Raw genomic sequence first — 144,179 nt, 5'->3', positions numbered from 1 at the left:
GTCCAGGCTGGTCTCAAACTCCTGACCTCAAGTGATCTGCCTGCCTTGGCTTCCCAAGGTGCTGGGATTACAGGCATGAGCCACTGCGCCCAGCTCAGGTCTCTCTTATAAGGCCACTAATCCCATTTATAAAGATAGTGCACTCAGTATCTAATCAAATCTTAAAGCATCACATCTTAATAGCATTGCTTTAGAGGTTAGGTTTAAACAGAAGAATTTTGGAGGGACACAAATATTCAGACCATATCTTATGTTTATTACATTTTTTTCTAAACTTGTTTGCTTAATAAATTAATGCAGATAGTTATGTTACATTTAAGTATATTAAAATTGTCCATTTTGTATATGTGTGTAATCACATGATATAATACTTATATATAACTAATATAATTTATAATATATTACTATTATATGTAAAATAATGTATCATATATGTATATTTTTAAAATTATATACTGTATACACAATTGAGATACACAAATACATATTTGGGGGAATATATACATTTTTTCTTTTGTAATTGACTAAAATTTACAGTATGCCATGAAGATACAAAGTTGAATGTCATTCTTCACATATATGATTCCTTACATTTCAAAAATTTATTAAAAGTAACTCTCATTAAATTTTATGTAAACCTACACAGTTCTTGGTTTCTAATATTATTATACAATAAAGAAACAAGTGCTCCTTGGAGAAAGGACTAATTCTACTGAAACAAGAAATATACATGATGAATCTGGAGCATCTAGTAGTGCAGAAAGTAAGAAGGTGCTGAAAGTAAAAAAATGAATAACCCGTGATGAGCAGGTTATGTCAAACGGACACAGAAGCTTATGTAAAGATTTCTAATAACCATAGCTAAAACACTGAGCAACAGTGTAAATAATTTTGAATTAGATGGCAATGTGTAAAGAAAAAAAACCCATGAATTTACACTGATATAAATATATTATTAAATAAACAAATGGTAAGAATAAATACATATGCAAAATTCCAAGTAATTTACATGGATACTCTGTCTTTAAGGAGGTGAATAATAACTCCTCACTCCAGAAGAGTGGCTGCATATAGTGACTTTCTTCCAAAGCATGGGTAAATGAAGCATGAAAAAGTTGGGGAAGTCACTTTACATTGGAGAAAACTGACAAACACTACCACAGCCACATGATTAAGGTTAACATAAACAAAGATTAGTCATGTTGATATATACACCCCTGATATGATGTGATGGGTATCCCACTCTGTGGTCTTCCTTCCCTAAATCCATAAGCTTCATCTAGTCATGAGAAAAATATCAGACAAATTCCATTTGAGGATTATCCACAAATGCCTGACTGGTAACCCTCAAAACTGTTAGGGTCATCAAAAAGGAAAGACTCTGAGAAACTTTCACAGCTAAGGAGACAGTTTTACTATATGTAATGTGTGTCCTGGATGGGATTCTGGAAGAGAAAAGGATAGGTTAAAAAAAATGAGTAAAGTATGAATGTTAGTAAATAATCACGTATCCATATTGGTTCATTAATTGTATCACACTAATGTGTGATATTAATGACATACTATGCTAATGTATAATAATAAGACATTAGGTGTGGCATATATTAGAAACTTTGCACTACCTTTGCAAACTTTCTGTAAACTTAAAATTATTCTACAATAAAAATTTTATTTAAAGTATTATATAAATTGCTTAAAATCCAAAAGGCATCTAATAATTATTCATTAACCATTATCAGTTTATTTCACTCTTATTAGTGTTCTCTAAATGGGTTAAAATTATGATTATACTGAGGTTCAGGGATATTATGTAAAGGGCAATAAAACCATATGGTTGAGTCAGAATTCAGATCCAAGTTCCTCTGTCATCTTAACCATTAAACCAAACTGTGTCTCCTGCTAGAATTATAAAATACTTGGAGTTTTTCAAAACTGAATATAAAAATGGATGCATGAATATTTTCCTTTAAAAAGCACTACCTTAACTAACAAAACTTCTTAACTAACAAAGCTTCCCATTTTATTTCCCATAGCATGTATAAAGTAGACTACATTTTTTTAAGTTAATTATCAGTAATATGGTTTACTCTATACTATTTTTAATATAAAATTTTAAAATGCAAAGGCAATTGATAAGTCCTATTAGAAAAACAAAAATGACTTAGTTCATCAAGATAAAGTCAATCAACGTTGTGATGTAGAAGAACGGCAGTATTAAATTTCTAAGACCTTAATTTTCAGTAATGTTTTAAAATGGGACACGTGTTTTTGAAAGTTTTTTTAAATACACTATAGATAAGGTTCCACACCTGATTGTGATAAAAAGTTAAAGGAAAATTCTTATGGCTATTTATTAGCTTAAAGAAATTTTTATATTTTATAGAACAAGTAAAAAATAAATCCTAATAAATATTTACTGGAAAAACTCATTATTAAATGCTTAAACTGAGATGTACTCTTCTATCAGACTTCAAGTTTATTGATAAGCACATGTAGCTCAATATACAACGGTCAACCTTATTTCGGTAATTCTTATGCTGTTTTTGATGACTGAAACTTCATTGATGCGTTCCTAACCAATATAATTTTTAACCTTTTTTTGTATTTAAACTCAAGTACTTCCAAAGTAAGAATAGCAGCCACTGACAAAAAATTAAATTATTTCAACATTAGTTAATTATAGATTACATATGCCCCATCACCCACCTCACTTTTCTCCAAAATAATGTGTGAAGAAATGATTTACATTACTACCTCCTAGCTCAGTGGTAACAAAAGTGAATGGTGTCATTGTGAGAATATACTTAAGCAAATTTTCTCTAGAGAAATAACTATGGATCACTATTAAAGCAGAGGGGCACAGACCCTGGGGTTACACTCATGTCTATGAATCCAATCTACCTCTGAGCCATGAGAGTCAATTACACAGATATCCATTGTCACAATTTGACTTGAAAGCCAAAATAAAAATAAAAATAAAAATAAATAAAGAAAAAGAGAGAAAAATTTTCATCCATTTTACTATTTCACTTTATGTTCTGTCTCTTCCTCTCTTTTTAACACTTTCCTTCCCTTTCTTCCCTTCTTCTCCTTTGCTTGTTTTTTTTTTTTTTTTGGAAAAAAAAAATCTATTTTTTTCTTTTTCTTTTTTTTTTTCTTCTCCCTCCTTCATTTATCTTTTTCCTGACATTACTCTTTGGCATATGAGTGACCAAACATTTCCTCTTGCTGTTTTATTTGGTCAGAAATCTGGTTATGAGCTACATTTTTTTTTTTTTTTTTTTTTTGAGATGGACTCTCGCTCTGTTGCCCAGACTGGAGTGCAGTGGCACAATCGCGAGTCTCCTGCGTTAGCCTCCCGAGCAGCTGGGATTACACGCGCCCGCCATCACGCCCGGCTAATTTTTGTATTTTTACTAGGAACAGAGTTCACCATGTTGGCCAGGCTGGTCTCAAACTCCTGACCTCAAGTGGTCCACCGGTTTCTGCCTCCCAAAGTGCTGGGATTACAGGCGTGAGCCACCGCACCCGGCTATGAACTACTTTAACAAGATAATCTACTAGATGCTATAAGGAAAATGAAAAATTAAAAAAATTACATCAAAGCACGCACACACACAGTCTCTGCCTCTAAAATTTCTTTTCTTTTATCATGTGTAGTTCCACACTGCAAAAAGACCAAAATATCAGTGATTTTGGGTCATGAAGTATACCTAGCCTATATTTCTTTCTCTCACCTTCTAGTCTCTAAACTGACTCTTAGAAGACAACATTTTGAAAGCACTCCAAAAAGCACAAAAGATTATGTTGTTGACATTCTAAGCTTGGACACCCAGAGTGCTTATTTTTTATTCATAGGTTACAGATATTAAATATAAATATATATTAAATAAACTATGGCACATTTATTTCAATCAGTCAGTTAATATGGTGATACACATACTTCCTGATAATACTTTATTGTTGTCATATACTAAAAAAACACATTGTGTCTATAATATAGTGCTGTGTTTCTAGCAAGTGTGTTGCGTTTCAGGTAATATACTCTGAAAGAACTATTTTACAAATCTGTTTCTTTGTAAAAGATACCAGTTACAATCCAAGGGGTGTTTTCAGTGAAGAAATGATAAAGCAAGTGTGTTTTTCTACCTGCCTGGGAATAGATTTGTTTCTGTTGTTTGATTTATTTCAATATTGGTCCTTATACTCCTCAAACAAAATTTTAAGAGAGAGAGAGAGAAACAGAGAGAAAGAAGGAATAAGCACAAATATAAATAATTGTTGTGTAAAAACATTGATTTAATTCATCCAGTAGACATTTTTCCAAATAAAAGTGGAAAATCAAATACCTTCTATAGTTCTTTTCAGAAATTTCCTCTACAAGGACATTGAAATAAAAATACTCGCAACGGTGAGATTAAGTTGAAGGTAGACCTTTATAAGAATCAAGAGATGCAATCTATTTTAAGAAGGAAATAGTGTGGTATACCCTATTTAGCACAGTTTTAGAGATAATTGCTTTTCTACCAGTAGACTTCTTTTCTTTTTTAATATTTTGAATATATTTTTATTTTTAATCAATGCAATAATATAAATATTTTCTAGGTAACAAAATATGCTTGGGATATCAAGAATCAGTATTAAAGGAAAGTAGCTTACAGAGTAATTAGATCTTTGTTCTAATTCTGAATGAAGTCTTATTAGTTACTAAAATAATACCAAAGTGTGTTTTTTTTTATTTTTTATTATTGCTATACTATAAGTTTTAGGGTATGTGTGCACAATGTGCAGGTTAGTTACATATGTATACATGTGCCTTGTTGGTGTGTTGCACCCATTAACTCGTCATTTAGCATTAGGTATATCTCCTAATGCTATCCCTCCCCCCACCCCACAACAGGCCCCGTTGTGTGATGTTCCCCTTCCTGTGTCCATGTGTTCTCATTGTTCAATTCCCACCTATGAGTGAGAATATGTGGTGTTTGTTTTTTTGTCCTTGCGATAGTTTCCTAAGAATGATGGTTTCCAGCTTCATCCATGTCCCTAGAATGGACATGAACTCATCATTTTTTATGGCTGCATAGTATTCCATGGTGTATATGTGCCACATTTTCTTAATCCAGTCTATCATTGTTGGACATTTGTGTTGGTTCCAAGTCTTTGCTATTGTGAATAGTGCCACAATAAACATAAGTGTGCATGTGTCTTTATAGCAGCATGATTTATAATCCTTTGGGTATATACCCAGTAATGGGATGGCTGGGTCAAATGGGATTTCTAGTTCTAGATCCCTGAGGAATCGCCATACTGTCTTCCACAATGGTTGAACTAGTTTACAGTCCCACCAACAGTGTCAAAGTGTTCCTATTTCTCCACATCCTCTCCAGCACCTGTTGTTTCCTGACTTTTTAATGATCGCCATTCTAACTGGTGTGAGATGGTATCTCATTGTGGTTTTGATTTGCATTTCTCTGATGGCCAGTGATGGTGAGCATTTTTTCATGTGTTTTTTGGCTGCATAAATGTCTTCTTTTGAGAAGTGTCTGTTCATATCCTTCACCCACTTTTTGATGGGGTTGTTTGTTTTTTCTTGTAAATTTGTTTGAGTTCATTGTAGATTCTGGATATTAGCCCTTTGTCAGATGAGTAGCTTGCAAAAATTTTCTCCTATTCTGTAGGTTGCCTGTTCACTCTGATGGTGGTTTCTTTTGCTGTGCAGAAGCTCTTTAGTTTAATTAGATCCCATTTGTCAATTTTGGCTTTTGTTGCCATTGCTTTTGGTGTTTTAGACATGAAGTCCTTGCCCATGCCTATGTCCTGAATGGTATTGCCTAAGTTTTCTTCTAGGGTTTTTATGGTTTTAGGTCTAACATTTAAGTCTTTAATCAATCTTAAATTAATTTTTGTATAAGGTGTAAGGAAGGGATCCAGTTTCAGCTTTCTACATATGGCTAGCCAGTTTTCCCAGCACCATTTATTAAACAGGGAATCCTTTCCCCATTTCTTGTTTTTGTCAGGTTTGTCAAAGATCAGATAGTTGTGGATATGTGGCATTATTTCTGAAGGCTCTGTTCTGTTCCATTGGTCTATATCTCTGTTTTGGTACCAGTACCATGCTGTTTTGGTTACTGTAGCCTTGTAGTATAGTTTGAAGTCTGGTAGCGTGATGTCTCCAGCTTTGTTCTTTTGGCTTAGGATTGACTTGGCAATGCGGGCTCTTTTTTGGTTCCATATGAACTTTAAAGTAGTTTTTTCCAATTCTGTGAAGAAAGTCATTGGTAGCTTGATGGGAATGGCATTGAATTTATAAATTAGCTTGGGAAGTACGGCCATTTTCACCATATTGATTCTTCCTACCCATGAGCATGGAATGTTCTTCCATTTGTTTTTATCCTCTTTTATTTCATTGAGCAGTGGTTTGTAGTTCTCCTTGAAGAGGTCCTTCACATCCCTTGTAAGTTGGATTCCTAGGTATTTTATTCTCTTTGAAGCAATTGTGAATGGGAGTTCACTCATGCTTTGGCTCTCTGTTTGTCTGTTATTGGTGTGTAAGAATGCTTGTGATTTTTGCACATTGATTTTGTATCCTGAGACTTTGCTGAAGTTGCTTATCAGCTTAAGGAGATTTTGGGCTGAGACACTGGGGTTTTCTAGATATACAATCATGTCATCTGCAAACAGGGACAATTTGACTTCCTCTTTTCCTAATTGAATGCCCTTTATTTCCTTCTCCTGCCTGATTGCCCTGTCCAGAAAAAAGAGCTAAGCACTGTTGCCCCAGAGTTTAGAGTGACTGTGGGAGTATGCAAAGGACTGCTCACTCATGAGCAGAAGCAAAGAGTGAATATTGTGTGTTTGTGGTGGTGGTTAACTTTTATTAATATAATCCAACCAGTCACTGAACAAATAAAAAAGCAAGTAGCAATAAGAAGACCAGGAGGCTGGGAGGAGGGAGAATAGAATTCTCCCTTGCCTCTTCATAGCTTTAAGTGGTTGCTGGAAATCTTCAGCATTTCTTGGTTTGTGGCAGCCTAACTCTAATTTATGCCTTCATTATGACATGCCCACTTACCCTCCATGTGTATTTGTGTCCAAATTTGTCTCTTTTTTTTAAGAGACCAGTCACATTGAATTTAGGACCACCCAAATCCTGTATGACTTCATATTAATTTGATTCTATCTGAAAGGACTCTGTTTCCCAATGAGGGCATATTCACAGATTGCAGGTGGACATGAATTTTTGAAGGACACTATTAAAAACTTTTATAATTAAACATAGGAATAAATTTTCATGGCCTTGGATTGTCAGTGAATTCTTAACTATTGCACCTAAAGAATAAGCAACAAAAGAGAAAATAGATAAATTGAATTTATCAAAATTAAAAACCTTTATGCTTCAAAAAGATACCATCATCAAAGTCAAATAAATAACCACAGGATTGGAGAATATATCTGAAAACTATAGGTCTTAGAAAAGACTTGTATCTGCTAGCCACAATATATAAAGAACCCTTAATCTCAGTAAAGAAAGGCAAACCTATTTTTAAAAATGGGTAGAATTTCTTTTAGAAGTCTGAATAATATTCAATTGTGTATGTATTAGTCAGGGTTCTCCAGAGGGACAGAACTAATAGGATAGATACATAAAGGAGTTTATTAAGTATTAACTTACATGATCACAAGGTGCCACAATAGGCTTTTTGCAAGCTTGAGAAGCAGGAAAGCCAGTTCAAGTCTCAAAACTAAAGAACTTGGAGTCCAACGTTCAAGGGCAGGAAGCATCATGGGAGAAACATGCAGCCTGGGAGGCTAGGCCAGTCCCACCTTTTCAAGTTTTTCTGCCTGCTTTATATTTGCTGGCAGCTGATTATATTGTGTCCACCAGATTAAGGGTGGGTCTGCCTTCCCTAGCCCACTGACTCAAATGTTAATCTCCTTTGGAAACAACCTCACAGACACACCCAGTATCAATACTTGCTTCGTCAGTCCAATCAAGTTGACACTCAGTATTAACCATGGCAGTGTATATGTACCACTTTTTCTTTATTCATTCATCTGTTGATGCACACTTAGGTTGATTTCATAGTTTGACTATTCTAAATAGTGGTGCAATAAACATGGGGATATAGATAACTCTTCAACACACTGCTTTCATTTATTTTGGATTACACCTAGAAGTGAGATTGTTGTATGATGTAGTAGTTCTGTCAAGTTAGTACAATCTCACGGCTGGTTTCTGGTTTTACGTTTGTGTGTGTGTGTTTCTTTTTCTTTTTAGGTGAAATTACAATTGAACTGTCCTCATACAATTTTATCTGTATCTGGGCCAGATTACTTATGTTAAGGTGAGATAAACACCTCATACTTCTATGTAAAATTAAATCACCCAGGCTGCTGCTGACATCAGTAAATGAACTCTTATACACCTGGAAGTAGTAAGCTTGTCCAGAAATAAATTTGAATTTTTTTCAACTTGTCATTCTCCAAACTTCTGAGCATGTTTTGCAGACATGTTTCAGTTTCATAAATGGTGACACAAAAATAATTTTAATAATATTTTGGGGTCATTTTAAATACCTGGTTATATAAACTATTTATTATGTTGAATTGCATACCCAAAATAACAAATATATATCTATGTACAGAGACAACATAATTAAAAGTGTGAAATAGTTGTTTTCTCATTTTATTTTCTATAAATATGTATTTTTAAAAAACTCAGAGAAACAAGTAAACCTAGTAATCTGAACGAAATAGGACAACATTCAAACAACTGCTAAAATTTGGTTTATGTATTAGTTTTTAGGCTATTATTTCAGTTACAAACTTAGCCTCTATTCTTACTTAAAGGACCAGCTTCAGTGCACCCTATCTCCACCTCACTGATACCAGTAGTATCTAGCCTGTTGAGACCAGCAGTCATTGATACCAGTAGCATCCCCCTTATGAGAAATCTGGATCATAGTTAGTTCCATTCAGCTGTTTGTTTAAACTTGTAGGTAGATTCTAGTACTCTAACTTTTACTCTTTGTTCATCCAGGCCTAGAATGGGTAACTGTTTCCTGTAGTTGTTTATTTTTATTTTTATTTTTATTTTTTTATTATACTTTAAGTTTTAGGGTACATGTGCACAACGTGCAGGTTAGTTACATATGTATACATGTGCCTTGTTGGTATGCTGCACTCATTAACTCGTCATTTAACATTAGGTATATCTCCTAATGCTATCCCTCCCCCCTCCTCCCCCCACCCACAACAGGCCCGGGTGTGTGATGTTCCCCTTCCTGTGTCCATGTGTTCTCATTGTTCAATTCCTACCTATGAGTGAGAGCATGCGGTGTTTGGTTTTTTGTCCTTGCGATAGTTTGCTGAGAATGACAGTTTCCAGCTTCATCCATGTCCCTACGAAGGACATGAACTCATCCTTTTTTATGGCTGCATAGTATTCCATGGTGTATATGTGCCACATTTTCTTAATCCAGTCTATCATTGTTGGACATTTGAGTTGGTTCCAAGTCTTTGCTACTGTGAATAGTGCTGCAATAAACATACATGTGCATGTGTCTTTACAGCAGCATGATTTATAATCCTTTGGGTATATACCCAGTAATGGGATGGCTGGGTCAAATGGGATTTCTAGTTCTAGATCCCTGAGGAATCACCACACTGTCTTCCACAATGGTTGAACTAGTTTACAGTCCCACCAACAGTGTAAAAGTGTTCCTGTAGTTGCTATCTTTATGTTACTTCAGGGTCCCCTGTTATTGTTAGTCTCCTCGCACATAAAATTTAAGGAATTTAACCATTCTCTACAATTAAATCCCCTCAGCTAAAATAACTAATATAGTTTCTGTTTTCCTGAGTAATGCTGACTAATATAGTCAATGTGTTTTAAATTCTATTCTGCAATTGTTCATTTGTGTGAGATACTTAGTAATAAATTAACATTTCTAAAATAGTATTCTACATTTTTAACCAAAACATATCAGAGAAAGCATCTGAAGCAGTCATGTCACACAGTAGAGATAATCGTTGATGATGAAATAATCACAGTAGAAGTCATATGTCTTACCATTATTTAAAATTATAGTGGAAGGCTAAGGTGGGTAGATCACTGGAGGTCAGGAGTTTGAGACCAACCTGGCCAACATGGAAAAACCCCATCTCTACTAAAAATACAAAAATTTGCTGGGCATGGTCGTGGGCCCCTGTAATACCAGCTACTTGGGAGGCTGAAGCAGGAGAATCGTTTGAACCCAGGAGGTTACAGTGAGCTGAGATTGCACCACTGCACTCCATATTGGGTGACAAAAGCAAGACTTTGTCTCCAAAAAACAAAAAAAGAATCATAGCGACATATGATTGTTTATCACAATAGACATTAGAATTTTATTATGATTATAGTTTGTGAAGATTTCCATACATATTCCTTTTTCTATTGAAAAAAAGAGAGGTCTTGTAGATTTTGATCATCTCTATATCCTTTAGGACTAAAATATAAGATTAGAGCGGCATATGTGCTGCCGAGTTTTGTTAACTGTGGACTAAATTACATGTCTTTAGTTTGTTTTTCTGAAAGTCATTTGCATTTATAGCAATAAATGGAATCTTCACTATGTCACTTCCTATTACCAAACCTAATTAATAGATATGATTCAAAGGATATTTGATTACATATTTCTAAGAATTAGAGCAGGTACATTCGTGTGCTACAGGTATATTAGTGTGCTAGGACTGCCATAAAAATACCACAGTCTGGGTGGCTTGAAAAACTTATGTATGTGTGTGTATATATATGTATGTGTGTATATATATGTATATGTATATATATGTATATGTGTATATATATGTGTGTGTATATATATATGTGTGTGTATATATATATATTTTTTTTCACAGTTCTGTAAGGCTAGAAGTGCAAGATCAAGGTGTTGGCAAAATTGGATTTTTTCTGAATTCTCTCTCCTTGGCTTTCAGATGGCTACCTTCTTGCCTTGTGTTCACATGATTGTCTCTCTGTACATTCATGTGTCTACTCTCTCTGTCTCTCTCTCTTTCTCTCTCTGTCTCTCTCACACACACACACAGTGCTAAACTCTTCTTCTTATAAATGAGCCAAATCATATCAGAATAAGGCTCACTCTAATTATCCCATTTTAATGTCACTATCTCTTTAAAGACCATATTTCCAAATACAGCCCCATTCTCCTCTCCCTTTCCTCCCCTCCCCTCCCCTCTTCTCCCCCCCTATCTTTCCACCTCCTCTCCCCTCCCATCTTCCCCCTTCCTCTCCCCTCCCATCTTCTCCCCTCCTCTCCCCTCCCCTCTTCCCCTCTCCTCTCCTCTCTTCTCTCCTCTCATCTCCTCTCCCCTCTCATCTCTCTCCTCTCCTCTCTCCCCTCTCCCCTCTCCCCACCTCCTCTCCTCTCCTCTCCTCACCTCACCTCTCTTCTTTTTTCCTCTCCTCTCCTCTGTCTTCTGTCGTCTCTCCTCTCTTCCCCCTCTCCTCTCCTCTCCTTCCCTCCTCTTCTCTCCTCTCTTTCCCTCTTCTATTCTCTCATTTCTCTCCTGTTGTTTTTTGTTTATTTGTTTGTTTTGCAGTTTTTAAGAGATGAAGTCTTACTCTGTCGCCCAGAATGCAGTGGAATGATCTTAGCTCACTGCTACCCTGAACTCCTTAGCTCAAGCAATTCTCCCACTTCAGTCTCCTGATTAGTTGGGGCTACAGGTCCTCCCTGTCATGCTTGATTTATTTTCAAAAATTTTCTTAGAGACGAAGTCTCCGTATATTGTCTAGGCTGGTCTGGGCTGCCACTCCTGGCCTCAAGCAATCCTCCTGCCTTAGCCTTGAGTAGTGGGGATTACAGGCATGAACCACCACGCCCAGCTACCAGCACATTCTGATGTCCTGAGGGTTAGGGCTTCAACAATAAATTGAAAGGGAGGGCACAATTCGACATATAACAAGAGGAAAACTGACCAAGAAATGATTTAACTTATCTTTAAACTAAAAAGCCTATGAGAGTAAGTGACTTGCTCAAGTTAATTGATATCATTAGTGGCAGAGATCAGCACAGAACCCCTATCTCTGCACATCCATTTCGAGGTCTTTTCCATTTCACTATTTTTCTTCCATCCTTGTATCAAATGCACTACTTTGAATTAGTAAGTTCCACCTAATATACCTATACATGGTTGGCGTCCTGAAAGTGTTTTCTAGTTTCCTATTCTATTATGTATTCTTGGTTTAACATTATTATTTGGTTATAATATTTATCATTGATTTAACATTATTGTCAACTTTGTAAATTTCTATTTTATATGGAGTTTTATTTCATAAGCATGACACTTATGAAGAAGTTAATATATTGGTATTCAGTAAATATTTTATATTTTATCATATCTCAAGATTCCTGTGCATTTCCAACTAACTTCGCAGTTATTCTAAAATCTTTATATCAGAATATCGCTAAAAGCCTCTAGATAGGTAAAATATATATACAAATGTATATTTTACCAGCATATTTGTAAAACAGGTACAGCTTGCCTTAGATTTATAATATCATGAGAATAAGCACATAGTAGAGAATAAGCAAAGAAAGTGCAATTCATTTTAAAAGAGATTATATAAGATAAAACCTAATTCATGCTGTATTCTGATAAAATATAAATTTCCTAGTAAATCATGCAAATGACAAACTGCTTAAACATAAATACATCAAGAGTAAAAGAGAAGTGCTTAAAGCCAAATTGAAACGAACCAACAGAAATGAATCCAAATTAGTTATGTATGTTTGAAGTCCTGAATTGGAAATAGTAAGCATGCTGTGGTTCAGAATATTTATAAATAAATGTCATCTTACGTCATATTAAATCACACCAGTCATGTTTCTAGTTGTCCTTTCTTAAGATTATAAAAGTTATTTTAATTGTCTGGTAATCTTTAAAATACAGACTTATCGGTCAATAAAAAAAATCCCTTGTCAGTTTAATGTTTTTTCATTTGTGGTGCTATTATTATTTCATACATGAGTAAATAGTTATCTCAATAAACTTATTCTGAAACAAAGTCATATTAACTCATTTACTTGACTAGTTTCCTACAGATTCTTGATTTTTCAAAAAATCCTTGTCTCTTCACTTGGTACAAGCCTCTTGAATTAATAAACATCAGGAAACTATATGCCAAATCCTCCTGAATGTACAGCACAATGTTTTATGGCAGTCCATAGATGGATTAAAACTAGAATGCAAACATACCCAGGGGTCTGATTTGAGAATAAGGTCAAGGTTTTAGAGGCAGAACAGAAGGGTATGCTTCCAAATAGAGCTTTGAGACTAAAAACTGGTTTACAGGTATAAATATAAGACCTGTCATTATTACCGTAAGTGAAAGTTGCTAATCAAAATCCAATACCCTTATGACCAAGGGCGTGGAAGGCAAGCAGGAAAAGTCCAAAAGATTGAGCAGTGATTCTAGATTGGCAGCTAGCCTCGCTGAAATCATGTAGTTGATATGGTGGTATAGGTAAAGTAAGAATGGAGCTTCAATGGAGAATCCTAAACAGTAAAACTTAAGGATAGATAAATATTTATCAGCATATGAGCGCAAATACAGAACTCAGTTACAATCTGACTTATGATACATTCATTACTCAGCAATATGAATGAATAGGCTTGTTTCTCCATGAACTTATGTGATTTTACTTCACAGAGTCCTTTGGGGTACTTTGTTGACTGAGATGTGACAGATTCTATGAAGGTTCTGAAGCTTGGCTATGGGCACTGATCTCTTGATAAATTTTTTCTTTGATCTTATCACCACAGAGAAAACAAACAAATTACCTTTCTTGTTTGTGAGGCCAAATGTATTATTAAACCAAGCTGTTAAAGGCTCAGAAATTCCGTTCCAAAAGGAAATACTAAAAGGTACACTTTCTTTTTCAGATTGTCTCAGCTTTGCAAAGATGATAGAAAAGCGTATCAGAACACAGTAGGACAATGGTCAGCCCCTTCCATTATGTAGGAAGTATGCATCCTTCCTACATAATCGTGATCACATGACTAAGTCTCATGTTTATACATTCAACAGCTAAGAAATTTAAGGTTTCCAGTGGCTGGCTAAATTAAATTGTTAGGCTAGCAATCCTGGTGCCGACATGTTTAGCTAGCTCCACTAAAGGCTAATTTCTGGGCCAAAATTTATTGATATTCCTAACTATAAACCTTATTATAACTTCTGTAGACTGTAAAATATAAATAAACAGATGTCCTTGATTTTACAAAATTTAGGCACTAGAGAAAGATAAAATAGGCATTCTTTACAGTGAAACTAGGGAAGCAAGCCAGGGACTCAAGCAGAGGAAAAAAAACACATAAGATTTTAGAGTTATTCTTACTATCACCTTTATTACCTTCTATTTAATCCTCACTTGTCTTTAAACAATCTATACATTTCCTTTAACTAATTTGATTCATACAGTTGTATCAAAGTAGAATAAATCAGTGATCTAAAATTCTATTTTGAGCTCTTGCTAGACATCTATACCCAAATGCAACATAAATAGAATTTCAGTCTGTCCCAAACTGAACTCATCATGTCTCAAAACAGGTTTTGTTTTTAAATCCCCCATCTCTGTCAATAGTTCCACATGTTATTCCGCCAACTTGAAACCTTGGAGACTCTCTAGTTTTCTTGAGCTTCCTCATTCCCAAATCTAGTCACCAAGATCTATTTTTTCTATTTAAAACATTATTCAATTTATTCCTTTTTCTATGTCTCTAATGCTTTGCATTTCTATAACTGTATTTTTTAGTTGTTTCGTAATATTTTCTTTTAGTTAACTTTCTTCCAATCAATGCTAAACTGTACAGTGTTTTTTTCTAAAATGTAAACTTATCGTTTCAATTTTTGCTCCATGTTCTTTCAAAGCTTTTTATAAATGCTAATATATAAAGCCCTTCACATAGACTGTATACTTATTTGACTGTGTATTATATGACCAGGTTGAACTGTTCAATTTTATCTATTCCAATACCTTCTCTATGTTATACTTGGAAATAGTTGACGAACTTGTCCTGAGCTCATACATCACCCAGCCTTTGTATATGCTACTCTTCTTGCTTAGAGTATGCTCAGACTTTTGTTTTCAGCCACTAAATATACTACTTTTCTGCAAAGGTTTTCTTAACTATCTCAGGCAGAGACTCGATTTCTTTCTGTTTGGTTTTCACTCTTTTTGTATATATTTCCATCAAAGGGATGATTACATTTAAATAAACCAATTCATTTGTGGTTTTGTTGGTTTTGCCTTTAAAACATATGTTCCTTGAGAACAAGGACTGATCTTATAATTAATTACTGTTGATAAATAACTTAGCATTACATCTGTCACTTGAGTCATGTTCGTCAAAGTGGTAAGTACTGCTGGATATTTCTGCAAGTTTTCAAAGTAGTTTCCCTAATACCTCCTCTCTACATACATAGAATTACTTCAAATGTGTGACATTAGTCAGTGGAGTGGGCAGAAAGTCATATCATCCAGTTGTGGGAATTAAGGAAAAGAAAGTTCAATTAATCAGGATAAGCTATGTTGCACTTTGCTGACAAACAACTTTTCCTGTCCCCAACTCTTCAGTTGAATAATGAATCTTTACTTTTCATTCACCACATCAGCTGTGAATATGAGTGTCTTTTCAGGGCAGTTCTCCTCTATGTGACATATCAGCAATCCATATTGATAGAGTCTCCACTATGTAGAATTATTTTTTTTCACAGTCAACATGACAAGATAAGAGAGAATGGAGAATCTCCTATTAATTCGTATGTATTTCCATGAGTAATTGGTTCACTTTTTATTGGATTATTTTCCATTGACAAAAGTAAGTTATATAGCTATGCTTAACTTCGAGGTGGCGGAGAAGTATAATCATCCTATGTGACTAGGAGAAGAGAAAGCAAAAATATTGCTTTCTTCCATAAAGATATAGGAACTAAGTAACAAACACCAGCAACAGAGCCTTTGATATCAAATATTTGTATGCCAATTAATTAAACAGTAAAACCATTTCATACTAATAAAATATCAACAATGATATGATTTTTTAAAACTCTTTTGTAATTCTAATTAGACAGTGCCTCAGGATTAGCTAATATGAATGAAATACTGTAATTCAACATGGCAGGATAGCTGTCGTTTTAAAAATTGTCAGAAAAATAAGCAACTGCACACTAAAACATATGGGCATTATGAAAACTCCATATTTGAACATTATTAAATGTGTTAAAAATAAGTATGTTTATTTAATTATTAATTATAAATTTTGAATTTCTCCCAATTTCTAAAACTAAATTTGAATATGTGTTTGTTTGGTTGCATTGTATATCTGTTACTGAGAAGAGATAGAGTTTAGTTATTATAAAATATCAAGACACACAAGCATCCTTTTTTTCTACAAACATATGGATGTCACTATATTTAAGATACTGTATTTTATAATTACAGTTATAATTGCTAAATAAGTTAATATGCAAATAATGCATAATTTATTATTTGTGGAGTTCTTTCTATTGTCTAATAATATTTTGTGTTCTTAGTGATCCCAGTTTTAAGAGCTACTCCCAGCATCTTTGTGATTACAATGAAACTTCCCTTTTGAACTAAAAAACAAATTTCTTTTTTTCCAGTATCTCTCTTGATTACCAGCAATCAATCTTTTGATGTGTTTTTTTTAAATTTGGTATTAATTCATCTGAGTAACTGCTAAACTATTCCATGTACCCAAATAGTTTGATTTGTAAGGATGACAGCAGATGTTCTGTTGAGTAGAAAATTCCTCTAGTTTTATTTCTACCTTCCTTCCCTATTTCAGCCATATAGCAAATACTGATGACAGTGAACTTTTGTTCTTAGAAGGTGACTTGAGTTTTATTCTTGCCAGTTGCATTTAACCAATTCTTTACTTCTTCCTGAAGATGAGAGGATTAGTAATTTTCTTTTTCTCTGTTCTTTACCTTCTGATTTAGGATATTCATAGATAAGTGCCATTGCACATCATAATTCAACTCCACATTTCGAGCTGAGGGAGGACTATCGCAAGAGTTGAAGGATCTCTCCTTTAGGACCATGGAGAATGTAAAGTGTCTCTGGAGACACAAAATCATAAAAAGATTTTGGAGTGATTCTCTGCATGCTTCTCTTATTCTGCCTATTATATATTTATATTATGCAATTTTCCCCTTAGCATTTAATTTTGAGTATGTTACTAGGCTACAAAATGATAACTTTATAGGCCCCTAGCCAGCTCTAAATTTTGTAAAATGTTTGATGTGTAGAAAACTTAGTTCCTTTTTAATATTAGTAGAATCTATTGGCAACCTCAGAAACATCTAATGGCCATTTGCAATGTAGTCAGTAAAGAAGTATTATTGGAGCTACATCAATGCACTTTCACTCCGTATTGTAGAAGGCTCCATCATGTTGAAACATTGTTATGAAAGAAAACCTAGACTCACAAAATACCTACTTATAAATTTATTCAATTTGTAATTATAATTTTCCTTTAATCTCATATGTTGTCTAAACATGAATTTACTAAAAATTATTTTTAAATTGGCCATAATAATTTAAAAAGAGATGCTGTAAGATTTTTGCATCTTTCCTTTATATATATATATATATATATAACTTTACATATATATATTTATTATAAAATACCAGAGATATAAAATATATTTGTTTACAAAGACATTAATATATCTTTTTGCAAAGAGATTACTACATCTCTTTGCAAACAAATATCTTTGCATATTGTACATACATAGTTATTTATAAAATTATTTATAAATATTTTATAAATTATTACATTTATTGAAAGAAGATAATGTTTTTTATCTTGCCAACATTCATTCAGAAAAAGGGTTAACGTATGGATCCTATGCTTATCATCAATCAGTATTAAATTCCATCAACTGAATACCTAAAAGGAGTACTAAACAATTTATATCTAATTATTAAAAATATTGACTCTAAAATTATCTTCCAAATGTCCACTTAATAATGCAATTTTATGCATTGCAAACCATCATGTCACTGATTATCGTAACACTAGCAAATGGAAAACCAAAAGGAGTATAAGCTTACGGGAAATAAAGCTAGAGAATCATCAAATATTTTAGACTGATATTTATGTATAATTTTCAATTTCCATGTAACATACAGGGGATTTCTTATTATCACTTTATTTTTGAATTTTAAGATGGTTAAAGTGAACTGGATTAGGTTTTACGCCAGTGTTCCTGTATTCACTATCAAAAGTTAGTATCCCGCTGCAACCAATTTGACTAATAAAATATTTATTTTTAGTGAAATTCAATGGTAACCTTTAAAATAATGAACAATAATTATCATTTATTCAACATTTACTCTGTAATACAAAATATACTAACTTTTTTACATATTCCTATGATATTGTACACAATTTTTATGTACAGTAATATTTAAAAAAATAATTCCATAATGTTTACCTGAAAAATTCCATAGAAACTTCAGAAAGGGGAAAATAACCACAATTACGTCTTCACTGAGGGCAATGGAAGTGGATGCATTCTTTTCTATAAGAATTTCTTTATTTTATTATAACAGCACACAAGTAGCCAAAAGGCTTAATGTAATGAGTATAATAATTTGCACTTTTCAGTTCAGAAATATGTCATGCTTACTAGAGAAACAAATCAATATTTTGATTTTCCATTTTCTTCATAATCAGTGTTTTAAATTTTTGAGATATTATCCATTCAATTAATGTTTTCTGTTTAATTTTTTTTCTAGGTGATAAGAACAAGCTACATTTAATACACTTTTTGTAATAAATGGCAGTTCTTTTTATAATTTGCTCATTTTCCTAAGATAGCTAATATGGCTTGGCTGACAATGACTTAAGTTACATTTTGTCATAATTAACTCAATATAAGACACATGTTATAAGGCATCAACAGCATTCTTTTTTTGACTTTTGCTGTGATCTTTTAAAATTTTTTTAGTAAATCAAAAGACCTATCATAGCACGTGCTTTAATTTATTAAACTTACTTAATTCTGACACTGCCTGTTAGTCCCATAGAAACTGCATCTATCTAGACCACTAGTTTGACCAGTATGACTACATTCCCTTATTACCACCGAGCTAAAAATTGTCCAATAGCTCAAATGTTTGTACTGCTTGCACGTGTGCAAATTAAGCTACTATGTACTATATCTTTTGCCAGAAAAAGTCTGATAGATAATTATGTTAGAAAGAATAAGATCCAATTTTCTGAAGATTATGAGATTTTTGTGGTCTGGAAGCTGCACAATGGCAAACATGATCTCAGTAAGGACAATCATTTTGTGATTTTTCTATATAGTTAATATCCTTTCAAAAGCAATATTATGAAGAAAAAGATGAAAGGAGTGTGTGGTTTTATTTCCAAAATAAAAATGTACTGAATTTAGATTTTAAACATAATTCCAACTGGATCTGAATCAGCATCAGGCAACTTCCGCACAGTTTGGCACAGGCTCCAAGAGTTGGCACCTTTTGCTCTGCAAAGGCCCAGAACTTGACAAGTGCTTTTGGATGAAGGTGTAGTAGCACAGCTGTTTGGGGGACCTGATGGAGCATGTGTCTAAAATATTTTCCCAGCCAATATTAACCACTACTTTTTCTTTTTCATGAATATTTATCAAATGAGAAGTAAACACCAAATATAGAGAAAGTGATATTGTTGGAAATAGTAATATTTCATTATCATTACAATTTAAAAAGAACATTGTGAATATCAGTAATAAAAAAGGATAAATAGCAATATCAATAAAATAATGTAAAATAAATAGGAACATGTATGTGTTTGTATGTTTGATACTTTAAATTTTTTAGCCTTCATTTTTTTAACCTCGTGTTTCTGACTCAAATCAAGTTCATGCTTAGAATATTTCTAATCACTTTAAATGAAACAAAGGAAAAAAATGGAAAACATAATGTCTGTTCTTTACTCAGCATTCCACATTTATTTGAAAAGTTGAAAATATAAAGTAGTTACAAAATATTAATAATTCACAAACTGGAGCATCAGGTATTTTAAACATGTCCTTTCAACAATAGGCAAATGTTTAAATGGGTGTGTGGGGCAAAAACACCTTCTTAGTATTTCAGTCTGTTCCCCAAAGCTTCTTGGGAAAGTAAGTAGGAGAATGATAGAAAATATAAGCTGAAAAAAACCATTAATGATCTTTGTCCAGCAAGTTAGAATATAATTATATGGCAATTAGTGCTATCTTACTGAAGGTTTTTTAAATGGTAGTTAAAATTAATCAACTTTGACTTATATTATAACATAATACCTAAGCCGTTAAGAAAGGGCAAAATCTGAACATGAATGTTATTTTTCTAGGGATACAGATAATTTAAAAAAAATTAAACCTAAGAATGAATGGTAGATTGCAAAAAGTGGCTCTGATTCTTGATTCTACCCTGTATCCACATCTTTTGTTGTGCAAATGCAGTTCTCTCTCACTCTGACTCCAGGCCAGCCAGCCAGTCAGGTAACTTAAATTTTCCAGCAGGCTATCAGTAAACTAGATGCAAACACAGATTTGTTAAGACCCTGATCATTTCTGATTCAGGTTTTGCTTCTGAAATGGCCATGAAAACAAGTAAGAAATGTAGGATATAGAATATTCATTTCAGGGTATTAATGTAGTTTCCGGTGGATGCTGTAATAAATTACCACAAACTGGGTCTTTTAAAACTGAAAAAACTGTATTCTTTCACAGCTTTTGGAGTCAGAAGTGTGAAATCAGTGTCACTGGACCAAAATCTAGGGGTTGGCAGGGCCATACTCCCTGTGAAACCTCTAGAGGACAATCTATTCCTTGCCTCTTCCAGTTTTTGGTGGCTGCCAGCATTCCTTGGCTTGTGTCCATATTACTTCAATTTCCACCTCCACAGTCATACTCTCTTCCCTTCTGCTATCTATAATCTCCCTCTGCCTATCTCTTATAAGGACACTTGTGATTGCATTAAGGGCCCACTCAGATATCTAGAATAATCTTTCCATATTAAAGTATTTAACTTAATCAAATCTGAAAAGACCCACTTTGCAAATAAGGCAACATTTACAAGTCATCTGGATTAGTACCTGATATCTCTGCAGTGCAAATTTTTTAGTTTACCACAATCTTCCTTTGGCTCAAAAGGCTCACATTCATAACACATGAAAAATACATTTACCCCACTGCAATATTCCTAAATGTCTTAATCAATTACAGCATCAACTCAAGTCCAAAATTTCACCAGTTCAAAACTTATAAATATCATGATCTAAATCACGTAAATAAGATGTGTGTGCAGCCATGTCTGATTCATCTGGGGAAAAATTCCTTTCCAAAATTCCTTTCCTTTCTGTGGACTTCTGAAAATAGAAGACTGGTTATCTGCTTCCAAAATAGAAGAGTGGGACTAGTGTGGGACAAGTGTAGACATTATTTCAAAAGGTAGAAAATGAAAGGAAGAAAAAGATCACCAATTCCAAGCAATTTCAAAATCCAACAGAGCAAATTTTATTAAGTTTCAAGGTCTAGGAATGATCCTCCAAGGATTATGGCTCCAGCCTCTGGGCTCATGGCTGTGCCCTCTGGACCCACAGCTTGGGCTTCTCTTTTTTTAAGGACATATATAATTACATTTAAGGCCCACCTAGTAATTTCAGAGTGATCCATCCATCTCAAGATCCTTAATTATACCCACAAAGACTCTGTTTCCAAATAAGGAGATTTATAGGTTCCAGAGATTAGAACCTAATATCTTTGGGGGATTTTTTTCAGTCTCCCATATATAATCTTCCCAGCCAAGGCCACTACAGATAACTAAGTGCATCCAGCTGAGACTACCTACATTACAGAACCACAGCCTCAAGCACTAAAGAAATGTTTAGTGTGGTACAGCATTACTATGGATATTGATATTTCATGTATAAGGAAAGACTTAAAACTTGGAACACATTATGTGCTAGGAACTTGAAGAAATTCAGTATAATTTGAAGAAATTATTATAACTATTAGGAATTTGAAGAAATTCAGTATAATTGAAGAATTTCAGTAACCTGAAGAAATTCAGTATAATATATTCAGTAAACCTAGAATTTATAGGATAGGGATGGGAACAGAGCTGTTGGGGTTGGCAAAAGATAACACAGGAAAGTAAGCAGGAATTAGGTGTTGAAGGGCTATTTGAGCCATATTAAGGCATTTACAGTTTGTAATTATAACAATAGCAATGGGAAAATATTGAGGCATTTTAAGCAGAAGAGACATTTTCTCAGATATCCTTCTAAAACTGTGATTCGACTCAACACTAGCCAAAACTCACCAACTACTAGCTCTAGAAAAACAGACACTTGGTACTCTTGTAACGTCAAACAGAGAAGCCACTGTGTATACTTGAGAAGCTAACTAGTTTACATGCTTATTCCACGACTGCTTGCCCTAAACAAAAAGACCTTTCAGAATTTATTTTTGCAGATTTTTAAAATGTATGTCTGGTTCTCAATTCTGACAGTTTTGTGAAGATCTAAAAAAATGCTACATTTTATTTTAGGGAAAATAAAACGGATTGGAGAAAAAAGACTGAAGTGGGCAGACCAATTTGCAGGATACTGCAATAACATAGGTGAGGCATGCTGGAGGCCATATGAAGGATATATTAGATAGATGTACATGTTATTTAGGCTACAACATTGACCACATGTGGTGATTAAGAAAGAAAACCTACAGATATTTATCTTTTTTTTTTTTTTTAGGTTTAAGCCATGGAATGCAATATTAAGGGTGAGAAGAATGGATTTTTTGGGGAAAAAACATAAAACAATTAGTTACATTATATATATATATTAGATAGATAGATAGATAGATAGATAGATAGATAGATAGATAGATAATGTTTTTTGTGGCACCTGTGAGATTTCCACCTTGATCATTGATTATCAGTTAGAGATGATCAACAGACTGGTGGATATATGGCCATATAGTTAAGAAAGGGAAGTGGGCTGTGAAAAGAGTTTGTGGATTTATCAGTGTATGGAGAGAAACTGAAGCAAAGGAATAAATGAGCCTTTTCAGAAAAATGTGTGAAGTGAGTCCAGTGCAGACCCTAACAAACATTAAATTTAACAGGATAAGTAAAGAAAAAAAAATAGAGGAAGTTGAGAAAAAGTGGAAGACGTATAGAAGGAAAGCCATAAATATGTGTCTTCAAAATAGCCAAGAGAAGATATTTTTTAAAACGGAAGCAGTGTTCACAGTTATCTTGGTCTATGACTTCAATTTGGCTACCAAGACAGCCTAGCAGTGCTTCTGTTTCCTTAAACTATTCTTAGCTCCAGTTTTCCTAGCAACTATTTCAAACATTTACATTTCCTTTGAACTCACCATGCCTACACCCACATGCATCTCATAACTCATTCTCAGAGAAGGCTTTGTTTTCTAACTTACACACACAAAAATAAAAAAATCTATTGGAAGAAACATTTTTCAGTTTCTTAACTGTGGCTGATGAGGTTCTCTGTAGCAGAGTTTGCCTTGCTGAGTATTTATTCCAGTACAACTTCTGTTGAAGGAGAGGGAAGGAAGCAGTGTTTGGCAGAGAGAAGCAGAACTGTGGCCCTGGAAAACTCCATAGAGAACTCTGAATCATATATGCCCTATCAGAATTGCCCAGTGTTGAGTCAAAATAGATCCCAGCCTCAACCAGTCATTGATGTATGATGTCCTGAGAAGAAGGCCATTCCTTTGAGCAAAGTGGCTGTTGATAGCTGAGACCAATGCTGAGCTAGAGGGCAGCTGTGGCAATTAATGCTATCTTGAAGTATCTGAGCAGTCAACTTCATGAGTATAGTTACAAACATACACTTACACACATATCAATCTTCTGTTTCTTCTCATTACGTAGGAGAGATCTCCTTTCCTAGGCTAAGCACTCTTTTAACCAATTTAGCACTTCCAAGTTTTTTTAAGTCTCTTTTTGTAAGAGACTCTTTTTCTCAGCTCTTTCCTAACATACTTAATATGTTTCTTATGTTAGAAAATAAAACGAGAAAGCCTCATTTATCTACATTTATTCTCCCAGGCACAATCCTATTTCTTAGAATAATATCCAATACACTTATACGACCTGTAAAGTTATATGTGATCATTTCTCACGGTTCATTCTCTAATCCCATGTTCCCCCTTTACCTAGTCCTCATTTCTGTTGCAGTCTTTTTTAATTGTTATTTATTTGTTTGGCCCCTCCCCATGTTCCTTTTTGGATTGCTTTTCCTGTTTCTTTTCCTGGAATATTCTTCCTTCATATATTTTTATATTAATATTTTCTCTCTTCCTTCAAGTTTAAAAGAGGATCCTTATTACTTGCCCCCAGGAAAATCCTGATTCATTTATCCTGTTCTATATTTTTAATCAAAGAATAACTATCTGAAATAATATATTCTTTGAGTATATATGAATTTTATTTTTCCTCACTGAACGCAAGCTCTATAAGAAAATAAAGTCTTATTCAATAAAATATTACCAGCAATAATACATGATGCAACAACTTTATAATATTTGTTTTTACATTAAAAGGACATCTTAATTCAGTATTTTAATAACAATGTATCATATATTAAATGTATAAGTGAAAATAAATTAATGTAATGGATTTATCCAACAACCAAATAGTAAGTGTATACTCTGAAACAAAATTGTGTATTATGAAGACAAATGCAAAGTAGACTTCATCAGACAATTTAGGATCTCATAAATACAGATATATAAAAAGAAATTGTATTATAGCATACATGGTTAAAAAAAGTACACAGTTTTACAGTAGGAACAGTGGTGAAATAAGTTTCCACTAATAATCTGTAGTATTTTAATGCATGTTAAAGTTGGATTCTAACAAACTAAACCTGTAGTATAGTTAACATTCTAAAAAAAAAAAAAAAAAGGGCAAGGACTTTGAGACAGATGAATAATCCTACCAAACCCCACCCTCTAACTTACCTATATTTTAGACTAATTTAGAGACCTGTTGAATTGTTTAATCATTATAACACGATGCTGTGTCTGCTAGATAAGAAAGCACAGGGCTGGAGGGGAGAATCAGACCACAGTACTGCACCCTTGAAAAGAACATGCGACTGAATTGTGCCATATGGAATGCTGAGCTAATAGTACATGTTCTCAAATGTTTGTGGCTTCCCGGATGAAGGTCCTAATGAAAATGCCCATTGGGGTTAATGGCACTTAACAAAGGAGCAGTAGCAGCAGTGACCAGGAAAAGAGGAGCTAGACTGATGCTGTCAACAAAAGTTGTAGAACAAAGCGGAGAATTACATTCCGAGATATGTATGTCAGGCAGCATACTATCTCCAAGCTTTAAGATAAGAAGAGATTATGGGTATTGCCTTACATAGTCAAAGAAAGGTTAAAAAAAGGAATTTTGAAATTTGTTTTCCCTCTTTTCTACATATAACTCACACTAACACTTCTGAAAAACAGAAAAAATTAAGAGAGATAAATTCCAATTTATATGTTCAGGAGAAATATATTTGTTTTGGAATACCACTAACAGTCTCTTTTCAGGCTATTGGTGACAAATATATATGATATAAATTCACCCTAATTCCAAGTCCACATCTAAAGAGGTGGTAATAAGAATAATTGTTCCTGAGCTGACTAAACAAGACAATCTCTAAGTGATTTGGAAAAAAAATTTTAAAGATTAACTAGCCCATACCAATCTTACTAATGATAAATTTTGATTATGGGGTACATGCATAATCAGTTTTTAAAACTAACATGGTGATATGATGATCAAGAACATTTTGGGACCTTCAAAGGTATTGATGGAATGAGAGAATATTATGGACATTAAAACATACTCCTCTAACACTGAATAAGGAGAAAAATGAAACCTAATCAGGACTATCAAAGTATCACCAAGCAGTTTAGAACATTGCTTATTTTCGATGTCATTAATTCTTCATGTTTTGTCAAAAGAATGCTCAAAATGACCTAAGAATCCAGCTAGGCAGAGAAATACAGTATATAAATATTCTGATTAAGGAGGCAATGTATTGCATCTTATATTGGAGAAACATTTCCATAAAGTCAGCAGATAAAGTTGTTTTGAAAGTTTGAAGAATTACCTGTAAGATATACTTTGGTAAAAGGTCATTTTTCCCAAAAATTTCACATAAATTGCTCTGCTTTATATAATGTGTCCAATATTCAAAATTATCTTATTTGTAAAACATTAAGAAATCTATGTGCTTAAAAATAATGATGCAATGTCACTATTAATTTTCAATTGTATTGACAATAATATGCTTTAAAATAAAAAAAAAATTGCATTTTATTTTAAAACATTATGCTGAGTCCAAGAGTTTGAAGACTAGCCTGGGCAATGTGATGAAATCCTGTCTATACAAAAATAAAAATAAAAATAAATGGACCAGGTATGGTGGTGTGTGCCTCTGGTCCCAGCTACTTGGTTGGCTGAGGTGAGAGGATCACCTGAGCCCAGGAAATCAAGGCCGCGGTGACCTGAGACTGCACCACTGCACTCCAGCCTGGGTGGCAGAGTGTGTTCCTCTCTCAAAAAAAAAAAAACACAAAACAAAAGAAAACAAAAACAAAAGCGTTATGCCATAAAGCTAAAGCATGTTGATTAACATCTGTTACACATATTTGCTCAAGCCTCTGTCATGTGAGCAAATGATACATCTCTTGTGAAAGCATAAACTTTTCTAATAAAGGTGCTTTTCTTTCATTCTTCACTGGTTGCCTAAGAACCTATTCTTATATTTTTCATCTCCAAGGGCACAGAGTAACATTTCTTACAAATTCTTATTAATTACTCTTAAGAATTGTTTTGATTTTTGGCTTAATATTAAAAGTATATTAAAAAGAAAATACAGGAAAAAAAATCATATAGAAAGCCAGAGAGCATGGGTTGTAATAATTCCTTCATTCTGTCTTCTCACAGTTTAAGTCCTGCCAATCCATAACTAGACATAATGGGTACATGTGAGATTTGAAAATTAGGTAACAAAATTTTGAAGGGGAAAATATATTTTATTCCAAGGTAGTTTTGAAGAATGTTAGAAAACTAAATGATTACAACTAAAAGTTTGAGGCAAGGAAAATTGAATAGTTGGGAATAGGCCAAAAAACAATAGAAGGAATTAGCAGCAAAGAGAAACATTTCCCAGACAGCAGCCCAGGATCGCCTAGGGATTTGGTTGTGACAATGAAATGAACTAATCTTGATGAATATTTGTAAAGAATATGAGGGAACAGAATACTTTATTAGTCTATAGCATTGAAATTTTAAATAATGTGTATTTTTCAACCATAATTTACCATTCATCCCATATCTACTGACATCCAGTCTGTCTACACTCAAAAGAGTGACTGAAAACAAAAGCCAAGCCAAGCAAAACAAATAAAATAACACATATTTTAATGTGTCAAAGTTCTTAGGAATTGAAATACATTTTTCCTGAACTGTGTTTCTACTTTACAAGGCATTTTTGAATCAAAAGTTGTCATACTTTCTTTTCATCTTTTTCAGGAAAATCTTATTCACATGACTCTCAGCAGGGGTGATAAAAGGATAAAAAACAGTGTGCTTCATGTTAGTTTTCTGCAGAAGATTTCTACTCTGTTCTTAATCTGAAAGAACAATTTTGAGTAACCCAGGGTTCATAGAAAAGGGAAAAAAATCTTGGAGCTATCACTATGGCTCTATATTCAAATATGTGAAAGTAAAGAAAAGCATATGGCCATGACTGAGAGACCTCAGAGTGCAGCACTTAAGGAAATCAGCATGAAAAATAAAGTGCCCATTACCAAGTGATGATTTACTGTATAATTTATGGGAGAGTAGAGTATGCTTGAAACTGCACTTAGCACCTGGATGCCATGAAATATAAATTGAGATGAAATGTGCTCATGAAATTCCATTAATAAGAAGTATGATGCTGGTTTCCTTTTTATTTTGCTTGTAGCTTAATAGAAAGCAGAGGTAAGCCCAGGCAATATTCAGTGGCTTTTATTTGATTATTTCTTGGACTCGTGAGACCTTGGTTATCAAAGGGAGTTTAGAGGCTGTCTGGTGTAATCTCTCTCTTTCTTTTATCTCTCTCTTTTTCTTCTCCTCCTTCAGCATCTTTGACAGATGCAAACCTAAAACACCAAACTGTATAGTCCAGAAAGATTGTTATATATTTATTCAACCATTATGCATTACCTATCTATGATATACTAGACACAATATTAACCAGTTGGGATATATTAGTGCCATGGTCTGAATGTATCCCCTCAAAATTTATATGTGGAAATCCTAACACCTGGGGTGTTCAGAGGTGAGGTTTTAGGGGGTGATCAGATGATGAGGTATTCACTCTCAGGAATGGGATTAGCGTTTTTATAAAATAGGCCTGAGGGAGCTTGTTTGCCTCTTCAATCATGTGAGGACACAGGGAGAAGGAGCCATTTACAAGAAAGTGGGCCCTCGCCAGACACCAAATTTGCCAGTGCCTTAATACTGGGCTTCTTAGCCTCAAAAACTGTTAGAGATAACATTTTTGTTGTTGAGAAGCTATCTAGTTTACGATACTTTGTTAGAACAGCTCAAATAGACTAAGGCACTCAATGGACAAAAGTGACCCAAAGCCTTCCTTCATGGAGCTTTATTCCAACATGGCAGATTGGGAGGGTGGTTGATTTATTGTATTTGGTATATTAATCATGGTTCTTCAAAGAAACAGAACTAATTGTGTGTGTGTGTGTGTGTGTGTGTGTGTGTGTGTAGAGAGAGAGAGAAATATATTTTAAGGAACTGGTTATTTAAAACAAAGAAAGGAGGCTTATGGAGGTTGACATGTCCAAAATTGGCCAGATAGGTTGACAGGCTGGAGACTCAGGGAAGGGCTGATGTTGTAATTCAAGCCTGAATTCTTTCTTACTCTGGGATAGGGCAGTCATTGGTCCTATTAAGGCCTTTAACTAATTGGATGAGTTTCAGCAACATTATGGAGGACAAACTACTTTACTTTAAATCCACTGATTTAAAGTTAATTTAAAAACAAAAAACAAACAAACAAACAAAAAAAACAAAAAACCCTTACAGAAACATCTAGAATAATGTTTGACCAAATAAATATCTGGGCACTATGACCCAGACTAATTGGCACATAAAATTGACCATCATGTTCAGAAAGTGAGGAGATTTAGGGTAAGGATACTATAAATATAAATGATGACCAACCAACTAAATTAGAATAATTAAATGTTATTTATTCACACCTTGCTATAGTAAAAGAGCCTCTGTCGCTCAAATTTTGGCAAAGAATCAAAGGCAGACAGAAGACAGGGAAAGATTTACAGTGGAAAAAATGCAAGGCTTCAAGTATTACCTGATTGGAGGCGGTGGGCATGGGGAGGTCTAGGCGGGTTAATGAGAAGCAGGCATTCTGTGCGATTGATTAGGGATGTATGTTTGGCTTTTCTTCTTGGTCCTAAGTTGGAAGCAGAATAAAAATTACATAAACTGTCAGTTATTAAGTCGTGACCATTTGGGGCTGTTTGCTATGAAATTTATTGTTTTGTTTCCTGGATCATTACTGGAGACAGGAGTCTGAATTGTTACAAGTCTGATTTACAGCAGACTGGCTTCCTGGGCTGTTTATTATAAGGAGATGTTTTCCTAGACAGGTTGCTGCTGGGTGTCAGTCAGTGTTCTATTTTTATATTTGGTCTGGCCATTGTTTATTTGCATATACAGTCTCCCAATATAGATAATATACTATCTAATAAAGAAATCAACTACATAGTATATAAGAAGGTGATAAATATTGCATGGAAATTCTAGAATAATATATAAAATACTAGGAGTAAAAAATGGGGAAGGTGTGAGAAAGATTACAGTATTAAATTGTTAAGAGCAAGTTCATTTACAAGGTGAGATTTAAGTAAAAACTTGAAAAGGATGAAAAGATTAGCCAAGCAAAGATCTAAGGAAAGATAGCCCTAAGCATATTAATAGTTAATGTTAAGCCCTTAATATGGGCTAATACATGATGTTTACAATATATTTGAAATAATTACAATGCCTCTCCCCTATTATCTTGAACTCACCCTCTTTGACATATTTTTCACAATTAGTTATACTTTGAATCATTCATTATCCTAAAAAGAAGATATTAGAAGTTAAAATAAAAATACAAAAATAGAGAGTGACAGAAATAACCAGAACAGAAGTAAAGTCTGTAACCAGAGATCACTGGCTTGTAGTCAAATAAGGCTTATCTTTGGAATCTAGATTCTAACTTGGAATTTAAAAAAAAGGAGACAGAGACTTTTTGGATATTTTGGATATCTCTTACATCATGAGAGTAAGGCAGGTGATGGCATCCAGGCCAGACAAATATATTATGATAAAGTCCTTAACATGGGCATTTTGATCTGAGTTTTGAAACTAAACAGATGTTGTATGCTTAACCTTTAACATACAATTTTATAACCTTTGGTCCATGTACACCATAACAGATTGAGGCTGTAAAAGAATCTAGAATGTGAAATTGGAGAGGACAATTTTGAGGAGACTTTGGGAGGGGTCTTCAAATTTCTATGAATCTAAATATGGTTCAGCTTCCTAAGGGGCGGGGATTCTTTTCTACTCCTTAGCTCTAGTCTAGTGAAGGGTGCTTCAAGAAGCTTACTCAGAGGACTTCAGAAATGTTCTCTGGAATCTAAGTTCAATCCATGATGTCTGGGGGAAATCACAGCAAAGTTGAATTGCTTTCCATTAAAGAAAGAACTACCTTCATATTACAAGATAATGGGCTAGAGAATGTGTGAGTTTTTAATGTAGAACAGATGTGGACCACACAAAACAGGGAGTTGGTCTGAGCTCTCTTAAATCCAATCCAGGAGGTAATTGGACTATTGTGAAGAGATCATACAAGTTTGAATAAGAGAAAGGGTGAGATTTAAACATTTCCCCAGCTTGCAAGAATGCTGGTTGAGGAAAGATATCCCTTTCCTAATACCATTTATCCTTACTGTGTTTCAATAAATGAGTAATAGCAGTTAAAAACAAGGACAGGGAAGAAAGTCTGTCTTTCCACGTCTATCTTCCTTGTGCCCCACATCTCAAATGCCAAAAGCTGGTAAACTGCTTTGGCCATCAAAAAAAAGAAAATATTATGTTTGCTATTTAAGGCTAATGCAAAATTTTCTGTTACCTATGATTTATCAGAAATCTCATGGAAAGTGAACAAATGTTTAGCCACAGGAAGGTTAATGCACTTTCTATTGAATAAATTTTAAAGGATTAGTAGGAAATAAACAAACTAACAAAAATGGCTCCTATTTGGCTAGAACCCATAGGTTGTGCTCATTCCCTTTACTAGCTGTATTTTTGCTGTACTACATAACTTGCATGTTTGACTACCTCAGGGTGAATGGCTTAGAACTAGTATCTCCATAAGTAAAGTCTGTGGGCTGAAATTTCTGTAACACATAGATAACTTCAGTTTAGGCTTTATATCTGCTAAGAATAGTGAAACAGTTTGGGTTCTGGACTGGTCAGCTCCTAAAATAATCCCTGAATAATCATTGCCTCCTTGTATTCACTTGACATCCTGTGCATTCTTCTAACCCAGAATAGGGCTTACAGTAAATATTACCCAAAAGGCTATCATGGGAATGATTGCATTTGACTTCCAATGATAGGTCATAAGACATTTCAGCTTCCACTTTGTCATCTTTTGGATCACTTGTTCTAGAGAAAATGAGCCCCTATGTCAACAGGCCCAACATGGAGACATTGACATAGTGAGAAACTGAGGTTTTGTGCCAATAACCAGCTCAGCTTGCCAGGCATGTGTGGATTAGAAGTGAATTTCTGGCCTGGTGCAGTAGCTCATGCCTGTAATCCCAGAACTTTGGGAGGCTGAGGTGGGGGGATCATCTGAAGTCAGGAGTTCAAGACCAGCCTGGCCAACATGGTGAAACCCCATCTCTACTAAAAAATACAAAAATTAGCCAAGCGTGGTGACACACATCTGTAGTCTCAGCTATTCTTGAGGCTTGAGGCAGGAGAACTGCTTGAGCCCGGGTGACAGAGGTTGCAGTGAGCCAAGATGGTGCCACTGTATTCCAGCCTGGGCAATAAAGCAAGATTCTGTCTCAAAAAAAAAAAAAGAAAGAAAGAAAGAAATTGAATTTATCAACCCAGGCAAGCCATCAGATGAATGTACTCTGACTTGTTACCATTTAAGAAACCAAGGCCCACGACCATTCAGCTAAGACACTTGTGTGTCCATGACCCTTAGAAACTGAGATATTTATTGCTGCTGTTTTAAGCCAATAACTTTTTGAGTAATTTAGTATATAGCTGTAGAAAATAAGACAAGTTCTAATCTTATCCATAGCACTCTTAAGGTTGTCCACCCAAAGATGGATTTCCATTTATGGATGAGAGAGTAGTGTATTTCAACTCCCTCCTTTATGCAAATAACCACCTCCAGCTCCTTCCCTCACATAAAGCCTATATTCTCAAGCTCTATCTCTGCATGGGCTTTAAAAATGTCATTCCCATGATCAAGAACTCCTAGAAATGTGCACTTGCAAAGTTCTGTTTTTACATTTGGAATACAATAATTTTCCATTTTTGTGAAAACCAATATTCTAGCATCTTAGGAAGGGAGGCTATTTTTTATCAGAATATTACAAGAATCTTTAATTTTCTCATCAAGCCAAAGTTAAGAAGAAGACTAAAACTGTTTATGCATCACCCCTTGGTTAATGCAAGTATTCCAAGTCTGAATATCCATCTTTTTAGTGACAAAGTAACCTCAGGCAAACGTCACACATAATATTTCAGCCAGGCTAGCATTATCACCCCCTAAACGCTATTTTCCTAAAATTACTTTTTCATTTCAAAAATTAAGATTCTGAGCCTGTCAGTCCTCTGATTCTACTGGGGAGTATTAGAAAAAATGTTTGCAGAATAAATAACTTCATTAAAATAAATGATTTTTTAAAATGCAGGTTCATGGGCTCCCATTTGAATCTATCAAGTTGAGTCATTACATTTTCTAAATCAACATCAGTGGAGTTTTAACTTAAATGTTAATACATTCTGGTAGTGTAGCTTAGAGAATCTGACTCAATGCAACTGAGGTAAAACCTGGAAATCTGCATTTTAACAATCGAAAGAGAGAATTCTGATAAAAGTGGAACTAGTGACCACCATTTAAGAAATATTGTGAATGTTCTCTCCTTGTTTATTGTTTTTTTCCACTTCTTACCACTGATTCTTTAAAAGCATTTTATTTATCTTTTGAATTTTTTTGTGCTTAGTGTTTAGTTTTTTTTTTTTTTTCTTGTTTGTTTGACTAGCTTTTATATGGCCTCCATAGTTGTGGTAAAAGGGTAAAAGGTACTATGGTCACGAAGAGTGAGTAGAAAGAGAAGAAGCAGCAGCAGCAATGATTTATGGGTGGAGGCATCAGTAAATCAGGTTTTCATAAGTCAGAGACAGCTACATAAAGTTTCTGTGAAGATGCAATTAAAATGAGTATAAAACATCAATGTGAACTATTCTAGGATAAATGGTAATACACACAGTAGCAGATATTCATACTTGTCTCTAGTTAACTGCCCGATGCTAACTGTATTATTAATATTAACATTTAAAGAAACTGATAGCAGGATCGGGAGACTTGGGACTGTTTCAAGTAAAGATAAAGATTTTTGATTGAGGTTTGAAGTTAGAAATATCTTTTCAATTTATAAAAGCAGTTATGCCTTCTAGTACACAAGAGGGTATATCAAGTTTACTGTAAAAAAGTTATGTATTTGATAGGCAACTGAAAGTACAGCCCAGCTAATTTGATGTGATGCTCTTAAAGAGCTATGCACACTAGTTTTTTTTTTTTTTTCCTTGTCCTGTTAATGTAATTTGACTTCTGGTCACGATAAAGAGAGAAGAAGATTTAAATTCAGAGTAAGACAATGATTAATGCCTCTTTCCAGAGAAACATCCAAAATATTAATACATGAATACACACACAGATATACACATTTTATATTTTGTGAATATTTTGATGTATTTGTTACTTTTGTATAAAATATAATAAAGTTGTTAATAATATTATATTAATATGGAGTAGTCTGCTTATTCATGAATACATTGAGATGCAAATAATTATTAATAAAAGTAGATTTTTCTTTCCATATTATACTGAAAATAAAATAGGATTTGGAATGTAGTGTTGTCATTCAAAGATTGCACAATTATAGTTTTAGCTATCTTTGGGAAACACAGAAAATTTCTGACTTTTCATACTAGTTTGTGACTTTGCTGAAGTGAGGTAAAAAAAAATTAATTACTTGTGTTTCAAAGCTGGTGTACAAGAGAAAACCACATAGGAAGAGAATGAGCCTATTCTACAGGGTGTATCACCATCTCAAACCACTCTCTTTTGGCCTCTATTAATTATGAAGTATACATTACATGGGGGTAATGAGCTTGGATATTCTCAAAGGTTTTACTAACATATCTTGGTTAATAGCTCCTCCATTCTGTTAGAATCTGCTGAGACTCAGTTTCCTGGGTTAATCTGAATATTAATAAGATCCTATTTCAGAATACTCACTTGAGGTGGAAAATATTACATATAATATACATCATATATAATATATTATATACATAATATATAATACATAATATATATAATACATTATATATAATATATTATATAATATATATAATATATAATATATAATATATATAATATATAATATATAATATATATAATATATAATATATATAATATATAATATATAATATATATAATATATAATATATATAATATATAATATATATAATATATAATATATAATATATAATATATATAATATATAATATATATAATATATATGAAATACCTATAATGTCTAATTGCTTTATAAATTCTTGTAATAATACTATGATTTAGGAGCATTATAATTTTAATGATTCATCAGTGATTCAATGCAAAATGTGCTCATATTTTCAATTTTTTAACAAACTATAAACAACTGTTGATTCCAAGCAATAAAAACATTCTAATTAATTAAAATGTTCTTATAAAGTAACAATAAAAGGTGAGAAATTAAATTAGATAAAATAAGATAGTTATTAATAAACTATAATTATTATTAACTATCAAATATGATATTTAATAAAATAGTTATTTTGCTAAAGCTAAAATCAAAATGTTCTAAACATAAATAATATCTTTTAGAAGCCATTCTTTTTTCATATAAACTTTGATTTAAGATGCCAAAAGCCAAAGTGCCTCAATTATCTTAGAAATTAAAACATGTAAAATTTTATAGGAAAATTTGAAAAATTGAAGATTTAGTTACATATATGATTATATCTCAGAATAGCAAGACTTTTCAGTATATTTTTTGCCTTTCATTTTTTTTAAGAACTTGTTATTAATCTGAAATGTTATATTCAGATTAGTGTATATCAATAACTTCCTTAGTAGACACTGAAGTATCAACTATGGGTCAAATGTTAAACAGATAATGAAGATACTATGAAAAAGCTTATTAAATACACTTGGATGAAAAAGATAAAAATTCATAATAAAACAGAACTTACCAAATGAACACAAGAATAAACACAAATCCACTATAGTCCATACCCAATAAGCAAAATAAACTTTCAGTTGAAAACCTTCCCACAAAAAAATCTCTAGGCCCACATGGTTTTGTTGGTTGAATTCAGCCATTCATTTAAGAGAAAAAAAAATTGTAGTAGTTTTTAATAACTCTTCCATGTATTACAATTTTTCAACTATTTTATGAGACCCATATAATCTTGATACCAAAACTCTAATAAAGGTACACAATAAAAAGATGATAACAGGACCATTTCTCTCACAAATATAGAATCTGAAATTTAAAACATAATAAAGAATCAAATACATAAAATTACGAGATATTCAATACTTCATAAACAAGTATGACTTAACTGAGTAATGCAATCTTATTTCAATAAAAACAACAAAATAAATATACACATTAATACAATCAAAGAAAAAATATGACTACTGATATGAGAGAATCATTCTATAAAACTCAACATAAATTTAATTACCAAAATAATATTTAGTTGATCCTTGAACAACACAAACTTGAACTGCACAAGTCCCATTATACATAAGTTTTCTTCCATCTCTGCCACCTTTGATATAGGAGGACCAATCCCCTTCTGTTCCTCTTCTGCTCAGCCTACTTAACATGAAGACAATGAGGATGTACACTATTTATTTTTGTTTTTGTGGTACTTGCTTTTGGGTTCTTGGTCATGAAGTCTCTGCCTAAGCCAATGTCTATAGGGGTTTTTCTGATGTTATCTTCTAGAATTTTTATGGATTTAGATCTTAGATTTAAGTCTTTGATCCATCTTGAGTAGATTTTTGGTAAGGTGGGAGATGAGGATCCAGTTTCATTCTTCTACATGTGGCTTGCCAATTATGCCAGCACCCACTTTATGGTATTGTTTCCTTCATTGAAGATCCTTTGGCTAAATTTGGCTTTATTTCTTGGTTATCCTTTCTGTTCCATTGGTCTATGTGCCAATTTATATACCAGTACCATGCTGTTTTGGTAACTATAGCCTTGCAGTATATTTGAAGTTGGGTAATGCAATTCCTCCAGATTTGTTCTGGCTTAGTCTGGCTTTGGCTATGAGGGTTCTTTTTTTTTATGTTCCATATGAATTTTAAGACTGTTTTTTTCTATGTCTGTAAAGAGTGATGATGGTAGTTTTATGGGAATTGCGTTGAATCTTTAGATTGTTTTTGACAGTGTGGTCATTTTCACAATATTGATTCTACCCATCCATGGGCATGGGATGTGTTTCCACTTGTTTGTGTCATCGATTATTTTTTTCAGCAATGTTTTGTAGTTTTCTTCCTTGCTTGGGTATATTCCTAAGTATTTTATTTTATTTTTTGCAGCTGTTGTAAAGGGAATGACTTCTTGATTTGATTCTGAGCTTGATTGTTGTTGATGTATAGCAGTGCTACTGATTTGTGTACATTGATTTTGTATCCTGAAACTTTACTGAATTTATTTATCAGATTTAGGAGCCTTTGGGAGGACTCTTTAGGATTTTTCTCAGTATGATCTTATCATTAGTAAACAGTGACAATTTAACTTCCTCTTTGCCAATTTGGATGCCCTTTATTTCTTTCCCTTATGTGACTGCTATTGCTAGGCCTTCCAGGTCTATGTTGAATAGGTGTAGTGAAACAGGGCATACTTGTTTTCTTCCATTTTTCAGGTGTAACGCTTTCAACTTATCTTCATTCAGCATAATGTTGGCCATGGGTTTGCCATGAATGGCTTTTATTAACCTTGAGGTAAGTTCTTTCAATGCCAATTTTGCTGGATGTTTTAATCATAAAGGGATGCTGGATTTCACTAAATGCTTTTTCTGCATCTATTGAGATGATCATATGGTTTTTGTTTTTAATTGTTTATCTAATGTATTACATTTATTGACTTGCATATGTTAAACCAACCCTGCATCCCTGATACGAAACTCACTCGATCCTGGCATATTATCTTTTTTATATGCTGTTGTTTATGAATTTTATTTTTCTTTTTGAAGAACCAGCTTTTTGTTTCATTTATATTTTGTATTATTTTGTTTCAATTTCATTTAGTTCTACTCTGATTTTTGTTATTTCTTTTCTTCTGCTGGGTTTGGGTTTGGTTTGTTCTTGTTTCTCTAGTTCCTTGAGGTGTGACTTTAGGTTATCTATTTGTGCTCTTTCAGTTTCTTTGATGTAGGCTAGCACTGCTTTTTCTATATCCCAGAGGTTGTGATAAGTTGTGTCACTCTTATTCAGTTTAAAGAATTTTTACATTTTCATCTTGATTTTATTGTTGATCCAAAGATCATTCAAGAGTACATTGTTTAATATTCATGTATTTGTACAGTTTTCAGGGTTTCCTTTGGAGTAAATTTCCACTTTTATTCCACTACAGTCTGAGAGGATACTTGACATATTTTCAGTTTTCTTAAATTTTGAGACTTGTTTTGTGACCTATCATCCGGCCTATCTTGGAGAATGTTCCATGTGCTGATGAAAAGCATGTGTAGTCTTCAGTTGTTGGGTAGAATGTTCTGGAAATATCTGTTGAGTCCATTTTTTTCAAGGGTGTAGTTTAAGTCCATTGTTTTTTGTTAAATTTGACTTGATGAAATGTCTAGTGCTGTCAGTGGAGTATTGATGTTCCACACTACTATTGTTTTGCTATCTGATTTCTTAACTCCACTAGTGATTGTTTTAAAATTTGTGGACTCCAGTGTTACATGCATACGTTTAGAATTGTGAATGCATACATGTTTAGAATTGTGATATTTTCCTGTTGAACTAATGTTTTTATCACTATATAATGTCTCTCTTCATCTTTTTTACCGTTGTTGCCTTAAAGTCTGTTTCGACTGATATAAGAGTAGTTACTCCTGCTTACTTTAGGTTTCCATTTATATGGAATATCTTTTACCATGCCTTTACCTTAAATTTGTGTGAGTCCTTATGTGTTAGGTGAGACTCTGGAAGTTAGCAGATACTTGGTTGGTGGATTTTCATCCATTCTACCATTCTGTATTTTTTAAGTGGAGCATTTAAGCCATTTACATTTAATGCTAGTATTGAGATGTGAGGCACTGTTCTATTAATCATGTTAATTGTTGCTTTAATATCTTGTTTTTTTAATTTTTTTCATTGTGTTATTGTTTTATAGAACATGTGAGATTTATGGTTAAAGAGGTTCTATTTTGGTGTATTTTATGGTTTTGTTTTAAGATTTAGAACTCCTTTTAGCAGTTATCGTAGCACTGGCTTGATAGTGGCAAATTGTCTCAGCATTCGTTTGTCTTAAAAAGACTATTGCTCCTTCATTTATAAAGCTAATTTTGCTGGAAAAAAAATTCTTAATTGGCAATTATTTTGTTTCAGGAGGCTAAATATAGGACCCCAATCCCTTCTGGCTTGTAAGTTTTCTGCTGATAAATCCGCTGTTAATCAGGTAAACTGATGCTTTTTTCTCACTGCTCTTAAAATTCTTTCCTTCATTTTGACATTAGATAACCTGAGGACTGTGTGCTAAGGTGATGATCTTTTTGTGGTAAATTCTCCAGGTGTTCCGTGAGTTTCTTATATTTAGATGTCTATCTCTCTAGCAAGACCAGGAAAGTTTTCGTCTATTATTTCTTCAAGTAAGTTTTCCAAACTTACAGAAATCTTAGATTTATCTTCTTCTTCAGGAAAACCAATTATTCTTAGGGTTGGCCATTTCACATAATGCCAAATTTCTTGGGGACTTTGTTCTTTTTTTTTTGGTGGGAGGGGGGGATTCCTTTTTCTTTGTCTTCATCTGACTGGGTTAATTCAGAAGCTTTGTCTTTGAGTTCTGAAGCTCTTTCTTCTTCTTGTTCTAGCTTATTGTCGAAACTTCCCAGTCCACTTTACATTTCTCTAAGTGTGTCTTTTATCTCCAGAAGTTGTGATTGTTTTTTCTTTATGATATCTATTTCTCTGGAGGATTTTTCATCCATATCCTGTATTTCTCTTAATTTCTTTAAGTTGCTTTTTTAACCTTTCTCTGGTATCTGCTTGAGTAGCTTAATAATCAACTTTCTATATATATCTGGCAATTCAGATATTTCTTCTTGGTTTGGATCCATTGCTGGGGAGCTAGTGTGATCTTTTAGGGGTGTTATAGGACCCTGTTTTGTCACATTACCAGAATTACTTTTCTATTTTCTTCTCATTTGGGTAGACTATTTCAGCAGAAAGATCTGGAACTCAAAGCCTGCTCTTCAGATTCTTTTGTCCCAAGGGGGGATCCCTTGATATGTTGCTCTACCCCTTCCTCTAGGAATGGCGCTTCCTGAGAGACAGACTGCAGTGATTGTTATTGCTTTTCTGGGTCTGACCACCCAGCAGGGTTATCAGACTCTGGGCTGGTGCTGGGGAATGTCTGCAGAGTCCTGTGATGTGATCCATCTTCAGGTCTCCCAGCTGTGGTTATCAGCACCTGCTCTGGTGGAAGTGTCGGGAGAGTGAAGTAGACTCTGTGAGAATTCTTGGTTGTAGAAATGTTAAGCATGCTGGCTTTTTCAAAAGCTGGTTATGCTAGCAGTGACGTTGTCACCTGGACAAACTCGGGACCTCTGGTTAGCCAGGATTTTGCAGGCAGTGGAACTAGCTGTTGTTTTCTCTTTCCTGGGAGCAGCGTTATTCTGTCATGCATTGCTGTGATGGCCTGAGTTGGTTGGTCTCCTGCCAGGAAGTGGTGCCTTCAAGAGAGCACCAGCTGTGGTAGTATTAGAGGGATGTAAACTTGCACTAAGTTGGTTAGGGTAAGTAATCTGGTTTCTCAGGTGATGGGCAGGGCCATAAAGCTCCAAAGAGTTTATGTCTTTTGTGTTTGGCTACCAGGGCTATCAGATGGTAGCAGGGTTGGGTGGGTCTGGGTTCAGACTCTTCTTGAGTGGGGCTTGTTGCAGCCACTCTTATGGGGGCAGTTCTCAGGCCAATGGGGTATGTTCCAGATGGGATTATGGCTGTCTCTGCTGTGTCATATAGTTTTCCAGAGAACTGGGGGATAGCCAGGAGCAAAGGTCCTCACCCAGTTCCCACGCAGTTGGCGAGGCTGGTCTTGCTCCTGCAGTCCCCTGCTTAGACCTTGCCCCAGGCCTTAAGCTTCACCACTAAGAAAGCAAGCGTGGATTTCAGGCCTTGACCCTCCCCATCTGCCCACACTGGGCAGATCTGATGGCAGAGGCTCCTATATTCATATCTGAAGTAATTCCCATTCATGCCCCAGATTCTTCTCAAGAAAAATTGTGCCCCGTAGAAATTGTTACAAATTTCAGTTGGAAACTTCTTTTATCCTGGAACCCTTTTTTTAATTCTGCTGGCTGCCTTCCCTGAGGGTCCATGTGAGGTATAGTCAGAGATGGCTTTCCTGGTCTCAAGCTGGAGACTGGGAATGACTATAATACTCTTCCCACTGCTGCTTCTACTTTTGTATTTTGTGCAGCTCTTTATATTCACTTGAGCTCTATTACAGATTAAATCCTTCTCCAATGATGTGGATTTTTAGATTCCCAGTGAGGATGTGTGTTCAAAGGTAGATTCCCCCCTCACACTTTTAGAACTCACATTTTTCTCCTGTCTCATGAAACTTGCAGCAGTATGCCACTTTTTTCAAAGGATTTGTGAATTCTTTTGTTTTGTTTTGTTTTTTTTCTGGTATATTACTGCAGTGGTTCTTCAAGCAAAAGTTCATGGTGTGAGTCTCCACACATTGTTCTTTCTGTTCAAGTGGAAGTTGTATATTAGCCCTGTCTCCTATCCACCATCTTCCTCACACTCCCCTAATAAGGCATTCTTAATTTGATATAATGTATTAATTATTTCCCTCTAAGAACAAAAATGTGACAAAGATACTTGCTGTCACTAATTCAATTCAAAGTCATACTTGATAAGTTAAATGGTCTAAAATGCAAGAAAAGGAAATGAATGAGATTGAATAAAGTGAAATAAACTTGCCATTACTCATGGTCATATGACTGTGCAAGTACACAATCTAGAAAAGCCTACAAAAGAAATATTAGCATGAAAAACTAAATTAAACAACCTTACTTGATATTAAATTATTAAAAATTAATGGCATTTCTAAATAGCATTAATAAAAGTAACAACAACAAAAAAGAAAGTTTAAAATAATATTTAAAATAGCATCAAACACATCAAATAGACTTTTAATTTCTAGCTATAGTAGACAGTAGATATTGGCAAATTGTCTCCCCCCATCCAAGAATACAAGTTAAAAACTGGCAAATATTGCCAAGAAAACCTCCACAATTTTACATCCCTGGAATTGTACAAAGTTACAAGTTGGTAAGTGTTTATTCAAGAAAAACTGTTGAATAATGGGGAAAACAGTGGGAATCTGTAGGCTTCTTGCCTGAAGCCATTCCATTTACCCTTCCCTTAACCCAAAACCTCTACCCTGCCAAGTTTGATTTGTTAATATTACTATAGTGGGGCTGGAAAAGGATAAAAAGCAGCTTCACTGCTAAGAGGGCAGATTTGATTTTCAGCAGAAGGTAAATACCCATGCCTGGTGACATTGTCAGAAAATAAAGCACAGTCTGTAAGAAACAATGAGGAAACCCATGACTGTGCTGCCCTGGAATTAGCATCTTGGTTGAGTCAGTGATAATTGTGCCAAAAAATTAGTGGAATCTTTGAAATTAGAGAGGCATAGAAAGCCTCTCTAACTCCTCATGCATCCCTGACTATCTGGAAAACTATATACATGTGCAAGGCAAAATCAAGGGAGCCCAGGGGGAATTAATTGTGAAGCAAGAGATAAAAATGTCCCGAACTTCAAATACTCTCTCTAATTCACACACAGATTTATTGCCAAAGATTGAAAGAAACCTCTGTTTAGGTAGTATGAAGAACAGTTAAAACTCAGTAATAGAAGATACGCATTTCTCTTAAAATATGCAAAAAATTGTTTAGACAGTTCACAAAAGAAAATATATGAATAACCAATAAGCATAAACACATCATTACTCATTAAGAAAATGCATATTAAAACCATAATGATGTGTAACTACACACCAGCTAGAAATTCTAAAATTACCAAGTTTGCTGAGCATGGGAAAAAAGTGGAGTCCTAACATAATGCTGGTAGAAATGTGGAATGAGATTATTTTAGGGAACTTTATGGAAATTTCTTATAAATTTAGAAATATAGTATATTTATTGTATGACTCAACTATTTTACAATTTCATTATCCCAGAGTAATGTAATATAGGTACACACACAGACTTGTTGATATATGTTTATAGTAGTTTTATTCTTAATAACTGTAAACAACTCAAATGTCCACCACCAGAAGGAACCCATTAAATAAAAGCTAATTGAATGGGATTATAGAACTATACTCTTAAAACACTTAGTCACTCTAATGGATAAATGATCTACTTACAATAAATTTCAAACATTCCAAAAAAGCAGTGAACAAATTGACAGTGTATATTATCACCTTTTGAGCACTTTTCTTTTCATTGCATTCCAGGGATGCAAGCTCTTTTATTTTTCCAAATATTCTCCAAATTTTCAGGTTCATTAGTATATCGCTGCCTGTAAATACTCCGCTCTCTTTGCTAATAATTTATTACCTCATTCTACCTCTATCACTTCAGCTGCTCCTTATTTTTGAGGCCTGCATGCAAATGTCTGTCATTTGTTTACTCAACAATATTTATTGGATAGCTAGTAAGTCTCTGGTTCTTCTAGGCTTTGGGATACAGCATTAAAGAGGAGATAATCTCTGCCTTTTCAGATCTTCATTCTAGTTTATGATAGAAAAAAATGTATATGTTAACATGCAGTAGACCAGCTGTTGATATGTATTAATAATAAATCAAATTATTTATAAGTAATAATAACCAGGTTATTTATTAAAATTTATACCATGTTATATAATGCATATTTATAATTAATAATTAGTAAAAATTATCTCATTAGTGTGAAAAATTAATAACGTAGGCCCAACCCTCTTCTCATTGGAGGAGTGTTAAAATTTTACATGGATTACTTGAGAAGGCAACATTGGAACAGGGGTCTGAAGAACTGGGGGAGATGTGAATGATCTCAATGTAATTATCTTGGGAAGCTGTATTACCGACTGCAGAAATAATGCTTGCATGTTTTTCTTGAATCTCCAGTTATCTACACTGCTTCTTTTTTGGCTTTGTTTTGTATTGTTACTGTGTTTAGAATTTTTCATTGTATTATGTGTAGATCTGCTTTTTTCTGCAATGACTGTACACTCCTTATGGGAAGAATAATTGCTTTTTGTTCAACGTTATTTATAAAGTTAAAAAAAGTGAATGCTCATGGTAAGCATTAGTTAAATATTGTTGAACAAAAACTTTCAATGTATGAAAACGTTTAAATATATTTTTCAAACATTTTCAAACATATTTTTCTAATGCTGTGTAATTCACAAAGATTTGGTTCCAATAAGAACAGATGATTAATATTAATAGGCTATTAATCCATTACAAAATAGACTGAAGAGCCAAGTTGCAGTATAAATGGGGAAGTATATTGGTTCTTTTTTTTTTCAATACATTAAGTTCAAGGTACCTGTGAGTCATTCCAGCTATTGACACACAAATATATCTTTTTTTGAAGCATTTAATCTGTTTCTGTACTTTTTTAAAGCTCATATCTTTCTTACTTTTACAAAGTATTTTCTGTATCTTTGTTGCTCTTTAGTCACAATTCCTGATACTATAAAGCTACATATTAATTTTTCCATTTTTAATAATGAATTACTTAAAACTCATCAAATAGTACCTCTTAATCAGTAGAGGTAAAACTGGGTTTCCACAAATACATAAATATGCAGATTATAGAAGCATTGAAAAGCATATTTCAATGGATATTATGACCAGCACACTCAAATACAGGAGGTCAAGTGACATTTTAGAATGAGCATAGATTTTGATGACAAATGGAAAATAACTTTAAATATTTTCTGAGCCATTACTAAACATTAGATACTTGACTAAGCAATTAAGAGGATCTTATTTGAATCTTACAACAAAATATGAGCATTATCTGCATATTTTCAGATGAAGAAAACAGAGGAACAGAAAATTTTAAAAACTTGTCAAAGTTCTCATCGCAGCTAAGTGGTCAAAACAAATTTTGAAACTAAGTCGCAGAATTCTAGGGTACAGTTTTTATGGCTGTGTTTTAATTGCTGCTTCAGTTCCTATGATAAAAGTTTTTTTTTCTTCACAACTACCTATTTACTACATGATTAATGATGCAATATTTAAATTCTAAAAGCATACATGGTGTTTTGGTAAGTTAAATGAAAGTGTGCATTTAACTCACCAAACAAAGCCTTGCGACCAGGGACACTCAGAATTCTTAGTCCCCCACTCCTCTTTTTTAAATTCAAGGATGAGAGCTCCTGTTATTTCACATTCTGTTTCTGTCTGGGTCAAGTTTCCTGTGAGCTGTCAGAGCTGCTAAATCAGGTGTCTCTTCATACATGCCACTTAGAAGAGGCAGGAACACTGTCTTCCTGCAGCTCCTGGGCTCTTTAAATACAGAGTGAGAGCCTCTTACAGGTCTCTCTGTGCAACAGTTCACTGTCAGCGTTTCACTGCGGTCTGACCGGCCCAGGAGCCTGGAGCTGGTTGATAATACAAAGAGAGAAATGTCTGCTCCATGACAGACACTGATGGCAGGGGCTGCCAGTCCCAGTGGGCTCTGACTCCGGCCACAACCACACACAGCATGCCACAAGCTGAATCCACTTTGATGAAAATGGATTCTTTCTTCTGTAGGTTCACTGGACTCATTTAAATTAGGTTGTAATTCTAACTAGAGCAGACAGATTTTGCAATTCTAGCAGTATTTTCTGTTATTCTTTTGTAACGTAGTAGACTGTGTAGGAATTTTATTCACAACTGTTGCTGTCATGTGCCTTCCAGTCAGAAGTGCATTCTGCAATATTATATTCTGATTTCTAAAACCATTGTTATATCTAGAGTCTTACTGCTAATTTAAAGAGATAGTTAAAAATCCATTCCCCTCTTTATTTCATCATTTCATACTTCTCTACGCTGGGCTTCTATGAAAATATATTGCATTCACCAATACATCATTGTTTTGAATCTTTTTTTTCTTATTCAGAAGTAGGCTTAGACACACATAGAACATATAAAGCAGAAAGAGACAAGTAATATTTAATGTAGTTGTTCGTTTCTTAGATGAGAAAATAGATACACGCTCTAGTTCACACTATCTGTTAATTCTGGGTAAAAATGAAGATTTTAAAATCCTCTCTGATCTGGTACTCTTTGAAACTTGTCACACATTCACATACAAGCAAAATGAAAGGAAGAATTTATGATGCTAACCCAGCATAATCAACACTACTTATGTAACCATTTATGTAATGATAACATCTTTTGTTTACATACTGGTCAGGATTTTAAATCTAGTTAAAATACATATTCATTAAGATTTGCAGAACAGGAATTTATTCTTGTTTACTAAAGGAAATGCTGACTTACTGAAACAAAAAAATAGGGTTAAAGTTGTATCATCAATATTTTTCATTTTCAATTCAAAGATTTTTTTTTCATTTTCAAAAATATAATAGAAGTTGTGACATTCTGTCCATTTTTGATACATAGCAAGAAGTAAGCTGATAATATAAGTTGTAGGGTAGTATCCAAGGTAATCAAAGCAGGGCTTCAAAAGTAGTATATTAATTTTGTGCAATGAATTCTACTGGTCAATTGATGCTTTAACTTAAGAAAGTTCAAAATTCCACATTTGTCTTTAAGACACGTTTAAATTCACATTTTTCATATCCCTTGTAATCAATGAGCCAAGTTCACATTCAGCATCATTTCTTATCTAAGGATCTTCAAACGGACCTCAAGTCACTATAAACCTCATGACAATGGCTTTTACAACTATGATATTTAATATGAGAATAAAGATAACTACTATAATCTTCAGGATTAAAATTATTATGTATGAAAGAGTGTGGTGTCACTATATTTGGACAATTAGAGACACAAGAAAGTATATATATAATATATATATAAAGTATGTATATATTATATATATTATATATATTAAGTATATATATCATATATAATATATATAAAGTATATATAGAGAGGAATTCACTCAAATCTAAAGAATATATATATGTTCTCTATATATATACTTTATATATATACACTGTCTCTCTATATATACTTTATATATATTTTATATATAATATATATAATATATATACTCTATATATAAAGTATATATAGAGAGTATATATAATATATACTATATATGTAATATATATTACATATGTATTATATATGTATATTTATATATTATTATATATATAAAGTATATATAGAGAAAGTATATATATATAAAAAGATATTCTTTAGATTCGAGTGAATTCCTCACATTCTCACTAAATTTTTCTAGGACCTTATGATAAATTTCAAAATTATGTATAGTTGATAAGAAGAAAGTAATACAGACATCTTGCAAAATATGAAAATCATCAGGGAAAAAATACAGTTTAGATATTTATGTAAGGATCTCTCCAAGATGTAAGTTGAGAATTATAACAAAGAAATCCTATATTCAAGGCTATCTAAAATAACATAATATCTTAGAATTTACATTTTAGGGCTAGGAACGGTGGCTTACACCTGTAATCCCAGCACGCTGGGAGGCCGAGGCAGGCAGGTTGCTTGAGTCCAGGAGTTCAAGACCAGCCTGGGAAACATGGTGAAACCCCATCTCTTCTAAAGAAAAATACAAAACACTAGCTGGCTGTGGTAGTGAACACCTGTAGTTCCACTACTGGGGAGGCTGAGGTAGGAGAATCACTGGGCAACGGGAGACCCTATCTCAAAAAAAAAAAAAAAAAAAGAATTTAGATTTTGATCATGCCATTATTTTAATTCCAGGTTAATCATTCAAACTTTAAATCCAAAACTTTTTATATGTAGATGAATCTCTCCAGAATGACATTATCATGATTTGCAATATCCAGTATACTAAAATGTGGCAGAAAAACAATACTATAAAAATAATACAAAAAAATTCTGGTGCAAAAATACAGTAAGTTAAAACCCTAATGACCTATTTGGTCGATAGCTACCTAAATAACAATGAATGGTTAGATGAACAAATAATTCAAATATCAATGTGGACTAGAAAAAAAAGCAAACAAAAACACAAACATGAACAAATGGAACAAGACAGACAGACATACCATGGGGACTAGCATTGGAACTAGGAGAGGACTCTAGGATCAGAGATAAGCAGCGGGACAAAAATGTGTTTCATTCAAGATGAGTGACCTGAAGCCAGGCTTGAGTCTCAGAGTCTGATTAATGGATAACTCTTAGCTGCTTATTGAAAGAGGCAAAGCTACAGCCTCTAGCAAACTGCTGGGCCAAATGAGGAGAAACAGAAACAGGCTCTTGGCCAGAAGCTGAGCCATACTATCCTCTGCTATGGATCTCCAACTGGAATATGTAATGTCCGGGGTACATGGAAGAGATGGAAGCTGGGGTTGTAGGGAAGATGCAAAATCATAGAGGGGCAGGGGTGAGAGAAGAGACAGAGGGAGATTGGAAACCAACCTTAAAATATAATAACATAGGGTACAAAATATCCCTTCAAAAGGAACCTAAACATTTTGAATACAGGAGTTTACTCAATAAGTCATTATTGAAGGAAAATTGGATTATACATTCACCATAGATAAATATATATACATATGTAAACAAGCAACACATGAGGTATTTTAAATAAGAACCAGAAATATATTTTCAAACTATCATAAAATAAAATATTAAAGAGAATATATAATACAGGTCACATTTTCTATATTGCATTTAAATTAATTAAACAACAAATATAGTAGGGGATGGTAACCCTATACTTAAAAAATTAAAATGTAATGCTGCGTTACTTCTGGGTTTAGATGGAAGGTAGTGGATATGCTACATATCAAAAATCGTGGGACATACCTAAATCAGTATTAAGCAGACAACTTGGAGCTTTAAAGGCTCTAAATAGCACACATAGACACACAAGAAATACAAATAATAAACTAAGAATATACTAAAAATAGTAACAAAGACAAAAAGTAAAACTAAATATAGTAGATGTCAGTGATAATAAAAATATAGCATAAATAAATAATATAGAATACATCACAAAAGGAACAGATTGGATCAACAAACAAAACCTCTTTCTTTGATAAATATGATAGACAAGGCATTAGAAGACATTTTAAAGAGGAAATTATATATCTCTATGTGCACATATATAACATAGGTATGTGTGTATATATATGGTACGTCATTACATATCACATATACACACACATATCATATATATAAACACATATAATATATATGTAAAACAACAAAAAGATTAAAGAAATTAACTTGGTCATCAAATATTTCACTGATTATAATGGAGATCATAGAATTTAAATACCATTCATAAAATTTAATAAATATATATTTCTGTGTGATAAAACTACTTCAGAGAATAATAACATAGGGGAAGAATCCCAATGTATTTTAGCATGCTAGCAAATTGTTAATCCACACATGGGAGAAAACTGGTGAAAGAAAAATAACTTATATACTAGTCTCAATTTTGAACTATATGCACAATTACAAATTAAAATATTGACAAATCAAATAAAGTATTGTATAAAAATGATACATCATTACCAAGTGAATTTATTTAAGGAGTTAAAAGGTGTTGTAACATCAGAATATCTGTTCAAGTAATGTATCATATGGACATTAATTTAGAATAAAATTGATTATCTGAAGATTTATAGAAAAAAAGTCAGTGTTTGTTACAATTCACCATGTATCCATGACTTAAAGAGATTTATAATAAACTCAGAAGAGAAGAGAATATCCTTACCCTGAAAACAAAGTCATAAATAAATTATCAATTGTCATTCAGTTTAAGGAGCTTATCTATATACTTTTCTCTGTATTACTGGGTTTCAGACCTACAAATTACAGTTCCCAGAATCCCTTGCCAGTGAACTTCCTAAGTTCTGCCTAATGGAAACAGTCGTTGGAGATCAGAAGGCAGGAAGAAAAGAGGAAATTTCCCCTCCTAATGGCTACTAGCAACTGTTTGTGGTAGTTATGAACAGCAAGGAGAAGGTTATTTCAGACCCTAGCATTCTGAGCATAGGTATCAATTCAAGCCCTAGTTAAGAAAATAATTTTATGGTAAATCCAGAACAGACTATAACTGTCTCCAACAGAGCAACTGCAGGTGCAGCCTCTTGAATTTTAGTCCTGGACCAGTAGAAGTTTCTGATATCTAGGTGTTATCTAATTATTTTTTTGCACCTTCTAGACAGGCTCCTTTTTCCTTCCTTACTTGAGAATTTCCAATATGTTAAAAAAAACTCTCCTGTTCCTATTTTTTTTTATGGATTTACAGGGTATATGTGCAGATTTCTTACATACGTATATTACTTAATGGTAAAGGCTGGGCTTTTAGTGTACCCATCACCCAAGAAGTGAACACTGTACTCAACAGCTAATTTTTAAACCCTCACAAAGTACATATATTAAATTCTATCTGGAGTATTTTATGCTTTTCAGACCGGACCTGTGGCTTTTATTACCAACTATACCTAAAATTACACTAGGCTTATAGTGCATTGTAATACATCAAGAAAAAGAGGGGGAAAGGATATACAATGTGGGGAAAAAGTGAAAATTATTTTCTTACATATAATATGATTTCCTCACAGTCTGCAGTTTTACATAAAGCTATCAGGTGCAAGAACAACATTTTAAAAATCCATGTGTATTACCAACAAAATTAGAAATAAACTATGAGTAAACTTAACCAAAAATACTACATATAAATTCTATGAATATTACTAAATATTGCTGGGGAATAAACAATTGAATACAAGGAGAAAATTCTTTGGTTATGGAAGGGAAGATAATATCATAATGGTGTCTTTTTTTTCCCTAAAAATCTATAACATCTAAGCTAATGAAATTACCAATCCTATGTAAATTTGGCAGTAGGAATTGGAAGCCAATTTGAAAACTGACATGGAACATCAAAGGTCCAACAATACTCAAGATAGTTTTGAAGAAAGAAAGCAATGATGTGATCAGAGATGGTGACTCTTAACTAGATAGCAATTGTCAAGTCAATAACATGGTAATGACAAAGCAAGAGATAAATTGACTAGTGGACAGAATGGGCAGAACACATACCCATGCTTATACATATAAATTACCTACATTTCAGAAAATACATTGCAAAATTTTGAGAAAGTTCGAGTTTTTATAATAATTCAAGAATACTTTGCCATTTATTTGTAAATGCCTTATCTCGTTTACATAATCTGGACAAAAAATAAATCATTTTTTCACTTTTAGCAGAAAAACATGAAATTCTCATTATACCCTGAAATTTTGAAAAAAAAAATTCTGAAATTAAGCACAAAAGCCGATATATGACTAAATTAGAAATTTTTTCTACAGAATAGAAACTATGTAACATGTAAATATAAAGTCCACAGAATATGACAAAATGTTTTCACTTTCTATAACTAAGAATGCTTTATTGACTTATACATTAACTTGTATAAGAAGTGTTATTAATTGAAAATAAAAAGCTCTTCCAACGTGTAGGAATATAATCATAACTAACATTTTAAGTGGTGATTTTGTACTAGACTCTATTCTGAATGCTTTATGACCTCAGAATATCCCTGTGATACAGGCATTATTACTATCCTCATTTTACAGATGAGGAAACTTAAGAACAGAGAATTTAAGTGATATCCTCAAGTTTATAAAGCTAATGTGCAACTGGGGGTCTATACCTCGTGTGTATGACTATAGAGTTTCTACTATTAACCAATAGAATAACAATCCTGAGAATATGATACATGCGTGGTGAATAAATGTGGGAAAGCTGCTCAAGCTTACAAATCATCAGGATAATTCATATCGAAACTAATTGTCATTTTATGTACATAAAATTAGCAAACTATTAAAAAGCAAATATTGGCAAGGATGTTAAGAAACCAAAACTCTTAGGCATTGGCATAACCACTATGATAAACAACTTGGAAGCATCAAGTAATTTATATTAAACATACATGCCCATAGAAATGTGTATAAGAGTATTGATTAAATACACTATGGCTGTATAGATAACGATCCACCATTTGTAAATTTCCTATGAATGAGAGTGTCTACAATTTGACCTCACTTTTTTATTTTTTATTTATATTATTATTATTATTATTATTATTATTATTATTATTATTATTTGAGATGGAGTCTCGCTCTGTCGCCCAGGCTGGAGTGCAGTGGCACAATATCGGCTCACTGCAAGCTCCGCCTCCCAGGTTCACGCCATTCTCCTGCCTCGGCCTGCCTCGGCCTGCCTCAGCTGGGACTACAGGCACCCGCCACCACAGCCAGCTAATTTTTTGTATTTTTAATAGAGACGGGTTTTCACCGTGTTAGCCAAGATGGTCTCGATCTCTTGACCTAGTGATCCGCCCGTCTCAGCCTCCCAAAGTTCTGGGATTACAGGTGCCCACCACCATGCCTGGCTAATTTTTTGTATTTTTTAGTAGAGATGGGGTTTCACCCTGTTAGCCAGGATGATCTCGATCTCCGGACCTCGTGATACGCCCGCCTCAGCCTCCCAACGTGCTGGGATTACAGACGTGAGTCACCGCGCCCGACCTGGACCTCACTTTATAATTCAAAATGATATTAAATATATCTTTCAAAATTTAGAAAACACTTTGTTATAAATATAGCTTTAGACATTTCATTAAGAGAGTTTTAAATGATATTTTAAAAATTGAGAACATGATATCACAAATTTCTTGTGATATTTTGTAAGTGGGTCAGAGTAAGAATATGCAATAAACCTTCCTCCTTAATAGAGAAATACTCCCTTTCTTGAGACACATAATGAGGAAGTGAATGTATAATAGACTGTCTTACTGTAGGCTGCTCTTTACTCACTCACTTTGCAATACCCTAATCTTGTCAGCAGAAAAATAAAGGTTTTATTTGGAAGAAAACCAAATCGATTGATTGCACAACATCCAAGAATCATAAACCCTTTTGTAATTTCTCATAGTGCCTAATCCAACCACTATTCTTACCTCAATTTCTGCTAACACAGTCGGCTTTACAGTAATTGACCCCTGCTCAGGTGTCTTTTCAATTATATTGCACCTGACTAGTGATTCCTCTTTGCATTTATGTTTAGAAAAAGACAATTAACATGGACTTGGATGCTCCAGGGATATTGCAAGTCCCCTTCAATATTTCTCCAAATCCTTAAAGCTAACGCAGACTCTGTAACCTTTACCCAAAGCTCCATTCTTTTTCAACATATTATTGACCTCTTATTTTATAACCAAACTAAGCAGGGTGCTCTTTTAGGCTCCCTCATTCTCCCAAAGGTTCTAACTGAAAAAAGCCATAAAATCTCCCACTATAAATTTCAATGTGTATAAATGATTATAACCTAATTAGACTATGATATATCTGCAAGCACTCAAAACCTCCCCACAAAATGCTTTGAGTCAATTTTGTCCATCTGTCTCTTCAAAACAAACAAAAAAAGCAGTTACAAAAATTTCTAGGAGCACCCGGCTGTTGTTGTCAATGGATTAGTAATTTTTCAGCCTTTGCTAAATGCTTATATGCCTTCCTCCCAGATACTATTTGACACCTCATTCCCTGGCCTTTGGGGACATATTACATCCATTGAAGTCTTAAAATTAGCATTGCCCGCATCGTGGTTTACTTAATTTTGACAAACCTTTTCACCTATATTGTCATGAAACTCATGTGATTGTTGCAGGGCAAAACTTTTGCCTCTCATACATGTTCTGTATCATATTTCTCATGTCAATTAGACCCGTGGCATCAGGCATGCCCCATGCCTGTGTGTGATAGCAGCAGGTGCTGCCCTAATTGACAAAGCCAGTATTCTTACATGAGACACTTCCATTCACCTCTATGTTCTCCATGCTGTGTTTGCTCTCTTCTAAGTTCATAAGACATAGTAACTCTCTACATGGCAGCAGATCACTGATGAATAGGCCCTATTAGCCAATATCTCCATCATCTTATGTCACTGTAGCTCTTTAAATGCAGTTACTTTTCTTTCTCTGATGATGGTTAGCTACACTTCATTCTACATGATTACCTTGCATCTATATAAATGATTTTAAAGCCACCAGAGGAGCTCTTAAATATCTACTTAGACAACCCAGACTTATTTGTATTTTGTGATGGCTCCTGTAAATGGAATTTGTAGGGGAACATCATAACTGCCTATACCATAGTTTCCTCCCATGAAACACTTAAGGCATACTCTTTGCCCACTGTAAAATCAGCTAGAGCTGTTGACCTCATATCTCTTATTAAAGATTGCACACTGCCAAAGGGCAAAGCTGCCACTATTTACAATGACTCCAGATATGCTTTGGGAGTCTGTCATGTGGTGCCACAGTCTGGAAATTCCACAAATTCTTAACCTCTGAAGGTACTCTTATTGCCAAAGGGCATATAATTGCTGCCTGATTGCATGCGACCTTCCTACTAAAATTGCTATATTGTTCACTGACCTGCCTATACTAAGAAGACTAATACTGTATGTCTAAGGAGCAGCAGAACCGACAAGGCTACTAAATATGAAATTGAAAACAGACTTCCTTAAACTTTCTCCACCCAAGTTATAAGCCTACCTTTAACCCTGGTTAATTTTATTAATTATCAAACAACTGTACCAGTATGAAAAAGACAAATGGATACAAAGGACTAAAAGACAATTGGTTCTACCCTGACATCCACAAAATCATGATATTCATGACCAAGTTATTTCCAAAGCATTACTTATAAATCTCACATTTCTCAAGGAAATTAGCAAATCTCAGAGAATCCTCCAAGGTCTACGCTGTTCCTAGCCACCCCAGATGGATTTTATAGATTTACCACCATATTTAGGTTCCTCTCACTGTTTGGTGATTACTTATACTAATTCTACTACGATAGTAAAGAAAATTAACTTAGATTATTCCTCGTTTGGGCATTTCTTCATGGATTGAATCAGATCAGATATTTCATTTTATGGCACAAATAAACTACTTTCTTACAATAACTTTGGGGTTCTCATTAACACTGGGTATTCTGTACTATCCTCAAACACCATGGCAAATGGAATATAAAAATCTAGACTCAAATACACTTAAATAGCCAGAAGCCGTACTCCTGGCCTTTATAAAAATCTGTAATATTCCAAATAGCACACACAGATAAACCCCTTGTAAAATAATTTTGAGTCTCCCTATGCCTATTGGCATCTATAAACCTCCATTCCTGAATTGAGAGAACACGATGGGGACTTAAGTGAACAATTTGATACTATGGCTAGCTGTATATAAGAGCTAACAGGTATATTTGAAACATTATCAACAGGTGAAAAAAAAATGTGTGGCCTCCATCAACTTGCCATTCTTTTAAGGCAGGAGGTTGGCCGTGCCTAAAGGGTTTTAGAAGAAAGCATACATTGTCACCTTGCGCAGTACCGAAAACACTGAAAAGGGCTTTGCAAAGGACTGCTGACTCCAACACTGCCATCAAAATGAGAGAAAAATTCTCCTGGTTTCACAAAAGCCACACTAAACTAGACCAAGGTAATTACTACCAGGGCAATTAGAAGACCATCCTTTTAGGTGAGCTCAAAATAGGAATTTCCACAGTTATATGGTTGTTTGGCTATTTGTCCTCTCCAAATCTCATCTTGAAACGCAATTCCCAATGCTGGTTGTGGGGCCTGGGGGGAGGTATTTGGATCATGGAGGTGGATCCCGCATGAATGGTTTAGTGTCATCTCTTTAGTAATGCATGAGTTCTTGTTCTGGTAGTTCATGTAAGATCCAGCCATTTAAAATAATATGGCACTTCCTCCCTCTTCTCTCTTGCTCCTACACTTGCTGTGTGACACACCTGCTCCCTCTTCACCTTCTGTCATGAATGTAAGCTTCCTGAGGCCCTCACCGGAAGCAGACACTGGCACCACACTTTGGTACAGTGTGCAGAAATGTGAGCCAAATTAAGCCCAGATGTGAGTATTTCTTTATAGCAATGCAAGAATGGCCAACTACTCATAGCTATTCCCAGGCTCTGAAGTCAAAAAAAATAAAAAAGCAGACTGCTATTCCTAAAATCACAGATCAAGAAATTTCCCTCTTTTGAAGTCTCTCTCCATCCTAAAAAACAAAAAGTATTTATTTATTTTGTTTAAATAAAACCTTCCTTTGTTGTCCACTTATTAAAAGACCAAATGAAGATTGCTTTTTTTCAGTCTATCCTACTCTTCCTCTGATCCTTCAATATGGGCTCACTTTCAAACTTTGCCTTACTTCTATTAACCCTTACTGTCTTCTCAACAAGTCAGGCACAGACTTGACACTGCCTTACCCCACTTTTTCAACCCCTGGCCATGCTAGCTAGTCAATAAGATTGCTGGTTACATCAACATCTAGAAACAACCTGAGTTAGCTTTTGCTCCTGTCAATGTGAGCACTTTGTGGATCAACTACAGAAGATGAATAAAAGGGAATGGCATCCACAATCAGGAAAACAATGTCAGTCTACCTCTTCAAGTGAGTTAAGTGACTGAAGTAAAACCACTGTGGAAGCTCAAGGATTGTCCTTTGCTCAGGTAAAAATATTAGAAGGAAATTTTTTTCTTTGCATTTAAAACAGACATGGGCGGTACAAGACCCTTCCTAGCTGACATAGCAAGTCAATATTGTATTCAACCGTGGTTTGATTCCACAGATGGTATCCCCATATCCCCCATGCAGTTTATAAGTGGGTCAAGCACCACCTTTTATGAAATCAATGTTTGCCAGATCACCAAATGTTTCAACTTGTTCTTAGGCCACCATTGAGCAACCTGGGGTAGCTCAGCCACTTCTCTGATTAGGTTACCTAACAACAAAAAATACATATAGGTAGACCAAAAAATCTGGATTTACTTGGTCAGGTGGAAAAACTCAGCATTATAGCTCCCAAAATCTTCAGGCTTCCTATAGCAGATATTTTACAACCTGTTCTGCTCTTACAAACTGACAGGAATACATGGAAAGTGAAAGAATGCAGATACCAGCATGAGCAATAACAAAGGTTTTGAAGCACACTGGACTGTGGGATTGCAGGCTCCACTCTGACCTTGCCCATGAACAACACTGGTCATTTTATCTTCTGCCGTGACAAGGAATATAAAGCACTCCTACATAAATGGTCAGAACAATGTGGAATTGGGTACTTGGTTCCTTCATCTGGTATTCCACCTTCAATGCTAGTCAAATTACAAGCCTGGGCTCGTTTGTTTGTAAGTTATTGCCATATAAATGTAATAGATGAGACAGAACAGAAAACTCTCTTGTATATCACCACTCTAAGTAATTTTCAGTGTTGAGGATGTTATTTCTTTACTCCTAACTTTTAGAATTTATGGTGTGAAAAAAAATCCGAAATATTTCCATGATAATAGAACAAGATTTCATACCACTATGAGAATGTTGGCAGCATTTTAATCAGAATTTAAGTTGAATGCTCTTGTACTTCAAAATTGTCATGTCCTGGGTACACTGACTGCCCCTCAAGCACAGGGGAAAATTGTGCAATCATTGTCAAAAAATGCTGCTTCCAAGTGAATTGGGCAGGATAAAGAGTGTCTAATGCACACTTTTTAACAAAAGAAGATAAACACTCTGTCAGATTAATGAGGCTCAACCAATTTATTGAATTTATCCATTCTCAAGTTTGGGAGTTTGCTTTAATGGGATTTGGAGACATGTGCTTTGTTGTGGTCTTTTTCTGCTTATTTATTCTTATACTAATCTGTGTTCTCTTGTCCCTTTGTGGATCTTTAACTACTCTGCTACCAACCTATTTCTCCTCTCCACATCCACCAACTCAGCTTTTTAATTCGTAAAATTTCTTGGGAAGTTTCAGACGGGGGAGGTGAAGGAGTTCAGAACATGATCCAAAACAATATGACACTTAGGAATATTGATTATTTTGAGGAGAAGTCATTTGAAAAATAGCTGATGCAGGAAAGGGGTCTCTGACCCCTCTAACTAAAAACAGGTCATAAAATTTCCCACTAGGAAAATGCTCACCCTGTATCAGGAAGAGCACATTCTCATCACCAGACACTAGGAATAGATACACAAATGTATCTGTACAAACAAACCTACTAAAACAACCTTTATCTTTCATTAGTTTTCCATATATTTTCTGGTTTCTTTCCCAGAATTTACTGCTTCTAGACCAAATCCATGTGTCTTTTCACACCTCCACACAAAGTTACCATTTTTTTCTTGTTGTTGTTAAAAATATATATGTTATCAGTCTTAACTGCTTCTCTGGTTTTCCATTTTTCTTGTGATGACTCTGCTGAGCACTTAAAAATATTCTATAAAATTTGTATTATTTTCTCTTCTTAATCTGTCCTATATTAGTTTAGTTTTTAGACCCAGCTACAGAACCTAAGGGGATAAGTTTTTCCTCTTCCACGGTACAAATTGTTGTCAGGTTGTAGTTTCAATACATATTTTCCAAAACTAGTATTTACATTTGCCCAAATATATTATTTTTTGTTCACACACTAGATGACATAAGAAATGAAAGAATGCCAGTTCACTTACAAAAAAATGGTGATTTCTTTACATGACTGAAAAATCATTACTATAATTTCTAAATTATCTCTGATCAATCACAGGCCAACTAACCCAGATTTGTATGCTAAAGGAGAAGCAACCACAGAAAAGATGGTCTGATCCTGTCTTGGATTTAAAAGTAGATTGTCATTTCTATAATATCTGAATTTGGAAATTCATGCGGTAAAAAAACTCCCAATATATATGATTATTAAAATTATTAGAATACAACAGCAGACTATAATTTGAGTTATAGTAAAAATATCCTTGTTTCATTCATTTTTTGGTCTTATCTTGCAGCCCAAACACGTTTTCCAGTGACTAGCAAATGTCTGATGTGTTAAAACAGAGCTGGATTGAATGATTGAAAGAGCCAAGGTTGTAGAGTGAAGAACACAATAAGCTTATTTCTAAAACGCAAGTTCATCAGGTCATTTAAACTCTCTCATTCTTATTTTTCTCAATTCTCAAATGGAAATAATAATGCTGGCCCTGTAAATGTCACTATGAATTAAACAAAACCATTAGCACAATGCCAAAAATATGAGGTAATTTTTTAAAATGGAAGTATATAGAGGTAGCCATTGACCAGAGTACTCCAGAATCAACATCAAGTGATTAACACTGTAGGTAGGTATGCTTTCTTGTTCTTTAATCACAATCAAAAGTAAACTCATTGAATAATCAAAGGTAAAATCGTTACATTTTCTGGGTTAACCAGTAGGACACTGGGTGCGCATATATCTCCACAGTATTTTCATCTTTAAATAGGCAGTGTTTCCCACAATCTTCATCAGATTCACCCTGAATGGTAAATAAAATGTAATGCTGTTTAAGATAACTAAAGCAGGCCGGGCGCGGTGGCTCATGCCTGTAATCCCAGCACTTTGGGAGGCCGAGGCGGGCGGATCACAAGGTCATGAGATCGAGACCATCCTGGCTAACACGGGGAAACCCCGTCTCTACTAAAAATACAAAAATTAGCCGGGCGTGGTGGCGCGTGCCTGTAGTCACAGCTGCTGGGGAGGCTGAGGCAGGAGAATGGCGTGAACCCGGGAGGGGGAGCTTGCAGTGAGCCGAGATCGTGCCACTGCACGCTAGCCTGGGAGACAGAGACAGACTCTGTCTCAAAAAAAAAAAAAAAAAAAAACCTAAAGGAAATCTATTGGAAAGTGGTTTTCCTATTTTAGCCTGAAATAAGAATTACCTAAAGTATTTGTGATAACACACATTTCTGGGTTTCATCTCCAGAGTTTTTTATTCAGTTGGCTTGAAATGGGGCTCAAGAATTTGCATTTCTCAAACATCCCCAGTGATGCCAGCACTGCTAGTGATGGGACTTCACTTTAAGAAACGATGGCCTAGAGAATCTATGTATTTTTTTATTTTTTTTTTTTACAAATTCTCAGATGATTCTGGTGATATGCCAAGATTCAAAAGTATTATTATGACTTAGCTGTAGCTAGCTTCCTAATTCCCAAGCTCTTCTACTTGTTATCATCTTAGTCTATCCTGCTCTATTCCCATGTATCTTCCTGCCACCCTTTTATTCATATCAGAGAATGAACTTTCTTTGAAGAATAAACTCAACACAATCAGAATATTGAAATTTGAAGAAGTTAGTATTTATTTATTCACATGACATCACTCTTTTATGGTTTTTATGATACTTGGCTTTATTTATATTTTATTACAACTTTTATTTTAACATATTGTCTCTTTACTCAGATTATAGGTTACAAATGAGATAAATGGATTGGGGGGAACTCTGGTGAACTAGACGGCCCTGGTCCTATCTAAAATAAAAACCATTATTATATCCAATTAATTACTACTATAAAATATAGGCTTAATATCAATAAACAATGGGTTTTAAGAGAAGAATCAAATTTATATGTGTGTGTGTAAATGCAAGTATTCAATATTTGCTGAGTGAATGAATCTATAAAACAATTACAATCCTAACCTACTAATCTATGATTTTCATAACCTTTTAATTTAAGAATAGTTTTAGATTTATAGAAAAGTTGCAAAGACAGTACAAAGTTCCCATATTTTCCTAACCAGTTTCTCATTTTTTCAACATCTTATATAACTTTTCTGGTACCTATGTCACAACTAAGTAGCCAAATTTGGTGTATTGCTATTAACCATATGCCATTTTCTACAAGAGTTTTGCTAGTTTTTCCTCCTGTTTTCATTATGTTCCAGAATTCCTTCTAGGACACATTATTTTTCATCATTATGTCTCCTTAGGCTCCTCTTGGCTATACCAGTCTCTCAGAATTTCCTTGTTCTTGATGACCTTGGCAGTTTTAATTTGTACTGGTCAGGTATTCTGTACAATGTCACTCAGTTGGGATTTTTCTGATTTTTTTTTCTTGTAATTAGATATGGGTTATGTGGTTTGGGAGGAAGACCATGGGGTCAAGTACTAAATTTAGCACATTACATGGAAATACATGTTATCAACAGGGCTCATCATTAATGATGCTAACAATTACCTGTCTAAGGCAGTGTTTGCCAGCTTTCTCCCCTGGAACCATGGTAACCTTTTACCCCATCCCCTTTTTGTACTCTACTCTTTCAAAGCCAGTCACTAACCAGAGCACATATTCAAGAGAGGGTGGAATGGTTCCAGCTTTTTGAGGGGAGATTATCTTCACCCAAGTTAAGGGGGTTCATCTGTAAGAGACATTTGTCTATTATCTCTTATAACAATAATATCCCTTAATTAAAAAAAATTATTTTATTTGACACAATGTGACATTTTAAGAGAAAGCATGTGATTCTTCATTTTACTCTAACATCAATTTTGAAAATTAAAATCTCACTTTCTAAACTCAGCTACATTGTAATGACTTTTGCAAATACAGCTTCAAAAATTGGGTGTATATTGATGAAATATCATAATCAGAGATGATCTAGGTATTGCAGAGGAACAGAAGCCTGAATGAGTTAGTGGAGCAAATCTTCTCTGGGATAAAGCTGGATAATGTAAGGCTTTAAGTAGCATGTTTTATACAAGATGCAAGGATAAACAATGCATATTGTACTTGATTGACTCAGACCTCTTTAATATATTAAAGACTCCAACAGCTTACCATGCTTTTAGATTTTCTTTGCTTATGGACAACAAAGAAGCAAAGTACAATAATAAAGAGTATAACAGAGTTTTTGTCCAGGAAAGAACCTCAGCCATGATTATTTTAATAGGCTCTTTTCATTTACAGAAAATATTTAACCTGAAAATGTTGACAGACTTGCACTGTGGTATATATTTATCAGAAGAATAAATAGCATTATCCCCCATTTTTATGATTCCCAAACTAGTACTTGATTATCACATTCTATTTTACTGTGAAGAATCAGAGGAGAAAATTAACCTTTACCTGGAGAGAATGCTGAATTGCAGTTTTCTTTGTTCCATGCTGGTTTGCTTTATGTCACCTTTGCTAAGGCTATTACAAATGTTTCTCGGGATGGCTGGGTCAAATGGTATTTCTAGTTCTAGATCCCTGAGGAATCGCTACACTGTCTTCCACAATGGCTGAACTTCCACTGTTGGTTGCAGTCCCACCAACAGTGTAAAAGTGTTCCTATTTCTCCACATCCTCTCCAGCACCTTTTTAATGATTACCATTCTAACCGGTGTGAGATGGTATCTCATTGTGGTTTTGATTTGCATTTCTCTGATGGCCAGTGATGATGAGCATTTTTTCACGTGTTTTTTGGTGCATAAATGTCTTCTTTTGAGAAGTGTCTGTTCATATCCTTCACCCACTTTTTGATGGGGTTGTTTGTTTTTTTCTTGTGAATTTGTTTGAGTTCATTTGAGATTCTGGATATTAGCCCTTTGTCAGATGAGTAGGTTGCAAAAATTTTCTCCCATTCTGTAGGTTGCCTGTTCACTCTGATGGTAGTTTCTTTTGCTGTGCAGAAGCTCTTTAGTTTAATTAGATCCCATTTGTCAATTTTGTCTTTTGTTGCCATTGCTTTTGGTGTTTTAGACATGAAGTCCTTGCCCATGCCTATGTCCTGAATGGTATTGCCAAGGTTTTCTTCTAGGGTTTTTATGGTTTTAGGTCTAACATGTAACAAACCTGCATGTTGTGCACATGTACTCTAAAACTTAAAGTATAATGATAATAAAATTTAAAAATAATTAAATAAATAAATGTTTCTCGGAATCCCCTTCCCTAGGTTTCGGAGTATAGTTAGCTAATGGTAAAATTTACCTGAGGTGTGAAAGGCAAAGTAAAAGCAGCAGCCTGTAAGGTTGGGAGGTTCTCACAGTGGAACCTGGTCATGAACATTTGAAGGGGTGCCTTTGGGTGATCTCCATATCTAAACTCCACTTAGATATGGAACCCAACTTGACTGCTAATTGTGCTGGCGCCTGTGGCCCCGGGTCAACCACTCAGTGCATGGCTGGAGGCCCATAGGAGAGGTAGTTACAAAGGGGCAAAAGATTTCCAGGACCTGGAAATTTCTGTAGATCTCTTTCTGAATCCCCGCTTACCGATTGCTCTTCAGTTGCAGATTTATCGAATTCTCGTACTTTCCTCTGAGGTCTTATTCATGCAGCAATATTATACAAGAACTGGTTAGTGAATCTTTCTCTGATTTGCTGATGTTCCCATTTCAATTTTCTTTCAAAATCTCCCTACATATGAATAAGGCCTAATTCATATAACAAATCTCTAATTCCCATTGTGATTAATGATTCCATTTTCTTGCCTAACATCTGACTGACACATTTTTTTTCCATTTTATTTTATTTTATTTTGTTTTGTATGTTTCATCTTTCCAGACCACCAAATGAAGGAAAAATGTATTTTTTTTTTTTTTTGGAAATAAGATGCTTTAATATAAATAGGGTAATTAAAAAAAAAAAGAATAATAGAAAGAAATTACTACTGAATTTGTTACTTATATTAGTTTGCTCAGGCCACCCTAACAAAATGTGGTATACATCTGACTGAATGAGTTAAGCAATGGAAAGGTATTTTCTAACAGTTTGGAGGCTAGAAGTTCAAGATCAAGGTGGCAGCATAGTTGATTTCTGGTGAATGTTCTCTTTCTGGGTAGCAAAAGGCAACCTTCTCACTTTGTTCTCATGTGGCCCTTCCTTCAGTGTGTGTGAGTGAGAAGAGAGGGAGTGAGCAAGCTCTTTACTGTCTCTTTCTGTAAGTAAACTAACCCTGTAGGATGAGGGCCCCACCCTTACGACCTCATGTAACATTCATTACTTCCTTTGAGGCCCCATCTCCAAATACAGTCACACTGGGGTTAGGATTTCAACATGAGAATTTTGGAGGGACATAAACATTTAGCCTGTAACATTACTTGAATGAATAAACCCAAATAATAAACCAAATGAGTGTATAAATATATCAACAAATAAGTAAAATAAAAAGACATGATCATTAATTTGAATGTTTCAGACCAGCTATTCCTAAGTGTGGACCTTAAGTAATTGTTGATCTGACTTCTTCAATAAATTAGAGATTTTTATTAAAATACAGATTCCCATTCATATTCAATCAAAACTTCTAGGGAGCTGACTAGAAATGTATTTTATGTCTAAGCTTTCCCGATGATTCCTTAGAAAGCTGTTTTATAAACAGCAGTTTAAAATAAAAAATAATATTCATTGATTATCTCTTCTCAGTCACATTACAGAAAAGAATTTAAGGCCAAATTTGGCCCTAATCTGGGAGTGTGATGGATGGTCAGCAGCACCGAACGTGGGCATAGAAAGTTATATTGACACCAGCTATGGCATATGTGGGGCATTCTTGTTACAAGTTAAAAGAAGGAGATGGATAAGATTAATTTCTGCAATATGTCTCTCTAATTAAAAATGATTTGTCCTTTAAGTTTACTTAAAAGTAAATAAAAAGTTTGAAATCTATTGTGAACATTTATAGCAAAAGCTAAACCAAATAGTCTACAAATGTCAAATGTACCTAAAGTTTTATTATACATAAGAGGGAAAAGGTCAAGAATATAATAAAGGTTAAATGACAATGACGGGAGATATTTTTTAAATAATACAAAAACTATAAAAATTAAATTTATTTAATATTTAGATTTTTTAATAGAAAACAGGAAGAAATGTAACTTTATGGCAAAGTCATAACTCCTAGATTTAATAAATATTGGCAAAATGCAGTTACACCTGTTTTAAAATTAATTTTTAAAAGTAAAATTACATTGGGTGGCATAATTTGTCTTAGAAAAGACAACTACAAAAGGGATTAAGGTTTAAAAGTACATGGAAGGTATTACAGAGAACATTAAACCATTGGTTTATCATAACTAAAGTTATGACATAACCAGGTGATCCATTAAAGGAGAAATCTGAATGCTCAGTGTGTACATACTGCTTTTAGAGGTGATAAAAAGGAAGACACGATATGGCTTCTGACTTAAAATATGTTCATGTTATGTTAGGCTAATCCAGCAGAAATAAACTAGATATAGGTAGTATGGTTAAGGCTGAGAGAAAATGATTTCACGAAAACAGTTAAAGTAGAACAAGAATCGAAGTGATTTTTAAAGAGTGGAATTTTACTGAAGCAAGTGACTCTTCAGCCAAACTAATCTTCCTATTTTTTATTAAAGTATTATAATTCTCTTTTATATGACTAGTGTTAAATATTAAGAAAGAACAATGTAAATAAATCTGATAAAGATACTTCAGGATTATCAGAATGAGGACCAGGTGTGGAAGCTAATATTCTGCCATTAAGACAGCAGCTTGGTCCAGTGGTTTACAATTTTTAAATTCATTGCTTTGTTCATTATTTACACATGTCCATTGGCAGCTTGCCAATCATAATATATGCATAAAGACAAAAGCCGTATAATTAGCTGTGGGTGACCTGTTGTGGCTGAAAATCTCTCCTCAATACATCAAAAATGCTTATTTTGAAGCAAATATTTTGGTAAAATTTTTGTTGGGATGAATATAGCTATCTCTATTAAACTTATCTCCACATAAAATGTACCCATGTATTCTTTCTAAAATTGTTACTTTGTTGTTATAAAGGCATTGGTTGACTTGGAGCCTGCACATTACTTTTTACTGAATGTTTGCTAATATATAGAAAAAAAATACTTGCTGTAGGCATCAAGATGGAGAATAATGGTGCTGAGTTCAGTAACTTACAGTCGACTATATTTTCCCATTTTATTTTATGTGCATTTTGAATTACATATGTACTATATTTTATAGCTGATTTTAGCACAAGCCCCAGATGTTCTTCACACATCTGTTTACGTACCTTTATATAAATGAACTTTAAAATGACACTGGCAACTCCGGGGACCGCACTAGTCTCAATACATGGGGATCATCTACGTATAAGTAGATGTCGAGTAACTAGTCATTTTTCATGTGTTCTTGCAATGCTGTTATTTACATACTCCTGATTTGTTATGCCTGACCATCTGGTTATGGATGAAATACTGCAGTTACTTTTTTTTATTTCTTTTGCCTTTGTTTAGAAGGGCTTTCTAAGTATTATCAATACCAAATGTTCTGTGATTATTTATGCTAATAACCTAAAATTTATTATATATTCCAGATTGTTGCAGAATACATTTCTAAATTTGCATACCATTAAATGTTTAAGTGACTTTGTAAAAGAGTAGAATTAAATATAATATTTTAGCTGTTTTTATAGATGTTACATGACACACATTAATTCTTAATAACTGTATGAAATTGTAGATCCACATCACCTCTTTTTTTACCAGTAAAGTTGCAGCCTGGTAGTTAAGTGCTTATGCAGACTAGTCAGAGTATTTTGAGATAAGAATGATTATTGAATTTATTGACTGTGAATTTGGTCAAGGTATACTGTATAAATATCTCTGCATTTCAATTTATCTGTAAAGTGGGCTAATCGTAGTTTCAATTCATATAGTTGTTGTGTGAGTAACATTAGATAATCCATTTAAAGAATTTAGCATACCATTAAGCATGTAATAAGTACTCTATTAAGGACTGTCATTTGGTATTAATATGATCAAATTGACATTAATTCACATATTATACATGAATTTGAAGAAGTTGACAATATCACTGCTTACTCTAACTATTTTGTGAATTTTAATATTGGAGATAAGCTATTAATACATATTTTCCATTTTTAAACAATGTTCATGGGTTCTGCACTCAGTAGCAATACAACCTCATTTGCATGTGAGGCCAAGAAATAACTGGAACATCTCGTAAGTTTGCATGATTTTAGAGTATTTTAAATTGAGGTGGTTCTCTATTAGGAAAAGTAGGAAGTTTGAGGTTTGGTCTGAGGGCAGAGAAATAAAAATGTGTTCCTCATTACATTGTATAGTGGCATTACATTTACATGACAAATCCCTATTTAAAATATTTGCTGGTGAGAAGTCTGAAGCTAAAAAGGCAGCATGGATGTGGAGAGGTCCTGAGGATATTGGGTTAGCCTGAGATATAGGCAATAAAGTGCTTGCCCGGAGAATTCCACAGCTTGAATAAAATTAGAAGTGACAGATAGAAAATTTCTAAACTGATGGAAGAAAAAGTTGTATCATTGTCAATGAAGAACTCCAATTCCCAATTCTCCATTTTAAGTTTAATGGTGGGTACTGGGTATACAGTGAAGGATTAGATGACCATCTCAATCAATGGGGAATTATCTGAGAGAAGGGGAAAACATTATTCTCCAAGGGCTCTGGTTTCTAAGGAGATTATTTAAGATTTTTTTTTTCATTTAAGTGGGAGATAATTGTTTTTCCTATGTCCTGGCTTTTTATATTATGTACAAACATTTGGAGACAAATAGGGAAGAGTTTGTGGTTGGCAAGAAAAATGGGTGGACTTTGAGGTACTCTCAGAGTCATAAGTTTGTTTTTTTAAAGACTCGCTTTGCAAGGTGAGTGTGGAATTTAAGTCCTCTTTCTTCCTGCAAGCTCTTTCCAAATAATTGAGTAGCAACTTTAATAATAGCACTGAAAGATTGCTTTCAATGAAAAATAATTAATATACTGAAGTGGCATATTTTGGCATGGCAATTTCTAAACTCCTTCGATATCTTTTAAATTTACAGATAGTTGCTTTATTTATGACAGGATAATTGATATATATTTAGCCAGTAAAAATGATCATACATTTTTCTATACAGGCATTATACAGAATTAATTCCTGCTTCTAAATAGTATGATTTTCAATAATTAAAATTTTTATTAACAAATTTTAATAGAGTCTAATTTAACATTATTCTGTTTAAATGTTATTGAAATTATTGGAAATGAAAAAATGGAAAAATAAAAAACCCATTCTTGAGAAATTTCATAATATAAACATTATGGATTTCTAAAATATATATTTTGAATTAAGCTTAGTTATGTTTTAAATTTACCTAGTTTATATTGGTGGTTTTCATTTATATATTTTTTCAATTTTGAGATAAAAAGATATCTTTGAGAGATTACTGTAAGTAATTGTAATTGGTTGCTGCTAATGAGGACTCTGGCAGGTTGAAAAGCAATGGGTGCCAGTGGGCTTTCTGGTGTTGTCTCTTCTCTGGCATTTGAAAGGAGAATTAAACCACTTTAGATGAGACTGTATTACAAAACCCGAGACAAGATGCTTTGGGCAAAGTGTTGAGAAGACAGGAAAAAGGAGACAACTTTCTGCTAATGAGGATCTGGAGGCTATTGCAACTCATTAGTAAAAATTAAAAGACACATGTGACAATATTTTTTACTTAAAACTAAACGTTTGAGTTATTCTGGTTGTAATTCTACTGCACAATGCTGTTTGCTCACTAGAGAGTATATGACATCAGGTGGGTTCTTCCTAACTTGTTTTCACAACACTGTTGCATTAATTTAGAATACAAATTACAATAAAAAGAAGACAAATACAATTAATTAAAATTAAAGTACAATTAACTGATTATTATCTATATTTGCTGATTTCCCTTTGGTGCTTAAGCCTTGCTATGTTTATTTCCAATGATAATATAATTTTAAAAAGTTTAAAAAGTTACCTGAAAAGGATGCTGTTAGTGGATTTCTTCTTGAAGAATAATAATCATTTCTGTTTACAAAAGGACAAAAGCGGTTGAAATCATAATTTGTCGGACAATACTAGACAATATCAGCCCTTTTGCTTCTTCTATCCTTAATATCTTGTTTGACCAACAGTGTTTAAAGTTTTCTATCTTTGAGTTTCTACTTCTCTCAAACCAATAGTAGACTTGTTTTCATTCTCCCTATATTCATAAACAGTTTTCCTTCTCTTTTTTATTTTATATTTTTAGGTCCTAAAGATTGTCTTGTTACAATGTTCCACAGTAGTGAGGCTCTTTTGCATTCATCTTTGCCTTTGTGTCATTGTGAAGGTCAAAATCTGTCAGTCTGTAGCCCATGTACTCTTAATAAGGCTGTCTTTCTTGTACTTCCTCACCCTCAGGCACAGCATATAATTCCTCATGAGTGTCTTCTGTCACAAAGAAATACTCGGACTCAAAAATACTTGAAATGAGGGGTTTGGTGGCTTAGTAGATAAAACCTTTGACCCTTTACCTCAGAGAACATGGCTTAAATTCAAACTTTCAATGTAAGTGAAAAGAGATTTATAGAGTAACTAATATCACCTGTTCAGAATGTTCTAGAGTAAGGCACAAAATATGTGTAACAAAAATCATCTCAAGACTAAATTTGCTCAAAACCCCACTCATCTCCAAAGTATAGGGCTTTGGAATTTTAAATTAGGATTGCTATTTAATTCTGAGTTATTTGTTATCAATTCTCCTTTTATAATTGAGTGTATTTGCTTTTGAGCTCTTGTTAAGTTCCTCAGCATCCCAGGAAACTATGAGATCCTTAACTAAAATCAAGGCTTCCCTCCATTTTGAAAACAAAACCAGCATTTCAATGACCAGTATTTGTCAATTATGTCATTCTTAGAACACTCTCCTTCATCCAAGATCAGGAGAAGGCATATGTTTCTCACAGGAACTAGATGTATGCCTACACATAATGTAAAAGTTGTCCTGTGAGAGAAGATCATCTAATTATTTTTTTTGTTTGTTTGGTGGTACCTGGGTTTTCTTAACTTCCTCTTAGGCTACGTAAGTATGAGATGAAAAATAATTATATTAAAGTACTATGCATAGTACAACTTATTCAGCAAAGTGTGAGAGAACCTATGTGTTAGCCTCTGAAGATTATGAAAATAATACAGCAAAGATGACATTTGCATATGCAGTCTGCAGTGGATTTTTGAAAATAGGTCAAACTTCTTTTTACGGGACAGTGATAATAAAGAAGCCTGGAGTAATATGGAAAGAGAGATTAAAATGTGCTTGTATCAGCAGCAAATATTAAACGTTTTTTTCCTTTGTGACTATATCAAATGCTATTATAGTAACATTATATGTTAACTATAAATAAAATAAATATATTCTATTACAGAATAATGGGTATAAAATTTTGTGTGACATATAATTCTGTAAGTAATTGTGAAAATATCAAGGTTCTATATAACTTAAAGTCACAATGAGATTTTAAAAAATATTGTCTGGAAATGTATTACATAAATCCTTCTATTTCAGTATCAAAAGATGTAAGGCATAACCATAGAGATGGGAAATGTTTTTTGCTTACCTTTTTAAGGAGATAATATTATATTTATTAGAAAGTTATATGTAGTTAGAAACTGAAAATGCAGTGAATGGGGTAAATAAAGAAATTATAAATAGCTGTGAATGGACAATTTGGCAAGCAACTAATGATTTTAGTGGTCAATAAATTAATAATATTGAAAAAATATGTTTCAATTCGTAAGAACAGATTATTTGAAAAACTCATTCAGGTTAATTGAAAGTTATATAACACAGACCATTTCAAATCTTCCCCAAATAACAATTCTTATATTCAGTTCTATATCAGGCTAACTAAAGTACCTCTTTTATTGTGTTTCACTTTGTTGTGCTTTGCAGATAGTACATTTTTTTACAAATTGAGGATTTGCGTAAACCATGCATGAAGTAAGTCTATTGGCACCATTTTTCCAGTAACATGTCCTCACTTAGTGCCTTTGTGTCATGTTTTGGTAATTCTCACAATCTTTCAAACTTTTCATTATTATTATATCTGTTACAGCGATCTTTGATCAGTGATCTTAAATGTTACTATCGCAATTGCTCTGGGAAGCCATCAACCTGACCCATATAAGATGGTGAACTTATTCAATAAATGTTGTGTGTATTCTGACTGCTCCACTGTTGGCCATTCACCCATCTCTCTTGCTCTCATCAGTCCTCCCTATTCCCTGAGACACAGCAATGTTGAAATTAGACCAATGAATATCACTACAATTGCCTCAAAGTGTTCAAGTGAAATGAAGAGTTGCACATCTCCCAATTTAAATCAAAGCTATAAATAATTAAGCTTAGTACGGAAGGCATGTCAAAAGCCAAGATGAACTGAAAATTAGGTCTCTTGCATCAAACAGACAAGTTGTAAATACAAAGGAAAATTTATTGAAGGAAATTAAAAGTACTACTCAGTGAAAACATGAATGATATGAAAGTATCAAATATTAAACAAAAACATTTAGTTTAATCTCATTGTGGCTTTAAGCTATGTAGAACCTTTATACAAAACAGATTTTTATTCATGTGGAGAAAATTTTACTGGTCTGAATAGAAGATCAAACCAACTACAACGTTCCCTTAAGCCAAGTCAAGTCCAGAGCAAGTCCCTAACTCTCTTCAATTCAGTGAAGGCTGAGAGGTGAGAATATTGCAGAAGAATGGTTAGAAGCTAACAGAAGTTGGTCCATGAGGTTTAAGGAAAGAAACCTCCATTACATAAAAGTGCAAGGTGAAGGAGCGAGTGCTGGTGTAGATTCTTCAACAAATTATTGAGAAGGTCGAGCTGAGATTACTATTGAAGCTCTTTCCACTAAACAACAGATTTTCAATGGAGATTAAACAGCTTAATATTGGAAGTAGATGCCATCTAGAGCTTTCATAGTTAAAGAGGAAAAGTCAATGACTGGCTTCAAAGCTACAAAGAACAGGTTGATTCTCTTATTAGAGCTAATGAAGCTTGTCATATTAAGTTAAAGCTAAATGCTCAATTGTGAAAATCTTAGGGTCCTTAAGAATTTATGATAAATCTACTCGCCTATGGGACAACACAGCCTGGATGACAGCACATCTGTTACATAATGGTTTACTGAATGTTAAGCCTACTTTTTAGATCCAATTTTCAGAAAAGCAAAGGTTCCTTTCAAAATATTACTGCTCACTGAGAATGCACATGATCACACAAGAACTCTGGTGGAGATGTACAGAGAGATTAATATTGTCTTTACATATCTAAGGGAAGAAGCTGGGGCAAAAAATAATATAGAGAGTTTATAAAGGCCAAGGTTGAGGACAGTTACCTGGACATACTTTCAGGTTGCCTTGGAGAGTGCTCCATTTGTCTTTCCTTACAACCAGGCTTTTAAAGGCAAAAGAGGCCAGGCATGGCGAATCATGCCTGTAATCTCAGCACTTTGGAAGATCAGTGTGAGGGGCTTACTTGAGCCCAGATGTTTGAGACCAGCCTGGGTGTGATGAGACTCCATCTCTACAAAATTTTAAAAATTAGCTGGGTGTGGAGGTGCATGCCTGTAGTCCAAACTATTTGGGAGGCTGAGGCAGGAAGTTCATTTGAAACCAGGAGTCTGAGGCTATAGTGAGCCACGTTCACGCCACTGCACTCCAGACTGGGAAACAAGGCAAAACTCTGTCCCCCAAACAATAAATAAATAAAATATAACTAAAGGTAAAAGAAGAAATACAGAGTAGGCTGATATAAATTTGTCAGGGATTCTCATTGGTTTACAGAAATAACATTGATTCATGATTGGCCATACATTGTTGAGCTGTAAAGTGTGGGTTACAGTATCTGGCATGTGGCATTCTTAGCTTAATTTGTAGCTACTTCGAGCATTAACAAGCAATTTCAAGAGATAAGCAGTTTCAATATGGGAAGTAGGACATGGTTGCTGTCTGATTTTAATGCCTCTTTGGGCCTTAAAATGTAAAAGTCAAACATTCCTCAGATAAAAAGTATTTATACATTTTTTCATTCTCATTTTTATGCCTTCTAATATTCTGCAGCCCATGGCTCAAGGAGTAATTTCAACTTTCAAGTTCTGTTATTTAACAAATACATTTTTTTAAGGATGTAGCTGCCATAGATAGATTCCTCTGATGGGAAATTAAATTGAAAACCTTCTGGAACAGATTGACCATTCTAGATGACATTAAGGACATTCATGATTCATGGGAGGAGGTCAAAATATCAACGTAAACAAGAATTTGAAAGAAGTTGATTTCACCTCTCATGGATGACCTTGAGAGGTTCAAGATTTCAGTAGAAGAGGTAACGAAGATGTGGTGGAAATAGCAAAAGAGCTAGAATTAGAAGTGAAATGTGAATATGTGACTGAATTGCTTCAATCTCCTAATAAAGTTTTAATGGATGAGGAATTGCTTTTTGTGGATGACCAAAGAAAGTGGTTGCTTGAGATGGATATACTCCTGGTGAAGATGCTAGAAACATTGTTGAAATGACAACACAAGATTTAGAATATAACATAAACTTAGTTGATAAGAGAGCAGTAGGGTTTGAGAGGATTGACCCCAATCTCAGAATATGGGTAAAATGCCATTAAACAGCATCACATGCTACAGAGAAATCTTTCATGAAAGAAAGAGTCAATTGAAGCAACAAATTTCATTGTTGTCGTATTGTCAGAAATTGCAACAGACACCCCAGCCTTCAGCAAATATCACCTTGATCAGTCAGCAACTGTCAACATAGAGGCAAGACCCTCCACCACCAAAAAGATTATGACTTGGTGAAGGCGAAGATGAACATTAGCGTTTTTGGCAATGAAGTATTTTTAATTAAAGTATGTACATTGTTTTTGTAGACATAATGCTATTGCAAACTTAATAGACTACAATGTAATGTCAACCTAACATATATGCATTGGAAAACCAAAAAATTTGTGTGATTTTCTTTATTACTATGTTAGTTGTATTGTGGTAGTCTGGAACCCAACCTGCAATACCTCTGAGATATGCCTGTTAGGGTTTTCCAAAGAAATGGAATCAATAATAAAGATATATATACACACACACACACATATATATACACACACACACACACGTGTATACATAGTATTATAGCCTATTAAGATATATAATATATATTATGTATTCTATTCTATAATATAATTTAATTTACATACCCCATAACATTATGATATCATTTGTATATATACTTATGTATAGTTGCACACATATAATTTATTATAAAGAGATGGATTACCCACATAATTCCTTAGTCTAAGAAATCCCCAGATATGCAGTCAGCAAATGGGAGCCCCAAGAGAATCAGTGGTGCAATTCCAGTCTGAATACAAAGACCTGAGGACAAGAGTGGATGGTGTAAGTTCCACTTAAGGGCAGAACACTGCTTTCCCAGATTAGAGAGTCAGGTAGGAAGAGTTCTCTCTTACCCTTTTTGTTCTATTCAGCTTTTCAACTGATGGCATAAGGTCCACCTACATTAGGGAGGACAATCTTCTACCAATTCAAATGTTAATCTCATCTAGAAACATCCTCATAACACAACTAGAATATTTGATGAAAAGTCAAGTTCACAGCAAAAATTAACCACTACAGGAATTTGAAATAAAATGTTTCCCTTACAATTTTGGTTGGGTAATTATGAACTTATTTTCACTACAGAAATGATAATTAGCTTTTCTCAGGTTCAATATCCTATTTCTCACATTGTCTATTTTTTTCCACAATTTAAGTTCAAGGTTCATTTAAATACTTTACTGTTTTTATTATTTGGGAAATATTAATGCATATAACCCTTCTCTTTATATGTACAAATACTAAGTAACATCTTCTTTTTTTTTTTTTTTTTTTTTTAGACAGAGTTTCACTCTTGTTGCCCAGGCTAGAGTGCAATGGTGCAAACTTGGCTCACCGCAACCTCTACCTCCCGGGTTCAAGGGATTCTCCTGCCTCAGCCTTCCAAGTAGCTGGGATTACAGGCCTGTGCCACCATGCCTAATTTTGTATTTTTGGTAGAGACAGGGTTTCTCCATTTTGATCAGGCTGGTCTTGAACTCCTGACCTCAGGTGATCCGTCTGCCTCGGCCTCTCAAAATGCTGGGATTACAGGCATGAGCCACTGCACCCAGCCACTAAGTAATATCTTAACTTTTTACAATATTTATTAAAAAAACCCCACCCAACCAAAATCAGTTATTCCAAATAGAAAAACAGATTATAAAATAGTTCTATAAAAGTGTCAATATATTTTTCAACACCTAATTCTTTTTCTGACATTCCTTTTTATGTATATAATTATTTTTGATATGTTATAATTTTGTGGTGAAAAAACCTATCCGTCAGGATTTCAGAAGATATTATTCTATTCTTAGCACTCAAATGAATATTTGATTATGTGTAAGTAATCTGGTTTCAATTTGTATCCCCAGTCAAATCTCATGTCCAGTTGTAATGCTCAGTGTGGGAGGAGGGGCCTGGTGGGATGTGATTGGATCATGGAGGTGAATTTCTCTGTATTGGTGTTTTCTTTATACCATCAGTCTGAATTACAAATTTTGATTCTTCCCTGAGTGTTTACTACTAGATTTTCTCATGACTGTTTTGATGGATTCCAAGATGCACTGCACAGGTCTTCCTTCCAGGATCAAGACACTTTTTCACCCAATTACTAAAAGTGTGCTTGCTGCTAACTACTGTCGAGAATCTTGAAAAGTGTGAAATTGTACTCTATTTTCAAGCTAGCAAGTTAGCCTGCCACAATTTCATAATTGCTAATAGAAGGCATAAGATTCCTGGTTCAGACACAAAGGATACATTATTACTCATTGTAACAGCAGGAATCAAAATATCAACAGCAACTTTTAAACTGTGACATAAAGCAGTACAGATAATATATGTACATATATTGGGTTGCATCACATAAAAGGACTCAACAATTGAATCTTTTATAATAGGCATTAGCATGCTTGTTCTTGACTCTAGCTGGAAGTATTCTCTTTACTATACTGGGTAGTAAGTATATTTTCTCTTTGCTCCAGAGGGAGATACGATCTCTATCTTCCAAGAATGTTTACTATAGTAACATCCTTGGAAAGATAGTCCAAAAAAATAAAAATTAGTGTCTCACTCACAAGACTCACGGAAACATTAGAGACTTGTAGAAGTTTATCTTGCACGTTGAAGAAAATAGCGTCTCACTTAACCTTGCATTCCTAACCAGGGAAGACTGTGTCCAAAGTGCAATATATGTGGAATTCAAAAACCCATACCTGACTCTCTTACTGTAATTGAAACAACTCAGCAAAGCTCCCTGTAGAATTTTCTGAGGCCTCCATTTTTAGTGCATTCAGTTAAATTTTTGCCTCTGCCTAATCCTAATCCCCTCACTATCTTACATTTTTATTTTCTCAGAGAGCACTCCAGCCAATAACTTCCTGCATGTAAATCTCCATTTCAAACTGTTTATTGTCTAAAACAGCTCCTCAGTTTGCCGCCCATGTTTTATTCCAGCACACAGGTCTTGCTCCTAGAATTTTAATGGGATCTTTGGGGTATCAATTTTCTGGCCAGAAACTTCTATGGCTGCAGTGCCTTTGCACAGTTCTTGTCCTGCACCCAGGAAGAATGAAGTAAGCAGACAAGTGAAGGGAGAACAAGATGAAGATGAGGTTTATTGAGTGTTACAACTCAGAGAAGTCCCATAGTGCTTCTCTCTGTAGATCCATCAAGTATTCATTTCTCAGCAGAGAGGAGACTCTGCAGAGTAGCTCCTCTTTGCAACTGGTTGTCCCAACCTCTCAGCGGAAAGGAGGCCCTGAGAGGGTGGCTCCTCTCTGCCAGCAGGTGGTCTTTGCAGCTCTCAGCAGAGAGGATAGCTCCTCTCTGCAACCGGTTGTTCCGTCATCTCCAGCTATCAGTAGAAGCAGTAGCTCCTCTCTGCAGCTGGTACTCCTGTCTTCTCTCTGCCTTCTTCATCCTCTGGCCGTCCTCTGCTCTGCTCTGCCTAAGCCCAGCGTTTTATGAACCTCAAGGGGAGGAAGTGCACGTTGATTGGTCCATGGGCGGCCATGGGTGGGCCCAGAGCCCCCAGCCTTCAGGCTCTCCCTGACCTGAAGGTGAGGCCTTCCTGGGAACCTGCCTACTTCCGCCCAGGAATCTTTTCCTCTAGCTGCCATTCATGACCCCCGGCTCAGCCTCTATCCCGCTTTGAGGTTGGAGCAGGTTCCTGGAGGGGAGAGAGGCCAGGCAGGGAGAGCAGACATCCTCAAGCCTGCAGGGACTGGGGGCCTTCCCCGACCCTGAGAGTGAAGGCTGCAGAGATGCCCGGGTCCTGCACCTGGTCGGGCAGCCGCAGCTGCACCTGGGGTGCTCCCGGCCTGTCAGCTTGGAAGGGACGGGTGTCCAGTTTGTCCCTGGCTCCTTCCTGCTCCGTGGAGTGAGAGGCCCCCGTCTGCAGCTGCACCCTAGAGGCAATATCCTGCCTGCTCTTAGCCACCCTGAAGAGCACAGGGAGGCTCAGATCCACAGCAGCAGTTTGGGCGGGGCTCCTGCCTGCTCCTTAGAGCTGGAGGCCCAGGTCTGCAGACAGGAGAGGCAGCCGCAGCTGCACCTGGGAGGGCAGACCCTGCCTGCTCCTGGCGCCCCACCAAGAGCTTAGGGAGGCTCCTATCCACAGCCACAGTTTGGGCAACTGCAGCCCCACCCAGGAGGGTGGGGCTCCTGCCTGCTCCATAGAGTAGGACACCTGGGTCGGTATCCGTGGTTTGGATGGCTGCAGAGGCATCCAGGGAGCTCCTGCCCCAACTTAGAAGCGGTGGGGCTTCCACTGGCTCCACGGAGTGTGCAGCCCCAACCCTGTCTCCCAGCAGCAGTCAGCGCGATGGCAGCAGCCACTGACATCAGCATCTTAGCTGGGAAAGTAGATGAGCACTCGGCTTGCCCAGAATGGATATTTGAACGTGAATTACCTTTGATGAGAAGCTGTTTCATCTCTTCTCAAGCCTGTAATTTAAGGTAAGTAGATTATTGTGGTTATTCCACCAACACCAATTCTTCCCTTTAACAAACATTTAATCTTCATAGTTAAGAGTATTTTTTGCACATGAATTATGAGATTCTGTAATTTAAGTGCATTTCAATTTTTAGAGAAAGAAGTTCAATAGATGTTTTATTACTCTGAGGATTTTTTAAAATTTTTTTCAAAATATTGGTTATTTTAACTCTGAAGCATTTTTCTAGGAAAGTCATAATTATAGTTATGTAATAACCCTGATGCATAGATGATTAACTTCTGTGGAATTTACTTGTATACTTGAATAATCCATTTTCTAAGATTTTATTGCAAATAACTATTTAAATAATTATTAAAGATGCAGTACGTGTAGGTATATATGTATGGAATTTTGTGTAAAAATTTAATAATTTAATAATTAAATGCTTAAAAACGTTTAACTCAAGCTCATCTTAGTTGTAAACTGCTTCTGACTCTTCTTCAAACTTACAATGGTAAATAGGACATTTATAGTTTTAAGTTGATTTTGAGTGATGGAAAAGTTGTGCATATAAAAACTGAAGGTTTTATTTCAGTAGAGTAGCTACAGGAAAAGATATAATGAGATAAAGTGTAGAACTTTTCTAACTTTACACAATCAAATTTATAGCATGTCATGTTTATCAGGTAAGAGAATATTGTAATCACCATATTCCAGTGAAATCACACCCTGTTCTTCATCATTAGAGAAAAACCTAGGGAGTACAAAAAAGTTACTAGTAAGACTGTCTATATTTAATGACTTTACAGATAGTACTGGACACATTTCTAAGTTAAAAATGTTTTTGCTCATGTTGCAGAATATAACTGTGACCATGGTAATAGTCGCTTTAGAAAGTGATTTTAAAAAAGAAAGATAAAAGAGAAAGTAATCCTCCACCAAATAAAATTTAAATTAGGTGGAATCTTGCACTGATTGTTTAAAACATTTACAAATAAGAATACTTTCCTAAAATTAGACTTAACAGAATTTGAACATTTTGAAGTCAGTTTCATCAAATATGTGATAATTTTTACACTTGGTGTTCAGAAGCATGTTATCGATTTAATACATGTAAAGTTATCTGCAAATGTAGCTTTACTATGAAATGATTTTCAGATAAAATTCTTTCTCACATTGCTAAACTCCTAAAATTTTTGAGTAGAATTTTTTTAGTCATTTTACTTAACAGAAAATATTGTTTCATCCCCCAGAAAATTGCAAGTGATGTACTGAGGAGATGCCACAATAAGATAAAACTTTACTGTAACTTGATAAGTAAGGAACAGAGTATCCATTCACTTAAATTGCAGGATGACTTTACTTTCAGGTTATTGAAAATAATCGGGGAAAACTTTCTAAGCTAGCCAGTCATGAGTGGCAGCGTTCAGCTATTACATTCAAATTAGGCCTGCAGTTTATGCACCCTCATGGTCCACTGAATGGAGTTTTATTGCCATTGGTGGTTTCAAGGATAATAGATACCAGGTCAAACTTCCTCTAGTCAACTTGGTGATACCCCTAAGCTTATATTGTTTATTTTTTTCTTTAGTCTTTAGGAAGCATGGACGTTTGTACATTGTGCAATATGAATGAATCAAAGACAATAAAATCCAGCGATAGTAACACAAAATATTTTAGAGAATTTCTGTGTCATTTCATAAAAAATTTGCATGCATGTATAATAATGAAGAGTTAACCAAAATAATTGTATCTATTGGCTTTATTTTCATTTTTTGTTAAATACAAATCACTTAGTCTTTAATGTCTCAGTCCCCACTTCATTATGGCCCATCAACTACTCTTAAATTAACTCATTTCTCTTGTTTGGTATTATTCTACTGAAAAATTTATTTAAAAATCCTTAGCACTTTATGTTGCTATGTTATGTATTGAGTTATATTTTTGAAGCTTTATTTTAAGATACTTATGGGCAAAATTATATTTCCCAATTATTAGGTGTGATGTAAGTGCTGAGTATCATATGTAGAATATAACAGATGATCTGTTAATATTTGTTGGATTGTTTATTTATGTTTTGACTTAAATATGTATCCTGCATATCTTTGTTCGTTGTTTGACTATTTGACTTTTTTTGTAGCTCTTTTATATATATATGTATATATGTGTATATATGTACATGTATGTGTATATGTGTATATATGTATATGTGTATATATGTGTGTATATATGTATATATATATTTTTATTATACTTTAAGTTCTAGGGTACATGTGCACAACGTTCAGGTTTGTTACATATGTATACATGTGCCATGTAGGTGTGCTGCACTCATTAACTCGTCATTTAACATTAGGTATATCTCCTAATGCTATCCCTCCCCCCTCCTCCCACCCCACAACAGGCCCCGGTGTGTGATGTTCCCCTTCCTGTGTCCAGGTGTTCTCATTATTCAATTCCCACCTATGAGTGAGAACATGCAGTGTTTGGTTTTTTGTCCTTGTGATAGTTTGCTGAGAATGATGGTTTCCAGCTTCATCCATGTCCCTACAAAGGACATGAACTGATCATATTTTATGGCTGCATAGTATTCCATGGTGTATATGTGCCACATTTTCTTAATCCAGTCTATCATGAGATACCATCTCACACCAGTTAGAATGGCAATCATTAAAAAGTCAGGAAACAACAGGTACTGGAGAGGATGTGGAGAAATAGGAACACTTTTACACTGTTGGTGAGACCGTAGACTAGTTCAACCATTGTGGAAGACAGTGTGGCAATTCCTCAGGGATCTAGAACTAGAAATACCATTAGACCCAGCCATCCCATTACTGGGTATATATCCAAAGGATTATAAATCATGCTGCTATAAAGACACACGCACACGTATGCTTATTGTGGCACTATTCACAATAGCAAAGACTTGGAACCAACCCAAATGTCCAACAATGATAGACTGGATTTTGTTGCTCTTAATTTTCTTCTTATTCTCTCCCAGATTAATAAAGTATAATAGGCAAAATTATATATATTAATGATGTACATGATATTTTGACATGTGTACATTGTGAAATGATTATTAAAATTAAACTAATTAACATGTCAGCAATCTCATATAGCTGTCATTTTCTATATATCTTTCTAAAGTAGATAACCACTAAGATCTAAATAAGTTTGAAATTTACTACTGTGAGGTTAAAAATCTTATTTTAAAAGCTCAAATAGTGAATTTAACATTTTTATAATATATAATTATTATAATAAAACTTTGAAAGTTTTGGTGTCATTTCAGAATATTAAGCACTAAAATGCTTACCTGACAAAAATATGTTTTAAAATAATAAATCAATGGATTTTTATGTATTTGAGTATATATGAAGTTAAATTAAAAATTATCCTACTGTTGGTGTCTCAATGATTTGTACTAAAATTAGAATTTAAGACAAATATGTTCCATGTGAAAATCGGCGAAAAGTTAGCTATCAATGGTACCAATGTAATCTAAATAATAAAGTTACTTCAAATTAATTATTTTTGGAAATTAACATTTCAAAAATAATATTTTTACCTTGTACCATGATGTATACAAAAGGAAGTACCTAATACCCCTAAAGTAAATACTTGAAGAGTTGTAAAGTGAAAATGTTACATGTTAAGTTAGGCAATGTACTCCTGTGATAAATACTGAACTATTTAAGAATATAATTATATAATGCAAGATATTACAACAGAACAGAAAAAAAATCAGGATTTTTAAGTAAAAATAATATTCTGTTGAGAAAGAAATACAGAAATTTTTTTTTCAAAATGTGAAGTTTTATCTTTTGTAAAAATTATCTCCTTCACAAGGAATAGAATGCTCATCTTGAGTTGGATTAATTTTTCTTTTTCCCATATACTCAGTAGTGGGATAGTTAGATTGAATGGTAGATCTACTTTTCATTCTTTAAGAAATCTCAGCTGAGCATGGTGGCTCAAGCCTGTAATCTAAGCATTTTGGGAGGCCAAGATTGATGTATTGCTTGAGCCCAGGAGTTCTAGACCAGCCTGGACAACATGGGAAACCACATCTCTAAAAATAAACAGACAAACAAACAAATTAGCTGGGTGTGGTGGCATGTGTCTCTAGCCCCAGCTACTTGGGAGACTGAGGCAGGAGGAATACTTGACCCCAGGAGGTCGAGGCTACAGTGAGCTGTAATCACCACTGCACTCCAGCCTGGGCAATGGAACAAGACTCTGTTTCAGAAAAAATAATTTTTAAAAAGTCTCTACAATGTTTTCCATACAGGTTGTACTAACTGACATTACCACCAGCAGTATACAAGCGATCTCGTTTCACCACATCCATGCCAACAACTATTCTTTTTTGGCTTTTTGATAATGGTCATTCTTGCAAGAGTAAAATGATATCTTTTTGTGGTTTAAATTTGTATTTCCCCAGTGATTAGTGATGTTGAACATTTTTTCATATATTTGTTGGCCATTTGCATACCTTTTGAGAAGTGTCAGTTCATATCATTGACCACCTTTAGATAAGATTATTAATTGTTTTGCAATTTGTTTGAGTTTCTTGTAGATTCTGGATATTAGTTCTTTGTTAGATGCATAGTTTGTGAATATTTTCTCCCATTTTGTGGTCTGTCTGTTTACTCAGATGATTGTTACTTTTACTATACTAGTTAAATAAGGTCCTATTTATTTATTTATTTTTCTATTTGTTGCATTTGCTTCTGGGTTCTTAGTCATGAATTCTTTGCCTAGCCCAGTATCCAGAAGAGTTTTCTTTGGTTATCTTCTAGAATTTTAACGGTTTCCTGTCTTAGATTTAAGTATTTGATCCATCTTGAGTTGATTTTTGTATATGGTTAGAGACAAGGATCTGGTTTAATTCTTCTACATGTGACTAGCCAATTTTCCCAGCATCGTTTATTAAATAGGGTGTCATTTCCCCAATTTATGTTTGTGTATGCTTTATCAAAGGTCAGTTGGTTTTAAGTATTTGGCTTTATTTCGGGGTTCTCTATTCTGTTCCATTTGTCTATGTCCCTGCTTTTATACCAGTACCATGCTGTTTGGATAACTATATCTTTGTACTGTAATTTGAAGTCAAGTAATGTGATGCCTCCAGATTTGTTCTTTTTTCAGAATTGCTTTGGCTATTCAGGCTCTCTTTTGTTTCTATACAAATTTTAGAATTGTTTTTGCTATTTGTGAAAAATGATATTGGTATCTTGAAAGGAATTGCATTGAATCTGTAAATTGCTATGGGCAGTACAATCATTTTCATAATATTAATTTTTCCAATTAATGAGCATAAGATGTGTTTCCACTGGCTTGTGTCATCTGTGATTTCTTTCAGCAGTGTTTTGCAGTTCTCCTTGTAGACATCTTTAACCTCCTGGGTTAAGTATACTTCCAGGTTTGTTTTTTTTGTTTTTTTTTTTTTTTTTAACTCGCAGCTGTTGTAAAATGGATTGAGCTCTTAATTTGATTATCAGCCTGGTCACTGTTAGTGCATAGCCATGCTACTGATTTGTGCACATTGATTTTGTAATCTGAGGCTTTACTGAATTTGTTCATCAAATCTAGGGGTCTTCTGAAGGAATCTTTAGGGTTTTCTAGCTATAAAATCACATCATGGGTAAATAGTGATAATCTGACTTCCCATTTGGATGCTCATTATTTCTTTCTGTTGCCTGATTGCTGTGGATAGGATTTCCAGTACTATATTGACTATAAGTGGTGAAAGTGGGCATCCTTGTCTTGTTCCATTTCTCAAGGGGAATGCTTTGAACTTTTCCCCATTCAGTAATATGGGGAAAATTTGGCTTTGGGTTTGTCATATATGGCTTTTATTATTTTGAGGTAAGTCCTTTCTATTCCTAGTTTATTGAGTGTTTTTATCATAAATGGATGCAGGATTTTATTGAATGTTTTTCTGCATCTATTGAGGTGTTCCTGTGGATTTTGTTTTAAATTCTGTTTATGTGATATAACACATTTATTGATTTGCACGTTAAGCCATCCCTGCAGTCCTTGGATAAAACCCACTTCATCATGATATATTATCTTTTTGAGCTGCTGCTGGAATTTTGTTGAGGAATTTTGCATCTATGTTCATCAGGCATATTGGTCTGTAGTTTTTTTGTTGTTATGATGTCATTTCCTGGTTTTGGTATAAGGGTGATACTGGCTTTATAAATTGAGTTGGGAAGGATTCCCTTTTTCTGAATCTTCTCAAATAGTTTCAGTTAGGAGCAGCACAAATTCTTCTTTTAATCTCTGGTAGAATTCACCTCTGAATCCATCTGGCCCTAGGATTTTTGTTTTCCTTGGCAATTTTTAAATTACTGATTCAATCTCACTGCATGTTATTCATCTGTTCACAGTTTCTATTTCTTTCTGACTTCATCCAGGAGGGTTGCATGTTTGCAGGAATTTATCAATTTCCTCTAGATTTTCTAGTTTGCATGCATAGAGGTGTTCATAGTAGTCTCAAATAATCTTTTGCATTTCTGTACCATAAACTGTAATGTCTCTAGTTTCATTTATAATTGAATTTATTTGAATCTTCTCTTCTTTTCTTGGTTAATCTAGCTAATTGTCTAACAATTTTGTCTGTCTTTTCAAAAAACCAACTTTTGTTTCATTGCTTTTTATACTTTTTTGTTTCAATTTATTTCTGCTCTTTGTTATTTATTTCCTTCTGCTAGCTTCAGGTTTAGTTTGTTCTTGTTTCTCAAGTTTCTTCAGGTGTGACATTAAGTTGTAAATTTGTGATAGCTTGTATCTCTATTGTTATTCATTTCAATGAATTTTTAAATTTCGATCCTGAATTTATCATTAACCCAAAAATCATCCAGGAGCAAGTGGCTTAATTTCCATGTATTTCTATAGGTTTGAGGGTTCCTTTTGTAGTTGATTCTCGTTTCATTCCACTGTGGTCTGAGAAGATACTTGATATGATTTTGATAATTTTAAATTTATTGAGACTTGTATTGTGGCCTTTCATATGGTCTATCTTGGAGAATGTTCCATTTGCTGATGAGAAGGATGTATATTCTGTAGTTCTTGGGTAGAATGTTCTGAAAATACCTGTTAGGTCCATTTGTTCTAGATTATAGTTCTGGTTTCCATTTACCTGGCATATCTTTTTCCACCCCTTTATTTTGAGTTTATATAAATCCTAGCATGTTAGGTGAGTCTCTTGAAGATAGCAGATATTTGGCTCGTGATTTTTTTTTAATCCATTCTGCCAATCTGTATCTTTTAACTGGAGCATTTAGGCCATTCATATTCAGCATTAATACTGAGATTTAGGAACTGTTCCAGTCATTATGTTAGTTGTTACCCAGATACTTTGATTTCTTCACTGTGTTATTATTTTTTAGGCCCTGTGAGTTTTATGCCTTCAAGAGAGTCTATATTGGTGAATACTCTTTACTTCAGGATTTAGAACTCTCTTTAGCATTTCCTGTAAGGCTGTTCTAGTAGTAATAAATTCCCTCAGCATTTGTTTGTTAAAAATGACTCTATTTTTCCTTCATGTCTTATTGGCTAAGAGTTATTCTGTTTACGGAAGCTAAAGATAGGAACCTAGCCTCTTCTGACTTGCAGGGTTTTTTGGTAACAAGTCTGCTGTTAGTCTGATAGGTTTTCCTTTATAGATTACCTGGTGCTTTTGTCTCGCTATTCTCAGTATTCTTTTTTTCTCATTGACTTTGGATACACTGATGACTATAATCCTTGCTAAAGTATTTTTTTATGATTAATCTCCCAGGAGTACTTTGAGCTTCTTATATTTGTATATGTAAATATCTAGCAAGGCCAGAGAAGTTTTCCTTAATTATTCCCTCAAATAAGTTTTCAAAACTTTTTGCTTTTTCTTCTCCCTCAGGAACATCAATTATTCTTAGGTTTGGCCACTTTACATAATCCTTTATTTCTTGGAGACTTTGTTTGTTCCTTTTTATTCTTTATTTTTGTCTAATTGGGTTGATTCAAAAGCTTTGTCTTTGAGCTCAGAAATTCTTTCTTTTACTTTTTCTACTCTATTGTTAAAACTTTTCATGGCATTTTGTAATTTCCTAAATATGTCTTTCATTTAAGAAGTTCTTAGTGGTTTTTCTTTAAATATTTTTTCTTTAAATATTTATGTCTTACAAAAATTTTTTCATTCATATCCAGAATTGTTTTTTTAATTTATTTATTTGGTTTTCACCTTTCTCTGGTATCTCATTCGGTAGCTTAAAATTTTTATCTGGTATTTCGAATGTTTTATCTTGATTTGAATCCATTGCTGGAGGATTAATCTGATCTTTTGGGGGTGTTATAGAATCTTGTTTTGTCATATTACGAAAATTATTTTTCTAATTTCTTCTCGTTTGGTAGACTATTTCTTCTAATTATTATTGAATTTATTTTTTATTTGACTTCTTTTTAAAAATTTCTTCTTCCCCCCATTAAATATGTGACTTTAATGTTTCTAGTTTATGGTAGCCTAATTTGGCTCTTGGTGCTTTCAAGGATGAAGTCTTCATATGAGGTCATTGGTTATAGAGAGTCATTGTATGATGACTTTCTCAGATACTGGTTGTAGTAGCAATGTGCTTGGTGTGTCAGAGAGTTTACCATCTCCTATGGGGTTGGAATGGCAGAGGTCTACTGAAGCTTACCTCATTCTCCCATGTTGGGCAATTTATTTATTTATTTATTTATTTATTTATTTAGTCTTTTATTGACTGAGTTGAATATTTCAGACTTCAGGCCGGCAGGGACAATGTCCTGGGGTAGAAACCGGTTATGGCTAAAATAGGTAGGTAAATGCAATACCCATTGGTGGGCAGAGGCCACAGCCTTGACAAAGCAGAGGTTGCTGGAAGCTTTCAGTGAAACACACTGAGGTCTTATCAGGGGAAGAGTAAAAGCCACCTCTGCTCCTCTGTCAGGCTAGCAGAAAGATGATTTACCTCCCAGATGGCATTCTTGTCACAGTGTTCTGGCTATTCAGATCACAGAGACACTTTTTTTTCTTTTCTCACCTGCAGGAATGTTGATCTTCCAAGTAGACAGGAATTATGTTTACCCTGAAGTATTTCAGAAAGGCTGTCTATAGGTGCACCCACACTGAGCTTCCATGGGAGAGGCCCCAGCTGTTTTTGCAGTGGTGGATGAGGGGGAAAGGAATACCCTTCTCCAAGACCCTTGATGAGCACCACATCCGCCTCTCTGTTGAGATAAAGCTGCAGACTTTATTTATTTATTTAATCCAGCACTGCAACCGTGCCTCTGCTGAAAGAAACTTCCCACCAGTGGGATGTTCCCTTGATGTGGTACACTCCCTCTTCCCCTGGAAGTACTAGTTCCTGAAAACCAGACTACTGTGAATGCTGTTGCTCCTCTGGGTTCAGCTGCAGGCTGATGCTGGGGAATGTCTGTAAGGGAGCCAGTAATGTGACTTGTCCTCAAGGCTCCCAGAAGTATGTACCATCTCCTGCCCTGATGGGGGTGGCAAAGTAGTAACATTGACTATGTGAGATAGTGTTATAAATAGCCTTAGCATGTTAGGGTTCTCAAATTTCCACTTGCAGTAGTAATGAATTGGTCATGTGGACAGACTTAGGACCTCCTGGTTAGCCAGGATGGTGCAGGCAATGGTCGCACATAAGTTTTCTCCCTTCTAGGCACACTGTTATACTACTTGTAGATTCCACAATGGACTCTTGTCAGTTGGCCCACAGCCAGGAGGTGGCACTTGCAAAAGAGTGCCAGCTGCAGTAGTAGTGGTGGGATTTGTGTTTGCCTTATGTTACCCAGGGTAGTTACTGTTTTCTCAGACAATGGGCCATGCCACAGTGTTTTCAAAATTTCTGTCCATTGTGTTAAGCTACCAGCACGCGTGAAAGCGAAAAGCCAGGTGGGGTTGGGTCAGGCAGGTCCAAAGTCTGTCTTTCCACAAGCAGGACAAACAGAGGCTCCTGTAAGAGTCACAGGGTGTTTCTCTGGCCACTGTGATAATGTTCCAGGGAGGACTGTAGCTGCCTCCGCTGCACAGAAGAATTCATGCAGGGAGTGGGGAGTAGCAGGTGACAGTAAGTAAGCCTCACCCAACTTTCATAGACTTGGCAAAGCAGGTCTCTCATCTGGAGTGTTCACTAGCAAGAGTTAGCTAAATTCCAGTCAGAACCCAAAACTGCCCCAGGCCATAAGCATTTCTCATGGTGACAGGAACCCCAGCTTTTAGGCCGTGACCCTCCTTGCTTACCCACACAGTGAGGTGTACAGCTCCTCTGCTCATGGCTGCAGCACACTTGCCACATGCTCCCCAGGTCTGGACAAGGGAGTTCATCCTCACTTGAGATTACATTGTGCATTTTAGTTGTGAGCTTTTTTCAATGTTCAACCACTGCCTGAGTTTCTAACAGCCTTCCACAAGGTTCCCTGTGACGCAGACCAGGAATGGCTTCCCTCAGTCCATGCTGGAGACTGGTGATGCATGCAGGGCTCCTCCTGCTGCTGTCCCTACTTTTATATTCCCTACTACTCCCTATTTCAGCATTGAGTTCCAACATTGAGAAGGGTTAAGGCCTTCCCCTGTGGGCTGGATTCCCAGGCTCTCCCATGGGGGCTCATATCCTGGAGGCAGTCTCTCCCCTTCTTGCACTCTGGAGACTTACAGTTTTTCTCCTGGCTCACAGTGTAGGATGCAGCCTGTCATTTCTTTCAAAGGTTCTGTGATTTCTTTCAGTTTTCCTATTAAGTTCCTGCATTGCTTCTTGGAAAAAAGTTTACAATATGAATCTCTACTCACTATTTTGTCTTTCCAAGTGGGAGAGACATGCTAACACTGCCTCCAACACCATCTTAGAAAAAAGAAGACTGATATTAAAAATTGTAATTGTATAAGTTTGCAGTCTACTAATACAAAACATAATAATAAAGTTTAATTAAGCAATTTTAAATTTTTCTGTATGTTGACACTTTTTTTTACACATGTGAATGAGAAAGATATATTGTTTTGCAGTTAATGGATTTAGATAATTACAACCCAGTGGAATAAAATTTTAGTTATCTTTAACTAGACTTACACAATTTTAATTATTTTTCTCTCTATATTATAGTTCTGTTTTTTCATGTTCCATATTGAGGTAGAGATAAATTTTTTTATCTGTAAAACGGTTTATTGTTTATGACATTTCTTCCTTTTTTCCTTTTAAATTCTCTGTTACAACAGGGCAAGTGTATTTTAAAAATCGCATTTCTCAGATCCTCTGAAGCTAAAAGTAACCTAAGTGAGGTATTGGTAATGAGAAGCTCTTGCACGAATTATAAAAAGTAGAGGTGATAAGAGGGCTTCTTCCCATGGCCGCGAAGAGTGGCAAGCAAGCTCCGAGGATATAGTTTTTTTGTGGTTGTCAGACTTCACATTCCAGGACTTGGTTCAGATTCATGGCTTTTAGGCAGCTGCAGTGAGAGAAATGGTAGTAGTAGTAATGACAGGGGCTTTCTGACCTTTGAATTCAGGTATGGTAGATTTATCTTGAAACTAATAGTCACACATTAGCCCACAGATTTCAACTTCTTCTATCCTATTAATCATGTTGTAGAAATCTTACTATCTACATTAAATAATTAAGACTGATTTCTGTTTCTTTTAGGATCCTGGGCTGTTGGAAACATCAAGTATGGCATCAATTTCTTCATTTATACCTAAGATACAGCCTCCTGATGAAAGAATAAAACTTTCAATTAACTGGCAGAATTGAATTTAAACTTTTTTTTCAACCAATATTTATTTCCACTTTATGTTGAAATAATTAATTCTTAGTACTGTAATCAATTTATCTGTACTGAGGAAGACTCTCAAATGAGTATTGCATTGGAAAACTTGATTATGTAATTAGTATTGTAAAGAATACTAAAGCTAAAATATCAAATCTTTTTTTACTGATTATATATTCAGTTAAGTATCACTAAAACGTATCTCTCCCTCTCTAGGCTTCAAGTTTTTCATATGCAAACATGATACTTAACAGTTATTACTCATAGTCATAGTTAATTCTAGGATTCCATACACTGACTACCTTCTAGCTGGGAAATATAAGGCTAGACCAGCTTAAAGTCAAAGAGATTACACATTCATCTAACAGTTGAACAATGAAAGGAGACATTTCTCTTATGTTTATTTTACTTCTACCAAGCACTGCCCCTGAACCGTTACAATGTAGATGAACTATCATAAAATTTGTTATAGAACACTGCTGTATCATAATCAAATGATGAAATCAACATTAATTAAGCAATGGCTTTAAAGATGTTTAACAACTGAAAACATTATATAATGATAATGGCATTCTGATAAGGACAAAATCAAAATATGTAAAATTGATGAACAAAACAAATATTCAGAAGATTCGATTGTTGGTGGTACACTATGAAAAAGGAGGGTTAACATTTAGAAGATTTACTGAGTACAGATTGAAAATTACTGGCTTAATTAAGAGATCATACACATAGCCATCTATAGGTCTGGATTACAGTGTAAGCTGTAGCATTTAATTGGCTGTTTAACTTTGGGAATATTAGCCCTTCTGAATCTAAATTTCTTCGTGTAAAAAGTAATACTGTTAAAATGATCTTGAAGGTGTTTAGTGAAGTCACATTTTAAAAAGTATATTGGCATATTCTACAACCAATAAAGTAAAATTAAAATGATGTGATTTGATGTGCTTTGTGATAGATTATTTAAGACTACTCAACTAGGCTTTACTGTTATCACAATTTCTATTCTGAGGTCTTTTCTAAATAGTATCCTCTCATTTTTACCAGTTTGTTTATAACTATTAATGCCATAGTTGTATTGCATTTAGTTGCATTAGTATGGGAGAGGTTAAAAATAGCTATGGTCTTAACCTGCCACATTGGAATTGGAAAGAAAAGGGCAAAGAAATCTTAACCTCAGAATTATGTAGGAGTAGGCAATAGCTGAGAAAAGAGCAAATATGCAAAGAGAAGGTCCAGAAATGGTTGCTGTTAGGAGACAGAGAGAATAGAATTAAAAATGTGGTTAAAATCAGTGGAAAATGAAAGGAATTGTGTTAATTTTTGATTGTTGCATGACAAATTGCCATAAAATTAGTGGCTTAAAACAACACGTATTTATTGTCTCACAGTTACTTCAGGTCAAGAGTTGGGTATGGATTAGCTTAGTTCTTTGCTTTAGCATCACTTCAGGCTGTAGTAAATTTGTCAGGCAGGCTGCATTCTCATCTATGGGCTTGACAGAAGGAGAATCCACTTCCACATTCATTCATATTGCTAAAAAAAATTCAGTGTTTTGTTGGCTGTTGGTCAGAAGTGGTCCTTATTGTCTAGAGACAGCCTACATTCCTGACACACAGTGTCCACCATAAGCAGTTCACAGCACAGCAGCCTGTTTCTCCAGGGCTAGCGGGGAAGCAAGAAAGACTCAAGAAAGTCTGCGTAAAATTTAATTTACCTTAACCTTCATATTGTTATATAACATATTTTAATTTTGTTATGTCATGACTTATTTTTTCCAAATATGGTCAGGTATAATAAAGTAAATAACCAATAAAATTGTACCTATATGTTCATTGAATTTGTAGCCATATATCAATATTTTAATTATTTTATCCAAAAAATGAATATTATATTATTTATGTATACTTAAACTAGTTAATACTTATGAAATAATAGTCATGAAATTATATGTTTTACAGTGTTACTTTATATGTGTTATTCATTTAATTTTCACTGCAACGCTATGATTTAAGATTGTTGTTGTTTATTTGAACACATCAATAAACTTACGCTCAAGATGCTAAAATCAACATACGTCAAACCAAAGCTGGTGGTGAATGAAAGATGATGGCTTTAATCCCACATGTTTTTTTCCATGGCTTATTTTTGTAACCAATGTGTGACACTCTTCAACTAGCTCTACGAGTAATTTAAACAATTTACAATCCTCTTTATAAAACTGATTTATTTAATAAATATGCAAAAGACCCTCCCTACCAACTCTTAGAATTTATCTTGAATTCAGTTTGTGTCAAAAACAGAAATGGCATCAAAACACCACTCTAAATTCTACTCTAACACATCACACATCACCTATCAGGATATATCTACTATTATTCTTGACACCACAATGAAAAGCAGAAACTCCAAGCTTGGGACCTGTATTTTGTTCATAGAACCACTAGTATATGTGCCTTTTCTTAGTACACAACACTTTATCAACTCTATTAATCATCTCCAGTGGCTAGGCTTTGCTATTCAATTTTGTAAATAAAACTGGAATCACCTAAAAAAAATATAGAAACAAAATAAAGGTGATGGAAAACTTTTTGAACACCAGAAACTCAAGTACTGTGCATAAATGCGACAGTATTGTGCCTAAAATCTAGGTTACCTTATCTTTACCCTTAATGCTACAATTTCTTGAAAACCTGGCCTTTTAATTTTCTTTTACTAAAAGTTTGCTCTCTTTGATGTTAGACTCCCATCCATGATCTTTGTCTTACCCCATGAAAGGTAACTTCAATAGTAAAATAAAAATTTGATATTGTTATTATTTTTGCCCTTTGTTGAAAATTTGGGGGAAGATAAATTTCTGATAATGATATTTCATAAAAACTGGTATATAGCTCTAAATTTATGAGTGAAAAAAGAGAGTGATGCGAGTAGAAGAGAAGTGCTAGTATAAAAGTTAATATAAGAGTCTTTGGGGGCAGTTTTAACTATCTTAATTCATAAGCAATTATTCATAAATATTGCTCCCATTATCACAGAAAAAAGAAAAAATTCTCTCCTTTTCTTCTGTGCTTGAGTATAGTCTCTGGTGGAATGAAGCCACACAGATATGCTTGTGAAAATTTACTTTGTGTCTTTTTATTTACAGAATGAAAAAAAAAAACATTTACTAGTCAAATCATTATTCCATTTATCCTAATAAGAATGCCACATGTTCTTTGAAAAATAATCAACTATAATGTTTAAATTTTATGCTAAAATATGCTAAAAATATGACAGGCCTATTGGCCAATAGAAACTACAGAACAAAATCTTAAAGCAAAAACTAATATTTTTCTTTCTTCACATATCACCTCATTATGCATATGAAATCTGTACTAATAATTGTAATTGATAAAAGTTATTTTTGAACGTGCACTATATTTCAAAAACTTTATAAAGTGCTTTATACTGTCTCTTGCTACAAATATATCAAAATAAATATCTGAAACTCAATTTTATCAATTTTTGTTGTTCATTGCTTGTTAGTTTCAATGGAGTTTCGTATGGGATATTTTCTTACCTTATTCAAATCTTTGTTGTGTAATTAAATATCACAGATGTTTTTGTAGTATGCATACATACATAAAATCTAAATTGTTAATTGTGCAGTTGTTTATAATATATAAACTATTTATAACATACTTGATTATAGTCCTTTTTATAACAAGGGAAATATTGCAACTTTTTAACACTGCTTGTGTTTAAACATAAAAATTTTTCTGTATCATTCTAGTAATATTCCTAATCAAGCTACAAATGTTGAGGAAGATAGAAATTGTCTAAGAAATATACTGATCACTTTAAAAACATGTTCAGATACATCTTCTTGCCATCCTCATAAATATAGAAGCTTGCCCAATGTGATTGGGGTTTAATGATTGCCGGGTGAGAAGCTTTGTGAAGTACAAACCAGCTTGCAGGTCACTAGTGGCAGCTAGAGTATGGATCTAAAAAAACAAATACAACAACCAAGAACTGTGAGTTATGTATTTATGTATGTATGTGTATGTATATTATCTGTGTGTATGTGTGTATGTACACACACATATAGGTATACTGTGGATGTATATACATACATGCATTTACTTGACAAATTCAAAAGAAGGGATTAACAAGAAATTGTGATACTACATTTGAAAACTAAATGTGAACTTTAAGTCCATATGCATTACTTTCAATATTCATACTACAAGAAATGTAAATTAGAAATCATTTAACACATAGGAATTGATCGATTATAATAGACACATAGGTTTTATAAAAGCTAGCATTGTCAGTATATAAACTATTTCTCTGAATCAAAGTACTTTTTAAGTATATTATCATTAAAATAGAACAGGAGAAATTATCTGGTTCAACATGTTTTTGTTCAGAAAACGTGCCATTGACAGATAAACCAATATGTTAAAAACAAAACAACTTAAAAATGAGGGATTAATAGTTAAACTCTTTTTCTTCCTATAAAAAATTCTCCATTGTGAAAAACTGGGAATATCATACATTAAAAAAAATTATGTTACTTCTCAAATAAGATTTGACTTGTTATTTAATTATACCTTCACTAATATGTAAGAAAAACTAATAATATGTTAGTAAAAAGGTGAAATTTGAAAAATTATATTTATACTAAATTTTATGAACTGGAAAATATTAACTTTAATAATTCGATGGGACATACTATGTTTTACTTAGTCTTAATTCATTGAGCTAATTTTTGAAGAAACTTGCATCTTTAATTTTCATGATGCTATTTACATCAACGAAATGAGTAAGTGTTTAATGAAAAGAAAGGTCAGTGTTAAGTAATAATTATCTAATTTGTAGAATAAGAACACTTGATTGTTGTTTTCTGCAAATAGTGTTGAATGAAAATAGCACTTTAATGAACAGAACTGCATATACAACGCTAGAATCATGTAAAAGGAATTTCCAGTAATATAAAATTATAGTATTTCACAACTGAAAATGGCATAGACTGCATATGGAGAGAGTAATCATAATTCATAAAATCTGGTCAATATTACGTGTTTAAATTTTATGACAAAATACTGTGTAAATAAAATATTCAATCCATACATTGTATCTCAGATTCTTTCAACATAACATTTTAGAGAATTCCATATCTGAAAATAAAATGAAGAAAAACTCATACCAAAATAAAAACAATGTAAATGGTTTGAAAATATTAAATTATCTAAGACATAAAAAATAGTCTCTTCAAGTTTTTTGTTCATAAATCAGCTGCATTGTAACTTATTGAATATATGTATAACATATTCAACGTTTTCATAAATTATTGTTAAAATTTGTCCAAAAACTATTGCAGTATGAATACAAGCTTCCAATATATTTTTCAAACATTTGACAAAATAGGTAAAGATAAATATAAATGAAGGGCAAAATAACACACATACATCAGCCCTAAAATTATGGGAGGGAGCCAAAGCCACGGCAGCAACTTGGAAAAACTTGTAAGATTGAAGCATCCAGAAATAAGTGCCTTCTAGAGAAAGAAAGTTAAAAGGCATCCTGGCAAAACCAGAAAACTCATTAATCTGGAGGGACAAGAGTTAGAAGGTAAGTTGGCCCTTGTAAGACAAAGAAACCCAATGAAGAAAAGTAATTTTAGTGTCAATGGATGAACCTTATTTCTGGTGACAGAATAGGAATAGGAGCTTAGGTAGAAACACCAAAAGGTAAGCCCAGATATGGTAGAGTGTTCCTTTGATTTAAAATCTTACATAAATGAAGGTTTTATAGCAATGCATTTTCTAAGTGGACGACATGCATATTTGTAAAATAAGTTACACAATTCATCCCCTAAAGTAGAATTAACCTGTAGATTAAAAAATATATAAATATACATAGGTTTCTAATTTATTGTGTGGAGATTTTTATTTAACATTTTACACAGCAGTACATTCTCATTTTACCTGAAGTCTTGTTGATCACTTTAAAAATTTTAAATATTTCAAATCCAAATATTCCAATAAAAATATAGAGATAGACATGGAAATCATAGTTTAATTTCTCTAATGAATATACCATGCATTATATATCTGTTATTTAAATTCAACAGTTTATTGAAAGAATAACTTTATATGTCCTTTTTCTATTGGCTTAGAACAACAACAGCAACAACCCTGATTGTTGTATGCATGATAAATCAAGGCCTGGGATGCTTGGACAACCTATTCACAAAATCATTCTCTCTTCCTTGTATTTATTCATCTCTTGCTCAATTTCATAATTCCCCACTTGTTTCTTCCCAAACTACACACACACACACACACACACACACACACACACACACACACACACAGAGCCTTATTGCCCCTAAAAAACAGATATTCTTAAATCTATTCCCTGCTGAAAACACCAATAACGTTTCCCCCTAAATGCACAGTCCAGGACATTTTTTAAATGAAAACTGCTTTTGCCAAATTCTACAGAAGTTCATACCTTCTTCTGAAAAACTAGAGGGGCCTGGTAAAGTAATTTTCTGAATAAGAATAACAAATGCCCTTCTTGGAAAGTCAAAATACATAAAAGTATAAAAGATTCTGGCAATAACTTGTTGGGGATGGGGAAACTTAAATAATAAAGATCCCAAAACTTTTCCAATATTATAAGTTTAACATGGGTATTGTATTAGAATTCTCCACATTCACAGAACCAATAGGATATAAATACGGATATAGATGTGGATATATACATATATATACATAAATTATATATATTAGGGAAATCGGCTCATGTAAACTGAGAATTTCCATGACCGGCCATCAGTAAGCAGGAGACCCAGGGATGCTGCTAGTGTCCAGCAGTCCATTTTTGAAAGCCTCAGGGAAGTTGGTGGTGTAACTCTCAGTCTGATACTGAAGGCCTAGGAATCTGGAGGACCATTGATATAAGTCCTGAAGCCCCTAGGATAGACAACCTGGAGTTGTGAAGTTTCCACTTTATTAGTCAATTTCCACACTGCTACCAAAGACATATCCCAGACTGGGTTGTTTATAAAGGAAAAAAGTTTAATTGACTCACATTTCCACAGGGCTGGAGAGGCCTCAGGAAACATTCATGGCAGAAAGGGAAGCAAACACGTCCTTCTTCACCTGGCGGCAGCAAGGAGAAATGCTGAGCAAAAGAGGGAAAAGCCCCTCATAAAACCGTCAGGTCTCGTGAGAACTCACTATCACGAGAACAGCATGGAGGTAACCACCCCCGTGATTCAATTACCTCCCTTCAGGTCCCTCCCACGACATGTGGGGATTATGGGAATTCAAGATGATATTTGGATGGGGACGCAGCCAATCTATATTGCCCAGTTTGAGGAGAAAGAGGATCACCTTTCCTTTGCCTTATTTGTTGTATCTGGACTCAGCCAATTGGATGTTGCCACGCCACATTGAGGGCAGACCCTCCCCACTTAGTTCACCACTGTCCTCTGGAAACAACCTCACAGATACAGCCAGAAATAATACTTTACAAGTTTTCTAGGTATCCTTAATCCAATCAAGTTGACACCTAAAATTGGCCTTCACAGATCTGTAACTCAGAGACAATAGAAATAAAGAGATGCTTGCTAAAGTCTCTGGGGAAAAAGAACAATGTGAAAATGTGGGTGAGTTTTAAGTTTCCAGCTATGGAAGCCTAAAACTGTTTTTCTCTGTCCTGTCATTTCTCTACAACTTTATTATTCTTTGTTAAAGTAGTTATACAAGTTGGGGTTCTAAGCCATCTTTTTTAGTTACTGTTCATTGAGATTTCTCCTGCATGGGGCATATGTTTCTCTTGTTAATCTTTTTGTTAAAAAGCCCCAGCTGAGAATTTAAAATGAATATAGGTAAAGTTCTGCCTCCCTTAAATTTAAACTTTAGATAACAGGATTACTCTGAAGATGTAGTTTTAATAAGTTCTAGTTATATCTATTTTAGCTTGCATTTAATTCCAAAAGACGCAAAAATAATGGGAAATAAAGAAGGATAAAATTATTTAACTTCTGTACATTTTTATATGTGAAGCAAAGAAAATTTTCGGAAGATTTGTTTATTATTATGCTTGAAATGTTAACAATTAAAGTAGCAATGCATGAAACTTTATCCTAGACTTTTGCGATGTGCTTTCTTTTAGATTATTCTCATATTTGTTAAATTTTATATTTGTAAGAAACAGATTATTTCTGCTTATTTGAAAATAGTATCACAGGATTACAAGTACCTAGATAGACCATTATCTGTAATAATACAATCCCAACAGATTACCTAAAATGGGATAGAGTTGTATCAAACTTTTCTCTACGTTAGCCTTCCTTCCACTTTCAATAAGAGCCGTTGACAATTTTTCTCAATAGTTTATAACATGCTTGGCAAACTAATTATGCCCCCATCTGCAACCTGATTAGTTCCTCTAAATTCTTCTACTTGCATTGTTAAATTCAAATTCACACCTTACCTCAAATAATTTTTTTTCTAGGGTTGTGCATTAGTCAAAGCAAATTCTGGAGATGTTTATACATGCCAAGGGTGTTCCAAGAATAATTATATGGGGGCATAGGAAAAACGGCTTTTACTAATATTATATTCTCACTGTCAGTTGAGAGGAAATAGAGTCATTATGTGCGTATAAACTAATTAATATAATATTTTATTTAAAAAAGAAAGAAAACTAATATTGCCATAAATTGGCAGATTATTTACATAATTTTCTATAGTGCATAAATTCAGCCGATAGAAAACTAACAAAGAACAAGCAAAACACTACTTAGAGGAATTACTATATTTTTATAATTTTAAGATGCCACAGACCAGAGGATTATTATTAATCTTATAATAACTTTTTGTTATCTCTATTAAAATGGTGTATGGGGGGGTTACACTCTCACAATAAATCACTAAATAAACACATTGATTGTACAATGTCTTCTAATTATTCAAAGATCGATAGGTGAAAAAAAAAATAGTCCATCAAAGGCAATGTGTTACCATAAACTAAAGGTAAGGGCACAGCATAATAATTTTTAAAAATCCATCTCTCATTGAAAAATACTGAAGTAGATATTTCTATAAATTTGATAATAAATATGAATTGATCATAAAGATACATTAATAACCATATTTCCCTTTAGTAAATACTATTGGTTATATTTTTCACCATTAATTATTATTATTAGTATTAATCAACACTAAATACTATTCTAAATGTGGTCTAGACAGTAATAACAGCAAGATGTAAATTATAAAGCTAGATTTTTAATTTTAGAGAGTTTGATATGTGTACATAAGGAAGTCATTTTTATTTTCTAATTCTTATCTTCCTGATTTCCAAATCTGGTCTGATGTTGTCTATGCAATGTATGTATCTGAGTTTGTTGTTAATTTTAAATAATAAATGGCATGCATGCTTTACAATGTATAATTTTTTATCCAAACAATGTTTTATGATATCAACATCCACACATTCTAGAAAACATAATAGTACATACTTCCTCATGTTATTGAAACATAAAAAGGAGGCAGTACCATTTTCTAGCACATTGCAAAATTTCTATTACAGTAGCTCATATAGTAAGTACTCTAAAACATGTAAGCTTGCACTATTGTTGTGATTTTCAATGCTGAACACCTTCTTGTACTGGACTGCTGATCTGTAAATACATTTCTAAATACAAATAGTATTTTATTAATGCTTTCATAAAAATTGTTTACAGTGCTGTAATATTTACATTACGTATTTTTAAGTTATGCCTATTATGTCCCTGTGCCACTCACTTTGCAAATAAATAAAAATTATGAAATTATCAAGTAATGTATGAGTAATATTGTTTATTTAATATTTTTTTAAACTTGGCATATTTTGGAGCTTCAAATGAATAACTTTTCAAATTTTAACCCAAATATTTTTAAGTTCCAGGCTGCTGGAGGACATATTTTTGTAAATGCTACATTCTAAATTGCAATTAATTTTTCTACCCCTTTGAGCACATTTAAGTCTGAATTTGTTACTTTAATTAAACTGAATAATTCAAATATTAAATGAAACTGTGTAACCTCAACTAATTGAAAAGCAAGTGGGCTGATTACTGAATATGAAGACAGATTTAAAAATGTAGAGTTATGTACTAAACCCCTATTTATTTAAAAATATCCTTAAAAATTAATTCTTATGAGTCTAAAATAAAAGGCAAATTCTTACCTTTGGGGTAAGGGTGTGTGTGTACGTGTGTGTGCTTTGTGTGTGTGTGTTTTAAACAAAACTGGAATATTACATCAGGTTTTCGTGTTGATATGTACTATTTGTATAGATTCCCAATATATTCTACCTTCCTTGATCAAAATGTGTAAGTTTCATTCTTGATAAGCATCATTGATTAAAATATGATTCTAATAGTTTAGCTGAATTTGATTAAGTGAGGATTTTTACATTGGGAAGATCTTTACTGAATTAATAAATATATGTGGAGGAACAAATGTCATGTCAGAAAATCATCCATGTTGCTTTGTTTTTTAATTACAGTGGCATTAGAATAGTGTGCTTAAATATAAACATGTCTGAAAAATTTCGGTGGAAAGTAGATAAATATAGTTAGACACAAAACATTTTAAAGTTTCAGTTGTATAAAAATGTTAAAGAACACAAAAATTTCACCCACTAATGTTTTAAATAAGCAAAGCAACACATGTTATTTATAGTTGGAATAAAAAACAACAGAATTTGATTCTCACAATGACATTTCATAATGATATAAAGTTTTTAGACTTATTCCTTTAATTTACTATATGGCCCAATAAATCTTGCTTCTCGATAAAAGAAGTTCTTACCTTCCATTTTTTGAGATGCCTTTAACTAGAAATGTATTACCTTAGCCAGTTCTATTTCTTTGTTCCTTTGTTATTGTAAAATAATTTGCCTTAATATGAACTCACCTCTAAATGACCAAGTACGTTCAAAGAATAACAGAATTTTCAAATTCTTCTTTGTTCCCTTATATTTTAAATTTATTTTCTTGTTGCTAATTAGATCAGAGGGAGAAGCGTCACCATTCTCTGCCTATATGTAGAAACACTGTAGGTTTTAGAAAAGCTCCAACTACTTAACATGTTTACATTTTGACAATTGCTCAAATCTAATTATGGATGCAAAGTGGCTGTTCCTGAGTATCAACTACTGAGTTCTGGATTTATTTCTCTATACTTATCAGAATTGCTTTCTAATCACCAGCAACCATTCACCCAAGGGCTTACAAGATTTTTCTGAAGTCATTTGGACAATATCAATAGTATATTTTTTTCCTTTTGGTCTCATCACCAATAAAAGTAACTTAGTACTTAATGGTATTCTGGTAACTGTTTTTATACTCTAGTAAGAAAAATAAAAAAGGAAAATTAAATGACCTGAATATAATTTGTATGCTCTATTAATTTAATGATTATTCAATAAAGTAGTCAAAGAGGAGATCATTGGTGACTATCTTAAACAATGAGAGGATAAATTTTTATCAAATGGATTAAACCATGCCAGACTCAGTGGCTCACACCTGTAATCCCAGCACTGTGGGAGGCAGAGGCAGGCAGATCACTTGAGGTCAGGAGTTCAAGACCTGCCTGGGCAGCATGATGAAACCCTGTCTCTACTAAAAATACAAAAATTAGCTGAGCGTGGTGGCACCCACCTGTGGTATCATCTATTTGGGAGGTATAGGCAGGAGGATTGCTTGAGCCCAGGAGGTCAAGGCTGCAGTCAGCCAAGATCACGTTACTGCACTGCAGCCTGAGCAACAGAAAGAGATGCCATCTAAAAAAAAATAATAATAATGAATTAAGCCCATTCACCAGCATTTTCATGCATTGGTTTTCTTCATTTCACTAGCACATTTCAAAATTTATTATATTTGTTTTTTTAACTCGCAAATCTTGACATCACTTTGAAATAAATTGAAAAGATATTATTGACATAGAGATTAGAGAGCAGACAGAAGACATGCTTAAATTTACTCCATAATATTGAAGAAGTTTAGAACACACCACCCTAAAATACGCTTCCCTGGAATACTGACTATTTTAAGTTAAAGGTAGTTGTAAAACAGCAGTTCCAGGAACACTCTGACCTTCCTTCTTAAAAGCAAGAAATGAAATTGCCATATGAAAGATGTTCTCCCTAAACCAATAGAAAATTATCAGCATCATTCTTATTATAAAAGCTGGAAAGGTGAGGCTGAGGGAAATCTGTACAAACAAAACTTGTTGAACTCACTCTTATCTTTCTAATTTCTTCTCTATCCACTTAACTAGGGTAGCCCAAGCTCCATTGACTTATTTCCAAAATTTGCTACTGTTTGTCCAATTTACTATGTAAGTGTATGTAAGTGATCAAATCTATCTGTCTTTGGATGTTCATTTCCTTATGAATGTTCCCATGCCAAATTTCAGAATTTTCAAATTATCCTTTCTTCCATTAAATCTTGTTTTAAATACATTCGTATGATTTTCTCCTGTTATCTGTCTTATGTAAATTTAATTCTCAGGCCTAGCCAAAAAAACCTAGCCAAAAAACCTAGAGATAAAATCATTTCTCCCTGCAATACATAACAGAGAAAAACTCATTTTAAATTTTCAGTCCTAGAACACCATGTTTTCTGTACTATGCACTTAACAGCAACAAAGTTCTCTTCAATACAGTAATAAAATCAAAATCTGTATTGTTTAAAGAGATAATATGATTTACAAGTATTATTACTTATAGTCACTATTTGTACATGGAGGTGGGATCTCGTCTTGAGGCATTACTTTTGTGTGAAAACAGTTTCTGGTCTTCAGCTTTTTATAAATAAGAAAATCAGCATTGTGAGAAAAAACAGAAATTGTCATTCTTGTATTCTTACCCATACTGAATAAAGCGATACTTATGCTGAAATGCTATCTATTAATGTCTTGTAAAAGAGACCTATTTAAAGCAAAGAAAATAGTCTTCACTCTGCCACATTTTTCCCTTCAATGAAATAATTGTAAATAATATAAATTTATATTTGGGAGGTGGTATGTTGTGGCTGTGTCCCCACTAAAATCTCACCTTCAGTTGTAATAATCCCCATGTGTCAAGGGCAGGGCCAGGTGGAGATAATTGAATCATAAGGTTGGATTCCCCCATACTGTTCTCATGGTAGCGAATAAGTCTCACAAGATCTGATGGTTTTATAAATGGGAGTTCCCCTGCACAAGCCCTCTTGCCTGCCACCATGTAAGACATGTCTTTGCTTCTCCTTCACCTTCTGCCATAATTGTGAGGCCTCTACAGCCATGTGGAATTGCAAGTCTATTAGAACTGTTTTCTTTATAAATTACCCAGTCTCGCATATGTCTTTATTAGCAGGTTAAGAACAGACTAACACAATAAATTGCTACTGCAGAGAGTGGGGTGCTCCTGTAAAGACACCCAAAAACATGGAAGCTATTTCATGACTGGATAACAGGCAGAAGTTGGAACAGTTTGGGGGGCTGAGGAGAAGACAGGAATATGTGGGAAAGTTTGGGACTTCCTAGAGACTTGTTTAATAGCTTTGGCCAAAATACTGATAGCGATATGGACGATAAGGTCGAGGCTGAAGTGGTCTCAGATGAAGATAAGGAACTTGTTGGGAACTGGACTAAAGGTCACTCTTGCTATGCAAAGGGACTGGTGATATTTTGCCCCTGTCCTAGACACTTGTGGAATTTCGCACTTGAGAGATATGATTTAGGGTATCTGGCAGAAGTTTCAAAGCAGCAAAGAATTCAAGAGGAAAACAGAGCATAAAAACTTGAAAAATTTGCAGCCTGACTATGTGATAGAAAAGAAACCCCATTTTCTTGGGAGAAATTCAAGCCAGCAGAAAAAAATTGCATAAGTAACTAGGAGTGTTAATCAGCAAGACAATGAGAACTTCATGATAGTCCCTCCCATCACAAGCCACCTAGGAGAAAATTTGGTTTCCTGAGCTGGGCTCCGGTCTCCCCTACTCCATGCAGCCTTGGGACATGGTGCCCTGTGGCCCAGCTACTTCATCTTTAGCTGTGGCCAAAAGGGGCCAAGATGCAGCTCAGGCTGTTGCTTCAGAGGGTGCAAACCCCAGGACTAGGCAGCTTCCACGTGTTTTTTGTCCTATGGGTGTGCAAAAGAGAGTAATTGAGGCTTGGAACGACTGCCTAGATTTCAGAGGATGTATGAAAATGCCTGGAAGTTTAGGCAGAAGTCTGCTGCAGGGGTGGAGCCCTTATGGAGAACCTCTGCTAGGGCAGTGCAGAAGGGAAATGTGGGGTTGGAGCCCCCACACAGAGTCCCAACTGGAGCACTGGCTAGTGGAGCAGGGAGGAGAGGGCCAACATCCTCCAGACCCCAGAATGGTAGATTCATCAACAGCTTGCACTGTGCACCTGGAAAAGCCACAGACACTCAGTGCCAGCCCATGAAAGCAGCCGGAAGGGGGCCTGTACCCTGCAAAGCCACAGGGGCAGAGCTGCCAAAGGTCATGGGAGCCCACCTCTTTCATCAGTGTGACCTGGATGTGAGACATGGAGTCAAAGAAGATCGTTTTGGAGCTTTACTATATGACTGCCCCTCTGGATCTTGGATTTCCATGGGGCCTGTAGACTCTTAGTTTTGGACAGTTTCTCCCACTTGTAATGGGTGTTTTTACCAATGCCTGTACCCCCATTGTACCTAGGAAGTAACTAACTTGCTTTTGATTTTGCAGGTTCATAGGCAGAAGGGACTTGCTTTGTCTCTGATGAGAATTTCGACCGTAGATTTATGAATTAATGCTGAAATGAGTTAAGACTTTGGGGGACTGTTGGGAAGGCATCATTGGTTTTGAAATGTGAGGACATGAGATGTGGTAGTGGCCAGGGGATAAATGATATGGTTTGGCTGTGTCCCCACCCAAAGCTCACCTTGAATTGTAATAATCCTCACATGTCAAGACCAGGGCCAGGTGGAGACAATTGAATCATAGGGGTGGTTTCCTCCATACTTTTCTCTTGGTAGTAAATAAGTCTAACAAGATCTGATTGTTTTAGAAATGAGAGTTCCCCTGTACAAGTTCTCTTGCCTGCCACCATGTAAGACATGCCTTTGCTTCTTATTTGCCTTCTGCCATGATTATGAGGCCTCTCCAGCCATATGGAACTGTGAGTTAATTAAACTTCTTTATAAATAACCCATTTGCACATATGTTTTATTAGCAGCATTAAAACAGACAAATGCAGGTTTGTTAATAAATATATAATCAAATCAGATAAATCAGAATGATATTAATGTCTAGTTGTATACAAATATAATAGCTTTATGTAACCATCTCCAGTTTGCAGAGAGCTCCTGAAAGTACTAAAATCTTTCTTTGTGCAACTTTCTTGGAGGCCAGCACTGGTGAAACACAGGTATATTCTGCTTCTCCATGTTTCTTTCAGCAGTTTTATCATCCCACTTTAATAGGATGTATTACACTGTACAAAACAATTTCTTGATTTATAATTTGATTTCAATATTGTTTTGCTGAAAATTCATCTCAGTTGCCTTCACTGAATTTTTCAATATACACAAGTTTACACACACTCTTTTGGTTTATTGTTATACAGACTAGTAACTATGACCATTTTTATTAGATTGTTCTAGGACGCCATAAAAGTGGAATTTCTAGTCTCTATCATTTTAGATAATTTGAAGGTGAAATTAATTATTTTTCTAATCTCTCCTTTGCAGTTTTTTATAAGATTGATAAAAATATTGCAGAACTTAGATAACAAATTGGTGTGCTAAATGGAATAACAAGTCATTACACTTGTATGTGTTTTGTTGGCCTAAAGCATTGTAAAATTTTGTTTATTTTTAGAATGTAATCTATTTTATATCCTATTTTAAATATATTTCATATTCTATTTATAGACAATAAATAAATAGAATTCTACTACTATTGTTTTACATAATTGTCAATCAGATAGAAGTCAATTATACTGACAGAGATCTAGGAACTAACCAGAGATGTAAACTTAATGTCAATTGGTTTTCATATTTCAATTACCTATTAGTTTTATTCTGATTATGATAACATGAAATTAATATTTACTTTCAGAAACAAAAATTATTAAGAGTTTACCACGTGCATCCACTGCACTAAACACTAAAATCAAAGCAACAAATGTGAGAGGAAATGATCACTGCTTTTGAGTAGTTGAAAATATAAGAACAAGTTGATACATAAACGTGAAACTAAGTGTTATCTCTACAATTCGAGGTCGAATTGACTAAAAGTTCGGATGTACTCTATAAAATCTTCCCGTTGAAGGATTAAGGAAAAGAATATTAGTGATGCAAATTTCAATAGCCCTAAAAATTAAAAAAAAATTGTCTAATAGACTGCATGTCAAGATGAAAAATTTTTAGAATCAAAAACAGAAGTATGTATTAAGTCATTGGGGAAAAAAATCAGTATGCAGTTTTGATCAATTCATATCTCTCTCCTTGGAAAGGATAAACCTGAAAAAGAAACCAGCTTTCTAACTGCTTTCCAAGACAGTAAAGAATTTCACTCCTGAATAAGGCCCACTAACATATTTGTACTTAAATAATTTTAGGCTGTATTTCAACCTATTCAATGAATATTACAACAAAAATGATTCAAGGAAAGTTTTCTTTTCCAAGGAAAAGAAGTTTGAAGGAGAAAATGTTAAACCTCAAGAAGTCATAGGTAGGACTTGCTGGCTATAAATTTTAATTCAAAATTCCTTACAAAGTATTGCTTTAAATATTCTCAGAGTATTCATACCTAAACTCTTACTCTCATAAATATATTCATAGATAATACGACCAGGATATTATCTTTTAAGTCACTAGACTTTAATATTTAGAACTGCAAATATACCAAATGAACATGTAGAAGCAATAAAAACCAATGAGACTTTTGATTTAAAATAAATAAAAATCTGGTAGCACTTAGGAGCCCACTACATAAAAACAAAAGTAATCTAAATTACATGTAGCTCCCATTTAAAAGGAATGGATTGTTTAATAATCTAATTAAAGATGAATAAACATGAAAAAATCACCATAAGGCAGCTATACAGACATTTTCTAGTGCAAAAGATAATAATCATAATACTATGGATGCTAAGAAAAAAATGTAGTTGAAATTAAGGAAATACACAAAATGGAAAATTTATACAAATAAATACTTTCCAATTAATAACATTCAGAGCAACACAAACTCTGTTTAAAAAAATGAAAAACACTCTAAAAAACAGCAAGAGGAAAAGAGTTAGTTATTATAAATTTTTTGGCAAAAAAAAAAGATGAAATCAGCTTATAAAAAGTTCTCATCAGGCTAGGCATGGTGGTTCATTTTTGTAATCCCAGAATTTTGGGAAGCTAAGGCGGGTGTATTGCTTGAGCTCAGGAGTTCAAGACCTGCCTGAGCAACATGGAGAAACCCCACCTCTACAAAAAAACAGAAAAATTAGCTGGGTGTGGTGGGGCACAGCTGTACTTCCAGCTACTTGGGAGGCAGAAGTGGGAGGATCACCTGAGCCCAGGGAGGTTGAGCCTGCAGTGAGCCACGATCATGACACTGCATTCCAGCTTGTGAGACAGAGTGAGACCCTGTCTCAAAGGAAAAAGAAAAAGGCTCACCAAGTGCCAGGCAAAATGCAAGAGTGATCGACATCAGTGTATATCAAGGTGAAGCGTTGTAAAGTTTAAAGAATAAATTTTGTACTCATGGGGCAATAAAATAGGTGACAATCTATGCATGACACATAGAGATAGTCCACATTTTTTTAAAATCTAAAAGTGACTAATATAATTGAGCAATACAGAGTCTAGAGAAGGAAAAAAAGTGACAATTATAATTATTTTTTATTCTTTTTTATTTTTTTATTTTTTTTTTTCTGAGATGGAGTCTCGCTCTGTCTCTAGGCTAGAGTGCAATGGCGTGATCTCGGCTCACTGCAACCTCTGCCTCCTGGATTTAAGCAATTCTCTTGCCTCAGCCTCCCAAGTAGCTTGGATTACAGGCGCTCACCATCACGCCTGACTAATTTCTGTATTTTTGGCAGAGATGGGGTTTCACCATGTTGGTCAGGCTGGTCTCAAATTCCTGACCTCAGGTGATCAGCCCAGCTTGACCTCCCAAAGTGATGGGATTACAGGCATGAACTACCATGTCCAGCCAAAAGCTACAATTATTTTGACTAAGCCAAGTTATCAGTTTTTATATGTGAAGGAAAGGCAGACCTGTTCAAAATTTTAAAAATTAAGAAAATATAAATCACAAGTCAATTTTTTTATTTTAAATCAGTTAACATAAATATTTAACATTCAAAAATGTTTAAAACAATAGTATAAACATTGACATAATCATTTTTTAATTTAAAACAGACATTAGACATTTAGCATATATGTATATGAACAAAAACTGTGAAATCAGTTTAAAATTCTAACATCAAATCTATTTTTCCAGCTAACTTGACTGTCCAGAAATACAAACCACTCCTATTTTGTGGTATTCTGCTGAACTTATATGTAATATTTAAGTAATAAGTTTTGCATGTTTTTAAATTTTATGTGACACCTATCAATTTCCATAACTTTGAATATTTTTCACATTTTGAGGTTTATGATTAATTATGTAAAACTATTTTGTTAATTTTAATTCTGTATAACATAGGATTAATCCATTTTCTATGAAAGGACAATTTGATTTTTTACATTTTTTTGTTTTGCTTTGCTTTGTGTTCAATTTTATTTTTTGAGAGAAGTTTCAGTTCATAGCAAAACTAAACAAAAAGGTACAGAGATTTCCTAATATCCCCTTTTCCTGCATATGCATAACCTCTCCCATTATCAACATCCCCACCAGAGTGGTACATTTGTTACACCTGATGAACCTACGTTGACCCATCATCACCCAGAGTCCATAGTTTATATTAGGATTCACTCTTGATATTGTACAATCTATGTCTTTGCAGAAATGTATAAAATTAAAAATGTCTGCCATTATGGTACCATAAGGAGTATTTTGACTGCCTTAAAAATCATCAATGTTCCACCTATACCCCCCCTCCCCTAATCACTGACAAGCACTGATCTTTTTATTGTCTCCATAGTTTTGCAGAGTGTCATGTAGTTGCCGTTATATAGTATATAGCCTTTTAAGATTGGCTTCTTCTGCCTAGTGATATGCATTTAAGTGTTCTCCATTTCTATTCATGAATTCATAGCTCATTTCTTTTTAGGAATGAATAATATTCTATTGCCTAGATCTACCACAGTTTATTTATTTATTCAGCCACTGACAGATGATTTTGTTGTTTCCAAGGTTTAGCAATTTTGAATAAAGCTGATATAAACATGTATGTGTAGGTTTCTGTGTGGAAATAATTTAGATAAATATCAAGGAAAGTGATTACTGTATTTTATAATGAGTATGTTAATTTTATAAATGCTTCCAAGGTGGTTGTAGCATTTTGTATTCCCTTTTGCAATGAATGATAATTTCTATTGTACCACATCTCAGCCAGCATTTCATGTTAGTGTTTTGGTTTTGGATTATTCTGATATAGGTGTAGTAGCATTTTATTGTTGATTTAACTTGGATTTAATGACATATAATTTAGAGCATCTTTTTATATAACTATTTGCCATGTGTATATATTCTTTGGTGAAGTATCTGTTAAAGTCTTTGGCCTATTTTTTAGTCAGGTTGTTTGCTTTCTTATTGTTGAGTTTTAAGAGTTCTTTGTATATTTTAAATAACAGTCCTTTATCAGATGTGTATTGTGTACATATTTTTCTTCAGTTTCCAGCTCATTCTCTTGACATTGTCTTTCACCGAGCACAAATTTTAATTGTGATGAAATCTAGTTTATTAATTTTTCGTTTCACCAGTTGTTGTTTGGTGTTATATTCAGTCATTGTCAAACCCAAGGTCATGTAAATTTTCTCCTACATTTTCTACTAAAAATTTTACAATTTTGCATTTTAGACTTAGGTTTGTGACTCACTTTGAGTTAATTTTTGTGAATGGTGCAATGTTTTTGCCTACATTCATGTATTTTGTCTGTGGATGTCCAGCCGTTCCAGCACTGTTTTATTTTTCTTTGTTCCATTGTATTGCTTTTGCTCCTAAATACAAGATCAGTTAGCTATATGTATGTGCGTCAGTTTCTGTATTCTCCCTTCCATTCCCTTTATCAATTTGTCTATTCTTTCAACAACACCACACTGTCTTGATTATTGTAGTTTTATAATAAGTGCTAAATTCAGGAAGTGTTAGTCCCATGACTTTGTTCTTCTCCTTTAATATTGTTTTAGCTACTAGCTACTAGGGTTCCTTGGCATCTCAATAAAAACTATTAAATTAGTTTGAGAATATACACAAAATAACTTGCTGGGATTTGATTGGAATTACATTGGGTCTATAGTTTAAGTTGGAAAAAACTCACATCTTGATAATACTGAGAGTTCCTATTCATAAATACGAAATTTCTCTCGGTTTAGTTTTTCTTTAATTTACTTTATCAGAGTTTTGTAGTTTTCTTCATATAGATCTTATACCTATTTTGTTAGATTTTTACCTAAAATTTTCACATTGGGGGAAGGTAATGTAAATGGTAATATGTTTTAATTTTCAAATTACACTCATTCATTGTTGGTGTACACAAACATGATTGATGTGCATATTAATCAGTAACTTGATTCCTTGCTGTACTTGCTCATTAATTCCAGGCATTTTTCTGATGATTTTTTCAGACTTTATTCATAGATAATTGTGTTATCTGCAAACAAAGTTTTATTTCTTCCCTAATAATCTGTATATGTTTATTTTTTTTCTTTTTGCATTTGCTATGACTTTCACTACAACATTAATAATGAGGGATGTATTTTTAATATATATTTATATATAATTATATGTATATATTTTGGGGGGTAGATATTTCTTATCAAGTTCAGAAAGTTCTCTTCTATTCCTGGTTTACAGGGAGTTTTTTTTTTTATCATGAATGTCTGTTAAATTTTTTCAAATGCTTTTTCTGTATCTATTGACATAATCATGTGACTTTTCTTCATTACCCTGTTGATATGATAGATTACATTAATTGATCTTTGAATGTTGACCCAGCCTTATATATGTGACATAATTCTTCCTTGTTTGTGGTATATAATTATTTTTATACATTGTTCAATTAAATTTGCTAATATTTTGTTGAGAATGTATGCTTCTGTGTTCATAAAAGATATTTATTCCTAATTTTATTTTCTTTTTAATGTCTTGTTTTGGTATTAGGGTTATGCTGCCTTCATAGAAAGAATTAGGAGCTATTTCTCCCACTTCTATCTTCTGGAAGACATTGTAGAGGATGAGTATAATTTGTATATTAAATGTGTGGTAGAATTCACCAGTGAACTCATCTGGGCCTTGTGTCTCCTGTTCTAAAATATTAATTATTGATTAAATTTCTTCAATAGTAAAAAAGTCTGTTCAGATTGTTTATTTCCTCTAGTGTGAGTTTTGGCAAATTGTGCCTTTCAAGGAATTGGTACATTTCATCTAGGCTATCATATTTGTGGGCATAGACTTGTCTATATTATTGCTTAATTATTTTTTTAATGCTCATGGGATCTGTAGTGGTGTATACTCTTTCATTTCTGATATTAGTAATTTGTGTCCTCTCTCTTTTCCCCCTAATTAACCTGGTAAGGAGGTTATCAATTTTATTGATCCTTTCAAAAAAGCAGCTGTCAGTTTCATTGATTTTCTTTATTGACTTTCTCTTTTCCATTTAATTGATATATCTATTTTTATTTATTTTCTTCTGCTTATTTTAGATTTACTTTGCTTGTCTTTTTCTAGTTTCCTATGCTGGTAATTTAGATGACTAATTTTAGACTTTTTTTCTAATATATGCATTCAACATCATGTATCCCTCTAAGCACTACTTTTGCTTCATCTCACACACTTTGATTTTTTTTATTTAGTTAAAAATACTTTCTAATTTCTCTTTAAATTTTTTCTTTGATGTAAGTGTTATATAGAAATGTGTTGCTTAATCTCCATGTATTTGAGGATTTTTGACTTATCTTTATACTATTGTTTTCTAGTTAAATTCCATTGTGGCCTTAGAACAGGTCTTGAATGACTATTATTTTAGATATGTTAGTATTTTATGCCTCAGAATGTGATGTATCTTGGTGGATGTTTCATGTGAGCTTGAGAATAATGCGTATTTGGCTGTTGTTGGATAAAGTTGTCTATAGATGTCCATTATATCTAGTCAATTTATGGTGCTGTGGAGTTCAACTATGTTCAAATACTCACCAATTTTCTGCCTGCTAGGCATCTGTATTTCTCAGAGAGGACCACTGAAATATCCAACTATAATAGTTGGTTTATTAAGGTCTCCTTGCTGTACTGTCAGTTTTTGCCTCGTATTTTTTGATGCTCTGTTGTTAGTTTTATCTATGTTAAGGATTGTTTTATCTTCTTGAAGAATCGACTCCTTTATCATTAAATAATGCCACTTTTTGTTCCTGATAACTTTTCTTGCTTTATGTCTTGTCTATCTGAAATGAATAGTGTTGTTTCCACTTCAGTTTTAAATGTTAGCATGGCATATTTTTCTATGTTCATGTGCTTTTAATATGTATGTCTATTTACATTAAAATTGAGTATTTGTATTGACAATATAGTTGAGTCTTACTTTTTAATCCATTGTGACAATCTGTCATGCAATTGATGCATGTAGACCATTGGTATTCAAAGTAATTATTGACATAATTGGCTTAGAACCTTCTGTATTTGTTACTGTTTCTATTGATTATTTTTATTGTTCATATTTTTATTTTTCCATTCTTTTTCTGCATTTTTTTTTTTTTTTTGAGATGAAGTCTTGCTCTGTCACCCAGGCTGGAGTGCAGTGGTGCAATCTCAGTTCACTGCAACCTCCGCCTCATGGGTTCAAGCTATTCTCCTGCCTCAGCCTCCCCAGTAGCTGGGACTATAGACATGCACCACCACGCCTGGCTAATTTTTGTATTTTTAGCAGAAATGGCGTTTCACCATGTTAGCCAGGCTGGTCTCAAACTCCTGACCTCAGGCAATCCACCCGCTTCCGTCTCCCAAAGTGCTGGGATTACAGGCGTGAGCCACTGCACCCGGCCTGCCTTTTGTTTTGAGAATTGTATAATCTTCCTTTCTTTCGCCTTAGTCTACGCTATACTTCATTATTTCACATTTTTGCCCTAGAATTTGCAATTTACATTTAAAACTAATTCAAATGTGTTTTCAAATAATACTATATACTACTTCATGGGAATTGTGAGTATCTTATAATAAAATAATTCAAATATCTTCTTTTCATCATTTTTATTATTGCTGTCATTTTCCTCATTTATATATATGCTTACATAGACATGTATATGATATATACAAAAGCATACACAATACATTTTTGTTATTATATTGAACAAACTGTACTCTTTTAAATCAATTAAATAAATATTTTTAGTTTACTTTCACTTATTTCTTCTTTCATGATCTTTTTTCTCTATGTAAATTGACTTTTCTGACATATACTATTTTTTCTTCTCTCTAAAATACTTTTTTTTTAACATTTCTTGAAATGCAGGTCTACTTACAACAAATTCTCCTAATTTTTGTTTTGTTTGTCAATTTTTGCAAGTCTTTATTTCAATTTAACTTTTGAAGATACTTTTTCAGTATACAGAATTCTAGGTCTAGGTTAGTAGATTTTTTTTTGTCTCAACACTTTAATTACTTCACTGTACTCTCTTCTTGCTTGCGTGGTTTCTGAGAAGAGAGCTGTAATTATTATTTTTGTTCCTCCATAGGTAAGGTGACTTTCCTCTATCTTTCAGAATTTTTTCTTTATCTTGACTTCTGTCATTTGAATATTATATGCACAGATATATGGGATTTTTTGCATTTGTCCTACTTGATGTTCACTGAGAACATCAGGATCTGTAACTTGATGTCTGACATTAAGTTGCAGAAATTCTGTTTCATTAATATGTATTTTCTTATTTTCTCTCTTCTCCTTCTGGTATTTCTATTACACATTACTTACACCTTTTGTAAATGTTCTACTTTTTGGATATTCTGTTCTATTTGTTTCAGTCTTTATTCTTTTTAGCTTTTCTACTTCTCAGATTTCTAACGATGTAGCCTCCTGGTCAGGGATTCTTTCTGCAGCCATATTCAGTCTACTAATAAGTCCACCAAAGGCATTCTTCATTTCTCTTATAGTTATTTTTTATCATTAACATTTTTTGGTTCTTTCTTAGGAATTCTATATCTCCATGCATATTTCTCATCTGTTCTTGCAGATCTACTTTATTCATTAGCGCCCTATTATATTCATCATGCTTGTCTTAAATTTACTGTCTGGTAATCCCAAACTCCCTGCCATGTCCAGTTGTGATACTTTTTCTATCTTTTCAAACTTTACTTTTCCCCTTTTTAGTATGTCTTGTACTTTTCTTTGATAGCTGGATATGATGTACCGAATAAAAGGAATTGCTATAAATAGGCCTTTAGTGAAGTGTTGATAAGGTGTGGGGGGGAGGAAAACATTCTATAGTCCTGTGATTAGATCTTAGTCTTTTAGGAAGCCTGCAACTCTAGGCTGTGAACTTCCCAAGTGTTTCTCAGTCTCTGCTCCCTCTTAGCTAAAATAGGGTGGCTATAGTGGGTTAAAGTTGAATATGTCTACACTCCACTTGAAAGGCTAGACCTGGCTAGAGTGGGGTGTTTCTCTTTCCCCATGCCAATTATACCCTGACAAACAAACAAACAAAAATCCAGCAGGTTAAGCTCTGGTTACCTTACTCAAAAGAAGAAAATGCTGTGGCATATTTCAAAATGATTCCTTTTCCATTCCCCTGCAGGAAGCATGAGACAATTTTTCTTTGATATTTCTTGTGAGAACCTGATCATAATCCTGGAGGTAAATCTCACAAACGTCTGGGCCCCTTCTAATAATTTGGTCCCGTTGAATTTTTAACCCCTGGATTTGTCCACACTGAGCCTCAAACAATTAATCTATTATAGTTCAGGTATTTCTACCCTGGCACTGGTTCCCACAAATATTTATGCTCATAGGTTTTTACTCTGTTGCACTGTGAGTCTCTGTATCTACTTGCCTGTCTCTCCAATGTTAGGAGAAGCAATTTTCCCTGGGACCTCATTTCTCTGATACAGCTAAGAAAAGCTGTTGATTTTTCAGTTTGTTCAGCTTTAAACTTCTTATTAGAACAGAGTGGTGATATCCAAACTTCTTACATGTGGAACCAGAAGTTTATATTTTAAACAAAAACAATTTTAAAGTAGAAATTACTTTATATAACTTTCTCAATGGACATTTGCAAGAAGATATATCAGATGTATAGCCAGAAGCAAAATTTTCAGGTGATATGGTATGAGCAGTTTTATGTAGCATGACTGATTTGTCATTGCATCTCAGTTCTAGATACTTGTTAATTTATATCATAAATTATTTAAAAAATACTTTTACACTGATTTCAATATTATTGCATTGAACTTATATCCTTTAAGTTTTAGATTGTTAATATATTGATACCAACTGTGTCCAGCTTGTTAATGATGATGTTCAAATCTTTTCTATTCATATCAATTTTCTACTTGATGAAGAAGTTACATGTCACATTTCTTAGTGAAATATTCTAAAATCTATGAGTATTACTGTCATGTTTTTGAAATTCTGACCAATATAATTTTTCAGATATTTTTCTAGGTGCATTCAAATTCAGTATTCTTCTTTTTTGTCATTATATTATTACCTTCTTTATCATTATTAAAGCGTTTTGGCCTTACAATCTACCTTTTATAATGTTAACATAAATTAAAACTTATTCTTATTGTTGATTCCCCAAAATTTACTTTTATCTCTTTACATACAATCCCTTTTGTTTTTATATACTACGAGAAGATGTCTCCAAATAAAAATAAATGCTATTTAATTTTATTGCAACATTCTAATAAACAGAGGGAATGTGAATTGATGGTAGGAATACGCAAATTAATGAATTAAAGCTGTTGTAATCAGCATTCCACTGATTTCAGAATATAATTAAGAATAAATTGCAACACTTTCCAGTGTTTGAGCCACATGAAGAACTTAGATAAGTAAAAAGAGTTGATGGCTGCTGTAAATGAACTCACCACAAATGTGATGGTTTAAAGCAATAGAAACATACTCTCAAAAGTCTAGGTTTGAGAGGTTCAAAATCAAGGTGTCGGCAGAGCCAAACTCTCATAGCCTCTATGCCTCTCTCTTAGCTTCTGGTTGCTACGGGCAGTGAGTGATGTTTCTCGGCTGGGAGCCGCATCACTTCAATCTTTGTCTCTTGCTTCATATTAGCTCCTGCTCTGTGAATGTGTCTTCATTTTCAATTTGCATATCTACCTCTGATTCACTCAAAAAAAAAAATGTTGTTGACGTTAGGGCTCACCCAGATAATCTAGAGTTATCTCATTATCTTAGGATTCTTCACGAATTACATACACAAAGCCTCTTTTTTCCAAATAAGGTAACATTCACTGGTCCCAGGTATTACTACTGGGACATATTTTTATCATTCAAACTATTATAAAGTTATTTCATAAACTCATTAAAACATTACTTTTGTTAAAAAATGTTCTAAGTCACTCTATTATTGAAAATTTATTAGATTGGTGCTTTAATTAAGCCATAGAGCCTGCTGTTAGTGGAAATTTAAAAGTAACGTTTCTGAAGTAGTTACACAGAAGTATGAAGTAGATTAAACTCTAGTGAGAAATGTTACAAAAAGATCTCCTAGGAAATATTAAGTAACAATTTTTCTATGACATTCTCTTTCTAAAGTTAGTCCATCTGTTTGTTTGTTTGTTTGTTTTTGTTGTTTTGAAACCGAGTTTCTCTTGTTGTCCAGGCTGGAGTGCAATGGCGCGATCTTGGTTAACTGCAAACTCCGCCTCCCAGGTTCAAGGGATTCTCCTGCCTCAGCCTCCCACGTAACTGGGATTAGAGGCATCCACCACACTGCCCGGCTAATTTTTTGTATTTTTTTTTTGGTAGAGACAGGGTTGCACCATTTTGGTCAAGCTGGTCTCCAACTCCTGACCTCCGGTGATCAACCTGCCTCGGCCTCCCAAAGTGCTGAGATTACAGGTGTGAGGCACCACGCCCGGCCTATTTGGGGTTATTTAAGTGATTTATTAAATTGTATTTAATCTGTTTATATTAATGTCTAGTACATTCGAGAGGATTAATAGTTTGTTTATAATTTGACCAGTTAGTATTTTGTTTTATCATATTTAAGTAAAATAAATAAAAATTAAGATTACCTGTACTTCTTTTGCTGAAAATCTACATCCATCTTTTAATAATAATCTTCTGCATATAAACTATCTCTGAAATTAAACTACTTTTATGATAAAGTGAACATTGTATCAGAGTAGACTTTTACTTTTATTTTTGGTCTACTGTTTCCATATATGCTAATCCTGTAAGTATTTTTTTCCACTCTGGTGGAAGATTTCATTTAAGTATTGTAACTTACATTCCATACATTGTTCCAGTGGCTTTGGGCAATGTGTACATTTTAAATAAATTATATGAATACATTAGTTTTGCTGTTCTAATTGCCTGTTACCTCCAGTATTTCTGTGAAGACACATTGCTTAAACAATATCTGAAGCCGTATTTACCGAGCAATTCTTCATAAACAATGGGATGCAATTGCAAACTTTTAAAACGAAATATAAATATTTATATTGAATATACTTGTCATAACTTATTTGAAATCTACTGACATTTTAAATATATAAAGGTGAGAGACTAATGACAATAAAAAGAGCAAACCCTGAAAGCCAGTACTCGGGGCAGGAGTTAAAAAAAAAAAATGAAACAAACAAAAAAATGAAACAAGCTGGGCAGGGTGGCTCATACCTGTAATCTGAGCACTTTGGGAGGCCAAAGCTGGAAGATCACTTGAGGTCAGGAGTTCGAGAACAGCCTGGCCATCGTGGTGAAACCCTGTATATACTAAAAATACAAAAATTTGCCAGGCATGATGGCACGGCCCGTAATTCCAGCTACTTGGGAGGCTGAGGCAGGACAATGGCTTGAACCTGGGAGGCAGAGGTTGCAGTGAGCAAAGAGCCTGCCACTGCACTCCAGCCTGGGTGACAGAGTGAGACTTTGTCAAAAAAAAAAAAAAAAAAAAGAATAAAGCAAGCAAGCAAAAAAGCAACAATACTGTAGATACAAATTTCTTTCATTTATATTTCATCTCATATAATTTAAAGTACAAATCTAAAAAGGCATATGGGATGAAAACTGATGTCCCCCACAAAATTTATATATTGCAGCCTTAACTTCCAATTTTATGATATTTGGAGATGGGACTTTTGGAAGGTAATTAGAATTAGATAAGGTCATGAAGGTGGAGCCCTTTTGACGGAATTAATGTCCTTATAAAAAAATCACCAGAGAGCTTGCTTTCTTGCTCTGAGTGTGAACAAAAAGAAGATATTATGTGATCACATGGTGAGATGGTAGCTGTCTACAAGCCAAAAGAAGAGGCCTCAGAAAGAAACCAATCATGATTGCACCCTGACTTGAACTTCCAGCTTCCACACCTGTGTCTGTTGTTTAATCTACTGGTCAATTGTATTTTGTTATGTCAGCCCAAGCTGACTAGTGCAAAAGGCTAGGAGTTAAATGGATGTATTTCTAATGATTGTAGCTAAAAGTTTCTTTGCATGATATTTTATTTAATTGTTCTCAATTATAATAGAAATTAAGCTCATTATTTTTCTGTAAAAGTTAATTTAGACTAAAAGCATTAGCAAAGCACATCAATTTCCAAACATTTGCTAATGTCTTAAAAGTTATTTTCCTTTTCATTTGATTCTAAGTAAAAGTAATAATGGTTATTAATTTGTAAACCAGATGCTTATTAAACATCTATAAAATGAAAACACTGGATGCAAGTTGGAAAGTATATAGACCCCTGCTTTCTTTTTAGTTATATATTTAAGAAGTCATAAAAATGCGTAAATACTTTCTAGTTGGTTTTGCTTTGTTTTATTGGTTGTAAACGTAGAAGCATACATGATTAATTCTGAGTTAAATATTAGAGAAGTAGTCAAGGAAGGGCATTATTGAACTTGGACCATCAAAAATTTGTTTTCTGGGACTATTTGCAAAAACAATAAACTTGGTACAGATGCTGCTTGACTTACAATGGGGTTATGTCCTGATAAACTCATCATAACTTAAAAATATGGTAAGTTGAAAATGTATTTAATATACCTAAGCTACTGTACATAGCCTCTCCCACCGTAAATGTGCTCAGAACACTTATATTAGCCTACAGTTGGAAAAAAATCTAACACAATCTTTATCTTACAATAAAGTCTTGAAAAGATCAAAATTAATAAATGGAAATACAGTGTCTACGAAATATGTATTGCTTTTGTACCATTATAAAGTTGAAAAATTGTAAGGTGAATCATCTTAAGCAGGAGACTGTGCAGTAATGCTATGGCAAATGGAGGAAGAATGTGATGATAGTGGAAAATGAGATTTATTTTATTAACATATATTATTTATTTCCTAGACTGCTGAGACCAGCTCAATCAGGAAGACCCTGACTCAGTGGCGCTAGAGGAATTAAAGACACACATACAGAAATATAGAGGCATGGAGTGGGAAATCAGGGCTCTCACAGCCTTCAGAACTGAGAGCCTCGAACAGAGATTTACCTATGTATTTATTAACAGCAAGCCAGTGATATGCATTGTTTCTATAGATTATAGATTAACTAAAAGTATTCCTTAGGGGAAACAAAGGGATGAGCTGACATAAAGAGATGAGTCTGCCTTGTTATCTGCAGCAGGAGCATGTCCTTAAGGCACAGATCACTCATGCTATTGTTTGTGGTTTAAGAACACCTTTAAGCAGTTTTCCACCCTGGGTGGGCCAGGTGTTCCTTGCCCTCATTCCGGTAAACCCGCAACCTTCGGCATGGGTGTTATGACCATCACAGACATGTCACAGTGCTGCAGAGATTTTGTTTATGGCCAGTTTTGGGGCCAGTTTGTGGCCAGATTTTGGGGGAGCCTATTCCCAACACTAGACAATTAAGAAAAGCTGTCAAAAGGAAGGCCAGTAGGAATTTGATGTTTAGATTTGTTACATCTACAAGAAGTAGAATATTGAATAAAAGCAAGTTCTGTTGAAATGTGTAGAAAATTATCATTTCTCATGACCTAATTTTGGTAAACATGTACATACCCCTATATTTCAAAATAAGATGTGTAAAAGTTAACCTATTTTTAAAAATTGAATATACAGTTGACCGTGGAATAACATGGGGCTTAGGGGCACTGACACCCCTCTCTGGACAATGAAAAATCCACATACAATTTTGATCCCCCAAAAGTTAACTATTAATAGCCTACTGTTGTCTGAATGCCTTATCAGTAACATAAATAGCAGATGAACACATATCTTGTATGTTACATGTATTTTACTTACATTAAACTAAGCTGGAACAAAAATGTTGTTAAGAAAATCATTAAAAAGATAAAGTATACTTACTATTTGTTAAGTGAAAGTGGATCATGATATGGATCCACTGCATTAAGTGGAGTAAATCATTGCCTTCAATGTTAATTAGGCTGAGGGGAAGGAGGAAGAGGAGGAGCTGGTCTTTCTTTCTCAGGAGTAGTAGGGGTAGAAGAAAACTCAAGTATAAATGGACATGTGCAGTTCAAACTCAGATTGTTCGAGGGTCAACTGTTTATAAATGCGCAAAACTACATTTAAGAAATGATACCAAATTTTGCAACATGTTAATCTCTAAATGGTTTGAGAATATAACATATTATGTTTAGTATGTATTTTGTAATCTTTCCTATTTTATATTCCTCATCATTATTTGTATTACTATTTTAGATACTGATGAAAGCATTATATTGGAAATATATTAAATAAAAGTGTTTATCAATGTAAAATGGTATTAAAAATTCTTCCAGGGAAAGACACTGGGAAATGTATTAATAAGAATATTCAAGATACTGTTTTTAATAGAAGGCTGAAAATAGAACCAATTTATGTCAGGTCTTGGATATTTACAAAATTAAATACAAATTTTTTATATCAGTAAAAGTACACTGGATTATGCTGTAATAATAAACAATCTTGAGTTATTAGTGACTTTGTAATATAACTTTTTTTTTCTTTGTATACTCACAGTCTTCTGTAGATCCAAACATTTTTTAAGGCATCCATCAATACACTGTCAATCATTTCAGGCTGGTACTACCCTTCAATTCCAATATCATAATGGCAGGAATGTATATGAAAATCACAAAGCAATTAAATGCTTTCACTTAAAAGTGCTACATACCCCTACATCTCACATTTTTTTGGTTTAAGCACATCACATTTCCATGTCTAATTTTTCTATTTGCCTGAAAGTTTGCTCCCAGCGTGAAGTGTTGGTCTATATCAAATTCCTTTTCAAAAATTTCAGTTGTAGAAAAATAGAAGAATAAAACTTATAATTAAAATTGCATTACAGTTTGTACTCCTAACACAAATGGCTCAACATCATAGCTGATATCTCCTGGAGTTCGCAAACATTAAACTTTACTGTTTGTGATGTTCCATTCTCAGGGTTTCTATAAATGCATAAAATCATTCCTCCACAAGCTCAGTATCATCCAGAATAGTTCCATCACCCTAAAGCTTCCCCACTGTTTACTCTTTGGAGTAAATACTTTTCTTTCTTCAACCCTTGGCAGCTACTATGTTTCCAGTCCCTACAGTTTCTTTTTCTTTCTTTTTCAACATATAGTATGTATGAAATCCTATGATATGTGAATTTTGTTGTCTAACTTCATTCATTTAGCAATATGCACTGAAATTCACTCATGCTATTACATGAATCAATAGCATGATCCTCTTTTAGCTGAATAGCTTTCCATTTTATATTTGTACCACAGTTTATTTGCCTATTCACTAGTTGAAATACATCGTGGTAGCTTACAGTTCTTCACAGTTGTCAATAAAGCTTACATGATAATTCAGTTATGGGATTTAGTGTGGACATACCTAGGAATGCTATTTCTGGGCCATGTATTCTTTGTGTTTAACTTTATAAGGAACTGCTAAACTGTTTTCAAAAGTGTCTGCAACATTTATCAATGCCATCAATAAAAATTAGTGTTGCTTTGCATCCTCCCTAGCATTTTGTATTCTCAGGTTTTGCATTTTAGCCAACTTTAAAAAAATTGAGTAGTTGTGTAAACTCACTGTGGTTTTAATTTGCATTGTTCTAATGAGAAATAATGTTGGACATATTTTCAAGTGTTTATTAGCCATCTTTATATGTTCTGTTGGTCCAAATCATTAAACTAATTTTTTTTTTTTTTGAGGTAAAGTTTTGCTTTTGTCGTCCAGGCTGGAGAGCAGTGGCACAATCTCGGCTCACCACAACCTCCGCCTCCTGGGTTCAAGCGATTCTCCTGCCTCAGCCTCCCGAGTAGCTGGGATTATTTATAGGCATGCGACACCATGCCCGGCTAATTTTGTGTTTTTAGTAGAGATGGAGTTTCTCCATGTTGGTGAGGCTCGTCTTGAACTCCCAACCTCAGGTGATCCACCCACTTCGGCCTCCCAAAGTGCTGGGATTACAGGCATGAGCCACCATGCCCAGCCTAATCTAATTTTTTACTGGGTTACTTTTCTTTATTTTTAGCAGTTATAGGGTCATCATTAAGATTTAAGTGCTTTTTACTCTTGATATAAATTCTTTATCAGACATGAAAGTTTTCACTACTTTCTCCTCATTTTTGACTACTCATTCTCATAACTGTGTCTTTGTAAGACTAAAGTATTAATTTTTAATAACATTCAATTTATATTTTTTTCTTTTATAGGTAGTATTATTATCATTATGCCTAAAACCTCACAGTCGACCCCAAGCCCATATGAATTTTTTCCTATAAATTTTAGAATTCAACATCTCACATTTAAGTATAGGGTACATTTTGAATTCACTTTGATAACATTGTGTAAGGTACTGTTGAACTTTATTTTTTATTTTTGTTTTTGTTTATTGACATTCAATTTTTTAGTATCACTTGTTAACAAGACTCTACATTGAATTTCTTTTTTCTTTTGTCAAAATATCGATACTTAAGTTTCTGTAAGTTTATTTCTGGTATCACTGTTCTTTTCCATTGATTTTTTTATATAAACTTTAGAATGCACTTGTGAATATCTAGAAGAACAAATTACTGCTCTTTTAAATCACACCACATTAATCATTTTTTTCTTTATGTGTATGTTCTTTGAGTTGTTTTATTGGTGTTTTGTATTTGTCTATGTACACATCCTGCATATATTTTCTAAGATTTATAACTATATATTTTGATATTGATGTCATTTTACTTGGTAATTTATTTATATTTAAAATTACAATGGCTTATTCCTGGTATCTAGAAACTCAGTGGGCTTTTTCTATATTGTCCTTGCACCATACGATCTTGCTAAATTTCCTTAGTGGCTCCAGGAATATTGTGTAAATTATTTAGGCTTTTTTAAATTAGAGTCTCTAATCTGATATGGTTTGGCTGTGTCCACTCCAAATCTCATCTTGAATTTTAATCTCCTTAATTCCCATAGTCCCCAAATGTCAAAGGTGGGACCAGGTGGAGAAAATTGGATTATAGGGGGGGGTTTCCTCATGCTGTTCTCATGATAGCAAGTGAGTTCGCATGAAATCTGATGGTTTTATAAGCCTCTGGCATTTCCCCTGCTTTTTGTTCTCCTTTTTGCCACCTTATGAAGAAGGTGCCTTGCTTTGCCTTTGCCTTCTGCCGTGATTATAAGTTTCCTGAGGCCTCCCCAGCCATGCTGAACTGTGAGTCAATTAAACCTCCTCCCTTCATAAATTACTGCAGTTCTTTATAGCAGTATGAAAACAGACTAATACATTAAATTGGTACCACAGAGAGTGGGGTGCTGCTATAAAGACACCCAAAAATGTGGAACTGACTTTGGAACTGGGTTACAGGCAGAGGATGGAACAGGTTGGAGGGGTCAGAGGAAGACAGGAAAACATGGAAAAATTTGGAACTCCCTGAAGACTTCTTGAATGGCTTTGACCAAAATGCTGATAGTGATATTGACAATGAAGTCCAGGCTGAGGTGGTCTCAGATGGAGATGAGGAATTTGTTGGGAACTGGAATAAAGGTGACACTTTGCTATGCTTTAGCAAAGAGACCTGCAGCATTTTGACCCTGCCCTAGAGATCTGTGCAAATTTGAACTTGAGAAAAATGATTTAGGGTATCTGGTGGAAGAAATTTCTAGGCAGCAAAACATTCAAGAGGTGACTTGAGTGCTCTTAAAATCATACAGTTTTATGCATTTGCAAAGAGATGATTAGGAATTGCAACTTATGTTTAAAACGGAAGTAGAGCATAAAAATTCAGAAAATTTGCAGCCTCACAATGAGATAGAAAAGAAAAACCCATTTTCTGGGGAGAAAGCTGGCTGCAGAGATTTGCATAAGTAACAAGGGGCCAAATGTTAATTGCCAAAACAGCGGGGGAAATGTCTCCAGGGCATGTCAGAGGTTTTCATGGCAGTCCCTCCCATTAGAGGCCTGGAGGAGTATAAGGAAAAAATGGTTTTGTGGGCTGGGTCCAAGGCCTTGGTCCTTTTTTTTCAGTCTCAGAACTTGGTGTGCTACATTCCAGCAATGCCTAAAAGGGGTCAACATACAGCTTAGGCTTGCTTCACAGGGTGCAAGCCCCAAACCTTTGTGGCTTAAACGTGGTGTTAGGCCTGTGGGTGCACAGGAGTCAAGAATTGGGGCTTGGGAACCTCTGCCTAGATTTCAAAGAATGTATGGAAATTCCTAGATGTACAGGCAGAAGCTTTCTGCAAGGGTGGAGCCCTCACAGAGAAACTCTGCTAGAGTACTGTGAAAGGGAAATGTGGAAATGTACCACCAGGGCACTGCCTAGTAAAGTTGTGTGATAAGGGCCACCATCCTCCAAACACCACAATGGTAGATCAACCAACAGCTTGTACTGCACACCCAGAAAAGTCACAGACATTAAACACCAGCCTGTGAAAGCAGCTAGGAGGGGGACTATATCCTGCAATGCCACAGTGGTGGAGTTTTCCAAGGCCATGGGAACCCACCTCTTGCATCAGGGTGTCCTGGATGTGAGACAAGGACTCAAAGGAGATCATTTTGAAGCTTTAAGGTTTTACTGCCCCACTAGATTTCAGACTTGCATAGGGCCTGTAGCCCCTTTGTTTTGGACAATTTCTTCCATTTGAAACGTGTGCATTTACTCATTGCCTGTACCTCCATGGTATCTAGGAAGTAAATAACTTGTTTTTGATTTTGTAGGCTCATAGGCAGAAGGGACGTGCCTTGTATCAGATATGACTTTGGACTTGGACTTTTGCATTAATGCTGGAATGTTGTAAGACTTTGGGGGACTGTTGGAAAGGCATGATTGTGTTTTAAAATGTGAGGACATGAGATTTGAGAGGGGCAGGGCTGCAATGATATAGTTTGGCTGTCTCCCCTACAAAATAATCTCATCCTGTATTGCAATCTCCATAACCCCCATATCTCAAGGGTGGGACCAGGTGGAGGTAATTTGATCATGGGGGCAGTTTCTCCAATGCTGTTCTTGTGATAGTGAGTGACTTCTCAAGAGATCTGATTGTTTTAAAAGTGTCTGACATTTCCCCTGCTTGTTCTTCTTTTTGCTGCCTTGTGAAGAAGGTACCTGCTTTCCCTTTGCCTTCTACCATGGTTGTAAATTCCCCGAGGCCTCCCCAGCCACGCTGAACTGTGAGTCAGTTAAACTTATTTTAAGAAGTAAATTACCCAGTCTCAGTCAGTTCTTTATAGATGTATGAAAAAAACTAATACATCATCTTTCACACTATTTACATGTAGAACTAGATAAGTCTTTGTCTTTGGGCTGTACTGTATATTGTAAGTTGTTTACCATCCTTGGTATCTAGCATTTGTAGCTACCAACAAGATTCTTGTAACACAGCCCAGTTGTGATGACCAAAATTGTCTTCAGACATTGTCAAATGTTCCCTAAAGGGCAAAATTACCCATTGTTGAAACACCAGTTTTACATATTTTTATCAGAGTTAAAATTTATTGTTCCTATGGATACAAGTGTCTTCAAATTCCTCTGAGATTATCTTATTTTTTTCTCCTTGCTTGACTTTGGGTCTTCCCCTGAGACTGCTCCCAGAGAACCATTTTCTGGTAGCCCTAACAATTATACATTACCATTATTTTTACTCAAGGATTGTTTGCCTGGTGATCAGAGCTTTCCTCCTGTTATGATTGAACTTAATGTTTGGAAGACTCCATATATTTGTATATCAGTTTTCACCTTTGCAAGTGTTCCTGACTCTTATCCAACTATGGATCTCTCCTCCACTTTGTTTATTTCCACTATGTGCAACAAATAAACATAAGTATCTTTATGCTGCAATGGTGAGGGCCTTCTGTGTGTAGATTAAGTATTTTGTTACTTAGAGAAGTAGGTCTGATGTATCAGTAGTATCCTTCCTGGCCCTCTCCCAACAGTGTAGTGAGCTGTAAGCCTTGGTGTCCTTTATCCTGCAGATTAACTCTTGTTCTGACAAAGAAATACTCTGGAAAGAGTTCACAATGATTGCTCTACTCTACCAGTACTCTGAACTAAATTAGGTTCCTTCTTCACATTCTCCCTAATACTTCTGGCAGGAGCCTCGTTGGGTTCCTAGAGGAAGTCTATATACGTTGAAAATTTCTTTATGACGTGCACTCAGGAGCTTCATGCTCTCATGAGAACCAGGCAATTTGTCAACATTGCTGTCCTGTCTTTGTCAGTTGGGGCAACCATAACAAAGTACCATGAACTAGGTGGCTTAAAAACAAACAAAATTTTATTTCTCTGTTCTGGAGTCTGGGAAGTATAAAACCAAAGAGTTAGTGGACAGTGTCTGGTGAGGGCCTGCTTCCTGGTTGCAGACAGCTGTCTGTCCTCACATGATAGAGACAAAGAGAGTGAGCTAGCTCTCTGGAATCTTCTGATAAGAGTGTTAGGCCTCTGAGCCCAAGCTAAGCCATCATATCTCCTGTGACCTCCATGTATACATCCAGATGGCCTGAAGCAAATGAAGAATCACAAAAGAAGTGAAAATGGCTGGTTCCTGCCTTAACTGATGGCATTCCACCATTGTGATTTGTTTCTGCCCCACCTTAACTGACCGATTAACCTTGTGAAATTCCTTCTCCTGGCTCAGAAGATCCCCCACTGAGCACTTTGTGGCCCCCACCCCTGCCCGCCAGAGAACAACCCCCTTTGACTGTAATTTTCCACTACCTACCCAAATCCTATAAAACATCCCCACCCCATTTCCCTTTGCTGACTCTCTTTTCAGACTCAACCCACCTGCACCCAGGTGAAATAAACAGCTTTGTTGCTCACACAAAGCCTATTTGGTGGTCTCTTCACGTGGACATGCATGACACATTTGGTGCCATGACTTGGATCAGGGGACCTCCCATGGGAGATCAATCCCCTGTCCTCCTGCTCTTTGCTCCATGAGAAAGATCCACATACCACCTCTGGTCCTCAGACCAACCAGCCCAAGGAACATCTCACCAATTTTAAATCGGGTAAGTGGCCTCTCTTTACTCTCTTCTCCAACCTCTCTCACTATCCCTCAACCTCTTTCTCCTTTCAATCTTGGCACTATCCTTCAATCTCACCCTTCTCTTAATTTCAGTTACTTTCCTCTTCTGGTAGAGACAGAGGAGATGCATTTTATCCGTGAACCCAAAACTCTGGTGCCGGTCAAGGACTTGGGAAGACAGTCTTCCCTTGGTGTTTAATCACTGCGGGGACACCTGCTTGATTATTCACCCATGTTTCAGAGGTGTCTGATCACTGTGAGGACGCCTGCCTTGATCCTTCACCCTTAGTGGCAAGCACCACTTTCCTGGGGGGCAAGGACCCCCCACCCCTTCTCTCTGTGTCTCTACCATCTCTTTTCTCTGGGCTTGCCTCCTTCACTATAGGCAAACTTCCACCTTCCATTCCTCCTTCTTCTCCCTTAGCCTGTGTTCTCAATAACTTAAAACCTCTTCAACTCACATCTTACCTAAAACCCAAATGCCTTATTATCTTCTACAATGCCGCTTGACCCCAATACAAACTTGACAGTGGTACCAAATAGCCAGAAAATGGCACTTTCAATTTTTCCAACCTACAAGATCTAGATAATTCTTGTCATAAAATGGGCAAACGGTCTGAGGTGCCTGACATCCAGGCATTCTTTTACACATCTGTCCCTCCCTAGTCTCTGTTCCTAATGCGACTCATCCCAAATCCTCCTTCTTTCCCTCCCACCTGCCCCTCAGACCCAACCCCAAGCATCGCTGAGTGTTTTCAATCTTCCTTTTCTACAGACCCATCTGACCTCTCCACTCATCCCCAGACTGCTCCTCAGGTCACTCCCCAACAGGCTGAATCAGCCTCCAATTCTTCCTCAGCTTCTGCCCCTCCACCCCATAATCCTTCTATCACCTCCTCTCCCCACACCCTGTCTGGCTTACAGTTTCATTCCACGACTACCTCTCCCCCACCTGCCCAACAATTTCCTCTTAAAGAGGTGGCTGGAGCTAAAGGCATAGTCAAGGTTAATGCTCCTTTTTCTTTATCTGACCTCTCCCAAATCAGTTAGCATTTAGGCTCTTTTTCATCAAATATAAAAACCCAGCTTAGTTCATGGCCTCTTTGGCAGCAACCCTTAGACACTTTACAGCCCTAGACCCTGAAGGGTCAGAAGGCTGTCTTGTTCTCAATATATATTTTGTTACACAATCTCTCCCAAAGTTAAATAAATCTCCAAAAATTAAATTCTGGCCCTCAAACCCCACAACAGGACTAATTAACCTCACCTTCAAGGTGTACAATAATAGAGAAGAGTTGCAATTACTTGCCTCTGCTGTGAGAGAAACCCCAGCCACATCTCCAGCACACAAGAACTTCAAAATGCCTAAGCCACAGTGGTGAGGTGTTCCTTCAGGACCTCCTCCCCCAGGATCTTACTTCAAGTTCTGGAAATCTGGCCACTGGGCCAAGGAATGTCCTCAGCCTGGGATTCCTCCGAAGCTGTGTCCCCTCTGTGTGGGACCCCACTGGAAGTTGGACTGTCCAGCTGTCCCAAGGCTCTGACTGACTCCTTCCCAGATCTTCTTGGCTTAGCGGCTGAAGACTGATGTTGCCCGATCACCTCGGAAGCCTCCTGGACCATCACAGACACTTTGGGTAACTCTTACAGTGGAGGATAAGTCCATCCCCTTCTTAATCAATATGGAGGCTACCCACTCCACATTACCTTCTTTTCAATGGCCTGTTTCCCTTGCCCCCATAACTGTTGTGGGTATTGACCAGGCTTCTCAACCTCCTAAAACTCCCCAACTCTGGTGCCAACTTGGACAATATTCTTTTCTGCACTCCTTTTTAGTTATCCCCACTTGCCCAATTCCCTTATTAGGCAGAGACATTTTAACTAAATTATCTGCTTCCCTGACTATTCCTAGGCTACAGCCACACCTCATTGCTGCCCTTTTCCCCACTTCAAAACCTCCTTCCCATCCTCCCCTTGTGTCTCCCACCTTAATCCACAGGTATGGGACACCTCTACTCCCTCCCTGGCAACCAATCACATGCCCATTACTATCCCATTAAAACCTAATCACCTTTACCCCACTCAATGTCAATATCCCAACCCACAGCACACTTTAAAAGGATTAAAGCCTGTTATCACTAGCCTGTTACAGCACGGGCTTTTAAAGCCTATAAACTCTCCTTACAATTCCCCCATTTTATCTGTCCAAAAACCGGACAAGCCTTACAGGTTAGTTCTGTGCCTTATCAACAAAATTATTTTGCCTGTCCACCCTGTTGTGCCAAACCCATATACTCTACTATACTCAATACCTCCCTCCACAACCCATTATTCTGTTCTAGATAAACCTAGCTGACCCCATAGATCCTAAATCCTTTCCCTACTCCCCTTTCTATTCCTTAAAAAACAGCTCCCACACTAGTTCTCCCTAACTCATCACTCCCTTTTCATTACATACAGCTGAAGTGCAGGGCTGTGCAGTCGGAGTTCTTATGCAAGAGCCAGGACTGCGCCCTGTAGCCTTTTTGTCCAAACAACTTGACCTTACTGTTTTAGCCTAGCCCTCATATCTGTCTGTGGCAGCTGCCACTGCTTTAATACTTTTAGAGGCCCTCAAAATCACAAACTGCTCAACTCACTCTCTACAGTTCTTGTAACTTACAAAATCTATTTTCTTCCTCACACCTAACACATATACTTTCTGCCCTCCTCCACTACCACTCAGCTAGCCTAACTCATTGCCTTAACTCAAGCCCTCACTCTTGCAAAGGGACTACGCATCAATATTTATACTGACTCTAAATATGCCTGCCATATCCTATACCACCATGCTGTTATATGGGCAGAAAGAGGTTTCCTCACTACACAAGGGTCCTCCATCATTAATGCCTCTTTAATAAAAACTCTTCTTAAGGCTGCTTTACTTCCAAAGGAAGCTGGAGTCATTCACTGCAAGAGCCATCAAAAGGCATCAGATCCCATCGCTCAGGGCAACGCTTATGCTGATAAGGTAGCTAAAGAAGCAGCTAGCATTCCAACTTCTATCCCTCATGGTCAGTTTTTCCCCTTCTCATCGGTCACTTCCACCTACTCCCCCACTGAAACTTCCACCTATCAATCTCTTCCCACACAAGGCAAATGGTTCTATACAGCAAGTGTTTCTTCTAACAACCCCACAATATCACCCCTTGCCACAAAATCTTCCTTCAGCTTAATCTCTCCCACTCTAGGTTCCCACGCCACTCCTAATCCCGCTCGAAGCAGCCCTGAGGAACATTGCACAATATTTCTCCATACCACCTCCCAAAAATTTTCACCGCCCCAACACTTCACCACTATTTTATGTTATTTTTCTTATTAATATAAGAAGACAGGAATGTCAGGCCTCTGAGCCCAAGCTAGGCCATCATATCCCCTGTGACTTGCACATATACATCCAGATGTCCTGAAGCAAGTGAAGAATTACAAAGAAGTGAAAATGGCCAGTTCCTGTCTTAACTGATGACATTCCACCCTTGTGATTTGTTCCTGCCCCACCTTAACTAAGTGATTAACCTTGTGAAATTCCTTCTCCTGGCTCAGAAGTTCCCTCACTGAGCACCTTGTGACCCCTGCCCCTGCCCATAAGAGAAAAACCCCCCTTGACTGTAATTTTCCACTAGGCACCCAAATCCTGTAAAATAGCCCCACCCCTGTCTCCCTTCCCTGACTCTTTTTGGACTCAGCCTGCCTGAACCCAGGTGAAATAAACAGCCTTGTTGCTCACACAAAGCCTGTTTGGTGGTCTCTTCACACAGATATGCATGACACAAAAAACACTAATCTCATTCATGAAGACTACATTCTCATGACCTAAACTCTCAAAGACCCACCTCCAAATATCATCATATTGAGAATTAGATTTCAACATTTGAATTTAGGGAGGAAAAAAATGTTAAATCTATGATGTGGTCTAATGTTCTATCAGATTGTATCTTGTCTGGTGACTTTGCTTTAGGTAAGTAAATGCTAAGATTCTATGTCTCCATATTTCAGTATTATGCTTTTCTTTGAACCTGAATTTTGTAATGTATTTATGAATTATTATTTTTATATTTTTAGAGACAGTGTCTTGCTCTGTAATCATAGCTCATTGCAGCCTCCGCCTCTGGGGTTTAGGGGATCCTCCCACCTCAGCCTCCCAAGTATCTAGGACTACAGGTGTGTGCCATCATGCCAAGATAATTTTTTTATTTTTTATTTTTGTAGAGACAGGGTCTCACTATGTTGGCTAGGCTTGTCTTGAACTTCTGGCCTCAATCAATCCTCCTGGCCAGCCTCCCAAAGTGCTGGGCTTACAGGCATGAGCCACCATGCCCAGACTATAAGCAGTTATTAATTTGTACCCATTTACTTTCTTTTCTCTGTATAAATGAGAATTATTTTCTTCCATCTCTCTTCATTTCTGAGGTAAAACAAGAAGTCTATTTATTTTTTCTTTTTTTTTGTTTTGTTTCATGTTTTTATAATGCTAAGGCAATATTGTGAGTATTTACTCATTTCTGGAGCTTAATAAAAAGGTTCACAGTAACAGATGCACATCAGAACAGGTGATTACATATTTGGTGGTATAGAATGAAATAATGCCTGTATTTAATGCCTGGATTAATAAAGTTTGTCTTTTGATGTGTAGAAAGACACATAGAGAGTGGATCACTGGTAGAGAAAGTGATGAGAAGAAAGCAACATACATGTCAAATTAACCAATAATTTGCTGCTACAATCAAATTATTAAATATTTAACTACTTTTAAAAGGTGTGTACTATGCAACGAGGTGCAAGGCAAGAGCTATAATATCAAGAAAAAGTGCTACCATTTTGAAGACCCTCTTTCTTTCTTAATGTCTGAGAATTTAACATAGAAAGACGTCAGAGAACTGGGTCATGGTTCTTACGTTCCATTTCCTGAGGTCTACTTTTTGGAAGTTGCAAATAGATTTTAAATACCTGGATAAAGCAGTGCAAAGATTACCGGTTCGATTTGGATTAAAGTGTGATGATGAAAATTCATTTTATCTTTTTTCTCAATAATTTTAGCATGGTGTCTTTTTCTTATCAAGGTTGTACACTTTAGAGTAAATAAAAGCTACTATTGGCTATATTTTTAATTAATAAAATATTTTAATAATTACATTAGTCAATCATTTCTTATTATCTTAAAACTCAGAATTATTTTGAAATCAGTCATCTAAAAATTAGTCAATACATTTATTTCTTTTTACAGCAGTCAATAAATTATAGCTCTGATGTTCTGGTTTATATAAATGTCTTTCAGTATTTTCCTCACATGATCTAGAATAGTAACAATTTTTGGGGATTAAAAAGAGAAAGTTTAAGAAAACTTTAGACAATTTGATGTTATCTTCTGACTCATTAAAAAATTTCCATATTATGCTTTATGAAAACTTTATCAGGGACATTAACTTATATTTATTTTTGGTTTTGTATCCATTTGCTAAAGTGGGAACCACTATCACCAGGTTCTAACATTCACCAAAATCTTTCTTATTGTTAGGGTTCAGGAAACAATACCCTAAAATATGGTGCTTTGACATACTGTACTAAAGGTGCAGCCTCAAGGTCTGTCTTTGATCTATCTGGATTTCCCTGTCTCCCTGATAGTGTTTCCCAAAGCACCAGTAGGGATTTTCTCTGGAATTTCCTTATCTAAGAAAACTTCTTTCCAAAAGAAATGCAATTTTCTTAAGACCTCTTTCTTATGAGTTTCATCAAATAATCAGGAAAGATTAGCCACCGAAAAAGAGAAGAGACTGGGAGTTCTCAGTACACCCAGAGAGACATTTTATCCATTTTTCTGAGGGCAGCCCCAAGAGATTACCTGGGGGACTTTATCTACATAATAACATCATCATTATTCACAGTAAATTTCTGCCCTTTATCTTTCCATCACCTCTTCCAGAGCTCAGAGAAAATTTATTCCAAGTCATTATTCTTTGGGTTCATTCATTTCTACTGAAAATCATTTACTCCTCCAACCCTCATCTCCCCTTCCCCTGTAAAAAAAGGGTATATAGGGATCTACACTTCATTGGGTTATTAGCTAACCATTAGCTAACCCTGTGCTATGAGTATTGAATAAATCTGAATGTCTTTTCTGCTATTCGTTTGTTTATTATCAGTTTATTTTCAGTGAACCTTCAGAGTAAAGCTTTCCCTTGGCTTCTGCAGATTTTGTGTTGTGATCAGGAAAACTCAAAATATCTCTGATCTTTAAGAAGCCACAGTCAAGGAAACCCTATTTAGGGTTTTAAAAAAAAAATTACCAGTCAGAGTGCCTAGGTGTCTGTCTGTAAATCTGGAAGAACAGATGGTAAGAATCATTGTTCATTTTTTTTCCTTTCTAAATTCAAATGAATGGATGAAAGTATTTGTATGGACTAGGTCTTAGGCTTAGTAATTCTGGTGTGCTTTTATCATGGTGGATGCATCTTCTGCACTCATTTTTTAAAATGTCCATGTATTCTAAACCTAGAAAGTTACCTCTGGGACTTTCCATTAAAAAAAAATGCCTTATTGGCTTGAGTTGCTTATAAAATACACAAATTGGTTATGTTAAAAAGGAAAAAAATGTTTTTAGAGTGTCCATGTCTTAAATAGCTATCTAATTGATACCTATAAAGGACATGAAAGTAATATAGAATTAGAAACTCCCTCAGCAAGAATTTAAAAGCACAAATTAGATTTAAATCAAAGCCCAAATCCTTTGAGCACTCAAACTGCCTGCTATGGGATTTACCAAAAAAAAAGCACTTCAGTCTATGATCTAATGGCTAGGATTTGGGGTCAACACAGGTTGTTGTTGGGCCTTTGTGTGCAGATGGCTAGTTAAGAGGTGAGGACCATAGAGAATACAGCCATACAGAGATGTGGGTTCTACTCCATTTGTAGCTTGTGAAAATTTCCTTTCTTTAAGCTGTCATTGGGAGTTTTCTGGATCTTGAAAGGGTTGCAGCTTTTTGCTTTCTCTTTGGAGGCTTTTGTTAAAGTAATCAATGGCTTCTTGGTTTTGCTCTTATGCATGCTTTTTTGTTTCAGTTTTCAGTCATTTAAAGAGAGATATGCCTTTGGTTAAAATTTAGGTTTATATTTAGGGCATACTACCAATTTTTTTCTTTCCCTTTTTTTTTTTTTTTCATTTACCTTGCTTTCTCTACTGGGACAGAGAGAGATATGCTTCCTGCTGCCGCTGGGATCTGGGAGCAAGCACAGTGGGCCCTCCCAAGGCAGCAGCCGGTAGAGTGGTGCTCCTGCCATCACTGTTCCCTTGGCTAAGGCAAAAATAATTTATTTAAAGAACACTATAATCAAAAGTTAGCTTAATTCATAATTCACATTCAAGCTATATATATGTACATATATATTTAAGACCTCTCTATTTTTCTCTGTTGGATTTTGCTTTTTTCTGTAGAAACTTCTCAGTCAACAGAATCACTTTTTCTCGAGACCTTTATTGGCCTTTTTAAGAAAACTTAACATCTCCTGAAACTGGATCCTCTGAAACTCGTTCTTTCTCCTCCTTCATTTACCACCTTTGATCCTTTATCCAGTTCCCTTGATATGAAGCCCTTCAATATAAGAGGAAACATAACAGTTCTAGCTGTCATATGAACAGGTCCGAAGGAGACTATTATCAGCCATGGGACTCCTTGAAGAACATTGAGAAGGCACAACTAATCCCCCTTTTTTGGGATCTTCTGTCTTCCTCATGTACCAAGGGTTGTGGGCAAGTCCCTCCTAAGTCTGAAACTCTGCTTTCTTTTTGCATTGAGTACCCTGATCTCTTTGACATTTGGGGGTACCAAGAGTAACTCCATATTGTGAGAAAACACTTAACTTTTGGGCATGTGATAACTGATGAGTTACTGGCTGCAATTGTAAAAGTGACAAACAAAAGTTTCAGTGAAGAGTTATCATTGCAGGGGGCTATTCATTTCTTCATACATCAGGATAAGAAAAGCCTAAGATTTCTGACTTAGTCAAACAAAAAACTGATGATAAATGGGAAATTGGCAACAGAAAAGTTGTTTTCTAGGTTGGTCAGGGGAATCTCAGAGCTCGGGCCATGACCTGACAATGGGTACAATTTGGACACTCGGAGGCTGTGGGAGAACTCACCATCAAAAGATTCAGCTCCCATGGGGGACAGGCTGGTAACAGAGTGGGCAGGTTGGTATTGGATCTCCCACAAATCAGGGCGATGTCCTGACAGTGAGGTGCACTGTGACAGCATTGTGCAGCTCAGTAGTCTCATAGCATTTCCATCTTGGGCTTTCACCTTGGTTCTGAGGGACCTGGGATTTAGTATATGAATGAGGTTCTTTCTTTCTCAAGTTCTAGGTGCTCTACTTTCCAGCTGTGTCTGCCTTTTATATGTATAAATGTTAGGCGTTGTGACCTGCAAATGCTCAATTCATTTGTGAGTTCACCCTGAGCTCAGTAATCCAGTTAATAAGTATAATAGAAACTAAATTCAAAAGCCACTTGTATAACAAAATTGGTCTCCAAAATATAACCTTTTGACATTTAGCCAGTTATTTTGAAAGCGCTTCTGAAATTGTTTTTCCTAGGCTCATCTGTATAATCCTGCAATAAATTACTATGATTTTATATTAGCTTGTCATCCATTTTTCATCTTCCTCTACGTCTCATCTAAGTGACACACCGTTAACTCTCTATTAAGGAAAAAAAAGTTGCATTATTTCTCTGTGCTTTTAAGATGTAAATTGAACTTGATAAACGGTTTTAGCCATGTAAGACAGATAAACTCTTACTGGTTTCATTCACGGGGCATAATTTGAATTCAATTGTCCTTTTAAGCTAGTGAATTTTATTTGTCTCATGGCTAAAATTTTAAAATCAAAGCTATTAATTGTTTATTTATATTGGTTGGCATTTTATGTACACATTTGTACATGTTGATGTTTTTATATTGTCTTCATGTTACCAAATTGAATTAAAATAATGAGCACTTGTAAATTAAACAAATAAGCCCAAATGCCTTTTAAGTTTGTGTAACTTTAGTCCAAATCACTTTGGTCACTATGCCTAAGTCAAATTAAATAATGGCTATTCATTTAAAAAAATCTAGATAATAACCAAATAAGATATAATGTTAAAACATTAATTATTAAATATAAATTTAAGCTGATACGCTTTTGGCTTTTTATTTCACAGAAACAAAAGATATTTGGGTTTGTTAGTAAACTTATCCTGTTCCATATTCATAAATTGTTATATTAAAAAAGCCTATGTTTCTAGAAATTATTACATATGAATTCATAAAATGTTTTGGTACATAGCAGTGAAAATTGCTTACTCTCTAGGTTTTTGACTAGAAATTAGGATTACTAGCAATAAAAATTATAATTAATATATGTAGTTAAAACTATTAGATATAAGAGAGACAATTTTTTATAGTGTGTGCAAGAAAAGTATGATGTCATAAGCTATGAGAACATGATTTTGTTGAAAAAACACATAGTTTTGTCTAGATAAAAATTATTTAAAGGATGTTTTAAAATAAATGAAGAAAAAATGATGCAGATTAAACTAAATGATTATTAAAGAGTTGGGGTAAAATGAGAATGAAAAATTATTAGAGGTTATAAAAGATTTATGGATATCTTGTGTGTCCAAATCTGACTGAGGTTGGAATTATTAGATTTTATCAAAATTAACTTTAGTATCGATAGTACACTGACACAAAAGTAATATTTGTTTCTCTCTTTTACATAAGATTTCTGTGTAATATTGATAATAAAGAGTAAGAAATTATTGTTCACTTTTTGAGTAATCTAAAAAAGAGAGAAGAGAGAGAGAGGAAAAAAAATAGTTGCCTTATGCTGTCTTTTTAAGATCTTTTAATTATTTGAAAACTGTCTCTCCTCTGTATCAAATAATGTATTAGTCCATTTTCATGCTGCTGATAAAGACATACCCAAGACTGGCCAGAAAAAGAGGTTTAATGGACTTAGAGCTCCACATGGCTAGGAAAGCCTCACAGTCATGGTCGAAAGGATAGAGGAGCAAGTCACTTATTGCATGAACGGCAGCAGGCAAAGAGAGAGAGCTTGTGCAGGGGAACTCCCCTCTTTAAATCCATCAGATCTCATGATAATAAATTACTACCATGAGAACAGAACAAAATGACCCAACCCCATGATTCAATTACCTCCCACTGGGTCCCTCCTAAGACACATGGGAATTGTGTCAATTGTGTCAGTTACAAATCAAGATGAGATTTGGGTAGGGACACAGCCAAACCATATAATTCCACCTCTGGCCCCTCCGAAATCTCATGTGCTCACATTTCACAACAAATCATGCCTTCCCAACAGTACCCTAAATCTTAATTCTTTTCATCATTAACTCAAAAGCCCACATTCCAAAGTCTCATCTGAGACAAGGTAAGTCCCTTCCACCTTTGAGCCTGTAGAATCAAAAGCAAGCTAGTTACTTCCTAGATACAAGGGGGTACAAGTGTTGGGTAAATACAGCTGTTCCAAATGGGAGAAATTTGCCAAAACAAAGAGACTACAGGCCCCATGCAAGTCCAAAATCCAGCAGGGCAGTAAAATCTTAAAGCTCCAAAATAATCTCCTTTGACTCCATGTCTCATGTCCACATCATGCTAATGCAAGAGGTAGGCTCCCATGGCCTTGGGAAGCTCCACCTCTGGCTGCTTTCACTGGCTGGAATTGAGAGTCTGTGTCTGTTCCAGGTGCACATTGCAAGCCATTGGTGGATTTACCATTCTGGGGTCTGGAGGATGGTGGCCCTCTTCTTACAGCTCCACTAGGCAGTTCCCCAGTAGGGGCTCTGTGTGGGTGTTCCAACCCCACACTTCCCTTCTGCACTGCCCCAGCAGAGGTTCTCCAGGAGGGCCCTGCCCCTATAGCAAGTTTCTGCCTGGACATTCAGCCATTTCCACACATCTTCGGAAATCTAGATGGAGGTTCCCAAACCTGAATTCTTGACTTCTGTGCACTCACAGGCTCAACACCACATGGAAGCTGCCAAGGCTTGGGGCTTTCACCCTTTGAAGCCACAGCCTGAGCTTTATCTTGGCCCCTTTCAGTCATGTCTGGAGAGGCTGGGACATAGGGCACAAAGTCCCTAGACTGAACACAGTATAGGGACCCTGGTCCTGGACCACAAAACCATTTTTTTTTCCCTAAACCTCCAGGCTTGTAATGGGAGGGCCTGCCGCAAAGGTCTCTGATGTGCCCTGGAGATAATTTCCCCATTGTCTTGGGGATTAACATTCACCTTCTTATTGCTTATGCAAATTTCTGCAGCCAGCTTGAATTTCTCCTCAGAAAAATGGGATTTTCTTTTCTATCACATCGTCAGGCTGCAAATTTTTTAAACTTTTATGCTCTATTTCCCTTTTAAATCTGAATGCCTTTAAGAGCACCCAAGTCATCTCTTGAATGCTTTGCTGTTTAGAAATTTCTTCTGTCAGATACCGTAAATCATTTCTCTTAAGTTCAAATTTTCACAAATATCTAGGGCAGTGGAAAAATGCTGTCAGTCTCTTTGCTACAACATAACAAGAGTCTCCTTTTCTCCAGTTCCCAACAATTTCCTCATCTTCATCTAAGGCCTCCTCAGCCTGGATTTCATTGTCCATATCATTATCAGCATTTTGGTCAAAGCCATTAAACAAGTCTCTAGGAAGTTCCAAACTTTCCCACATTTTCCTGTCTTCTTCTGAGCCCTCCAAACTGTTCCAAACTCTACCGGTTACTGAGTTCCAAAGTCACTTCCACATTTTTGGGTATCTTTTTAGCAGCACCCCACTCTACTTGTACTAATTTACTGTGTTAGTCCATTTTCATGCTGCTGATAAAGACATACCCTAGACTGGGGAAAAAAAAGAAGTTTAATGGACTTACAGTTCCACATGGCTGAGGAAGCCTCACAAACATGGCAGAAGGCAAGGAGAAGAAAGTCATATCTTACATGGATGGCAGAAGGCAAAGAGAGAGAACTTGTGCTGGAGAACTTCTCTTTTTAAAGACATCAGATGTCATGAGACGTATTCACTCTCACATGAACAGTACAAGAAAGACACATGGGAATTGCGGGAGTTACAATTCAAGATAAAATTTGGGTGGGGACACAGCCAAACCATATTAATGAGAAAGGTTTTTGCTTTTAAAAATTTTTTAATTCTCACTTCTGCTAAATGAATGACTATTATTTTGCAGTGACCTGTGATCCCATTTTGACCAAGTGTTCAAGCTAGGCAGACATGAGCAGGCAACAAATGTCCCTCCACCAGGAATGGCAGGTGAGCACCAGGTGATGCTCAGGAGGTTGTTAAACTGTCTCTGTAAAATAATAATTGGTTACAGCTGGCACCAGGGTACAGCAATCTTCCAATAGATAGAAAACATATGAAGCTGATGATCAACGACTTCTTGATAAGATCTCAGAAGTTGGGTGAGCAGGCTGAAACACGTGCACTAAGAGGCAAAATGGTGGAGTTTAACTGGTATATGACCATTGTTAAATCAAGCTTAGCCTAAAGCAGTCTCCTTACATATTTTAAGTTTGACCTAAATGTTTTTCTGCACATTGTGAACTATGACAAGTGGAGGTACAAACAGATTGTGCCTACATTTGTGCCAATTACCGAGTTTAGGCCAGTTGTTTGTAGCCAACTGTTTGAACTGTGTTCAAATAAGGCAAACACCGAGCTGTAACCAATCTAGATGTTTCTGTATCTCACTTCTGTTTTTTATATGTCACTTTCCTTTTTCTGCCCATGAATTTTCTTCTACCACATGGCTGTGCTGGAGTCTCTAAGAATACTCTGGCTCGCAAGGTTGCCTGATTGGTGAATTGTTCTTTTCTCAAACTCCTTTACATTTAATTAGGCTGAAGTTTTCCTTTATCACCTTCCTCTAGGAACACTCGACTGGTAAGGGAAAATCACCTCAAGTGAGCATGCATTTGAGGGCATTTACAACTTAAGTAAACACACTGTGCATGTGGGCCCTTCCAAGTGCAGACAGATCACCGCACATTCAAAAAGCCCACTCCAAGGGAAGAATCGGGGGAGAAGAAACTAGCAAATCCCAGTACCACGGCAATACATAAAACCACAAGTAAAAAGTTAAATAACACACTTGGAACTTTCAAGTTGCCCGCTCGGCCCTTTTCCAAGTGTACTTTACTTCCCTTCATTCCTGCTCTAATACTTTTTAATAAACTTTCACTCCTGTTCAAAAACTTGCCTTGATCTCTCACTCTGCCTTATGCTCCTTGGGCAAATTATTTCCTTTGAGGAGCCAAGAATTGAGTTGCCGCAGACTCGTATGGATTTGCTGCTGCTAACACAAAGTGTTTTAAACCCTTGACATATTTGAGAGGCTTCTTAAAATCAAATATCAAATTCTATATTTAGACTTTTTGATCTGAAGCTAACTTTGGGATGTCCCAAGGCCTTGAAATATCTGAAGAAATAATGAACAGGCTTATGTGATATGTTAAATTATATAGGAAGTATTATTAAACATTATTAAATAAGAAATGATGTTTAAACTTTATTTGTATTATAATTGCATGAATATGCTATTAATATGTGTTCCAGAATTATATGAGATTCCTAAAATTCTAATATGTCTTGATATAGGTTATAAGTCATAATTATGGCTAATTATGCCACATAAACAGCCATATTTCCTTGTCAATTGTGTCTTTAGCCATGATCATTTTTAGTCTTGTTGTCCACAGTTAATTGCTTTATTCTGATACTTTATTTTCTTTAAAGCTATTGGCAAATGCTGAAGTGTTTTGTCTTTAAGGAAATTCATAAAGAATATAAAAAGAACTTTGACAAAAATAGGTTTCTTATAACTCTGAGATCCTACCATTGGGCATTGCAAATATCTGTTTGAAATTTAAAATCCAGTAGATCAAGAGAAAGTTTGGAATATTTGGCTTTATTTATTCTTTATACTGCTAATACTAGATAATGTTTTAAACAAAGATATCATATTTGTTTTTGTATTGTTTTATTAGGACTTTTCTTTGGTTTTCAGATAGGATTAGTCTTTATTTCTTTACAAATTTTATTATGTATATCCTTTGATTGTGCAAAAATCATACCAAAAATAGGAATTCCAAAATCTCAGTCTGAGACTGTTAAAAAAAAATCATCTTCAAAGCCAACATTTTGTGGAGCAGATTTGAAACAAGCTATCAACCCTAAAAAGCCATTAAGCATGCCTGCCTTCTTTTTTCATGCTTAAATAGGAAAGAAAATCTCTTCCTTGTAAGCACTATCAAGAGTCATGACTATCTGGCAACTTATTTCATTAAAAATAGCTGTTATTTATTTATTTATTTATTTATTTTCTTACAGATTCCCAAGCAGCTGCAATGTACTACAGTGTTTATATGTGTCGATGTGAGAAACTCAGGCTTATTTTTATGTTGAAAACATAAAGGACAACTTTTCATTTTTTATTTTGGGAAATGGGTATCTTTTTATTTTCTTTTATGACATTTCATTTTATGATAAAACTTCTGCTGAAGTCACCATCCTTTGTGAAACTCTGTGCATATATACATATATAATGTAAATATATAAGCTGTATAGACACAGCTTTAATTTTCTAGTGTTTGTTCACTGAATTGGATTATCAGTTTTTGCCCTATTTAAACAATAAGAAAAACATTACAAAGTCTATTCTTATTTTAAATTTTTATTTTCATAATTTTAATCACTGTGTCAACTTGCTTTCAAATTTTAACATAGTGATTATTTCATATAAAATATGATTATATATACCACATATAAACACTCCTACATATTTAAACAATGTGTTTGTGTATATATCCATCTTTGTCTCTGCATACGCATACATATAGGTATATGAAACATGTATAATTTTACTGGAAATAGTGACTTGAGTTGTCTCAGCTCGGATAGTAATGAAATGTTTTTTGCAGTCTCTTATGAACCTTCTAAGCAACCTGAAACTAAAGACACTCTTTATTAGCTAATTAGAGCATTTCTTCTTCTTTTTTTTGAAGTAAAAGTTATTTTTAATAGGCAATTGTGTGTCTTTGTTAGAATTAAAAAAACAAATTCTCAAAAGAACTAACACATGTTTCTATACACCTTCATTTAGGACTATGAAGAGTTTTCAGTCAAGAAATGGTTTTAATTCAATTTAACAAAAATAAAAATGTGAATACATAAGTATAACACCAAACTCATTTTACAGCACATTTTTACAGGTAATTACTTTTATGAAATATTTTCAGATTACCTTATTTTGCAAATTGCTTGGAACATGCTAAATTTAGAAGACATGTATACCTGAAAGTTATGGTAAAACATTTAGTTAATACAGCTAATTAACGGTATTAACATTTAGTAAATACAGCCAATACAGCTAAGTATACTTGATGCTAAGTTTTCCTAGATAAAAAGAGATATCTTGGGTGACTATATTCTCCATTTGCCTCACTTGCTATTTTTGTCATTCTGTACCTACCCTGGACTCCCAGAGAATCTGGGAACTTTAACTGCTTTGCTCTTCATGCCTGACAGGTTTGCCTTAAAGCACAGCCCTAATTCTCCTCCTAGATGTAGTTCTTCGGCATCTGCATTAGCATTAGTTGTTTTCTCCTTTTCTAGAATTCGCTCTCAAATAAACTGCAGTTGGCTTAAGGGAAATAGATATCACAGCAAGTGTCCAGTACGGATCTATAATGAGGGTTAATATGTCTTGAGGCCAAACATTTCAAACATGACAAGGTGAAAATATGTGTATGTACCTGAAACTACTTAGGAAGATGAAGATATACATTGAAAACTATTTGCATAAGGGATAAGGAAGGATCCAGTTTCAGCTTTCTACATATGGCTAGCCAGTTTTCCCAGCACCATTTATTAAATAGGGAATCCTTTCCCCATTTCTTGTCTTTGTCAGGTTTGTCAAAGATCAGATGGTTGTAGATGTGTGGTATTATTTCTGAGGGCTCTATTCTGTTCCATTGGTCTATATCTCTGCTTTGGTGCCAGTACCATGCTGTTTTGGTTACTGTAGCCTTGTAGTATAGTTTGAAGTCAGGTAGCGGGATGCCTCCAGCTTTGTTCTTCTGGCTTAGGATTGTCTTGGCAATGCAGGCTCTTTTTTGGTTCCATATGAACTTTAAAGTATTTTTTTCCAATTCTGCAAAGAAAGTCATTGGTAGCTTGATGGGGATGGCATTGAATCTATAAATAACCTTGGGAAGTATGGCCATTTTCACGATTTTGATTCTTCCTATCCATGAGCATGGAATGTTCTTCCATTTGTTTGTGTCCTCTTTTATCTCGTTGAGCAGTGGTTTGTAGTTCTCCTTGAAGAGGTCCTTCACATCCCTTGTAAGTTGGATTCCTAGGTATTTTATTCTCTTTGAAGCAATTGTGAATGGGAGTTCACTTGTGATTTGGCTCTCTGTTTTTCTGTTATTGGTGTATAAGATTGCTTGTGATTTTTGCACACTGATTTTGTATCCTGAGACTTTGCTGAAGTTGCTTATCAGCTTAAGGAGATTTTGGGCTGAGACGAAAAATTAATTCAAGATGGATTAAAGACTTAAATGTTAGACCTAAAGCCATGAAAACCCTAGAAGAAAACCTAGGCAATACCATTCAGGACATAGGCATGGGCAAGGACTTCATGTCTAAAACACCAAAAGCAATGGCAACAAAAGCCAAAATTGACAAATGGGATCTAATTAAACTAAAGAGCTTCTGCACAGCAAAAGAAACTACCATCAGGGTGAACAGGCAACCTACAG

At 34.8% G+C, this 144,179-nt stretch overlaps 1 long non-coding RNA gene across 2 annotated transcripts; it reads right to left on the bottom strand.

Annotated features, from left to right (window-relative positions):
* Positions 1 to 29,505: 29,505 nt before the first annotated feature.
* LOC129532428 (uncharacterized) lies at positions 29,506 to 96,674 on the bottom strand. Of its 2 annotated transcripts, none has more exons than XR_008678158.2 (3): positions 96,559 to 96,674; positions 68,585 to 68,634; positions 29,506 to 29,598 (listed from the first exon to the last, which is right to left on the bottom strand). It is a non-coding gene; the product is annotated as an uncharacterized lncRNA (long non-coding RNA). The 2 variants fall into 2 exon arrangements; XR_008678157.2 differs by lacking the exon at positions 29,506 to 29,598 and adding an exon at positions 43,176 to 43,541.
* Positions 96,675 to 144,179: the final 47,505 nt, after the last annotated feature.

The sequence above is a fragment of the Gorilla gorilla genome, chromosome 2 (assembly GCF_029281585.2).
Source record: "Gorilla gorilla gorilla isolate KB3781 chromosome 2, NHGRI_mGorGor1-v2.1_pri, whole genome shotgun sequence".
Lineage (NCBI taxonomy): Eukaryota > Metazoa > Chordata > Mammalia > Primates > Hominidae > Gorilla > Gorilla gorilla.
Note: the sequence above shows the minus strand (reverse complement) of the source record. Positions and strands in the feature narration are given on the sequence as shown.